The 144,179-nt window shown below is 35.8% G+C and overlaps 2 protein-coding genes across 2 annotated transcripts; both read left to right on the forward strand.

The window, feature by feature from the left end:
• The first annotated feature begins 10,834 nt into the window (after window positions 1–10,834).
• LOC149803332 (uncharacterized) lies at window positions 10,835–70,140 on the forward strand. The gene is made up of 7 exons (XM_089953035.1): window positions 10,835–10,954; window positions 24,928–25,002; window positions 26,281–26,355; window positions 39,279–39,311; window positions 67,202–67,255; window positions 67,858–67,952; window positions 68,972–70,140. The coding sequence occupies exons 1-7, from the start codon at window positions 10,891–10,893 to the stop codon at window positions 69,278–69,280; spliced, it is 705 nt and encodes a 234-aa protein (XP_089809161.1). The 5' UTR covers window positions 10,835–10,890; the 3' UTR covers window positions 69,281–70,140.
• A 48,852-nt stretch (window positions 70,141–118,992) lies between these two features.
• Window positions 118,993–133,767, forward strand: LOC149803333 (uncharacterized). The gene is made up of 7 exons (XM_089953036.1): window positions 118,993–119,064; window positions 121,805–122,016; window positions 126,528–126,593; window positions 127,323–127,370; window positions 128,586–128,628; window positions 129,378–129,514; window positions 130,276–133,767. Exons 2-7 carry the CDS (start codon window positions 121,806–121,808, stop codon window positions 130,422–130,424), a joined length of 654 nt encoding a protein of 217 aa, XP_089809162.1. The 5' UTR covers window positions 118,993–119,064; window position 121,805; the 3' UTR covers window positions 130,425–133,767.
• Window positions 133,768–144,179: the final 10,412 nt, after the last annotated feature.

Genomic DNA, 144,179 nt, shown 5'->3' on the forward strand with positions numbered 1-144,179 from the left:
GTATTGTATTATATTTTGCCAATATTCTTGCTCAGTTTTCTGTTGAAATTATATTGTCCTCTCCCACCGGGCTATAATATCGAGGGAGGTCATCCTCTGGATAACGGCAAAATTATTTCAATTAACCACCCCTCTTACTAAGAGGGCGACGTTACAAAGTGGGGTCTATCGTCCGGGATTATTTTGAACCGTGTGAGTGACAGAGGCTGAGTATGATATTGAATAGAAAGTAAAGTACCATACCAGTGATAAATTTGGTTATTGTTTAAGCAAGGAATTACGAGATTGAATCCCGTCAATATCTATGCATTCTGTAGTTAGTGGATGCCATTGTTTGATATTTCTTTTATGTATGTTATGACATTGTAAGAAATTAAGAATCCGTATCTGAACTGCTTTGAGGGCGTGGTCGTTGTCTGAATTAAAGTAATTCAGAAGGAAATATTTTGCCATTATTTACTCTTGCAAGAAGCGATAATTAAGGTAGTCCCGAGGGAGTAATTGCACATTGATAGTGCGAGCAAGCTGAATTCGGAAAGAAATTGAGAATTTTGTACTGCCAAACTCTGTTAGATTGCTTTAGAGTGATTTAAGTAAGACTGTAGGTTAAGACCTTATTGGAATAGAATATGGGTAAGTATTCTTAAGGAAGCTGTTTCCTGTAAGGCAATAAGAGTTAGTAAATACTTAAGCTAAGTAAATTGGTTGGTGATACAGTCGAGTAGACTAGAATGGCAACTGATAGGGAGTTGGGCAAAGAGTTTAGGTCTATTGTTAATGACGAATTAGGTTATGAAAGGACCCAATTAGGGGAATTTGTAGAGCTGAATACAGAGAACAGCAGGCGGCAAGAAAGAAAGAGTTAGACAAGCCGAGGAAAAAGAAAGAATCATAGAAGCCGAGGAAAAAGAAAGAGTTAGACAGGTCGAGGAAAACGAAAGAAAAATCGAGTTAGCCAGATTGCAGGCCGAAGAAAGAGCCAGGGAGAGAGAACATACGTTAGCCATGGAGAGACTAAGGATCGAAGTGGAATCTATGAGGGGCCAAGAACTGAATGAACGTTCATGACCAACAAGCAAAAGATCAGAGGATAGATGTACGGTCCAGATAACAATGTCGATATTTAACGACAGAAACGATGTCATCGATAACTTTTTAACTCAGTTTGAAACGTTAGTTTTAATCCATCATATACCCAAAGACATGTGGGTCATTAATATCTTTGCATTTTTGCCAAGAGCTGCCAAGGATGTCTATCATAATTTGGCACCGACTGAAGCAGATTATTCCGAAGCTCTCGAGAAAGCGCTGTTAAGGCACTACGAGGTGTCGGCTGAACGTTTTCGCAAACGTTTCAGAGAGTCGTCTAAGTGAACAACGGAGACACACGCTCAATTTCATACTCGCATACGCGTGCTTTTCGATACATGGATTACAATCACAGGCACCGCGCTCAGGTATGAAGGCATACGGGAGAAGATCTTGAACGAACATGTCCTCAGTACGTATCGGAAAGACTGATAGTATTTTTAGCGGATCGTGATTTTGCGACCTTAGAAGATATCAGTGTGATGGCTGAGCGATATGAGGGTGCACACTCTCGTCCAATCACCTGGGGTGGCAGGGATCGACCCAGCGTCATGACTATAGAACTAACGGTTTGGTGGGAAGCTAGGGGCTGATAATTCTAGCCGTGATCAGTTCCGAGACCCAGCAAAGACCCAAGGGGTAGATAAGGGTACCCTTGATAAGAAAGCTGAAGTTGTATGCTACGGCTGCAACAAACCTGGCCCTATTCTCAAGGATTGCATGACATATCCTCCCACAATAAATGCAGTGTCAGGCACTTGTAGTCTGTATAAAACTTTAACATGGTCTAATAGAGCAACAACTACGGTAAATGGAGAGAAGACTACAGTGCTTTATGACACCGGTTGTAGTTATCCAGCCTTGGTCGACGTCGAATTTGTCAAATCTGCTGATTATGCATGCGAGACAGTAGAAGTCCAATTTGCTAATAGGACTAAAGATTCTCTCCCAGTTGTCTACATACATCTTGATTTACCGTATGTAAATTCAAGCAGCGTGCTTGTCAGGACTGTCGCACAACGTAATTTTAGGATGCATGTTACCACAGCCTAATCTTGTGACGGGTATACACGTGAGGTCCATACAGACGAGGTCTATGAAGCGAAGGTCAGGGTCGAAGCCGCTGTACCCCCCGACTTCGCCCTTAGACAACTTGCTACCTGGTGAATTAAGTAAACTTCAAGAGGAAGATTCCACCCGTAACAGAATACGCGGGTATGCAAAGGAGAAGTCCGTGTGGAACTTGCCAGACAGTGAGGTAGAGTTCGTGTTGAAATGGGGTACCTTTTATCGATACGCCCGAAGGATCCGAGAGGTATAAGCAAGTGATTGTACCTCGATCTAAGAGAGAAGAAGTGCTTAGGCTAGCACGCGAGAAAGTAGCTGGTTGTCACATGGGGGTGGCAAAGACGAGAGATAGGTTAGTGAGGGAATTCTACTGGCCAGGTTTGTATGGGGATGTAAGGAGGTTTTGTCTGTCGTGTGACAAGTGCAAGCGGGTGGCACTTAAGACCTCACATCGCTCAGTGCCACTAGGAACCATCTTCCTGATTGATGAACCTTTCTCGTTGGTGGCGATGGACTTGATAGGTCTGATAAAGCCTGCCTCAGAAAGTGGTAATCGTTATGTGTTAACGATTGTTGATGATTCTATCCGATACCAGGAGGCCGTTGCTTTGAAAAACATTGATTCAGTTACGGTGGCTGAGGCTTTTTTAAGAGTTTGGTCCAAAGTTGGTGTTCCTGAAGAGATACTAGATGACTAAGGTTCGCAGTTTGTTCGCCAGGTAAGCGAAGTAAACCGGTTACTTTCCATTAGACACCCGACTACTACCCCGTATCACCCGCAGTACAATGGTCTAATAGAGCTTTCAATGGAACATTGAAGCAAGCTCTGAAGAAGTTGTGCGAACGTCGACCCAAGGACTGGGATCGTATCGCGCGAGTATCCTTCGCGCGATACTTTTCGCATACCGCGAAGTACCCCAAGCTAGTCTCTGATTTTCACTTTTCGAACTAGTTTAGGGAAGGACAGTGAGAGGACAAATGGCGATATTGAAACAGTTATGGACGGATGAAAAGGCATCCGAGGTAGTACGAATAACGTATCAGTATGTTGTTGATATTCGTAATAAGCTGGAGGAAGTTTGCAACTTGGCCCAGACTAATATCAGTGACGAACGGAGATGTCAAGCCAAGTACTACGACAAGAAGGAGAAGGAACGGAAGTTTGAAGTGGGTGCCAAGGTGTTTTTGTTGTTACCGTTGGAGCACAACAAACTCCAAGTATCCTGGAGGCGACCGTTCGTTGTAACGGAAAAGAAGGGTGGACGGATCTACCGTATACAGGTAGGAGATAAAGAAAAGTACAACGTTAACCTTCTTAAACGCTATCGTGAAAGTGAGACACCCACTGAGTTAATGGTTGCTACATTTGTGACTGAAGAACCCGACGACAATGGAGGAGTGGCGGAAGTACTTCCTAGTTGTCCTTTGGCGAGGGACGAAACCTACGTCTACGTTGTCCTTGACGTAACTTTAACGTCAGAACAACGTAAAGAGGTAGAGGAGATACTCCACGATACTCAAGTGTCTTGACAGAAAGAACAGGCATGACGGATTTGGAAGAGTTCAGTTTGAAGTTGCTGGATGAAACGCATGTGAAATGAAACCCTGTCCACTACCTCGTGCGAAGTTAGCATACTGGACGAAAATAGAACTACGCTTGACTTAGGGGTCATTCAACCAGCCGAATCTTCATAATTTTAACCAATTGTTTTGGTCCAGAAGAAGGATGGTGATCACCGCTTTTATGTCGATTATCGGAAATTAAACAGAGTCACAGAATTTCAGGTCGAAATGTTACCGGATCCTGAGTCCATATTTGCCTGAGTAACCAACGTCAAATATTTTTTCTAAAATAGACTTGTCCAAGGGATATTGGCAAATTCCAGTTCGTATGGAAGACCGTCTAAAGCTTGCTCTTGCAACACCAGATGGGACTTACCAATGGGTAGTCATGTCGTTCGGGGTTCATATTGCACCCAGCATTTTCACCCGAATGATGAGGAAACTGTTAGAACGTTTAAGAGGGACCGGAGTTTCAAATTTTATGGACAATTTGTTATTGGCGACTCCAACTTGGGAAGAACACGTGGTCTTATTGAGAAAAGTTCTGGAACGACTTAGACAGACAGGGCTCACTGCCCGACCATTTAAATGTCAAGTAGGATTACGGATGCTGACTTATCTAGGACACACACTCAGTGAAGATACATTAACCCCAGCCAGTGCTAAAGTCGACCAACTTCGGAAAGCCGCACGTCAATCTACGAAGACAGAAGTGCGATCTTTTTTAGGACTTGCAGGTTGTTATCGTATGTATGTCTCAAACTTCAGCGCTATTGCTAGTCCGTTGACTCACTTGACAAGGAAGAAGGCTCCGACGAAGGTTATTTTGACAGACGCTTGTGAGAGCATTTCAGACGTTAAAGGATAGGTTGACGTCAGACGACGTAGTGAGACTACCGAACGTGACAAAGGACTTTGTGTTACGTACCGACTCTTCTGACATGGGTCTTGGTGCAGTTTTACTGCAGGAACATGATGGGAACTTATTCCCAGTTGATTATGGTAGCAGGAAGTTGTCGCCAGCAGAGTGTAATTATTCTGTTACCGAAAGAGAGTAACTAGCGATTATCTTTGGGATTTCTAAATTCCAGCCTTATCTGTATGTGCGAAAGTTTATTCTGGAAACTGATCATCAACCACTTGCTTATTTGGCCCAAGCTAAACTGACAAATGGGCGTTTAATGAGATGGTCATTATTTCTTCAGCAATATCAAATTCAGTTGCGTTACATTAAGGGAAGCGCCAATGTAGGAGCAAACTGAGTAGACTAATTTATTCTGAGGTGAAGGGGTCACTTCTGGACATGTAAACAATAACTTGAACCGCAGCTTCAAAATTCGGAGAGTAAGATCCCAGATTTTACATTTAAAGAGTGGCATATATAATGTGTCGAATTTCGAATTGTATTGAACCTTAAAGTTGAATGTATTGAGCATTAAAATTGTATCACATTTAAGCCAGAAAAGCCTTTGTGAACAGTCACTTCGACCTTTCTTCTTCCCCCCCCCCCCGATGTCAGTGTTAAAACTTGAAAGGTAATAATTTATTACTCAGGGATAATGACATGGACATTGCAACGCTGTCCTGAGAAAGTAAACATTTGAGCTACCAACCATAACAGCTTGATAGAAACGCATGTCATATTATCATTTTTTCTTGTTTAAGAGGCTCGTATTGCATTATTTCTTCCCAGTATTCTTGCTCAGTTCTCTGCTGAAATTCTATCGGTCACTCCAACCGGGCTATAATATCGAGGGAGGTTATCTTCTAGATAACACCAGCCATAATTCAATTAACCACCCCTCTTACTAAGAGGGCGACGTTACAGTGTTAATAGTCCTTTCGAAATGTGAATGCCTCCTTTAAGGATTTGTACCTCAATCTCCACTGTGTTGCTCTAAAATAACCATATATTATTTTCCTATAGTTCGAATGCAACTGCAAACTGCACAGATCAGACCTGCTGGTACAAATAGTGTACAATGACTAGTTGATACAGCAATATTGTTTTTCCTGCCCTTAATTTAAATCAAAATGAAGCAACAAAAAACCTAACCATGTTACTTTCCTTAAATAGATATGTGGATGCGTATTTAATGACATTAAAATTAGTATTACTCGAGTCAAAATGAAAGCATGATCAAGGTCGACAAGAGGAGGAGGGGCCTTAAAGAGGTTGGCCCAGGCCGACCATCACTTTTTAATTTTATAAAAGAAACATTTTGCTTTAACAAGAACTAGGAGAGGCTCGGGTGTTTCTTACTCCATGGCCAGTGATCGCTCTCTACGTCCCTGAACATGACTAGTATTACTCGAGTAAAAATGAAAGAATGATTTTCATTACTAGTGTCAAAATGAAAGCATTCATCATCATCATCATCATCATCATCATCATCATCATCATCAATCCCTTAACCCAAGAGGTCGTTGGAGCACCACAGTTGACTTTACAACCAATTCTCTCCATCTTTCCCTGTTCTTTACTGCCCTTTGCGAATCTCCAAATTCCATGCCTGTTCACTCCTTAATATTGTCTTCCCAACTCTTTTTCTGTCTGCCTCTTCTTCTGCACCCTCGCACCTTCTGCACCCTCGTACCCTCGCACTGAGCCTTGCAAGATTGGTTTTCCAGTCCAGATGATGTTGAGACATGACCGTACCTCTTCAGCTTGTGCGTTTTCACAGTGGTCAAGAGGATCCGATGGCTCGTTGGATCCTGTTGTCAGCTTCTTCGTTGGGTACATGGTCAATGTATGAAATTGCCAAGAGCTTGCGGTATTATCTCATTTCGATGGTTTTTATCTTCTTTGTAGTTCTGATGTGAGCGTCAATGTTTCACAAGCATACATAAAGATGGATATGACGATCGAGCGCATCAGCCTTATTTTGGAACTGAAAGCAATGTTGGTATCTTTGCCTATTTGTCTCAACCTTGTTATTGCCGCTGTTGTCTGGGCAATCCGTGCAAAGTAGTTCTGGTTTGGAGTCCTCATCTGTGATAATTGATCCCAAGTACTTGAAGCTTGTGACTCTTTCCAGCTTCTGTCCACTGACCTTTATTTCTGCACTGATGCCATTGGTATTGTTTGTCATGAGTTTGGGGTTTTTCGTCGCTCATCTCCATATCGTATGCTGTGGAGGATGTGTCGAGGCGCTCAACCAAGTCAGCCAGTTCTTTTTAAAATCCTGCTAAACCATCAATATCATATGCGAAGCGACTGCTGGTGATTGTTCTTCCTCCGATGCTGACAGTGTCATTGTAGCCATGCAAGGCACAATCCATGATCCTTTCCAGGAAAATGTTAAAGAGTGTATGTATACATCCCTGTCTGACTCCAACTGTTGTTTGAAACCAATCTCCTCTGCTGCCATTGATGAAGACATCACTGGTGGGTTTGTCATAGAGATGCTCAATAACCTGCACCTGGTTTGAGCTGATGTTGTACTTCCTCATAGTTGCCCATAAGGCCACATGCGATACCTATCAAAGTCTTTTCGAAATCTATAAAGATGTGGTATAAATTCTGCTGTTGATGATGGTATTTCTCGCAAAGAAGTCTCAGATTGAAGATTTGTTCTATGGTGCTCCTTCTTGCTTGGAAGCCTGCCTGCTCTTCAGCAATAATTTTCTCTGCTTGAGGCTCTAGTCTGTTGAGAATTATCTTCAGCATGACATTGCTCGGGTGACTGATCAGACTGATGGTTCTGTAGTTTTGGCATTGCTGTGGGTTTCATTTATTGTGGAGCACGATGACCAAGGATTGAGTCCATGTGGTGGACCATTCTCCTGTCTGCCATATATTGTTGCAGATTGTTGTTAGGACTGTGACTATCTCTTCTCCTCCCGCTTGAATGAGCTCTGCTGGTATGTTGTCAACGCCGGCTGACTTTCCTTTCTTTAGTAACCTAACTGCAATTTCTACTTCCTCATGAAGAATGGAGTTGTCATCAATTTCTTCTGCTTGAGGGTAATTTAGTACTGCCGGATCTCCCATGAGCTTATGATTGTACAATTATGTGCAGCATTCTATCCATCGCTTGGGGATCTCTTGATCTTCTGTGAGGCGTTTTTCTGATTAGTATTGGATGGTGGTAATTTTCCCTTGTTCATGGGTTGTGAGATCTTTCACCAGTTGATATGCCATTTTGCTGTCATTTCTACTCAGACTGTCTTCGATTTTGCAGCATTGTCTTTCTATCCAGGATTCCTTTTCCTTTTTCAAGCTTTTCCTGATCATGTTGTTTATCTCTCTGTATCTTCTAGCTCCTTTATAATCTCTTTATCTCTTTTTCAGTTAGCTTCTTTTGTCGCATAGTTTAATGACATCTGTTGTGACCCAAGGTTTCTTCGTTTGGCAATATTTGCAAATGATTTCGCTGTCTCTGCAAGTCACAGATGCGTTGAATGTGACTCTAGGTCGGTGTCTTGGCTGTCCATGGCTATCAAAGGTACAAATTTACCACCTATTCATAACTGGAAGGCTTCTGCGAATTTTGGATCTTTTAGTTTTTCAAGGTCAAATCTGATTCTTGCTTGATCAGACTTTGTGCTCATTTTCAGCTGGAGGCGAAACGTTGTCATTAATAAATCATGGTACCTTCTAATATCTGCTCCTGGAAAACTTCGTGTTCAGGCAATATTCAGTCCTGTGTAGAATCTTTTTTCTCTCACCAAGATGTAGTCAGTCTGGTTGTGATGTTGCCAATCTGGACTGTGCCAGGTCCATCTTCTAGACGCTTTGTGAGGACCGAAGGTGTTGGCTAGCACAACATTATTGTGGGCGGCAAACTCCAGGAGCTTGAGTCCTTTCATTTTTTTTACATTGCCAGTTTGTCGGTGAATAAACTCCAACATTTACATTCCAGTCTCCTTGTAAAAACAGACTGTCCTTCTTGGGTGAGTTATCAATGCCATCTTACAGTTGGTTATAAAATTATCCAGTTCGTTATCAGCATAGTTAGATGTGGTTGCACAGGTCTGTATGATTGTGATGTTGAAGGGAGTCGCCCTCAGACGGATGGCAATGAGCCTGCTTGAGACTGGGCAGCAACCCATAATACTGTTCACAATACCCTTGTGAACAAGAAATCCAACGTCATGATTCTGTTTGTCCCCATTTCCGCTGAAGAAGAGAATATGTCCTTCGTATGTTGTTATTTCGACAATGTTTTTTCCGGTACTGTGTCCAATCGGGTATGGAAGAATTGTTAATTGTCTTCATATGGTGCGTCAAGGACAAGATACAGCCTGGTGGAGCCCATCCCTCTCCAGGCTGGATGCCCAGAGCCGGAATCCACTGATATTATGTGCACGATCTGGCCCTGAGCACATGGTCATTGAGCTCATCTAGGAGCCATTCCACATTCGCCGTTGACTGCATCGACAAAGACTTCCGCCTAGTGGTGATGTGCTATCATCACACTATTTTATCCAAAGTTGGGAGACTCGTGGGGGCAGAGAAGTCTTATTCCATCCCGTACGAATGCAATGGACCTGCTCCACTACCCACAATATCATTACTCGACTCACAATAAAAGCACGATTAGTTTTACTTTGAGTCAAAGTAAAAGCATGATTAGTATTACTCGAGTGAAAATGAAAGCATAATTAGTATAATTCGAGTAAAAATGAAAGTATGAATAGCAGTACTCGAGGCAAAATTAAAGCATAATTAGTATCAATCAGGCCAAAATGAAGCATGATTAGTATTACTCGAATCAAAATGAAAACATGATCAGTATTACTCGAGTCAAAATGAAAGCATGATTAGTATAACTCGAGTCAAAATGAAAGCATGATTAGTATTACTTGAATCAAAATGAAAGCGTGATTAGTAATACTCGAGTCAAAATGAAAGCATGATTTGTAGTACTCAAGTCAGAATAAAAGCACGATTAGTATTATTACTAAAGTCAAAAAGAAAGCATGATTAGTATTATTCGAGTCAAAGTGAAAGTATGTCGTTTAAAAGAAGCTCACTGATACAAGATACATTTTTTACGTAACAACACCCCCATTTCTCAGCTTTTGAACACTATTGTGTAACAACACATATTGATGTGATTAGTATAATAAAATAAGCACAAATCAATCGAAACATAAATATACAGTGAAAAATGTACTATTCTAACCAAAGTACAGACTGAATGTACAAAGACGTTTTTTTGAGGAAAAAACAAGCCACATTATAAAGGCGGAGAAAAAACAAAACAACGAAGACACATAACAAAGAGCAAATAAACCTGTTTCCTAAATAGCTTTCATCTGGTTTATAATAATAATAATAATAATAATAATACCGCAGTAGTTCCGTACCTCTGAGGCCAGGGTAGGTCGGCTGTGCGTGTGCTCCCTTAGGAATGGCGTGTATCTCCCTCATTCATTGCATGATAAACGGGTTTAAAAGTGAAAACGAATAAACTAATCATCACCAATATGATACAGAAAAATTCTAGCTTTGCGTAATTTTATCAATAATATCTGCTGAATTCGACGAATGTATCGATCTTATTCAGATCTTTTTTCTTTCTTTCGTCTCTGTTTTATTGTCTAATTCAAAAAGTGCATTTCAGAAGCATCATCTAGGTGTGTCTTGAGGCTTACATCAACACACACGTTCTGTCTTTTTGAAGTGATTAGGCTAATTATAGCCAAGTTTGGTTGATGCTTACGGTAAACATTCCTCTCTCGATTATCTTTTATTTCTCATGTGCACTTTATTTAATCCAAGCCAGACTGAGTAAAGTATATCATTTCCACAACGCACACATTTTGATTCACTATCATTATCGATGTTAATTATCGTGACTTACATCGCCTCGAGAGAGGTCTTCAAAACAATACGGGCGATCAGTTAGATGACAATTTTATAATACCTTGAAGACAATATAAAAGATCGGTAACAACAGGTATGTGTACTGGTTTGAATTACGACAACAAACAAGCCCTTTGTTTGTCACCTGTGCAAAAAATCACCCCCAACCCCCCCCCAAAAAGAAACAGAAACCAAACGAAAAGCGAGTAATTAATTACAAATAGATCTATCGAGATGATGAATCACCTACTTTTATCTACGTAAACAAGGAGCCAGTCCCTAAGCACTTAAAACACGCCGCCCAAACTGGTGGCGATTCAGTAACGTTCAGACAGAAACCTAAATGATTCTAAGTCATGGTCAGTCTAGGAGCAATAGCTGGTCTGGTCTTACTACTGCGTGGGACGTTTGCATTTAACTGTAAGTATATGTAAAGATTCCTTCATGACCTCGATATGGAGTTGAATTGCAGCCTGTAGAGTAGCAAATAGAATCGTTCTGTTACCTTTTTTTCTCGCCCTTGAAGAACGGCGTAAATTAGGCTCATAATTCTGTCAGTTCGTCAATCCGTTAATTTCGGCTTTTTATTGTATACATTTGAAGCAGTGCCATATTTTCGGTCTCTGTTTTAAGATTGATATTAGGTTTTGAACGGGAAATGTAAACATTTTCACGTGGATTATCCGTCAAGAATTGTTGACAAATTTCAGAACCAAAAACGGCCATAAGATAAAAGTCAATATCACGAGAAATTTTTTTTCTATCCCCGTTTTCGATGATATTATAGGTTTTGCCATGTCGGTTCGCCCGTGTGTCTGCTTACCGCACGTCTCATCTTGTGTCTGTTTATTTGTCAGTTTGTCTTTGTAGCAAGAATACAATCAACTCCGATTGGGGAAAAGGTAACCATGTTTGGTTTTATGTTCCACACAATGCTGAAGAGATAACAATACATTTGATGTGAGTGAAAAAAACAGTGGATAGACAAGGAGGTTAAAGTCAAAAGTCGCGCATTGAAACGTGTAGACATTTGCAGTAGTTGTGATATCTATTAGAGGTGCGCGGTATTACCGGTGTATCGGTTTACCCGGTTTTTCCTGTGTTACGTATCACGGTACTCTTTTACTGTACCGGTGTTTCGGTAGTTTCTGCCAATAAGGAATGTACTAAAATTCTAGAGTAATCTTGTTACGACTATCCCAAAATTAATGGTGAATGCTACAACTATAACAATATTAATGATCTTTTAATCACGTTTTTACACGTGTCACGTATGCCAATGCGGTGGCCAAATGGAATGTTGTTATATTCGGATAAAAGAAAGAAACAAACAAAAATACCCACCACCACCACCACATGTCATCATACATATTTTAACTCGTCTTAATCCCCAGCCCAAAGCAAGCATGTCAGTTTTGTTATTCAGATGTTAGTGTTTCTGAAAGTGGGATGTTTTTTCAATGTCATTAGGAGGAGAGATAAACGAATCAGACCCACACATTATATTAATTCGAGTTTCACGTCTAGTCCAGTGTGCTTGACTGGCGTAGAAATATGCCTCACCATATATGTCTGGAAGAGATTCCAACGAGACGATTCTCGTTAGATGAGACAGAGTTTAGCACAACCTAATTAGATAACGTCTTATCTTTATTCGAGAAAACCAGGAGAAAAACATGATTTAGTACATTATTAGAGCCATTATGAAACATAACAGTTTTTGAAAACAAAGATAAGATGTTATGTTCTGGATGTTTTTAGGGAAAAGTGCTATTTGTTGGAAAACAGGTGTGGTCGGGGATGCGTTAGCAGACATTGCACACCACTTATGTTCATTCTAATGATACTTTAAAAAACAAAATCTCTCTCTCTCTCTCTCTCTCTTACACACACACAAACACACACAAACATTTGTATACACACGCTCACATACACCCCAACGCACACACACGCACAAACATATTTTTGTGAATTGAATCCAAAATGGTCCAAAAAGTTCTATCATAGGTCCAAATGTATAGAGTTCCTATTGAATTCCAATGGTTTTCCACATAAATTCCAATACTGAGTGTGCTAATATGCCGTAGTACAGAATGTGATAATTTGTCAATGGCCTGGTATGTGGCGATGTGTTAACAGTCTTTGGATGTATCAAAACAATTTAATCCAAAATATACTTTACTGAATTCACCATTATTCCATTTTAGTCCATCAAGCGTTAATGATCACTTTGTAATTCCAGTGAATAATTATAAAACAAATCAACCCAAACTGAAATCAAAACACAACAATAAAATTGATTCCACTTATAATGTCAAGGAAGGAAGAAAACTATTAATAAATAAATAACTTAAAGAGGCAATATCTAAAAATTTATAAATAACATAACGTAGGAAGCACACACTAACACCTCGATTCTGTAGTCATTGAAGGGGTTAGCACAGGCATCCAGGATGTTGATTTTGAGAACTCAACATTGCCACTAACACTACCTGTACGCCAACTCGCATCGTTGGAGTTGTTTTTACGAAATTAGGTGATTGCCTATTCAAAACATCGATCATCAACATTATTTTATATTTGCCACTGACCATAGAACATACATCTGTCAAAAGTCCACTCTGAACCTAACTTGGTGTAATTTTCCAACATGTCTAGAATGTTTTCAATTTCTTTGTCGATTTCATCTTTAATAGCTTTGTACTAGTACCCACCGTGAATCCGCCGTGTTGTAATTATAAACCCACCCTTGTCTGATAACTTTAAATTAATTTAGTAGTAATAGAAGTAACCCTAGCGACAATGGAAAACCCCGTCAAAAAGGTCGTGGGCCAATCTGGCGACAAGGGGAATTAAACATGAGGAATTTAATGGACCACTCGAGCGACAATGAAAATTCCTTGTCAAAAAGATCATGAGCCACCATGGCGACAAGGGGCATTTTACATGGGAAATGTAAAATGGCGTGAATGGGGAACTGAGCATAGCGACAAGGGATTGGGCCACTTTAGCGTCAATGGCAATCCCAGTCAAAAAGGTCGCGGGCCACTTTGGCATCTAGGGGAATTTTACATCTGGAAATGTAACATGGAGTGAATTGGGAATTGAATATAGCGACAAGGGATTGGGCCACTTTAGCGTCAATGGGACCTTAACGTTAAAAATAGGTATATCAGAATTGGTTTCAATGAGAATTTAACATGGGAAAGGCACCTAGAGGTCAGTGGAAATTGAACATTGGTGACATCATGGGTTAATAGGGTCAACACTATTTATAGGGTGAAATGTGCTTGTAGGGGCAAATGGTTGATAGGGTCAAACATAGACATACAGAAACAAACAAATACACATCCAGACACACATAAAAGAGGACAGAGATCTTTCAAAGAAAGACTCATAGACAGAATAGATATGCCAATAAGAAAAGTCTATTTTATGAGTACAAAACATTTATTCAATTATATACATGGGCTTTCTGACCTGTGCTTTGGTCTAAGAACTGTCCATTTAATACATACGTGTATACATGTGGACATGGAACAAACATTTTCACATGTTATTTATTTCTTGGTTCTAGTAAACTACTTTTAAAAATTAAAGTTCATGCCTTCAAAAAAAAAAACTCACTTTATATACAACGTATAAGCATTTCATAAAAGAATGACACTGTTCATATTACAATTAAAATCCATTTTAAAAGAAAAAAAGCTAAAACAAAACAAGTAAGAAACAATAAAATAGGACAAGGTTAACGTTCTCTCTATATCAGTCACACACGTTGTTTAAAATCTGGTCAGCTACCACTTGTGTTCCAGCGTAGAGTTTTCCCTTCACGTACTCCCTTTCATTCGTAGAGATATCCCTTCACGTACTCCCTTTCATTCGTAGAGATTTCCCTTCACGTACTCCCTTTCATTCGTAGAGATTTCCCTTCACGTACTCCCTTTCATTCGTAGAGATTTCCCTTCACGTACTCCTTTTCATCTGTAGAACTGCTTTTATGTCCGTTGTGCTAGGTAAACTTATCGATAAGCAGATCAAGTGCAGTCATCATCTTCTTCCCATGGAGGTACAACGTATGCCATATGAATGGTCACTTTTCCATCGGTGATGTCAAATTTTTCTTTCAGCGCTTGCACGTCTTCAATAGCCCTCAATAGTTTGGAAGAAGTTAATTCTGCATGTGTACTAAACCCGAGACATGCAGAAGAGTTCAAACTGTCGTGATACATAGATAGGCTCAAACAACCTCGATCTTTGACTTGACACTGGCGTTTGAGTTCCTCTAACACTGAGTCAGGTAGGTCCGTAATGAAACTGGCTGCTTCCTTGGCTGGAAGGTCAAACGCGAAGTCTTTAAATTTTACCGTGTATGTGAATTGTCGTCCTAAATTTTCTCGAAGTCGCTGTCTGAGTCATTTGGATGCTAAAATACTCCTTTATGTTTACTGAATCCTTTCCCTTCTTGGACGCACATTGCTGTGACGGTGTGATGGTGGTGAACGAGGTCAATGATGTTTGTTCCTTTTCTTTTTTCATCTGCCTAGAGTGATTCATCTTTCTCGTCGCTTGTCCTCGCAATGAAGTGTCGTTCTTGATAGTCGTGGCCTTTTTATGCTGGGTGTACTTGATAACAGTTGCCGAGCGTTTTTACATGTTTGTGTGAAGGATAATTGCTACACGCTTTTCTCATTTACCATTGCGCTTTTGAAAATTTACGTTCAGGTATTTGTAATCGCTGTGCTATTTCACGAAGTAGTAACAGTAGCAGATGGAATAGCACGGTTTTGTTTATCCTCAGACATCTCTAATAATGCAAGAATATCAGCTTTTCTTGCACTTCGTGGTATTTGCACCCTACTCTCAGGTGCAGTTTGTTTCAGTTGTTGTACGGTTGTTGTAATCGCCACCACTGTTTTATAATCATTCGATGATTGATTTTCTTGGACAGGAAGCGGATCCAGTGCATCTTTGAGTCTCAATTATTCAAGTATATCAGCTTATTTGTTTTCATTTTCATTTAAAAAGAGCAGAAACTGTAATCGCTTCAGTCTTATCTATTATTTAATTTATTTCTGTTTCAACAGTGTCAGGTGTTTTGCAATCACATGTGTTTGTGCAGTCACATGTATTGATTCAATTATTGATGAATGTTCCAATATTTGCCTACGCTGGATAATATTCATGAACAGATCCACATGGCCGGCGAATTTGATAACGTGATTTGACTCCGATGTCACATTGAAGATATGGTCGAGCACCTAGATATGCGAGGAAATACGATTTATATTAATCATCACGGCATGTTACGCCACCTAAGTCATATTTTCAAAGGCAAGTGGGGCCCCGAGTGGCCGAGTGGTCTAAAGCGCTCTTCGTTACGGATCACTGCCATCTCACCTCTGTCTGCGGCGGTTCGAGTCTAAGATTCAGCCAATGTGGGTATGTGAGAAAGCTTGCCAGTAGCTTCTCGTGGGTCGGTGGTTCTTTCCGGGGTTTGCCCGGGTTCTTCCTCCACCATTAATACTGGCCGCCATGTATAGCCTATGGTGTGCTGAAAAATGGCGTTAAACCCCACAACAACAACAAAAAAAAATCAAAGGCACGTACCTTTGCTGTTATTACAGTCTACTGCAATCGAACTTTCTATATATATGTAAAGGTTTATCTAAATGGGCGTAAACACAAAAGAGACATATTCATTTGTCTTGATCTGAAATATTACACGAGGGTCTTGTAAAGAAGGCGGGATATCTGAATAATCAAGAACAAATAAATAAAAATTCCATTGGATGATGTGCCTTAAGGCGATGTCTACTGACGTCATGAGCCATCAAGCGCTTATCATAGCTCCAACCCGGACACTGCCGTTTGGAAACAGTAAATATATCATTTTTCAAAAATTTGGCATAGTTTGTGAATCTCATGTATTATTTTTGTATCATTAGACTCAAAGAGTGAATCTCGTTATAATCCTCCAGTGGTATTGTTTTCTTTACAAAAACATCGAGACCGCCTATAGTAAAAATTATAAATCATCCCTTTTCAACTAATTAATTGTGCCTATTTCAGGGTAATCATCGTGAAATTCCCTTACTGCATTAGGACGAAACATCTTTCATAGAGGCGAAACATCTTTCATAGCGGCGATGGGTGCCATTTACCCGCGGAATTCAGTTCCAATCTTCGTAGAGTACGAATAAAAAATTATCTAACCTGTATGATAATATTATATATATATATATATATATATATATATATATATATATATATATATATATATATATATATATATATAAAAGATTGAATGAAGAATGCAGGAAAAAGATGAAAAATAACATCATTATTGTGTTAACCACGGATTCATACTGTCTTATTCTTCAAAGGTTCAAAACCGTTAAACTAAACATGTCTTAACTGTAATTGTCGTCCCTGCTGTTGCATAACCTTTGTTGATCACTTTTTGCGGGTGAATAAGAACGTGTTTTAGCATACAGTATCGTCTAATTTAGCTTTCTAAGGATTCTGATTGTCGTCGTTACTGCTGATGTTGAAAAGGGTTGTGGAACGTTGAATAATAATAATAATAATAATAATAATAACAATAATAATAATAATGATAATGATAATAGGAATATTAATAATAATGATAATATTAATTATTATTACTACTAGTACTACTACTACTATTATTATTCTGGGCATGGCAAATTGTAATGTTTTGCAATGTTAATAAAATATTGAAGTAAATCTCCTCAAAAAGCCGATTTCCCAGTTGGTAGGTAGTACGTCGCTTGTTCGAAACCATTCTTAGTCAGTCAGTGTTGGCTGCCCAATGTGTCCCTAGGAAAGGAAGACAGTTACCTCTCATTCCTTTGTGAGGATATAGTCATCAATGTGCTAACAGTGCTGTCAAAAGCAACCACTCAGTCAATTGTCATTCTGAGTCAGAAAACCCCAACTTCGTGTAATTTCATCAAAATGGTGAAACTGAGCACCTAAGCCAGATGAAGTAGAGCGCCACGTCCATGAAGGTCAGGTCTGTATAGGCGTAGACTGCTATCCAAAAGATCGTAGAAAATTGTAGACTGGTGCCCCGGCCAACCTCAGCGCTCAGCAGCTAAGGCGTTATTAATGCCGGTGCACTGGCTCTAGAGCTAGAAATTATAGCCATGCTGGCAGCGGCCAGATGACCAGCTGAGTCCACATCATTGATTCAACCGATGGAACAAATCATCATTGCTAACTTCAAGAAGCAAGACCGATCACTAGTGTTGCATCAAGTTGTTAACATCAATGACAATGGAAGTGAAGGGCGTGCTGCAGAATTGATGAGAGAAAAAATAATGAGTTTACTGGATGTCTTGCATCTACAGCGAGAGAGGCGTGGAATCGAATTCTGTCGTTATTTTGTATGTCCCTATTTTGGGGGATATTTTAAACCTGACCATTTCCGTTCGTCCACGTGTCCGTCCCTTTTTTCCGTGGGAATGCTCATTTTGTTCATTTGTCAGTTGTTTGCATATCGTGAGCACCATCAAGACATACTGAGAGAAGGGGTCATGTTTGGCTTTCTTTATTAAAATGATGAGCAGGTGACGACAAAGTTCTCGCTGAAACTGGGTACACAGGAAATGTGACCCAAAATGCGGATATTTGCGATGTCGCCGTCTATACCGTCTTTCTAGTTTGCTCGGGAAGGACGATGTTCTTTTAAAATTAAATAAAAGTAGCCGTTTCGATATTGAACACTAGATTCGTTGCGGACCCTTTAAATTTTATTTCACATCTGTTATTCAGAATTGTATCCGGATGGTAAATCTGTGGTTTATGTTAACTCAGTTTTATTCCTATAGATCACATGCGAGATTAATTTACTGTCGATCACTTTTTCAAATTTACCAAATACCAACAGTTCATTGTTTTATTATTGAAATTTTGGTGTTTATGAAAGATGGTGTTTTTAAAGGCATTAAAATGATTACCAAGCAAAAGAAACATAAAGGAACGATATACATGCTTTGTTCAGATCGTATGTGCTTGACTGGTGCAGAAATATTTCACATCGTCATCTCTCTAGAAGATATTCTACGTGACGAAGGTCTCGTTATATAAGTCAGATGTTAACACAACATCAGTAAACTATATTTCATGTCTGTATTTGACATAATTAACCCCATACATTCTAAATAATGTAGTAAGGCCGATCAAAAAGTGGATTTTGCGCATGAATATAAAAATATATAATATGCATACATTAAACTACAGCATATTACTATCTTACCAGTTCTAAGTAAATGTGTGAAACTGGTTTGCAAATTATTTCACTGATTTTAAGAACAGAACACTTCATTTGTTAGATTATAAACAATAAACGGATGCAGCTAAAAACTAAATTTCCATATTTTATACTGGTTTTTGTTGTAGATATGATTTAGATATAGCTATATAAAAGTGAAAGCCATTGACCGAAACAACTTCCTTAGAAACAAAGTTGTGACTGTATCCCTCGCACAGCAACATACCACCCACATGCTAAACATAGAACAAAATGTTCAGAGAGGCTAGCACATTATTGAAACGCCTCCATGCCTGAGGGAGTTTAAAAAAAAAAAAAAAAAAAAAAAAAAAAACCAAATGCCACCCCCCACCTAAGGTCGTTTATCAATGACCAAAAATTTCCAAAACCACCTTGTGGGGGCCTAGTTGAACTGAAATTTATGTTTTTGTATGTGTGTGTTTCGAATTTTTAACGAAGCTTTAACAATGTCCAGTCATATGGCTACGATGTCTGCAGTGTGGCAGTTTATAGCGATTTAAAGCACTGGTGCATCATGCTGCAGACACGTAGCATCATGTCCCACCTTATCACATTATCCTGACAAAAATCACACCATCCCTCCTAATGCTGAGCGCCAAACGAGGCAGCTGCAAGTGTCATTTTTATAAATCTTTGTTATGACTCGGCTGGGGTTCGAACCAAGGCGTAATCTCTAATCACTTAGGCCACCGGAGCGGTCTTAAACTGAAGAGTACGATTGTAGGAACATACCGAAGTAAAGATCGACGTTGTCGAATTTGAAGACAAATGACCACTATTTTAAGAGTTCAGCAACAGGAGTTGCTTACAATTTCAGTCAAAAGTTAGGATTTGTCAATACAAACGTCGTTTACATCCTGACGTGCAATATTTTTTCATCCAATTTGTTGGTAAAACAGTGATTTTCTGAAAAGAATGAACAATTAGTAAAGACGTATCAGAAACAAGGTCAACAGAAAACTCAACAACCGCTTCGATTCATCCGGACATATTGTACCATCTTGCCAAATGCTGACAATTGAGTGAAATCGCAGATCGACTGACGATGGGCTTAAACTAAAACTTCAAATTCAAAAGTGTTTTGTTTAACCGAACTTATTCAGTAGTAGTAGTAGTAGTAGTAATAGTATATTTACTTCACTCTACCACCTTCCTTGTAATGTAAATACACTCAATTCTTTGTTTATTGCAGCAAGAATTATATAGCCAAAATGTAAAACTAAAAGCGAAATATAAGCACCGCAACAGATGCATCGTAGGAAATCCAGTCTTCTTAGACTGACTTCGCCAACCAGATCGAGTGATGCAGTATAATGTTATTTTGCCCATAAATTAAATCAAAAAGTCGATTGCCTTATTCACAGATAACAGATAAATCTCTAGACATCTTGCTATTTCTTGATATTTTTGTTCATTTTATTTAGTTTAGGCCTATGAATTATTCTGGATAGTTTTTCTTTGTTGGATCAAAATGTAACGATGTTAACTGTTACTATTAGCAAGAAGTAGAAATATCGACATCCGTTGTGTTTTAGTCGCGTTCGCAAAACTAAACTAGTATTCATTGAGCAAATATATAAATTACGAATAGATTAAAATAATGATTTGAAAACGCATCCTCCAAATCATACTACTTTAAGGTCAGCAACTACAAATTTAATTTAAACCTTGAAATGAAAGACCCGAAAAACAATAAGTTGGTATTGAAAAGTTTTCATCGATTTACCAAAATCGTAAATTTTGACAACTGAGTTGCTAATCTAACTAGAACAGCGTTTAGGAAGACAATGATAAATAAACCAAAATGCATTAGAGAGAATTCGCATAATCATGGCCGTTCAAAGTAGTGCCTTGTAATCGTTAGACGATGTTTAGAAAACTATTGTTACTGTTGGAGACAACACATGACTTAGACATCATAAAACGTTTAAGAAGTGGCCTTACACGTTCACTTATGATAATAAAACGCAAGAACTGTCAAAATTTCTTTTTTATCGTTTGTTTTCTTATTTAAATTAATTTTTGTTGTTGTTGTGTGTGTGTGAAAGAGAGAGAGAGAGAGAGAGAGAGAGAGAGATATCCGTCTTGGATATCGTTTTAATACTATTATTATTGAGATATTGCAGTATGTTTCAGACAAAGAGTAGTGCACATAAATCATAAACTCAGGAAAAGAAATGTGCCAACATTTGTATTAATGGCACTTAACTTATTAGTTTGAATTATAATGGAAATACACATTTTTGCACTAGTTACTACAATACAAGAATATGGTTGGTACTTTAGAAAAGTAGCAAGAGAAGACGCATGAATAATGGCATGTAATAAAGAGTAAAGGCACGTAACAACGAGTATTTGCATGTAACAAAGAGTAAAGGCACGTAACAACGAGTACTTGCATGTAACAAAGAGTAAAGGCACGTAACAACGAGTACTTGCATGTAACAAAGAGTAATGACATGTAGCAAAGAGCAATGGCATGTAACAACGAGTATTGGCATGCAACAACGAGTCATGGCGTGTAACAAAGAAAAATGTCATGTAACAAAGAGTAACGGCAAGAAACAAAGAGTAAGGCCATGTAACAAAGAGTAAGGCCATGTAACAAAGAGTAAGGGCATGTAGGAAAGAATAATGTTCAATTTCAAACTGTACCATCATCTCTATGGTGTCTCTTTTGAACTATGTATTTGTCAAAATAATGAAAGATTAATCTAAAGATTCTTAATTAAAAAATCTGATGGTATAACATTTTTGCTAAAACTAGCAGCTTAGTGGATTTTGTATGTCTTGTAATCTTCTGAATATATCTTGGAATTCAAGGAGAAAAGCATAAAGACCTAACAAGGCATTTCAATAGTAATTTACTTTTTGATTATTTTGAAACTTTTTTTAAACTAGTAAGATACATCCAGGGGATATGAAACATGTATTTTGCTTTGTCCTAGCGACATCTATTGGATTTCACGTTACCTCCTTTAGTATGTTTAGCCAACTAACCAATAGCGTAGTGCATTGTACATCGGCCGAAAACGGTGGTGACAATTGATCTAAATAGGATACTTTGTAAGTTTAATATCGAAAGTTTGACTATATATCAGAGTGAAGCCATTACAGTCTATTTGAGTGAAAGGTGTTTGTGCAAACACGGACCGGCACTGGTAAATTGCTTATTTATTAGTCCATTCAAGTTGTGTTCTCCCATTGTATCAATCAAGTTGGAACAGTGCTTAAATTTGAACAAATTAATTTTGATTGGATGCGGTTACGTGCTGTCGCAGCCAATGAAATTCACAGACCCGAGCACAGAAGTATCTGCTCGATATGCCAAGGTGTGGATAGGGTTATCGGAACCTTGGCTAGTGACGATGAAGTTTCTTATGGCAAGATCTTAAGGGACCACGAAGAGGATTAGTTGAATGAGACTATGCTGACAAATGAAACGTTCATAACGAGGCTTACAAAATATAAGTTATTGATTTTTAAATGGTTTATCCAGCGTTCTTATTTAATATGATCACATCAATACATAAATTGCCATTTACTGATTCACGATTCGAAACTGCCACATACAAAATGTAATGATAATACAAGTGTTTGCTTTTGCATGAAAAATATCGACACAGATATTTTGGTGTACGGCTTATATTAAGATATTCGATTACTAAAATGCTTACCAGTCGAAACAAAAGCTATCCCCAAAAAAAAAGAAAAAAAAAAAGAATCCTTCCGCTTTTCCATCTAGGGTTTTGGACAAATGAAATAAATTTTAGACAAATAAATATTTGACAAGTACAATAAATGAATGAATGAATAAATAAATAAATAAAAAAGAAAAGTTAATACAAATTAATTAGATGTAGACACCACAATAGAAGTTACATTAAAAGTCTGAGTAATAGAGCTTTTCTCAAATATAAAACAGTGATGGGGCAAGTTTTCAGTTTGCATCATTATTTAAACATAATATTTGTATTTAGATTTGTCCTAATATCATAATATGTTTTTGGGACAATATTTGTTATGTTTAACTTCAGTAACTTATTGAGCTTCAATGTTACTAAATCGTGTTGTCTCGTTTACATGACGATGTGATTCAAACAACTTTTCTAAATGGCGCTCTCCAGCTTTGACTACGTGCAGTCGAGGATTAAAAAAAGCAAGCTGGAGCTTTAAAAAGCGAAATATGTGCACTTTTTTTGGCCCTGATGGCTGGCCACATATATTACGCAAAGTGAAGGTTTCTATTTCTCGTGATGGAAAAGTCGATTGCACGCTTACAGAGATCATGGGATTGAAAGACATTCTGATTGGCGCTCACGATTTCTTATGATGGAGCCTCGAGTTCGTCAAGCTTCCACATCATGACCTTGATGGCATGTATTGGAAAGAAATATCTCGAGCTACTGACCTACAACAATATATTATACACTTTTAAAGGTTTAAGGATCTTCAGAAAATGCATATTTTTTATTGATAACTACACAATTTCATCATTGTTTTAATTCAAATTATAATCGATATTGTGTTTGGTGTCTGTAATATCGCAGCGAGATTCAAGCGTTAACCAAGCTTTTGTTTTCACTGGCTATTCGGTTAGTTAGGTGCAGAGCACCCCACATGTGACAAGGTGTCCATATGACTAGATCCGAGAGATTAGAGATGGATCAGAAACAAATATAAGAACCACACATTAATTACTTACTTTTTATAACACAAATTGACCTATAAAGCACGCATATCTACTTTTTCCATGCTGATCTGTGCTAATCGACCTCTCCTCAATGACCACCAAGAGTATCAATCCGCTCGTCCCCATCCGAAATATCAGCAGAAACAACTAACAAAACCAATCCTTCATTTTTATTCCATGATTAGAGTTCTAATCATTACACGAAACGTTTACGAAATTCACCACCGACTCAACTGACTAACGTTCATGGCGGTAGACACTTATACAAGGTGTTGCTAGAAACTATAATCATTTATTTCAACACATTGACACCACTGGCCGCTTTAAGTTTTGAAAATAAGAGTATATATTAAATAGATCAGGTGCACCGATTGACTATATTACACATTCTAAACCACATTTCGATGCATTGAACATCACACCTTTACGTTAGAAGACGTTATATCATAATGTATGACGTTATAGTGTCATATTTAACATGACTGATATCAAAAATATGTGGCTAATGAATACAACGTCACTGCTATATGGTAAAAGTATATATATATATAAACTTGAAGCAATTTGAGAAAAAGTCGCTTGCTTAAATCGACTGTATTCTCTCGCAGTTTAAAATTTTGTTATTATTCATCGAATGAGTACTTTTGTTTTTACAATATTCAAATTAATCACTTGTTTCTTGTATATAAAAAAACGTTTAAACCATGCCAAACGCATCACTCAAACCAATCGTGTAGATACAACTCAGGCATGCACATTTTTGGGGCACCTCGTTTTCGTTTCACTTCGATTTTTTTCGTCGATGGTTATGTCTTTCCACTGCATACCAATGAAAGCCGAAATGAGCCGCGTGATGCGGATTACACGAAAGGTAGTCTCGGTCTTCCTAGATTTTAACTGTATAAAGAATTTGTTTTTATAAGTCTTAGGAAAAACTCACCTTCCCCGCCGTTTCCACCCACCTTCATTTGTTTATATCAAGCATATACTTTTTGATGTCATCTCTTAAGAAAGTGTTGATATCTTTATGATTATGATATCATAATACAATTCAATTGATCTCACAATATTTGTTCTGCATGATATATATTTTACTTTGATCATCTTTGAATTGTAAAATGACATGCTTTGTTAAGCTTTTAATTTAATTTATCTTTAATCGATGCAAAAAGCGCCGTCTAATGCTACGTTTCAATTCGCGCCTCGTCCGCCCTGTTCTTCATCCACCCTCAACCCACTACCCTAGACTCATTCAATAAAAGCAATGAAAAATATAAACACAGATTTCAGAATGTACCATCATCACACAATTTGAATTTCTGTTGAATCAGTTTTACAAATGTCGCAATAGATTTGTAATTTTCTATTTTCTATTTTCAGCATTTTGGGCTTTCGGGGCACCGTGGGATCAATCTTACAGACAAATCTACACCAATGTACATAATACTTACCCAAGTAAGCTGTGTTAAAGATATTACATAAACTAATTATCAAAGAAATTGTGGATATAAACGTCACAAACAGTTAAAGAGTGAGAGTTTATAACTATTATTCCTTTTTCAGTATGAACTGACAAGGTAACTGCTGTATGATCCGCTTGCACAGCATTTTCAGTTTAAAGTATAACTGGTCAATAATTATATTTAAATTTTACATTTTTAATAATTACTATACTGAGCAGAACAGAACAGATTTGTATGGATTTGACGTGTGCAAAAAATGTAGATGGTCAAAATAACACATTCTTTATATACAATGCTCTTTTCTATAAATGATTGAATAAATGAATGAATAATGGCGATAAAAACCTGTGTGCTCATAAGTCCTCGGAGAGAGAGAGAGAGAGAGAGAGGATATTCTAAGTTGTCATTTACGTGGGTACTGTAGGGCTGTAAAATCTTTATTTTCTAAGAATATAAGTAGTTTGTAGGTGCTTAGTTTCTGGCAATAATAAGGTTTAATAAAAGATTTTTCAAAGTGACATGTACAGATAATAAGTTAAGTCAGGTTAAGTCAAAATTATATTGATCATCATCTTCTTTATCACACGAAGTTCACATATCCATTCATATCATTCTTTAAATATACATCTACTATTGTCGACATTTAAAGGGTGTGATGAAACCCTTGATTTACTTTCAGCCTTTATGTGGCTGGCATAAACAATTTTTCTAAGATAAGACATGGTTCCAACATATCTTTTATATCTTTATTCATGTAAGACATTTTCGAAGCAACTGCTGAACACCAGACCGAATGAATTGTCTTTTAGTCTTTCGTTAAAAATCTATATAAAGGTAGATATATGGAATGAATTAGGATAGTACCAGACTGAATTAGGGCAATACCAGACTAAATTAGAGTAATACCAGACTGAATTATGGTAATATCAGTCTGAAATGGGGTAATATCAGACTGAATTATGGTAATACCTGACTGAATTATAGTAATATCAGTCTGAAATAGGGTAATATCAGTCGTCTGAATTAGGGTAATATCAGACTGAATCAGGGTAATACCAGACCAAATTAGGGTAATACCAGACTGAATTAGAGTAATACGTTCCTAGTCCCACCTGTTCTCCCCGACCCTACAACCCTACATGCGTTTAGCCAGAGCAATGAAGGATATAAACATAGATTTCAAAATGTACCATAGCACAATTTGAATTTGTCTTGACTCAGTTTTACAAATGTAGCTATAAATTTGTAATGTTCGACTTTCTATTTTCAGCATTTGGGGCTTTCGGGACACCATGGGATGAATTTAACCGAAGAATCTACAACAATGTACCATCTATTTACCCAAGTAAGCTGTGATTAAGATATTATCTATTACTTATTATCAAAGAAATCCCAGATACACGCGTAAACGTCACCAACACTTAAAGAGTGAGAGTTCTATACTATTATCATTTTTGAAGTATTACGAACTGACAAAATAAATATTGTTTGATCCGCTTGCACCGTGTTTTTCGGTTAAAAAATTGAACTGATCAATAATTATAATAACCTTTTATATCTAATAATGACAAAATAAGTGAATTCTGTCAAAATATTAGTATTATCTATATTCACTGTAACCTTGTTTTACAGTGAAGGAATACACGCAGAATAGCCTAAGTATCCGTAATTTACGTACAGCCAATCAGGAAACGGATACCAGTTGCTTGGCAACATGACTCCGACTAATCCTTGATCATTACAACATAATATGATAAGCGTCTGTTTGACTGAATGGTGGAGAAATACTTTTATAATTAAACTGAAACATTTTTTTTCAGTTCGAAAATTTGTTATGCCAATATGTCTCGAAATCAAGGTTTGGGTGCTGCGCCATCTTGTTCTAGCCAGTACACTATACTCGGCACTCAAGAAAACAATAATTTTTCTTGTGTTTTCTTAAAATAAATATATTCTTTAGTTTACTGAAAATGACAAATGTGTCCCCCAAACAGGAACATATATGGATCTTAATCAATGGACGAAGTGGTAAGCATATTGAAAATGAAATCAATTTGGGTTGATAAAAGATGATGACAAGCTCTTTAAGCAAAATGGGGAGGGGGCTGAATGTGATTAGTGTCCGATCTGCTATGACCAAAGAATCTTAAAGAAGCACTGAAGCAGTTGTTGTTTTTGTTTACCCCGTTTCTGTTTAAAATTTAGACCGATGTATTTTTGATCAATATCACTTATCAAAAGGTGCGATTGTACGTATGTATTTATATGAGAGAGATTTAAAGACTGCAAAATTGATAGACTAAATTAGATATGGCTGGTCTTGCACCTTGAACCACTGTGTCTAAAATACCACACTTTGATTTAACCAGTTTATGTTTTGCATATTTTATCGTTATTTGATTTCTCCGAAAAATATACATATCGTCTCAATAAAACCGACTTTTGACTATATTAAACACAAGATTTATAGGTTACTGGATTTGTATGGGAAAATATGAAGGAGTTTTGTTCGGAATAATACTGGACGACCATTGGGAGTAGATTATTATTTTGAGAAAACGATTTCATATTTTCCATTAAAAATTCAGCAGCCTTTTTATTATATACCCATTTTGCTATTCTAGCTACGGATTAATTATACAAAAATACACTAGAAGAAACATAGTAATTAAATTTATGATGTATTCTTATGTACGTGTTTAGGTTCGAATAAACAGTAACACAAGAAAGAGTGAAAAACAAAAAGCTTTGAAAAAATAGAATAATTTATTTCCCTGGAAAAAGTCTGTAAAAAAGGAAACAATATGAACTTACGATCTTATATAATCAATTACAAAAATAATCCAAGAATAATCCAAGAATACAATTTTAGTAGTCCTTATAACAAAAATGTTCTAATGATTTCAAGTTCGAGTCCCGACGAAGAATCCAAGATGGAATACGATGACTTATGCTGTAGTCTGTAGTGTTGAAGTCTACAGTTCCTTGTAAAAACAAGACTTACCACTCCGGTTTTGGAAATTTGAATAATCTTTTATAAAAACTGTCCTAGTTCAACAATTTCACATGAGCACACGTATTTTCCAGAAAAATAACAAAAATAATCCTTTTGAATACAAAAAATTTGAAATAACTCCAATGCAAGTAATTTGAAATAACTCCAAATAGTACAAATACAACTTCCAGTGTAACAGCCCAAATTCTAGTGAGAAATAACTCTCCAAAACAAAGATTATATCGTCTTCTAAAACGTAAAAAGAGGGTCACGTGACCATATTCTAGAACCTGGTAGAAATTAGGTACTTGTTAAAGATCACGTACACCATGTGTGACCCTGACGAAAACCAACAATTTTACTCTAAGAAATAAAAAATTGTTTGCATCTTTAACACGTAATCCCATCATGACATTAACAACAACCAATCATTTTGTTTAAAAAAAAGAACTTGTTTAAATGGTTGCTACTGATTTTGATACAAGGTCAGGATCTAGATCAACACCTGGTGTTTATAAAACGATCAGTCAAGGTCAAATTATTTTCTGGAAAAGGTGTCATCCCCAGTAAATAAATTTACATTACAATAGCATGTAATGAAAAATAAAAAATATTTTTTTTTTTAAAACTGACAAACAATTAAATTGAAATGAATATATATTAAATCAGATATAATTAAATCAAACAGACATAACAGTATTCAAAACTAAATATACAACCGCAGGTTCACCAAAACACAATAACAGTATTAATGCGCTTAAAGCACCACTCAGCGATTTTTGAAGTTCGTCGAGCGCTCGGCAGTAGTTTCAACAAGAACTGTCATTTTGGTCTGCTTGAAATTGAAATTTAGAGTCCTAATGCGAATGAATGCGCATTGCAATAACTTTTCCATTTGTTCTGGAATGGATGGATTGTTTTCGCTTATGTTGATAAAACTCAATCCTACTTTTCTGATTATGATAGACTGGGTTATTGGGTCATATCAGTGCACTAAGGAGAATGAAATTTCACTGGGAAATATACTAGAAATTCCAGTAAAGTTTTGGTGTGTATCAGGTTTTGCAGGACATACCATTCGGATTTGCAGAACTAACTAATGCATAAATGTAAATATATGTGTTACCATTTTGTTTACCAGTTAAGGAAGATATATGGTTATGCCCTGACACTTGCATCTCGCTGCTGGAGGGATCCCAGCTAGAACCTGTATCACGCAGCGTGTGTCATCTATCGTTAATTTATCGGAATAGTTACACGGGGACAATCACAAAGCAGCTGTTGTGTAACAGTCCATTTAGTCAGTGGAAATAATAGTTTTTCGTCGTCTTGGCTTATTGGCTATGAGACTTTTAGTTTCCTACCAAAACCTTCAATTACATTTTTTCTCGAGTCTAGTATTTTGATAGACTTGTCAAATGGTACGTCTCGGAAAGATATGCGATTACCCTTGACCTTAATATGCTTTTCTATGCTATATTTTTACCGAAGTAACTGCTTCACTGATCAAAACGGTATCTTCAATTACTGCATCTCTCATGTTTGTTGTTGACATTGCAAATATCACGTTCGTTTGTGCACTTGTTTGATAGTTTCGTTAGTGAACTCGTCCACATCGTTAACTTTATCATCTATACTTTCAAATGCACAAAACAGGTTGTTTAGTTCATTTACTAACGAATTCATCAATCAAAAACTAAAGTCTCTGCTCCAAGTGTGTACATGGTTTGTTTACAAAGTAGTTTCTAATACGCTGCACAAGTTTTAGGTAACCCGTGAGTGAAATATCGAGGTGTTCAGTATAGTAAAATACTGCACGATTCTGCCAATGTAAATTTAACAGAGACAAAAACGACCATATAATGAGAACTTATACCGGTGTTTCTGTCTTTTTGTAAAAGAAGTCATAATTGCAGTTTGGAAACAAGTTGTACCAACCTAAAATCTGAGCATTTTCCAATACACTCACCGCTTCAAGACAGCGTATCCATAATTATATTAAGTCTGTTTGTCAAAATGATTGAAGTGTACGAAGACTTCCTATCGGATCGGGTACAAAAATGGTGACCATATGACAGAGAACTATCACAACTGCAGGGACTGTTTGATACGTGGCCAGACCAAGCACACATCATCTTGCAGTCAAGCATAAAAATGCAATCCATCATCATTGTTTGTCTTGCAGACGGCAACGGACATATAGTCATACCAAGATTAGCATTTCCAATTAATTACCCGTGTATGACATCTTGATATTGCTGGAAATCATAATAAAAAAATAAAAATGTAAAGTTTATGCAAATAAAGTAGTTACAAAAAAATAAAAATGATGAAAATACTATGTACATGTATTATTTGGGTAATTCAGATAGTGATAAACGGTTACCATCCTTTTGTTAATGAGCCTGAACAATAAATAACTCCTAGGAGTTTAAAAACCTTTCTCCGGTTTGATTACTTAACGTAATAAAGGCTATTAACATATCTCATGTCTAGATGAATCTGACCATTGCAGCTTTTGAAATCTAACTTACATTGTACAGCGTATATCTTCTTTAAAGTGATGAATAACAAAATTGACAGGAAAGATAGGCTTTGGTCTGATATAAGTAGACAGGTCACCTACCAAAAAATGAAAGAGCCGGGTTTTCTTTTATCTTCGGAAACTCAAAGAACTTTGCTAAAACACATACTTTAATTACTAATAATTTGTCTTTAATCACATCACAATAATTTCCGTGCCGCTCTAAGCAAAACCCTTTCTTTATATCGATCCCACCAAACACGGTACGATTGGAGAGGATTACCCGAATTTCTTAAACAGAAGGAGCGCAGAGCGCTCATGTAGTTATGTATAGACACTTAGAAAACCGATATTTATTATTATATCCCGCCGTCAAAGAGCTTAAACATAATGTAAGATTATTATTATTATTATTATTATAAATTGTATTTTCGTTCCACGATGTCAAGACATTGGTCACACACACACTGTGCAAAATATTTTTCTACACACACACACACACACACACACTGTGCAAAATATTTTTCAAGACGATTTTACATACTTTGTCGTTGTCTGAATGGTAGGTCATGATAAATGGTACCATTGCCAAAGCTAGTGGATTGGTGCAACGAGAGAATTTCATGATGTCCGAGAAAACACCAGCCATTGTGCCATCTCAAACATATCAACCGATGAGTCGTGGGTATTCGGCATGGGTTTTGCGTCAGTAATATTACTTGTGGAATAGATACAACATGCCAGAAACGGTGGGAAAAAGGAAAGGTTCTTAATATGTTAATATATGAAGTTTTGAAAAAACGCACATATAGTGTAAGATTATGGTGAATATTTGTGATTCTAATAAAGCAAGTGTTGTACTGACCGAGAACTGAAAAATCTCTATGCTGTACGAAATAATTTACCAGCCACACGGACTTTCGAAGTTCGAGGAATTTAGCAGCCACACGGAATTTGGAAGTTGGAGGAGTTCCCCAACCATGCGGACTTTGGAAGTTCAAGGATTATGCGTTGTCAACATTGGGAACTAGACTTCGATCTGATTCCGAAAACATACCCAGAATTTCGACGCATACTCGAAAACTACAATGTGGTGGACATTGAACCTGTAGATTCTCGAGACAATTTGTTTGGAAGACGGATTGAGGCCAAACGCCTTTTTGTTCGATGTTGCCCAATCTCAACGAAAACAGATCAAATATACCGATATGTTTTGTTTGTACCCTTCGGTCTGTAAATATGCTCAATTTCCGGTCACCAACATTTTGACAGGCACATCGTCTGACGACGGACTGGTAAAATGCAAAGTTCTTCTAGCACAAACTCGTGACCTCATCGTATTAAAAGAATACCGATAATTCAGTTGTGTCGTACTTGTGCTGAAACGTGTAATCAGCACTGAACGTAATTCAGTCACTGTGCCAAACCCTGGAGGTCATCGTCATTTTATAACACATCCTTTACATCAGAAGTTCAAGTGAAACGGATCCTTCCAGAATTACACCCGTCCTTTTACGGAGAGACAAGAATTAAGGAGAATATATATGTTCCATGCCTTTGCCTGGCCATTGTGATTTAAACACGCTCAAAGGAGAATGGCCAAAATATATGGATGAACCCACGCCTCAAATAGTAGCCAGATCATGTTTTGTATAAGTTGGGAAAGGTGACAAAGGACAATTTTTCAGTTGTGGCGCCAAACTTCATTGAACGGGAGAATACAGATACAGCTTACTTTGAACATTCCAGATGGTGTCCAGTCTGTAATTACACTACATTAGTGGGAATCAGTTATATCAGTCGATACATTAGAAAAGGAGTGGAGTCGATCTTAACCTTTTGAACTGAGAGAACGCATTTACCATAATTTTATACAGATTCAATTCAAACTTGAACTAAAAATACGTTCTAGAGTTTTAGCTGTTCCGATCTCAAGATTATAAGAAGGTTGATTCTGTCTAAGATCTATGACAGATACAAAACTCAACGTGGGTATAAGGATCTAGATGACATGAATCCTGGGTCCAGTGTGTACCAAAATCTTACGGAAAAGGATCTAGATGACATGAATCCTGGGCCCATTGTGTATCAAAATCTTACGGAAAAGGATCTAGATGACATGAATCCTGGGCCCAGTGTGTACCAAAATCTTACGGAAAAGGATCTAGATGACATGAATCCTGGGCCCAGTGTGTACCAAAATCCTACGGAAAAGGATCTAGATGACATGAATCCTGGGCCCAGTGTGTACCAAAATCTTACGGAAAAGGATCTAGATGACATGAATCCTGGGCCCAGTGTGTACCAAAATCTTACGGAAAAGGATCTAGATGACATGAATCCTGGGCCCAGTGTGTACCAAAATCTTACGGAAAAGGATCTAGATGACATGAATCCTGGGCCCAGTGTGTACCAAAATCTTCCGGAAAAGGATCTAGATGACATGAATCCTGGGCCCAGTGTGTACCAAAATCTTACGGAAAAGGATCTAGATGACATGAATCCTGGGCCCAGTGTGTACCAAAATCTTACGGAAAAGGATCTAGATGACATGAATCCTGGGCCCAGTGTGTACCAAAATCTTACGGAAAAGGATCTAGATGACATGAACCCTGGGCCCAACGTGTACCAAAATCTTACGGAAAAGGATCTAGATGACATGAATCCTGGGCCCAGCGTGTACCAAAATCTTACGGAAAAGGATCTAGATGACATGAATCTTGGGCCCAGTGTGTACCAAAATCTTACGGAAAAGGATCTAGATGACATGAATCCTGGGCCCAGTGTGTACCAAAATCTTACGGAAAAGGTCAATAATAAGGCTAAAGACTTAGAGGATTATTAAATAACTCTAGAAGAACTCATTTCAAAAGACGACACTACACCTTTAACAATGGAACAATAATTTGTATGTGTGTTAGTGGCTGTTTTTTCAGATTTCTTTTACCATGCAGACTTGGGCTCTGGGTGGCTGAGTGGTCTAAAACGCTCACCTTTACCGATCACTGCCATCTCACCTCTCTCCGCATGGGTTCGAGTCTCGGGTCCATGTCGGTATGTTAGAAAACTTGCCAGTAGCTTTCCGTGGGTCGGTGGTTCTTCCCGTGGTTATCCCTGATTCCTCATCCACCTTTTATACTGGCCGCTATGTACAGGCTCTTAGTTACTGAAAATTGTCATAATACCCACAACAACCACCTCGTAGATTCTTCTGTTATGTCTCACAATTTCATGAAAGGGCACCATTGCAGATACGACAAAACCTTTCTTTTCACGAGAAATTTGTTCTATTGAAACTCGTGTGATTAGTGTTGAATAATTCTCTACTCCAGCGTAAAGAAGTGATTGGTCGCACTTGTCTACAGCTAATCCTTACTAAGGATTGTGTTTCACTAGTGATGTACACAAATACTGCATGGAAAAGTATTGTATTCGAAGCACGGAGATAAGACGTAGCTAACTATGTTGTGTGTGAATGTTTACAGGAATACCCACCACCACTCCCACTGCAACAGCAGCAAAAACCCAGGTGGATAGTGCTGTAACTCAAAAATGAAGAAGAAAAAGAACAGCATGAAACAATAAGAAAGCCAAAACAACAAACAGTAACGAACTTTTAAAAACCTGTCCCACTTTGTTTTTTTTCTGTATTGTTTCTTTTGTTTCCGACAAAATGTCTTGTGTCATATGATTTATTCTCAAAATATTAAACAACTCTATAGTCATGGCTGCATCATCTGTTCTCATTGCGGTTGACAAAATATAGATCTTCAAACCTGGGAAGTACTTATCTTTACATTCCCTTTACCATGCTGATTGCTGAACTCAAAATCGAATTTCTCAATACATGATCGATGCTTAATAACGTATGTTTGATCTTCCACTACATCGCATTGTGTGGTGTAACAATACGTACAACTGGTAGAAAGATAAGGAGAATCCATTTAACAGGTATTTCTCGCTATTTTCAGTCAAACGTATATCATCATCTTCGATGGCGTGGTAGGGCAATATGGCGAATAGATTATACCTTTGTTTACATAAAATGGACTCCATCGAAATGCTAGTTATTATTTATATTACCCATTGCTTATTTTGTCAAAGCAAATCATATAGCATGACCTGTCTCAGTGCCCATTATGTGGTGTTCAAAAGTCTTAGAGATAAATCAGAAGTCCATGGATTGGTTAAGTAATTCGGAACGCCATGGCTGAATCATGCTTACGACTACGCAAATTTGCAAGCTGTGCGTATTTACAGACCGATATAAAACCTGTTTACCCTGATTTAGTTCAACATTTTGTACTAATTTATTTCTCTATTGGCGTCACGAGTGCGGTTCATTGATTGAAACGTCCTATTCCTCGCTTGTTTGTCTCTCTGAGAAAGAAAACATAAAAGCCACATTCATTCCTGTCAACATCACATTATTAAGCATGACGTTCTTCCAAACACATCATCTTGCTATACTAATTTATGCACTGTATGCCGTTAGTCGCTAAAAGGTGCACAAGTACGTTAGCATCGGTTGGTTGCAAGTCTTCAAGAACAATTGATATGGCTTTCTTTGAAAGCACGTTGAGTACTTCTAAACATCATTCACATTCCTCAACGAAGTTTGAACAGCAGAAAGAAACCATAACATAGTTTAGCCAATCCAAGAATCGATACCTAAGCCAATGAAAAATCCAATCCATATTGAAATCTTGTGGAAATGGGATTTCTAGAAGGAGTGCTTATTCGTTGGCTTCAATGATGTTATCCAAATACAGCAGCCAGGTAAATCATAATTACGAAGAAGAGAAGAGAAGTGTGGCTTGACCACACCCAAAATTCTATCTCAAGAAGAAAACCAAGAAGCAGATTGCAAATACTAAGACTTGCCCCCAGTGAACGGAACTGCCTCTCTGACATTCATGTACTCACCGAACCAACGACCTGTAGTCACACCAGCATATGTTGCAGTGTTCTTGTCTCCGCCATTATTGATGATGCCAGCAAAATCTGATTGAAGACAAGTGTTTCCCAATATGCTAAAGACACCTTGTTCATGAATACACGTTTCTAAAGTGACTCCTCTTCCTCCTTGGTCTTTCTGTTTTTGCTGCTAAGACTCTTGCTTCTGCAGAAAGTTGCACAGCATAATAAACAAGCTCAAGACAGAACAGGGCTGTTACAAAGTTTACTGGATTTGTCCAAAAAAGATCTTGCACGATTTAATCCATTGCCCACTCGTTGTCTCGTTGTCCAGTGTCCAGAGTCAAACTGTTACTACGTCCCGACAACAAAATGAACACGATTCCCAGTATAAAAGATGTTTAGACTTGCGGTACCTCAGTTCTCTAAACAAGATGTCCTCCACCAAGGGATCACACAAACACCGTCGTCGTCCAAATATTCTTAAGAACAAGTACCAAATGCTATTCTTTCTTGTGTACACAAGCAATGGGATATATTGTCGGTGCTTACCAAAAAGCGAATACACCGATGTGAAAACAAATACTTATGAGAATGTTGCTTGAACTTATTGAAAATAATCATTCCCTGAAAGAAGATACAGAAAGAGTGAAAAAAAAATAGCCAGACAAATATAGTGCTCGTTCAAGGAGGTGGATTTTCCCCCCGATTCTGACAGCTCCGTTGTTAGTCACAGTGGCTGATCCAGTGTTAGGAGCAACAGTTTGTCCCCTTTGAGGACGAGTCTCGAGGTGAAAGTAAAGAGGACAGTACCTTCTGCGAGGACATCAATATGTATGGCTTCACTTTATAAACACATTACTTACTATCAAAAGCCTCTTTTCACGGAGACGATACACTTACAGCAAGAGTTAGAATCGTTGATAGATCGATCAGACTTGTCCGAAACGGAAAAAATCGCAACGGCACGGTCATCAATTAGGCACGGGCATTTATTGCAACAGCTTTGACTGTTTCTCCAGAACGATTTAGGCATATCAGCTAAACCTAATCTCAATCTTGCACATACTGCTGACAATGGAGGAATTTAAAATTGTATCTGTCTTGTAGACAAAGCCAAGCTCGAAAATTATACGTCTCCACATTGTACGATAGTGGTTGCCAGAACATTGACGTACATGTTACATAAATCCACATGACTTATATTTCCAAGAAGTCAGACCAGCGTACCAGGAAACGAACATCAGTGGCATTTGGCTTGTGTTTCCAACATGGCTTCGTACAATCTAGGGAAAAAATATTTGTTTCGTGTGATAAACTTCCTTCCATAATTGACTGAGGCAGTCCTTGTTACTTTCAAAACAGGCTTAGAGCTTTGCAAATTATCTTGAAACAAAATGGGTGGCACTGAACTTAATAATTTTAGAACGAATCGAGAAAAAAATGACATTCATTTATCACAGCATAAAATTATTACTCCACAGCGAATTTTCTGTGGAACTTTTTAAAGAACCTTGAATGAATATACGTGGAATTGTTTTCCATACCATCATACTCTCAGTACCACGTCTTGTGAAAATTTTAAAATCAGTCATATCTGCCCGGTATTGGATGTGCATTAGAACAAGTGACTCATCGAAACGAAGACACAAAAGAAAGTGATCATAGCGATTATTCTCCTCTAAATTTGGTGTTAAAGACAGAGTAATGGGTTCACAATGGAAAAATAAAACTCACTTTTGACAAAGGATATTTATCCATCTGGTCCACATAAGTGTTTCGCATGACAGGAAATATTAGGGGACGTCACCTGGTGTAAATTAAATTTATTATAAATAGTTTCTTGCTCAAGAGGATGATCTTATTTATTTGTATGTAGAGGCTTTAAGCAGGGACGTCATTTAAATTTTTTCGGGGGATGGGGAAATTTGATTGGGGAGGGGGCAAAACTTGACGGGCTTGTTAATTTTCCTATATAGGCTACAGCAATTTTACAGCACATGCAAATTCGGGTGGGGGGAATGTCCCCTGCCCCCCACCCCAAAATGACGTTCCTGGCTTTACGGTTACATAATAACTTCCACGCGTGTCACAGGGTATGTCTCATATCGTCAGACAAAACTACTAATGAAGGTAACACTTATTTCAACATAAGGGAACTATTGTACAGAGTTGGATCCATGTAAATTGCATAGATTTACATTCACTTTCTAACGGTGCAATATAAATAACTGAATTTCTGATTCACTGACAAACAATACAATGCTGTTGGACATTTCTGCGCACCTAAGGTTTCCGTCACTAATATTGAAACAAAACGCATACCGAATTCGACCGATTGACGAAAATAAAATACTGCAATGCTTACCATTTGAAAAGAGCCAATTGTCATCAGAATATTCTGTTAAAAATATTATTAATTTTGGACACACCGGATACCACCTCTGTTATTTTGTGACTCGCGATATCGGCCTTGTTTGTTTGTTTATTAATCGGGCTACGGAAATGAAATAAATTACTTAGGGCTGTTTCTGTCAGCATTTCGGTCTAGTAATTAGGTCAGGTTTATAGTTGGTTTTACAAAATTCAGCGTAACAATGGCAATAAATGGTAAGAGATATTACGCAAACTAAACTGATCGTGTAAATTTTTTTTAGTAAAGTTCAGCATTTTATAAAAAAAAATAAGCTTAAGAGAACCGGCAAAGAATAGGATGTAATGTGTTTACAACTTTTCGTTTATGGGGAAAAAATTACTAAATAATTTAGAAACAGAATATACGCCGATGAATTTCTTGAGAATCCCTTTCTAGCGGCAAGTTGACATGTTGTACAGTAGACGATAAAACTACGTGTGGGACAAGTCTTGCAAAATTGGAAACTCGGATTAAAATGCAGTACTTTTTAAGGTATATACTTCCATCTTTAATGTAATGTATTTATTTTATGATTCTAAAAATACATAGTAAATATGATTTTCTTGGTTACAAGTTCTAGAAGGTCATGGAGTGGGTCCTCATGTTGACATTTAGAAACCACATTTCATATATAATTAGGGTAAAAATTGGGATAGTTTTTGTACAGTTTATGAATATCACTTCCTTAATATAAGGACGATCGTTCTTTCTTGATGCAAATTGGATATTCGACTAAAAACAAAACGTGAATCAATGTTTACAGGCATGTCGTAATGTTGCGCAGAATTACTCGGCTCTCACAACTGGCCGACATGGTTTTATATTAAAACAGTTTCAGTAACAGATCGACGATATGTAATTAAGTTGCATGTTAAAGATCGACGATATGTAATTGAGTTGCATGTTACAGATCGACGATATGTAATTAAGTTGCATGTTAAAGATCGACAATATGTAATTAAGTTGCAAGTTAATAAACATGTAATCCTTACGGTACTATACACTATGGCAATGCAACCTATATACACCGCAAATAAAATACTGTAATGACATTCGTATTTAAGAAAGTTTTCCTAGAGAACTTAAGTAATGAACACATTGGGCTAAATACTTTTTATCATAAAATGATAGTGATACAAAATTAAGAAGATTAACCGAGAGAAAATGTAAATATATTGACTATTAGAATGTTTATTATTATTATTATTATTATTATTATTATTATTATTATTATTCAAATACAACTCCATGAAAGTCTTATTACAAACAGAATACAAAAACGAACGTTTAGAAGGACAGGAGCAACATGCAGAACTTTATCACTAACAAAGTATTAATACGATATCTAAATCTATTCTGCCTTACATTTTTGTTAGTTCTGTCTTTGCTTTTTTAATTTATTATATATCATTTCAGGTTTTCCTGCATTCCAGCTGACTAACTTAAACGGTAATATAAATTTCATTTAGTTATTTTTAATACAGAAAATAAAGCCGAACAAGTTCGTAGTTCGTACAACGATGACAAAGATAGCGATAAGATGGTTAGGTTGAAAGGTACATGTTGTGCCTGCTATTATTGTAATAAAGTTCAATTAAATTTAATCAAGTTCAATTAAAATGTATACATATGAATCTATTTGCTTTTTTTTTGGGGGGGGGATAAAATAATCCTAACTGGATGCTAACCAACTGATTTTAATTTGATAAATGTTTACACCGAATTTACAGTCCTGAAATAATGTAAAGATAACGATTGCCCCCAAAAATCTATATTATAAAGAAATATCCCTTCACACTTTTCTCTTGGGTCATTTGTTCTGGATAGTCTGGATAAGAACAACTGAAACAGCACACAAAAAAAATTGGCAAAAGTTCGGCTTTGAAACTTTAAGAGTTTAATCTGATATTGCGATATTCCCCACCAAAAAAAACTTGCTGTTCAAGTATACAAAAATACAGATGAAATTGGTGTACATTTTCCAGGTTTGAGATATTCGGAATTCATAAAATGGTAAAATACCAGTGTTTTCAAAACCTTCCAGCTACTAAAATTTACTCGCCAGTTCTTTAATCACTAATGTATATCTTTCATGCATCCACGCCTTATATATTTCACTATTTGTCTATTTTTAAAAATATTTTTTTAATTTTAATTTTATAGGCCAATGTAAAAAACAACTAGTTTTATATTAGCCCCAGCATTATCTCACCTGATGGAATATATAAACCCTCCTTCATATGCTTTAATTCTGATACATCCTTATTAATAGGATCACGTGTTTTCGTGCTTTAATTTTTAGGCAAATTTTATGTACACCTGTGTCCGAAGTAAAAAATTTAAAATGACGCAAACGCAATTCAGACTCAAATTTAAAACTTTGTTGTAAATAGGTACGCAATACTTTGTAGGATTTCCTAAATCTTAGAAGTCCAATAGTCTATGCTGTTCCAATTTGGAAAATACTAATGACGTTAAATAATATCGAAAGACTGACTGTCATTGAGGTCTTGAGTAGGAGTTGAATTTATATGTTCAAATGGTTACGTGGCTCTGTAGCATTGTCTTACCTGGTTGAAACGTCTTCGATCAAAATAAGTACTTTACACAATGCACCCCACTTTATGTCATGAAAATAATACTTTCTTTGCTATTTAATTTTATAAACGTGTTTTGTAGGAACTTCAGCATTTAATTTGAGTACGCATTTGAATTAAGAACTTTATATATATGTCCAAACAATGTTTACTTTTTCGAATTAACTTTTAGCTTCGTCATTCATTTTGATAGCAGATAGTATGATACAATGATGCTTAGGAAGAAAGCAACATTTATGAATATTTATTTTTAAAGGAAACAAGAATGGAGCTGCGGTACCTCGGTTGGTATTGCGTGATGCTCATAAGCTAAGGCTTGCATGTTGGATCCATGCCCCCTCCCCCTGCCACATCCCACTACCGATCCAGTCCGGTCGGCTTCTTCCTTGCATCCTTGGGAAAGGCACGTTGCTCACATTTTCTCAGCATAATATAATCAGTAATACTTTAAAAGTGTTGATAAAAACACCAAACCAACAGAACAATGGGAAACAGGGGATGGGATTATATACGATGATGGGGTGTATGTGGTGAGGACGTTCGTGCGTTCCTTTATTATGGCTTGAAAGGCATATTTAATACATTATTGCTATATCATGAGGAATGAAAGCAAGCTAAGTGCCTTTCTCAAGGACACGTCGTGGCAGCCGACCAGGGTAGGTTTGGTCGGGGTATTGAACCCACGACCTTTGGAACAAGAGTTCAACACTCTACCACCTAAGCTAGCTTGGCTCTTTACGTTGATGGATAAACGCGATACGTGCCTTATGGACGTAAAATGTGAAATTATTATATGAAAATGAATAAACGCGACACATGCCTCATGGATAGTAATTGTTGAATTATCATATGAAATGAATGAATGCGATACGTACCTTATGGACGATAAATGTTGAATTATCATAATAAATGAAGAAATACAATAAGTGTCTATTGGACGGTAAATGTTGAATTCTTATGTGAAATGAATAAATGTGATACGGGCCTTATGAACTGTAAATGTTGAATTATCACGTGAAATGAATAAATTCGATAATTTCCTTTTGGACCGTAAATGTTGCATGATTAGCAGCAGGGACGGTGAACCCTACAACTTTTGGAGCAAGTCTTCTTTGAAAATAAAGCTTCCTACGAAAAAATATAAATACAAGGTCAATAACGCAAAAACCGAAGCCTCTAACTAACCGAGATTTTCTCCAATTGTGTTAGCTCATTTTGTTACTTTATTTTGACGTTGTTGTTTTAAATGTTTTATGTGTGTTCGTTTACCAACTCGGACACTCAATTTTTGTCGTCACTCTCCCTGTTGCTGTCTCTTAACCGAAAATTTCATCAAGACCTACATGATATCGCGACCGAGGATCACGTAAATTTATCGTGATAAATCCCTGTGGGGTAGCTTGCGCACGTGAAAAGAAGTTGGTGGACTTAATCATATCCATATCCCATGATCACCAAGTCTGATGAACGTTTCGCAGAGCATGTGTATCGATTCCATTAAACACAACTAAAATATTGCAGTTATCTCTGACCATTTTATGTATTTGTGTATATCGCTGAGTGGCATAAATCACGTCTGTGTTTTTGTACCTGCCTCGAGAAAGTATCCGAGCTGGATTTGATTGTTTGTCCAGCAGCACCTCATCATATACTACGAGATTATTAATAAATCCATCGAGGTTATCTACAAATGGGGTTTCATCAATATCGGTTATAAAATCAATAATATTATTACCATCCTCGTCCAAAAAGTTTGCATATTCATTAAAATCCTTAAGCATATCGTAACATCGCTGATCATCTACAAATGATGCAACTAAATATAACTTATCCCACTTGAGACATCGCATTATCAGATTAACAAACAATTGCGTCTTACCAGACCCAGATGGACCTATGATAATTGCTCTGATAGAATTTGGTATCGCTGGATGATGCTTGACTGGCTCTTGCTTTCGTGTATTTGAGAAATCAGTTATATCCATGTTGTACAAATATAACAAATAATATGGATTTATATTGTGTTCGATGCAGATCACCCACCCCAACACGTGGATTAGCAACAATAAAAACACAAAATAAAAAACGTGCGCTTAGAGGCAAGTTTGTAAAATGTGGTACAAAAAATACAAATTTATCCCCGGACACAAAGTGTCTGGCGGTGATATTGCTGCTTTACTGGGAAAATTACCAGAAGCTCCATGGGATAAGTAGCCAGGAGAAAAACATCATCCTGGATATAATTATTGTGGTCCTGGAACCAGACTTGATATCCGACTTGAGGAACAAGACCAAACAAGACCCCGAGAGTATCCAGTATCCAATAAATGCGATTGATCAAAAAGCATGTCATGTTCATGATGTCGCGTATAAAAATAAGGATTTACAACAACGACATATTGCAGATGTGAAGCTGATTCACTCGTTTAATTCCATAAAAAAAAAAAATCTCTCAGAGAAAAACTTGCTAGCTTCCTAGTAAAATCCGCGATGAAAGGTAAACAAGTATTAGGGGCCGATAATTAATGACACGATTATTATTATTATGGAATCGATTTATTATAACCCAAAAGGATATCATAGGGGTAGATAAGCGATTAGTAAACTTACTGATGCAGAAAATGTCACACTTTCTGTTGCTGCAACTTGGTTAGCACGACAGGCAATATGCCAAATTTTATCTACCAGCACCAAAAAAATTTCAGTACGCACATTTTGATGTCAGCACTTCCAACGAAGTTCATCAGGCACATATTTTGTTTTTCCGCATGATACCATTAAAATTCCGAGACATCAATCGCGCACATACAAGTACGCGTTGACTGTAGTCGACGTTGCAAGTAGATATAAAGAAGCAGAACCACTATCAACTAAAACAGCAACTGAAGTTGTATCTGCGTTTGAACGATTTTATCAACGTGGTGGAATACGATGGACACGGTTGCTACATATTGATCCTGGTAAGGAATTTCTTGGCGTAGTATCATCTCTGATGAAAAAAAACAACGTCAAAATCAGACGAGGACATACCGTAATTCATCGCGATCAGGCAAGTGTTGAACGCTTTAAATGAACACTTGCTGGGCGGTTATTTAGATATCAGTATGCGAAAGAAATAATTCAAAACTACATGAAATATTTTTATGAACATGGTGAACTTGAAGGGGGTAAAAAAGAGCAACTGATCCTATTTGCAGTGTGACGACACATGAAACAGCCGGTGTGGTAAGATCCACGGGTAGACCTGCAATCTACAGACTAGATTCAACGGCGCATCAGCGTGGATTTGAACGCGACCATTGTACGCGACCAATTCAAGTAATGCCTGAAGACACAATTAGCACCGCATTCACTTTTTTGAACTGGCTCCTTGACGTCGATTACATTCAAGACAAGTCAGCATCCCATTTTTACGTGTGTGACAAAGACTACTGTTAATTCTATCTATGGTAAACTGTCTTGGATTAATATTTGAATATTGCCACAACATTACTGTGTTACAGCACGCACAATGATTATTATGTCGTTGTTTCAGTGTCATGATATATTCAGCACCGAGATCAAAGTCGCGCTTTTTTTGTCACTGCTTATAACTAGCCAATTTTTTTCTTATTACATCGCCACCATTGTTAGCAGTTTGATTATTATTTTCTGTGAAGTCTATCATAATCCTCCACAGCTGAATCATTCTTCTGACCCGAGACACTGCGAGATAAACTAAATGTGACCATTCAATACGATCATCAACAATCCAAACATTAGTATCCGAGATAGTTAATCGTTGTGACGATTGAATCTTTATAGCATATCCTAGAGTCCACTGAGCTTTGTCCATAGTTAACGCGCTCTCAACAACACTCACAGGAGCTTTTTTTTTTTGTTGTTGTTGTAGGGTTTAACGCCATTTTTCAGCACACGATAGGCTATACATGGCGGCCAGTATTAATGGTGGAGGAAGAACCCTGGAAAAGCCCGGAAAGAACCACCGACCCACGAGAAGCTACTGGCAAGCTTTCTCACATACCCACATTGCTCACAGGAGCTAAAACAATATCATTTAACACAATATTTTGTTAATACATCAACCTGGAATTTTAACGTCGATATTTTGCCGTCAAGTATCTGCTGGGCGATACCGCAATGGTACAGGAAGATTTTAAAACTTTACTGTATATAACATAAATAATTGTTGTTGAAGTGTATCACGAACTATCATTCTACTTGCAACTATCAAATTAGCAGGACACCACATATTCCAAAAATCATTCATAGGAGTTTCTGGAATTACTTCATTCATTATTTCACACTGTATTTTATCTGGCTGGCTGCAGTCTGATTAACTTTTTAAACTATTTCAGTGTCTCATCAATAGCTCTATGATCATCAGTTATCTCCTCATAATAATCGACGTACCTTTTCAGCCATTCATGTGGGGTTGATCCAACAAAATGCGGTGGTTGACCATGATCACAGCACATGATAATAGCTGTATTTTTGTAAATAGCCAGTTTTAAAATATTTTTAATGTTTTCAGCGGCACTGTGCATATTTTCGTCCCAGATACTAATCTTTGGAATATATTTCTCACCCATTCGTTCAGGAGTCCATGTATATCCCTTCCATTGGAAGAAGCTGTGATAAGTATGAGATTAAACTCCTCATTCCTTCATTTCTCGGGCGAGTCTATATGTGGGTGTCAAAAGAACCATATCGAAATTTCGAAATAATTCAATCACACGTGTTGTTTTACCAGAACTTCCAGACCCATTGAGATAAAAGTCTTATGTCTGGTCACACGATCATATACAGATAGTTCTGATGACAATCCTGATATTTGATTAATTTTATAATAAATAGCCTTGATTTCAAGTCGGCAGATTTAAAATAACTAAGTATCTTTACTCGTTTTATTCTCCATTTGCCCCATGATGCATCAGCGCCAATAGGTAGTTGTTCTAGCAATCCTGTATTTTTTATTTTGATATAAAATGAATATGTGGCTACTCTAACAGCGGTATCAGGAAATCTGTTTATTATCGATAATAAGTTTGTGGAAACCAACGCAAGCATCGAAAATCTTAAATGAGTAAACTGCGGTGACTCACCATCATTGTAACTTACAATTGTACATATTTTAGTTCCATCCGATAAGTTAACATTACTTTGATTTATAAATGTGTTTCTCTCCGTTGTATCAGCAATTATAAAATCGAGTTCAGCATCGTCTATAATTAATCTTGTACAATGTCGTTTATGATCATATGATCCTCCTTGCGTAAATTTACCAATTATTTTTCTGCCAACATCTTTCGCGAGTTTATTCTCAAAATCAGTTATATCAGGATTTTCATTATCAGAATATTTCTTTTGTTGTGGTAACTAAACTTGTTTCTGCGGATGATATGATATAATTGCTTCACCTACAACCAACGATGTTAATATCTTTACATCAAGCATATATCATAATAAAATATTGGAACCCAATGTTTTTCTGAAAAATGTTTTCCAAACCAAACAGCAACAATCATATGAAGGTTTTACGGTGCAAATTCGAATGAATCAATGCATGCAAATCCAGTTAAGTCAGAATCTGGTAAGTGTCCGTGTATTGCAACTCTGGTCATCTCGTGTGTTGGATGTCCAAATCTATTAAAGTATTTAGAACATTCTCCCATTCCAAGTAAACTTCCAAGATAACATGCAAACATATCAGTTGACATAATATCCCTATAATCGTATTTAGTATTTCATGATCCGCCGTGCCCGTATTTGATACAACTGCGTTGGACGTCTTCAAGAAATTCCAACCGTGTTTGTTTCCGTGAATTTTTCTTCTGAGCAAAATGAGCAGCAAGAGACGGAACGGTAAAACAATTATTCAGTAATTGTTCAGCATCATTGGTATATTTCGATGCAAGATTATTCATTTGTTCATGAAGAGATTCTGTACGATAAATATCTCCATTAGGTCATACATATTGATCATAGTTTCCATCATCGGAACTTTGAAACAGCCACACGGATACAGGATCACTTTTGCTGATATTTCTGATAAAATTAAACATACCACCGTCATAAAATTTAACAGTTCTATTTTGTGGAAATATTGTTATTACCGAAGTCTCCGCGTGAGCGTTGTGATCAATGATCTCTATCGAAGCTCCATGTTTTATATTTCGATTCGTACAAAATCTCTTCGGTTAATGTCTTCAACATTATTGGAAATCTACTTTTTTTTTTCACTTCACCAACATCGTTCATAGACGCTCCGGTATCTTTAACTGTTTCTGCCCACTCATTTTGTTTACACCGTAAATCCGTATCTACGTGTTGCGTTTGTGAAATGTTCTGTAACTCGTTCAGCAACACATTTTAGCCTTGACAGTTTCATCGTTTTGAGATCATCAACGCTAGATTTATCATTTAGCGATATATCGCATAAACAACTGCAGTCACGGGATACGCTCATAATATGGTTTGTCAATACCAGCCAACATTCCTGGTTTGGAATTTTTTTTTAATGGAACAATATTTCCAGTGTGATGTAATCGAACAGGGTCACGTTTGTCACGGATAATCGAAGTATCGTCTTCATCCGCAATAAACTTTATTATAAAATCTATATTTGATTGTCGTGATAATTAATAATCGTCGCTGCTCGTTGGTCACTCATTGTAGCATTGACGCGACGTTTATCAACGTTGTGGATAATTCTAAATATTGACCACAAACGATCCGCGCCAGCGTCGCCTAATTCTTTTCAGGCGCCACGGATACTTTCAATCTTAGTTTTATTCATCGGATCAACCAGAGCTCGCCTCGGCAAGTCAGGGGATATTCTGTCAAGATCAAATCTGGCTTTAGAGGGGTTAATCGAAGATAGTTATTCAAACTTCTCCATATTATAATTAAAGCAAATATATATATATATATATATATATATATATATATATATATATATATATATATATATATATATATATATATATATATATATATATATATATATATATATATATATATATATATATATATATATATATATATATATATATATTAAAGCAAAGAACAAATGTACATGGCTAATGGTTGGCTTTACAACTCCTTTTAATCGGTCTTGTATAAACGAATTATGTGGATATGACACACAAAGCGTACAAAGAGGGAGTCCTAAACCGAAACCGTGTTTAAAATGTAGCAAAGGAGTTAGAGGAGAAACGCAGTTGTGTGGGCAATGTGGTGGTAAAAATACAGTCAGCTGAAACGATATTATGATAACAAAATAACTCCGACAAAGACAACATCACTGACATAATCAGGAGAATAAGAAACGTCGAAAACTGCCTCGCCAGATTTTCAAAAAGTTCTTTAGACAAATAACATTTTTTATATAAATGGAGCAAGATAAATTTGTGAAACATCCCATCATCAATAAGTATGATCCATCTCGAGATGATGTAATCAGGAACTGTTGATTAAAAAAAAAAACGAGTCGGTTCTGTCATTAATACTGGTTATCTTAGATTTACTGTTTGAAAAAATATCTGTCACAGATTTGTCTACGAGTCTTTCCATGGACTAATAAAAAAAGTCTTGTGCTTGATCATATTAATTCAGATCCAAAGGATAATTCTTTGTCAAATTTACGAGCTGTTAGACAAAGTCAAAATTGTAAATTTGAAAATACCGGCGGTAGTAATAATCACGGAAAATCTGTTATATCTATGAACGTGGAGACTGGTGAAGAAATAATTTTTCAATCAATGAATGCAGCTGGAAAATATTTTATATTTGCATGCCTTCAATACAAAGCATCGCGGATACAATATACAAATCAACTTTTCGAAGAAATACAAAGAAAAATAACATTTTAGTTTTACACGCAAGAATTGTAAAGGAAGATAACTCTGTCAAACAAAGCTCTCTCTGGTGGAGTAGTTAAGCAGTTGCTCCTCTTGAATGACTGCCGCGATAATTATTTCTTGTCTTCGTAACTGTTATATTCAGTAACTTAACTGTCTGTGTGGCAATTATCTGTCAGTGGAGCAGCGTAATTTGTAACGGTGTAAATTAGTAGAAGGATATTTACACCTTTTAACTTTGTCCCAGATAAATCAGAAAAACAAGAATCATATCGGTATTGTGCTGATCCAAGTAAGAATTACACAGACCATTTTGTTGTAGTTGTCTGGAAAGACTAAGGGATATAACTCAGACCAGGCTGTATCAAGGATGAGTAGAAAGATTAAATAATTATCTTACTTGTATTGTATCACTACTTTCACTGTAAACAACAGCTAAACAAAGTGAAAGTAGTAGCGGATTGTGAAAATGAAAGTAACTGTAACAGATAAACGAAAGTGAAAATCCTTGACAGAATCGATGACGAAGTCCTTGACGAAGTCAGTGAGGGAATAATTCATTTCTGACTATAGTAAAAAGAAAGAAATATTTTTATTCTGATAATAATATTTATTCAGAATCAGATTATAATATTTTAAGCTGACCAAATTCAGTGCCAGAATGTGCATGATTCAGAATTTCATCTCTATCACACACAATCGTAATCATATGTTGTCGCTGCAGCTCATTTAACTGTCCATGCGTCAACAAAAATTCTTCATCGCTGTATTAATCAATAATTACATTAACACTAAATTTGTCCGTGTGTGGAAGTGTCAATATTGTTCTGACGGCACTTTCGAGTATCTCTTTGTTGTATAAAAAACCTCTCGCGTTTTGGTGCATATATAATACTCCTTGATTAAATCAAGAAACAATTGTTTGTAGCGTTTTTAAAACCCCAACTTCGACTCCGAAACAGATTTGATAAAATCCTCTACGATCTCACATACAGATTTATATTCAGAATGTTATTTCCCAAATTAAGCAAGTGTCCGGACTGGTCAGTAAGCTTAAAATGTATCCGTGACAATAGCGGATTATGACATCGCACATAAACTGCATTAACGGGTTCTAACACAATAGAAAATCCAGGGAGTGTTTGAGGTGTAAATGTATATAAAATGTATCCTTGCTGTGCCTGACTGGATTTTTCAAGATCTACTTGATACCTGCCATCAGTTGCATCACATACAAGATTGACTGCGATTGTAGATGTTATGCTAACAACACCTGGTAAGATATGGCGACCTCCACATTATTGATATTTATTCAAGACACCTGTAGTACAACACGGGGTGCCTTTTTCTTCCGGTTCCACCAAAAATGTTACCTCATTGTTTTGATCTATTGCTGCCAACAAGCCCTGGAAAACCACTGTGGGACAGTCAGCATTGGGGGGCGTAACATCACCAACCTCCGCTTTGCAGACGACATTGATGGTCTGGCAGGCAGTGAAGACGAGCTAGCCACCTTAGTGAAGAACCTGGATGAAACATCTACCAGATCTGACATGGAGGTAAGCGCTGAGAAGACAAAACTGATGACAAATAGTGGCAAACAAATCTCAGCCAAGATTAAAGTCAGAGGACATGAACTGGAAACAGTGAGCCAGTTCAAATATCTTGGTTCCATAATCACTGAAGAGGGATCAAGAGCAGCACAAACAATGTCAGCTATGTCAAAGATAAGACCCATGTGGAGAGACAAGAATATCTGTCTGAAAACTAAAATCAGACTATTGCGAGCTCTAGTCATCTCAGTCTTTTTGTACTCATGTGAGGCATGGACCCTGACAGCAGAATTACAACGAAGAATCCAGTCACTTGAAATGAGATGCTACAGAACCATCCTTGGCATCTCTTACATGGACCACATCACAAATGAAGAAGTGCGTAACACTATCAGGCGCGAAGTAGGCCAATACGAGGACCTCCTCACTACCGTCAAAAAGAGAAAGCTGAAATGGTATGGCCATGTCACTAGAGCCAACAGTCTATCCACAACAGTCCTGCAGGGCAGCGTCCAGAGTGGCAGAAGGAGAGGTAGACAGAGAAAAAATTGGACTGACAACATCACAGAATGGCCAGGAAAAGTTTTGCGGAGACACAGGCATTGGCACATGATCGAGACAAGTGGAGGGAACTGGTCAGATGTTCTGCAGCACAGTGCCTCAACGACCACACTAGGTCATGAGACTGATGATGATGATCAATACACAAGAATTATATATATATATATATATATATATATATATATATATATATATATATATATATATATATATATATATATATATATATATATATATATATATATATATATATTCTTCTTAAACTTTGGCATATCTTCCATGTTGCCGCTCCAATATATGGTTGCGTGACTACCAAAATTTGTGGGCAGGACACACCCATCTATATGTTCCAAAAATAATGAAATGACGCCGCAACCATAAATCTTTGTTCAGATCCACCCATATACATATACACACACACATATATTTTTATTATTGTTATTATTATTATTTCTACTTCACTATTATTACTCCTACCACCAAAACGACTACCAACGACAATGATTACTTAAAACAAGAAAGGGTCTCTTAGAGTGTTTTCTTATTTACAATAAATAAATGCAAACGCTAATTCATTTCAGCAATTGTATTGCCTTAGTTTCCTTAGAAAAGGAAGTGAGGTATGACTAAAGGTCATCCAGACTTATAGAGGTTTTTGTGTCTCTTGCAATCATTAATTAAGACATAAAGCAGCACAAATCATTCGTTTCACAGATTAATTATAACGATTAATGCATAAGGATGGTAATATATTAAAAACAGATACAAGAGAGAGAGAGAGAGAGAGATGACATTATTGTCAGAAACGCTCTGCTTTATCGTTGTAACAAACCCCAATTTCTTTTTGTACGATATTCTGTGAGAAAAAGGGAAGAAGAATCATTCCTATAGAAACTTGACGCTATTAGCGATCGGAGAATAAGACGACTATTCAACAGTTAAGTCGCTATGAATCGTACACCGTATCTCGCTAGAAAGTTTGTGACAGTTACATCTACTACGCGTTGTGTCCTCAACTCGTACACCGTATATCGGTAGAAAGTGTGTGACAGCTGTTACACTGGTCAACAGTGAAATCATTACTGACTTGAAAAGGCCCTAATCTGTAGTATTTTGGTGTGCCGAACACGAATATAACCGTGAAAAATTTGTATTGGCTCTCGTTTTGAAGATATTCATATACCTCATTTTCTATGTTTCACTGTGTAAATTTCTCCAGTAGGACTGCAGCAACATCCGGAATAATGATGTAACATTGCATAATACCATCATGCTCACATCATCCACAGTTGATTGCATCATTTTCTGATGCAATGCAATACTAATGCCATGCGGCTGCTGAAGTAAGTTGACGTCAGCAGTGTACTATACATGTGTAGGCCTATTATACTAATGCCAGGCGGCTGCTGAAGCTGACGTAAGCAGTGTACTATATAAAGCCCAATCAGATAGGTTCAGCATTTAAAATATTTTAGACGTTGTGCGAGACAGTTCAAGCTACTGTTACATAAAACTTACTATTTTATCCATTTACGTACAATAAAGAACAGTAATGCCTCGAAAGTGTGTTAATACCGCGGACAATTTTTGCTATATTTGTGGGGAAGTGACATTTGCCAACCAGAAGAAAAGTATCAATTCTCAAGTGAAGAAGGCATATCATCTTTACTTCGGATGCAAGGTTGGTGACCAAGACAAGCCTTGGGCTCCGCATATATGCTGTGCTACATGTACAACACAGCTTTCACAGTGGTTGAATTGCAAAAGGTCATCAATGCCGTTTGCAGTCCCAATGGTGTGTAGAGAGCCAAGCAACCACCTAAATGACTGTTACTTCTGCTTGGTTCCTCCTCTTTCCAGCGGAATAACGAAGCGAAAGAAGTCGAGAATAGTCTACCCAAACATTCCGTCTGCATTGAGACCAGTTCCACATGGTGAGGGACTTCCTATTCCAGAACCTCCAGCAGAATATTCTCTTGATTCATCTGACGAAGACAAAGGTGAGTCGACCTGTTCTTCTCCTGGTCCATCAGCATGCAGTGATCCAGATTTTCACTGTGGTGCATCATCAACCCCACACAGAATAACACAGGAAGAACTAAATGACCTGATTCGTGATTTGGACTTATCAAAGAACAAGGCAGAATTGCTAGGATCAAGACTCCAACAATGGAATCTTCTAGAAGTAGATGTCACAATTACTGCATATCGAAAGCGCCACCAGCAATTGGAGCCTTTCTTCAGAAAGGAAAGTAATCTGATATTCTGTTCCGATATTGAGGGCCTCATGAATGCTTTAAAAATCACTCATGACCCACAAGAATGGAGACTATTTGTGGACTCTTCGAAACTGAGTCTCAAGGCTGTGCTTTTGCACAATGGAAACATTCTTCCATCTATTCCAGTAGCGTATGCTGTCCACATGAAAGAGACATACGATAACATAAGGCAGCTACTGAATTCCATTGAGTATAACAAGTACAGCTGGCACCTCTGTGGTGATTTGAAGGTAGTTGCCCTTTTAATGGGACTGCAGCAAGGATATACAAAATACATGTGTTTCTTATGCGAGTGGGATAGCCGAGCAAGGGAAATGCACTACATGAGGAAGGAATGGACTCACAGGCAGAATGTAGCCATTGGAGAGAAGAATATCCAACACCCAGCTCTGGTTGAGGCTCAGAAAATCTTGCTACCACCCCTTCACATCAAACTAGGTTTGATGAAGAACTTCGTGAAAGCCATTGACCGGACTTTGCCAGCATTCCGATACCTGCATGAAAAATTCCCTCGACTCAGCGAAGCAAAGATTAAAGAGGGAGTTTTTGTGGGTCCTCAGATTCGAGAGCTTTTCAAAGATGACCGGTTCAACAACTTGCTGGAAGGTGACGCGAAACAAGCATGGAATGCTTTTCGCCTAGTTTCTACAAACTTCCTCGGAAATGTTAGGGCAGAAAACTATAAGGAACTAGTAGAAGACATGTTGATGAAGTATAAGAAACTTGGCTGCAATATGTCTCTAAAGATTCACTTCCTTCATTCCCATTTGGATTTCTTTCCTAGCAACTGTGGTATTGTTAGTGATGAACACGGCGAACGTTTTCATCAAGATATCGCAACAATGGAACAAAGATACCAGGGAAAATGGTCCACTACAATGCTGGCTGACTACTGCTGGACACTCCTCAGAGATGCTCCCGAACAGCTGTACAAGAGACAGGCGAAGAAATCTAAGATGTAGTCAATGACTTGATTTTTTTATAGGTAGGCTATTACAGTTGACCTTTTACTATTGGAATGCATTTCGTTATGTAAACATTAATTTCTTGCAGATTACAAAAAAACTAGAGCCAATTTTGCAATTTGACTGTCATATTCGTGTTCAGCACATAAAAATTGATAAGAATTGACTAATTTTATTTCAGTAACATGACTTTTGTAAAAATTTGTTGTCCAGTGTTTTTAGCTGTCGTAGAGTAATACGACAGTACAACGGGTAAAATCGCTATGAATCGTACACCGTATCTCGCTAAAAAAAGTGTGCGACAGTTAGTTATGACATCTACTACAGGCCCGGTGTCTTCAACTCGTATACCGTAGATCGCTAGAAAGTGCGCGAAAGTTGCAAAATTGGTTACGACATCTTCGCGTCAAGTGTCTTCCACTCGTACACCGTATATCGCTAGAACGTGTGCGGCAGATGCGAAAAGGGTCACGACATCTACTACGCGTCAAGTGTCTTCACTCGTACACCGTATATCGGTAGAAATTGTGCGGCAGTTGCAAAAAGGGTTACGACATCTACGCGTCAAATGTTTCACTCGTACACTGTATATCGGTAGAAATTGTGCGGCAGTTGCAAAACGGGTTAGGACATCTACTACGCGTCAAGTGTCTTTCTCTTGATACATACCTTCGCAATTTCTACAGAAGAGAATTAAGGTGTATCCAAACATCAGATCAAAAAAGTCGTATTCGCCTATTAATTTGATTCTTGTAAAGAAAGATTGCTATTGCCTAAAAAATGTATGGAAAGTGTCTAAAAGATGTGATTGGATCAGTTTGTCAAAAATATGCTAAACAATATTGAATAAGTGAAATCTCAGCATATTCTTTTTCAGATATAGTAAATACAGAGACCCTTGTTTCTACAAATTTTTGTTATGTATAAATACGAATGCTGAGTACGAGTGGTATTTAAGAAATTCTGAATAATAATGCGCTGTACGATAAATTTCTAGTATCAATATAGATTACAAGACTCAAACAGTATGTCGGTAAGCAATGACAAGTGGTAACTAAAAATGTTGTCGTTTACTATGTCTGACGGTATATTAGATTTAAAATTTCAAGATCGTAATTTGGTAACTTCAGGTGACAAAACATCTAGACCTTCACACAGTGGTTGGTATTTGTTGTTTCTGTGCATTTTATGAGCTAGTTGTTCTATACGCCAAGTATAGTAATCTAGCCTAAGACGAGAAAAACGTACCATACACCGTCCAACGAAGCTGGAAGTAGACATAGAAATTTGTCCATCCACCCGTCCACTCTTCCATATAGTTAGTACCGTGAGTCATTTAGACCACCTCTAAACCTCAGACCCAACTAATACACAAGATTCCACTATAGGGAAAATTAAATGGAGGAATCGCAGGTCTGACGTCTCTGGTAGCTACCTCAGAGAGCACCTGTTTGTAGCAAGATTTAAGTTTTACTACTGCTAAATCTAATTATTTAGACCTGCTATTAACATTCTGAATAAGAGAATAAAATGCTGAAGTTCATCCTTGATCGACATTAATTGGAATGAGCACTTTAGTAGACTGATACACTGATACAAAATTAATTAGTTCGATCATTTTGCGTTGGCTTTGCAAATGGTCAATAAATTAAAAATGTTCAGTTTGAGTCACTGATAATATGCATACAACTTGCTGTACCGACTATGTATATGAGAACCATAGACTACATTAACTGTTTTGTCAAAATTCCTTAAAATCTCGTATTCCAACACTAGAACACATTTAGACCTATAATATATAAAAACATAAATTACCCTCAGGTCCCTGGAACACTTATATTTTGGAGCTAGACCAATCACATCTTTTTTAAAACAAATAAACAAATATACGACAAGAAGCGAAAATATATGACGAATGTTTGATAGGATTCAATGCAAACAGATTTAACTGAATGGGCCAAGAACAGAAAAGTGTGTATCAATGTAGAAAATAAGGACAACGTTTTGTTCCTAGCCGTAGAATCTGTGCTAAATATATGAAGTGATCAAATAGACAGACCATGAAAATACAATTGAGAAACATACTGTTATGGGTTTAGCATACGTCGAGTGATTAAAGAGACTATTGTAAAGCTACAACTGAAATTGATCTAGAGTAACCGAGACAAATAATGTCAAACACGTTGACATATTAATCATGTTCGCTTCAAGCGATCCTAATAACTTGAAAGATGATATGCGCCATCGCGTTGGGATGAAACACTTATTAAAATTAGTGGCATCACAAATAAGCAATCATGACTGGCAGAAACATGTGTGCAAATGCCTGAATTTATTTATTGCACTACATAAATTATCCGAAGACAAAATACAATGTTACAGTGTTGACAATGTGATAGACATGATGCTTGAAAATTGTTAAATTTTGAAACTGTCAAAATCAGTTTCAAGTTCCGTATGTTGTTCGTTATAGTTTTAAAGCAACATCGTGCCATTCACGAAACATTCGTGCTGCGCACCACGAAATTGTAACGGTGTGTGTGTCTGTGTGTGTGCAGACAACTAAATACATTCCATTAGATTATTGTTTTAAGTTAATTTATAAATAATAGGGACCAATCACTTACTGAGGTACTGATTGCATTTAGTTATTTAACAGCTGGTTCGGTAGGTTCTTAAAACTATACTATGAAAGTAGTACAAAAATGCAAAACGTGTAGTATTCATAGATGAAGGTGACAAATGCTTGACTCAAGAAACACATGCCATATAGGTGAGATATTAATATTTAAAGACAAAATTAGAGATCAGAATCACTTAACAGATAAATACAGAGAACCAGGTGAACACGACTGTAATTTAAATTTTAGGTGTGCAAATTCTTTTCGCGCTTCATTCAGGTTATGACAGCAACGTATTCTTGGTTAAAGTTAATCCAGATGAATAAATACAAAATCATACCAAAGAAAGACTAGAAATATATTTTATTCAGCAAGGACTTCTTGCTTGTTAGATTAATGAAGGATTGTAAGTAGCTAACTGTGAAGAAAACTAGTAGACTTCTAGATAGTTATCGGTTCAATGAACTAACTATAGAGGAGCTAACATTAACTTAGCTGATGACAAGTTCACCAAGCAATAGAATATTTCCGCAAGGATTGCATCATACAAACGTTTGGGAAAGACACTTACCTATATAAAAGTATTGGCAGCTTTAAACGATTTAAGAGGACAGATATACCATGAAAATAAAAATTATATTCAAGTCTAAGTGGTTCAAACGTAACGAACGACGACTATTAGTATACACATGACCTTACTGCTCATTCTAGCCTGAACACATTTGGCGACCTTGATGACTAGTGCGTAGAAAGGACACTTTCAGGGTATGTGACATTTTCTAGGAGTTTGTATTGTTTGCCTGAAACACAAGAAAGTAGACCCTGCACATTATTATAAAATAATTGACAACTTTATGATACAGTTTTAAAGAAATAAGGTATATAGCATGAACGTTCTGTAGACTATGTCGTATTTCTAATGAGTGAAAATAGAATTTGAGGTGGAATAAGTATACGATACGATAATTGTTGCTGTTGAAATTTCCTCCTTGACTGCTAGGAAACTTAAGACTGGAAAAAATAACTAATTGTAAAAAGATAAAATAACATTATATCAGACTCTAAAACATTTCCTGAGAAAATAATACTTTATTCTGGTATCTAATATTACTTTTATTCAGTTAATTTATGCTGGTCGATTGACGACTCATTATCTATTGAGGATAGTTCACACAATACCTTTGGACACTGTTTGCTAGGTTTATTTTCGTAACCTAGATGATATTGTATTTTATTTTTAGAGCTTCATGAGAGTGACAACGTTATATTCTTAATAAAAATATAAAAATTTTACGCATTTACTTAATACACAATTATGTTTAAATAAACAAACAAATAAATAAATAAATAAATGAATAAGCCCAGCTGCTGTGAATAAATTGAGACAGCATGACCATCCTTTTTAAATGCCATATGGTGAAATAAGAAGTTTTAGAAAAGTATGTATTGTATTTGACTAAGAAATCTTCCTGTAAAAAGAAATATATCTTTAAGGCAACAGTAAAGAGAAATTAACTCTTAAGGCACCAGTAAAGAGAAGTACTCTCTTGAGGCACCAGTAAAGAGAAATATATCCTTAAGACAACAATAAGGAAAAGCACTCCTTAAGACAACAATAAAGAACAGTAAAGAAAAATGCATACTTAAGACAACAATAACGATAAATACATACTTAAAAGAACAGTCAAGATAAATACATCCTTAAGACAACAGTCAAGAGAAATACATCCTTAAGACAACAGTAAAGAGGAATACACCCTTAATACAACACTAGTACACCCTTAGGAATACACCCTTAATACAACACTAGTACACCCTTAAGACAACAGTAAAGAGGAATACACCCTTAAGACAACATTAGTACACCCTTAAGACAACAGTAAAGAGGAATACACCCTTAAGACAACACTAGTATACCCTTAAGACAACAGTAAAGAGGAATACACCCTTAAGACAATACTAGTACACCCTTAAGACAACAGTAAAGAGGAATACCCTTAATACAACACTAGTACACCCTTAAGACAACAGTAAAGAGGAATACACCCTTAATACAACACTAGTACACCCTTAAGACAACAGTAAAGAGGAATACACCCTTAATACAACACTAGTACACCCTTAAGACAACAGTAAAGAGGAATACACCCTTAATACAACACTAGTACACCCTTAAGACAACAGTAAAGAGGAATACACCCTTAAGACAACACTAGTACACCCTTAAGACAACAGTAAAGAGGAATACACCCTTAAGACAACACTAGTACATCCTTAAGATCATATTAAAGAGAAATACACCTTTAAGACATCAGTATAGCGAAATACACCTTAAAGCAACATTAATGAAAAAATGCACATGTAAAGCACACTTGATACACCCTTAAGACACCAGTAAAGAGAAATACACCTTTAAGGCAACAGTAAAGAGGAATAAAACTTTAGGGCAGCAATAAAGAGGAACAAAACTTTAGGGCAACAGTAAAGACGAATAGAGCTTTAAGGCAACAGTAAAGAGAAATTAAACTTTAGGGCAATAGTAAAGAGGAATAAAACTTTAGGGTAACAGGAAAGAGAAATTCGCCAACCTTGCAGGCCTATTAATATCTATTTGTGTACTTCTGCTCTCACATTCGTAGACTTTGCAATAAATAGCGTTGACATTACTTTAAATGTTCTACAAGTACTTTAAATAACTTTAAATAAATAATAAACTGGGACAACTGTATCATTTCTCTCCTTCTAATAGTGTTTTCATTACACCAATATTATTTTACTTCCGTTCGGACAGCATATACTTAAACCTAACTAATACAGATTCATCACATATCTTCCACTGTAACACCCGAGGTGTTCTTCCTTGCATCAATGGTTTTCGATCCGATACCCTACTGATTCAACTATATGGCGAAACAGAATAGTACATTCGGGTCATTAAAAACATTCATATGAACGGGGACGTGGGGCGGACGGGGCAGTTTGGCCTTCATCGTCGCCCCGGGCACCATTTACCCTTAGTACGCTACTGTTGACTGTTCAAGATCACAAGGCCACCGGTACCCTGTTGAGCTGATTTATATCATCGAACGTCCTCATGCAGTATTCGATTATTTGGGGGAGCTAATGCGGTGGTGTTTGAGTCCTCGGTAAAATCTAAAATTAATTTTGTTTTGTCGAAGACATGTAGTACCTGATCAGAGGATGATCACATGAAATAATATATTCTAAGCCATTTCAAATATCGGATAGTGTGATTAACAACTCCAAAGCCAAATCTGTGCATATTTCATTGAGTTCGATTGGAAAAATTAATGTCCTATTGTCATTATATTTTATTAAAGAGACATAAATGTCATCTATATCACAGTTCTAACACTAGCTTTGTACTGCATTAATCTGAGAAATTATTCTCAGCCCTAAGGTATAAGTGTGTAAGTGATGTTATGTATATTTAATGTGTATTATTTGTTGGCTTTTCTAAATGATTAGATGTTATGTACATCTGTATTTTGTACTTAATCTTGCCCAAATTCAATCTAATTTTGTACTTGACCAGTGACATTTATTTTGTAAACAACATGATGCATGGCATAATATTTCTCTTAGAACATTGATTACATATTCAGATCATTGTTAGTGGTAAACATGTTTATTTCAATTTGAGTTAAAGGTACAGTCTTGATTCTGACCTTAGTAACCTCCAGAATGGAGTGCTTCCCTTTAGGTGACAAAACAATTGCATAGGTAAAGTGACGGGTATATAATCTTGTTTACATTGGGATTATTCATTCTTTCCTTTAACATCTGAGACAAAATTAGTCTTATTGATGCAATTCGGGTTTTAATCTGGATGGATTTATTAATTCTAATAAGTATTCACTGGAATTAAAAAGTGCTCCTTAATATTCTTGGACAGAAGCATGGTGAATTGAGATAAGAACATTTTGGATTATATTATTGTGATACACCAACAGACTGTCAGCACATAGCCATGCTCCACGCCATTGGTACATTAGTATCTTCGAGACTACAGGCACTTTAACACATTCAACATCGGAATTTGTTTGCAATACCACCGGAATTCAATCAGAATTTCATATGTTTGGACTTGTAATGGATCTTTTAGGACGTTTTAGGACTTAATTCACAATACTGTAAATTCTTTTTAAATTTTTACTTTATGTTCTTGGAAAATAAATTATTTGTTGAATTTTACCAAACTTGTTGGTTTTCGCTTTTTTCTGTTACTTAATTTAAGACCTTTTATTCGTAACAAATGAAGTTCCAGAAGTTGCTAGAAATTCGGAGGCTGACACTTTATCTTATTCTGCGCGTATTAAAGAAACAATAAATACAATTCTAAGCTACGTTTCATGTGCTTTAAACAGGATGTGAGATTTCGAATTTGCTAAGTCTGGAATAAAAGTTACAAATTAACAGTTTGTACTACATTTAAAAACCTAAATTTATTCAATTTATATTAATTGAAGACGCATATCTTTTTAAAAATACGTAAGGCCATGAAGAATACGCCCTTCACAACAAGACATACATTCGATTCCGGGGCCCCGAGTGGCCGAGTGGTCTAAAGCGTTCTCCGTTACGGATCATTGCCATCTCACCTCTGCGTGGGTTCAAGTCTCGGTTTCGGCTAATGTGGGTATGTGAGAAAGCTTGCCAGTAGCTTATAGTCGGTCGGTGGTTCTTTCCGGGGTTTTCCCGGGTTCTTCTTCCACCATTAATACTGGCCACCATGTATAGCCTATCGTGTGCTGAAAAATGGCGTTAAACCCTACAACAACAACATTCGATCCCTACGTTTACCTTTTCTTTATACACGACAGCTGAACAAGCTCACTTTTTTAAAATGGTAAATAAGCACGAATCCCTCGATATATTGCTGATTTTGAACTGTTGTGTTTATTTTCTCCAAAACTGCGCCTGTTCAAGAGTGAAGGCATAGAAGAACAGCGATGTGTAAAAAAACACAACTATAACAACAACAACAACAACAATCATAATCATAATATATTTTGACACGGTGGTGGGGGAGAGGGTGCTCATCTATCAATCACAACTCTATATTCGTCTTGCAGGCACGTCATGTAACTATTTTGTTGATAAAATAAATGTTTATTTGGTTTTTTTTTATTTGTCTACGTTGTGCCGTTGAGCGATACATTCTCCTCGAAAGGCAACAGCTACCGATAGTTTCCGGAGTGTGTTTCTCAACTTGCTCTCTCTAGACACGTATGGGCATCTAGGTGGAAATGTCAGACTGGCTTTTTGGCCTGTGTTATTATACGGACGTCTTCGAAGGGTCAGAGATTGGTGATTAAATATGATAAATTGATTTATCATCCAGTATATGCTTTATAATGCCTTCCATTCATGCACAGAAAAGGCAGAGCGATAAGGGGAAATAAATCCTACTGGTCAATTCAATATAATAGACGATCCCCCTCACCAATTACCTATGTAAACCTTACACCAAAAGTGTGTGTGTGTTTGTGTGTGTGAGTGTACTTGTGTGTGTGTGTATGTGTGTGTAATTTGAATTTTAACGTAGCTTTAACAATTTTTCAATCATATCGCTACGATGTATGCAGTGTGGCAGTTTATAATGATGTCTAGCACTGGGGCATCATGCCACATACATGTAGCTTTAGGTCCCACCCAGTCACATTATCCTGACATCAGGCTGAGCGTCTGGCGAGGGACCTGTTAGTATCATTTGTATGTCTTTGGTACGACTCGGCCGGGTTTCGAACCCACGATCTCCCGCATCCCAGGCGGACTATCTAACCAATATAAACCAATGTCCATCCACTTGAACACCATTGTTGGTCATGTTCTTCCAAAAAGAAACTAAGATGGCCAAATAATCAATCAATCTGTACCTTAATCTTTTGACAGATCACATTTCTATCAGGTTTCAAAGTTGATTTGTGGATGACGTTCAAATAAAATTATGACATTTTTTATATGTACGTGACTAATATATTTTCTAGTAAAATGACGATTCGATTGCCTGTTGAACTTTTTCTGTCACTCAAGAAAATTGTCTCACCTTAGAAAGGTTAAAACGTGTTAATATGTTGAACTATCAAGTTGGAACTTTTAAGTTGATGGATGGTGGCTGATTAATTTGTACTTTTGTGGGTTGGTTTCAGAACCATTGTTCTTTTTATGTAACCTTTGACTATTTAATACACTCCTTACCAAATATTAGGATATAGTTTTTGCCCTTTATTGTGTATAAATGATCCATTCGTAAAGAAACTGTCTTTAGATATTCTAGAATCTGATAGTTATATATGCGATTAAAGCCATCCAATGTTTGCTGAAAGAGATTGCAGCTCATGTCTTCGTGACTTATTTTCAGACACAAACAACTCATAAAATATCCCTATATAATTAGATAGTTGTTTAGTTTTGTTCAAGTATGGATTGGTATAAATTCAACTATATTTCTAAACTTCCTTATACATTGCTTGTTAATGGTGTATTCACTTGCAATGAACTGCCAGCTTGACGCTGTACTGTGCAATGAACTGCCAGCTTGATGCTGTACTGTGCAATGAACTGCCAGCTTGATGCTGTACTGTGCAATGAACTGCCAGCTTGACGCTGTACTGTGCAATGAACTGCCAGCTTGATGCTGTACTGTGCAAGGAACTGCCAGCTTGACGCTGTACTGTGCAAGGAACTGCCAGCTTGATGCTGTACTGTGCAATGAACTGCCAGCTTGATGCTGTACTGTGCAATGAACTGCCAGCTTGATGCTGTACTGTGCAATGAACTGCCAGCTTGATGCTGTACTGTGCAATGAACTGCCAGCTTGACGCTGTACTGTGCAAGGAACGCCAGCGAGATGATTAGACGCTTAGCTGAAGTTACTCGTTCAACGAAACAGACGGGATACATGATTTGTGTAATTTAGAGTATCAATGGCTAGTTTATAGCAGCGGATATGATATATAAATGCCCATATATATGTAAAAGAGTTTTGCAATTTTTTATAGAAAGATAAACAATTGACTTTGGTGAAACTATATAAACAGATCTTTACTTACAAAGAAATGTATATACTGTATCGACCCCTTAGCAAGAATGACTACTTATGTCTCCATTAAACATTTCTGACAACATAACGTAACAGTTCTATCCACATCACCGCTACCGTGACGGATTTAAGCTATGCATGAAAAACTCGTGATTTTTTATTTCCGTTTTTCAAAGTTGGATTGTTAATTGTAGCGCGTGCACGTGCTAATTTCTCTTATGTTCCAAAACTAGAGGCGCTATGGGGGAGGGGTTAGAGTTAGGAGAAGGTAAGTACCCCCTGACGTCAAGAGCAGGGTTCGCTGACGGAGCTTTTCCTTATTTTTTGCAGCTGATATTGTCATCGTCACGTTAATAAAACGGGAGCAGTTGTTCAAAAAATGTTATGTTTAAGAGGGTGGAGGGTTGGCAGCTAACATTCAAGCCATTCTTTATATCAAAGTAGGAGTGCCACTAAAGGAACTGTGCCCAGGAGCCTCAAACCCTCGCGCTGCCACTGTCCAGCACGCACACATGTTACTTGTTTAAGTACTCCAAAACTTGGAGGACACCACTATCAGTTAAGAAAATAAACTGTCACATTAAAAATCAGTCTGAAAAATGAAAAATAATAAATTTCTGTGACTTCAGTTGCGATTCAACATCTGTAAATTTCTAGAAAATAATGATTCGCAAAGTTTAGTTTACAAAGGTTACATCCCTGCTTTAATCATCAAATATCCATCTGAAGAAAGGTCATACAAACATAAGTGAAAACAGGAGACAGGTCCCATATAGCCTACAGATTCGTTGTCTGTCATCGTGCAGGGAAACTCTGTCATAACTTCTTTCCTTTGAAAAGTACAGTTAAAGTAGAACCTGTTTCCTTTTTAGAACTTAGTATACTCTCGGGCATAGCAACGGTGGATATGCATTTTTGCAGATTGTTTGCTTGAGTTTGGATACAGAGAAAGCGACCAAAATCCAGTCTTATCTAACATCTTAATTTTCACTCCTCTCCATATAGCAACAATATTTACTGGATTATATCCTATATCCTCCTACAGTTTCAACTGAATGTAACGTAAGAGTTTTGTCTGTCACTTTTTATGGCATACCGTTGGTCTTGGTACGAGTCAGAATGATTGTATTTTTATAATTTTCAACAATTCTTTGCCGTTCATAACTTCTATTGTCTTTCTTAACATTTTCACCGCGAAACGTTGATTTTCTGACAGGATCCGTACATGTATCACTAGGAAAGAACATTTTCACCGCGAAACGTTGATTTTCTGACAGGATCCGCGAAATGTTGATTTTCTGACAGGATCCGTACATGTATCACTAGGAAAGAACATTTTCACCGCGAAATGTTGATTTTCTGACAGGATCCGTACATGTATCACTAGGAAAGAACATTTTCACCGCGAAATGTTGATTTTCTGACAGGATCCGTACATGTATCACTAGGAAAGAACATTTTCACCGCGAAACGTTGATTTTCTGACAGGATCCGTACATGTATCACTAGGAAAGAACATTTTCACCGCGAAACGTTGATTTTCTGACAGGATCCGTACATGTATCATTAGGAAAGAACATTTTCACCGCGAAACGTTGATTTTCTGACAGGATCCGTACATGTATCACTAGGAAAGGACATTTTCACCGCGAAATGTTGATTTTCTGACAGGATCCGTACATGTATCACTAGGAAAGAACATTTTCACCGCGAAACGTTGATTTTCTGACAGGATCCGTACATGTATCATTAGGAAAGAACATGTATCACTAGGAAAGAACATTTTCACCGCGAAACGTTGATTTTCTGACAGGATCCGTACATGAATAACTAGGAAAGGACATTTTCTTCTTGTAAACATTCACTAGAGAAAGTCAGACATTTTTATTTTCAGCACTACTTTATCGATTCAAATAAATTAGATCATGTTGATATACGATCATTTTACAACTTTTACTTTAAGGTTGGGAATAATCTCTCAGATAAATGCAGGAACAATAAATATCTCAAACTGAGTATGTTAGAGGTCATCAGGGTTTGAGACATTATCTCAGTCAACTCAAATCAATATATAATGCTAACTGTAAAATAAAATTCTCATTTGTTTGACATTTAATTTTTTTACGTTTGGGAACGGAGAAAAGAATGGAGTCATGTTTGTCTTTTGAACATATTCGAAGCAGAAGTGTATTGCTAAAGACATGCATATGACTGCAACATACAAACACGAGTGCATTCCGCACTTACACAGGTGTATGACCGTAGCATCAGGCTCCTGAGTGGCCGAGTGGTCTAAAGCGCTCATCGTTACGAATCATATACATCTCACCTCTATCTGTGTGGGTTCGGGTCTTGGGTTCGGCCAATGTGGGTATGTGAGAAAGATTGCCAGTAGCTTCTTGTGGGTCAGTGGTTCTATCCGTGGTTTTCTCTGGTTCTTCCACCACCATTTATACTGGCCGCCATGTATAGCTTATTGTGTGCTGAAAAATGGCGTTAAAACGTACAACAACAAAACAACAACAACATGGTTGTAGCAAGTTTGCTGTCGGATTACTTGAAAAACCAAGTCAGTTTTACAAGCAGAGGAAGTCCTTACTTTTGACTATATCTGTAGCGAACGCGTTTTAGATACACGTGTTTCATAATCACTCTACCATGCCTAGTGTCTTACCAGTGACATACATTAGACAGTGCATGGACTAGGCAGCGGATATTAACATCCAACCATGAGGAATATAACAGCTTTCTTATTCCTTGCATGTGTGGTCACTTATGTTAGAGGTAGGTAGGATAATAATAATAATAATAATAACAATTGGATTTACATACAATTGCATTTTAATAAGTTTATCAGACATGTTATATACCAAAATTGCCACAGCTGTTATTCGAGATATCAGTTTGTTGAAAGTATTATGGTCATTATTATTATTATTATTATAAAATATTACACATCGACGTGCCTACCAAGACTTTCTTCCACTGTATCAAATTTTAAAAGCTAATGAAACAGAAACCATTCAAAAATAATTGTGCAATGTGTTCTCTGCAATGAGAAGGATAACATTAAATGTAGTAGGTTACAAACATAACCCTAAGGCTATGTAATTTAATAATCATTTCTATTTATGTGCATTCATTGCTGTACATGTGTCTATATAAACTTCATGGAGAGTAGTGATGTTTTCGAGATGGAGAATGCCGTCGTAGTTTTTCTGCATCTTTCAAGCACAATAACTTTGTGTGTTCGAGCACATAATTTATGTTAAAAAACATTTCAATGAACTTAGCCTACTAGCTTTGAATCTGAATTTGAAGTGAGACCGAAGTTTTCTAAGTTGGTCGCCGTGGTAATTATATTTGATATCTATAAAACCTGTCAGAATGTACGAATTGTTTCGGAAACTGTTACGGTTTCGACTACATAAATACAGTTAAAAATTAGGATATTTAGAAACACATACAAATCTCAGATACAGTACGCAAGCTATTTACAAATAATAAATTCACAATTCGTAGCGGAAAGGAATTACAATTGAAACTTTATGCAACATGATTACTTACAAATCCATTATGAACCTTAGCAAAATAATCTTTGTTTTAAAGAAGAAATCAATAATCATTGGATGTTCCGGAACATAAATACGCTTAACATAACAGTGGGTGATTGAAATAATTGTTTACTTGTATGTCTGTTTGTCGATTGACGGATGGTATTCGTCCTGAGGAAGGATGTCATTGATAAATCTGCGCCTTTTTTCTTATTTCTTCATTTAATACATTTACATTATCTGGAAGGTATCCATAATTAAAATACGATTTGTTTTCCTAGGATTACTCGGTTCCGATTTCCAGAATAACGGCAGAAACCCTCAAGCGAATAATGGTAAGTATCCTAAAAATAATTAATGTGATTGTCCTCTTTTGGGGTAGAAAACAACATATTAAATTGGAACTGTCTGTCCTTCTTTTCTTTCCCCACAATAATTTCTTTAGTTATTACTAGATGAAGTCGCTGCTAACTCAATATTTCCCTCAATTATGTTTAACACTATTGTCCATAAGTCTTATACAGCTCGCCATTAGAATTTACAACGTAAAAATAACAGCTCTTCGCATCAAACATTGTATTGCATAAAAGGGCTCGGAGCCAGGTTTTATATATGAAAATGTTCGGTCTTCTCGGGTACTACCGTTTATCCTACTTTCAAATGCAGACGTGCTGTATGTTATAAATTTGTTCAATTGAATTTGAAAAAACGGAAATAAATACTAGAATTATATTTGCGATACGTTTTTATCCTAAAACAATGACATTGTAAAAGGATTTTATACATCCTGGCCAAATAGATAAACCCCGAGTACTTATTCAAATGAGTACTCCATTTGAAACAGTGACTTCAGACTGGTCGAATTCCTGTTATGACGAAACGGTCCGATTATAATTAGCAGAGAATATCGTTTTCAGTCTGTCTCTCTATTTTGCAGCTGGGTACTGCTATGACTCGAGAAATCAGCCTGTGAGTGTCGGACAGCAATATCGTCTTGTCTGTCACATTTGCATCTGCGGACGTTATGGTCGGGTTAGTACTTTTTATGCACTATTATTTAAAAAAGGAAAACGTGAACAAATAGTTGTGTATATCGCAGTTTTGAAACCACTGCCTTTTGATCTTGTTGATACGATCTCGATCTAGAATCCCATTATGTCCTATATAAAGCCAAATGCTCGGACACCCGTGGCCGACGGTTTTCTTCAGAATATATTGTCCTCCCATCGCTCGTCCCCCCTTTTTTATTTGATTACTCTAGGTGGACATTCAATGTTTCGAAAAATAACTCTGCTAAGTGTATTCACCACTTTATATGTGCAAAGTTAAATGGATGGATTTGTAATAAAAGATGACGCAAATATTCAGTAGCATCGTGTCTTGAAGCTAAACGTTTTTTGGTTCTTTAATAAAGACAAATGCGACGAGTTAATGATGACTGATTTATAACATGTTCAGAGACTATATCATCAGGAAAGAATATTTCCCTATCGATGCAAACCTGTCGGCCCATCTACATAAATCCTACACCGTTTAAAGACAATGACATTAAACAATGAGAGAAATTTGGGGGATATTTGTAGATGTGAACAACTGTTTTACAAGTCTGATCCATGTTCTTTAGTTAGGAGCAATGGGATAGGGCATTTAATTGGATAGTTGTCGATATTTCTATAGATGTGGCAATCTTTTAATTGCCGACCTACTTACTTACGTCATCAACTAAATTCCTTTGTTCTGATTGTACCGATTCTATACATATCTACAGCTTAAAATTAAAAATATTATGCAAATTATTCACGTGTTATGCTCCTTTTTTGCGTAATCAGACTTTGTAGCTATGACAACGACATTTGCTCATTTATATATATATATATATATATATATATATATATATATATATATATATATATATATATATATATATATATATATATATATATATATATATATGACTGGAGACAAAACCAGTGGGTGCGGAAATATGTCTTTAACCAACGCATTCTAGTTACAAATACACTAACACAAGATGCTTATTTCTTTTCCTGCAGCCAATGTCTTGCTCTGAAAACCTTTGTAATCAACCACGTCCCAGACCCGTTTCCGGTGCCAGTGTCAACCAGCCAGCGAATCTGCATGTGCCGGTTAAGATACCAAACAAAGCATCAGTACCATTCAATATACCATTTAACTCTCATGTGGCGCTGAAGACATCACATCAAGCCCCAATCCTGCCTAAACCTCCTCATGAAAGATTGGCAGCGAAGCCTCTGACAAAACTGTTCAAACACGTGGAACCCTCCATTACTGCTGTTGCTGCTGCAAAGGGTAAACCACCCAAGAGGAGTAAATACGCGTAAATGATGAATCCGACACTGGGGGAGTACGGTGGAAAGGGGTGGATATTTGTTTCAAAGAAACAGTCAAACGACAAAACAAAAAGAGAAAAACAAACTGTAACGATATCAAATGTGAATGCTAATACTTTGCGGCAATACCTTCTGGAAAGTTGCAATAACACTAAAACATTGTACTAATTTTTATTATTATATAATACTGTATGTTATTGTGTAGATAGAACCACGTTAATTTATTGATATATGCTTTGTAATAAAAATATACAAAGTAGAAACGTTATAATACAGCACAGGTAAATTGGGATTTGGAAAAATCTATCTGCAGAATAAAAAGGTCATTAAAAGCTGATCATAAGATTCTGGACACGATCTGCAAAACCGGGTAAGGAAGATGTAACGATGGAAATACAATATTTACTGCAGAAGTTGTATGCTGTTTCCTTCTGGGTAACTGTTTCATTAGATTATACACGAAGTTAGAAATCATAAAATAATAAAACACTTGTCTATTTAGTTCTCGTGATAGTTTTCTTCCAATCCCGAAACAGAATGTCTGCCGTACAAATTTTTATTAGTTTTGTAAATTCCAGCGAAAGCAAATGCAATATGCCCGTCATGCAACAGTTAGCGTTGTAGTCCCCGTGGCTCAGTGTTAAAGATTCCTTATTCGCATGGCACTTGTCGCTTGTTTCAATCTGGGCCAGAAAAGCCTGGATGGGCTGCCGTGGTGTGTGATTGGGCAAGGTATTTTATTTGTATTGTTTCAGTTCTACATGTGTTGTTAAAAACACCTCTTCCCCCTTCCAAGCTAATAAAAACAATAGTAGTAACTGCATGCTTAGAGAAACATGCATGACAAGAGAGCTGGTTTTTTATTTTTGTTTGTTGTTGTAACCAATATAAACTATTTTGCGATACGAAGTACAGCTTAAGTCAAAAGTTTCATAAGCTTGTCTCACTGAAACCTTTTCATACAGCGAAAACGGCTCATATAAAAGACAGCCAGTTCAAATGTTGGAAAGAAGAAGTAAACAATATAACAATCGAATTGTTATCAAAACTGATTAGCTAGGAAGAAAAAAATTGCGTTATCATTAACTCCACGGGACGCGTGTTTGAGACCTCTGACTTAAACATATGTATACGTTTACCCGTGCTTTTTGACGCAACACACGTTTTGTGTCTGTTAATTGGTTAACAAAATCTGTAGAACTTTGACTTAAAGATCAATACAGACAAGCTTTCGTGGCTAATATCAGCACGTCATCAAAAGGTCTTAATTACAGGTCATTTAAATCTTGTTAGGATTTAGAAAAAAATCCATCGCATATTACCAAAATATATTTAAAAGTTTAATTAAGTTAAGAACAGCAAATCATAGGATTGTTGTTGAAGATTGGACTAATTTTTCCTATAACGAAATCTATTGTACACTCTGTCAGTCGAAATCTATTGTACACTATGTCAGTCGAAATCTATTGTACACTCTGTCAGTCGAAATCTGTTATACACTCTGTCAATCGCAAGAAATAAATGATGAATATCACACATTCCTGTGTGTTCTTATTTTCATGATGACAGACGAAACGTGATAACTCATTTTTACATTCCAATTACTAACGTTTATAAATATAATCAATTAATGAATACAGGTGACATACAACTCTTGAAGAATATTTGCTATTTCTTATATTGTGTTTTCCAAATTTTCTAATCCCTCTTGAGCATTATGTAATGATGTTACAGTCTATTATTCATCTTTGTTTTCTCCTATACCTCATTTGTGGTAAACCTTGCTACCTAAGTGTAATAAAGCATTGTCTTGTCTTGCCTTGTCACGATCAGTAAAGCTAATTATTTATAGGGGAATGACTGTCAGAAGCAACTATTTAATTGGTTTACACCTACCTCGTCAATCCTTGATGCAGACTACTGTGCTTTAAAACAGATGGCATATTATATATATATATATATATATATATATATATATATATATATATATATATATATATATATATATATATATATATATATATATACAGAAACAGAACAACAATTACCTTTATCCATGTTTCTTTTCGATTGCAAAGCTGACCTTTATGATCTTTGCAGCATACTTGAAGTTATTTCCGTATCTGAAAACGAATGGCTGTCATTTGATGACACTAATGTTTTCCTGACTTATAATGTACACAAATAACTGTCATTATACAGCATAATATGTGAACCTGATTTGTTTTTTTTAAACACAATATCGCCAAATTAAATGTACTGCTGTGATGATATAACATCTTTATAGTCGAGTTATTCAATCCAACACTTGTTCTGATTGTACAGTTCCGTTTCTAGATCATGGAACGAGACAAACGTTGGCTGTTCTTTTCCAATGATGTACGTATTTAATACTTTCTGGAAAAGATTTCCTGCTTTAAAAGGCAAGTTATATGTGTCCGCCTGCCCTCCTGTATGTCTGTCAGTCTATTAGTATTTATAAACAAATGCAGTTTTTTAGCAATAAAAAGAACTGACATCGAAAATAGTTTGTAATTTAAATATAGCCAAAACGGCAAAAACCAAGAAGCAAAGAAACAATTATAGATTTTATAGTCATGTATTTCTCGACGGAGTTTTTTTAAACGGTAAATAGTTTAAACGGCTGATTTATAACACTCTGAGTACTTTATAATCATGCGACAGACTGTAGTCAGTGAATATCTATTGTGACTATGCAAAGTTTGTAACATCAGTAAGATTCAGTTATGGACTTGCGACCAAGAATATGTCGCAAGGTCAATTTTATCACGGAGGAGCATGATGTGGTTTTAAACATTTTATTTGGCTTTGTATTTTGTATTCATATTTATATAATTGCTAGTACAGCTTTGTTCTATTACCATTAACACTAATGAACCAACCCTGTCACTAGTTTGCTAATTGATTATACATTTCATACGTCAACTTAAAATGTAAAGACCTATAAGCTCACGGTAGACACATAAATCAACGTGCACATAAAGGTTAAGCTCGCCATCGTCTGCGGGACAATGTATACGAAAAGCCTGAAGTATACTTCAACCAAATAAATTTCACCTCTCGAAACACAATGTAATCCCAAGCATCAATGCTGGCACAGTACCAGACACAGTGAAGTCAAAGCCGTACACTGACACCATGCAACAAGCTCTTCGCTTCAACGGCCCTGGTAAGAGTGCCCAGAAAGAAATGTGAACTACAAAAGAATGTGATATACAGCGCATCCCTGTCATTATTTAGCAAACAGCATAACAAATCCAATAATTGATTCAAAGCAAATTTTAGTTATATAATCCAATTTACTGAGGCCAGATGCATCTCCCTTGCCAACTATAAGAGTGTCCCAAACCAGAAAATTTTAAGTAATGAGAACTGCCAGAAGCAACGCCCAAAAGACTACAAGACGTCATGTCAATGACTTTGATTGCAGCTATGCAAGAAACATCCAGAAATCAGCAGGTACAGGCAACATCAGAACCATGTACGAAGTGATCAACAAATCAATATGTCTGATTTCAAAACGACAACCCCTCCAAAATGAATAATAAGGGTGACCATATATGATCACGACCAGAAAATGAAGCGGTGGGTAGAAAACTACTCGGGTCTGTACACGTAGGAAGACATTGTCAATGATACAGCTTTCAACGCCATCGATAACTAGCCGGTCTTGAACTATCTCAACGATGAACCAGTTGATGATGAACTTAGCGAGGCCATATATAGCCAACGCAAACAGAAAGTCTCCCGGTAAAGATGGCATGCCACTGGAAGTCGTCAAATGTGGAAAACCCATCACACTCAAACACCTCCACGAGATATTTTTATATGCTTGACAGAGGGTGAAGAATGCACTAATGTCCAGTACCGTGACGTCAGCATTCCTATTGTCCCTATACAAACCCAACCTATGTTAAATTCCCATTGTCTCCTGTGTGAATATAAAATTCCCCATGTTAAATTCCCCTTTCTAACATTAAGGTCACATTGAGGCTAGTGTGACCCAATCCCTTGTCGCTATGTTAAATTCCCCTTGTCGCTATACAGTCCAAATCCCTTGTCGCTAAGTTCCATTTTCCCTTGTCGCTATACAGTCACAATCCTTTGTCGCTATGTTCCGTTTTCCCTTGTCGCTATACACTCCCAATCCATTAACGCAAAACAGGCCCACCCATGTTAAAATTTCCCATGTTAAATTCCCCTTGACGAAAATGTGCTGGGACCCTATTTAAACATATAAGTTCCCTTGACGCTAAAGTGTCCCAATCCCTTGTCGCTATGTTCCATTCCCTATGTCTCTATACAGTCCCAATCCCTTGTCGATATGTTCAATTTTCCTATGTCGCTATACAGTCCCAAACCCTTGACGCTAAACAGGCCCACCCATGTTAAAATTCCCCATGTTAAATTCCCCTTGTCGCCAGGTTACAACCCTCCTATTCTAACAGAGAAGTCCCATTGTCCGTATAGTGGCAAAAACCCTTGTCACTATGTTCAATTCCGCATTCACTCCATGTTAAATCTCCACATGTTAAATTCCCCATGACGCCAATGTTGCCTCACGACCTTTTTGATTGGGATTTTCATTGAGGCTAAAGTGTCCTAACCCCTTGTCGCTATGTTCAATTCCCCATTCACTGCATGTTAAATTTCCCCACGTTAAATACTCCTTGCTGCCAGGTTACAACCCTCCTATTTTAACATAAAAGTCCCATTGTCCATAAAGTGCCCTCATCATTCCTATTGTCCGTATACAGGCCAAACTTTCCCTTGTCCGTATGAAGGCCCGATATTCCTAGTGTTAAATACCCATTGTCTGTAAACGTGCCTATGAGGTCTTGTCCATGTAATTCCCATTGTCCCTAAAGTGCCCTCATCATTCCTATTGTCCCTATTCATACCCAACTTTCCTTTGTCCGTATACAGGCCCAATATTCGCCATGTTAAATTCCCATTGTCCGTAAACGTGCCCAAGGGGTCTTGTAATGGTAATTCCATTCCCATTGTCCGTAAAGTATCCCACTCCTGTTCAGTTTCCCCTTGTCCGTAGACAGTCCCAATCCAGTGTCGCTATGCATTCCGTATGTTCAATTTCCATTGTCCGTAAAGTATCCCACCCATGTTAAATTTCCCATTGTCCGTATAGTGTCCCAGGGGCTTTTGGAATGGTAATTCCCTTTATCCGTATAAGTCTTCTCAGTATAGTGGCCCGGGACTTTTTTGACTGAGATATCCATTGTCCGTATAATGGCCCACTATACTACTGGTCTTTCCCTATACAAAATTTGAAGAAAATGTGAGCTGCTAAGTTTTGTAAAAGTTCATCTCAAACATTTTGGTATACATTGATGCTTTCTTCAACACAACGCTTCACATTCGAAACCTGGTACATGTTGAACACTTAAAAGACACTGTTTTACGCCGATAAAAGCATTACAGGACATTCAGTAAAGGAACAAATGATCCCATAGGCCACGACTAACTTTTTCAATAATTTTACTAATCTACGGTCTTAAAACAAGTAAAAAAAATGAGCTTGAGCAACAAGCTTTGTTAAATTCAGCAAATAGTTTTTTCCACAACTTGAGAGTGAAAATATCAAAATAGAAACTAACAGTAGTTCGAATTAAATCCCAAATATTCATAGAACTATATAAACACAAGTCCTACTGATAAAAGTTCTGAATAAACGTTAGTGGAAATCCAAAATTAAGTTCAATGCTGAAAGTATTTATTGAATGTGATGAGCCTATGTCGTGGTGATGTACCAATAGTCTTTTGTTGGATCACAATAATACAGTCCCAGAATTAAACTTATTTTAAATTTCGGGACAAATTTCATTCTTATTTCTAAGAATATTATGTTTGAAAAGCACTTTATATTTTCATAGAAGAATCACTTAAATTAAATAATTTGAATAAATAAAATACCACCCCAAATGAACTACTGAACGTAACAATAATATAACTGATTCTGCCGCAAGGTCTTATAGCACGAATCATACATTTATAGAAAATGAAGAATATATAGTCCGCCACCTGACTTCAAGTCACAATTTGCATTTTCTATAAAATAAACACTATTACCTAATGGAAAGTTTCTTTCTTGAATGGTAAAATGTTTAGAAAATAAAATCTTAATTATAATTAATAATTATAAGTCTCTTACGAAAATTCTAATATAAAATATATAATAAACAACATGTAGACCCAAAAATTCATGGGGAATTTTGAATGTTCTAGACTCGAATAGAGATAAACATGTTTACTATATATATATATATATATATATATATATATATATATATATATATATATATATATATATATATATATATATATATATATATATATATATATATATATATATATATATATATATATATATATATATATAATCAATGATTCAGGTAAACATGATTTTGGACAAGGTCATTTCCAAAATGCTATTATCCATATCATATTATGAAAATAAAATGGCCAGAAATGACAAACAAAAAAATGCAAATTAAATATACATAAAAATAAAAATGTATCGTAGTGCAAAACTTGAAATTCAGGGGTGGAACCATTGCTTAATGAAACCACTATTCAAACTCGAGTCACAAGAAAAATAAGAAAATCAATGGAACATCGGACCGTAGGTACAATTTCAAACCAAGTAGATGACAAGTTACAAGTTGACAACAGAATATAAGCTCCTAGACCGTTCATAAATTATTCATGCCTTGAATGTGGACGCCAAAGAAAGGTTCAGTAGCCATTCAAATTAGCTAATCGACAGTTAACTGACTTCAGATTCAAATTAGCTAATCGACAGTTAACTGACTTCAGATTCAAATTAGCTAATCGACAGTTAACTGACTTCAGATTCAAATTAGCTAATCGACAGTTAACTGACTTCAGATTCAAATTAGCTAATCGACAGTTAACTGACTTCAGAGCTCGTGTGTTAATTGAGAGGAATTGTATAACGCTTTCACAATGCAACATCAGGATGTTAAGACACCTTTGCACAAACTGTAACATAATAGTTAAATTGGTTCATAAATATAGCCATCTGCAATTTCTCATTAAAACGTATATCGTGGCGTGAAATGTTGTTTAGTTATTGAATACAAAACTTTTAGTTAAATGGTTTTAATATTTATAATGCAGGTCTCATTACCGACACGTACATCTTTTATCTGTGTTATGGATGGAATATTCGAGTTGTGACATTTTTCTGTTAAGCTATTTTGTTCTCAACTCAACGGAATCAAATGACGACAATAAAAATTGTCTACTCAGCCCTGCACTCCTCATCAGGTCTGGACCCTTGTCGATCGCGATGGTCTATCACGGGACCTTCACAATATTAATTTGGATCCCACCCACCCCGATCTGAGGCTTTTGTTCCCAAAACACTACGTCCGATGCATTAGAAACTACTCGGAAACATTGGTGCAGTCTGCACACACACACACACACACACACACACACAGAGTCAATGATAATGTACTAGTGTCACATTTTATGCACTTATTTTCTTCAATCGTTGACGAAAATGAAAGCAAAAGCTTAACAAACTTTTCGAGGCCGGATCAGGTTAAATTTGTATACGTGTGTGTGTGTGTGTGTGTGTTTGTTTGTGTTGGTTTCCCAAATTTCAAAAGGGTCCTCTGACATTCACGAAAGGGCACCAATTTAAAAGTCTATGTGTCTATTTACTCAATGTGTACATAATACCCAACAAACGATGGTCAAATTACAAGTTAAAAGTGACTACGCGCGTGCGCACGTGCGTGAGTGAGTGTGTGTGTGTGTGTGTGTACAATTGTTTATCCTGGGGTGTTTCCGGAAACCATGGAAACCCTCCTCTGAATGAACCATGCTTTTGCATGCAACGTAAATATTTATTCTGTCCTATAATATTCGCTTGAGAATATTTAAATGGCGGTATGAACCTCCATTGTGAATAATATCAACATCCTTATATTGGATGTAAGGAATTATGCTACATTGTGTTAATAATATTCAAAGATGACAAAATAAATATCGTACAGTATGCATCGCAGAGATGGAAGAACTAGGCGAGATATCTCTTCCAGTCTCTCCAATGAGAGATAGCATATACATCATCTTGTCGATAGAAAACCGCCTTTCTCATCCTTTAGCATCTCTCACATTTTCAAGATGTGGTTGTATTGGTTTGGACTGACAACGCAGTTTTCTTCGCAAATGCTACTCTTTCTGAAAAAGTTACCTACTCTCCTTTAACTGGTCTCTGTTCTTTAATGTCAGTGATTATGTCGTCAGTTTCATTATTAATGACTTTCTATTAATGAGACGAGGCTTAAAGAATCCTAAAAAACCTACCAAAGTGTTCCTCAAATATATCTTCTGATACGTATTAAAATAATAAACAAAATTTACATTTAGCACACAAAAGTTTTCAATAGATAATTATTTTAAATTTAAAATTAAAACTTAACTATGAAGTTTTTGATTCCTTCATTTTATATGATTAGGTAGTGTATATTTTCCCAGAAGTCTAGAACAAAATTGTTAATGTAACAAAATAATATTTTGGACTACTACTTATTAGCTAGAAAAGATAATACCGACTGACGTGCGATAATTCCTATCAAATAGCAATAATCAATTCCTATAAAATAGCAATAATTAATTCCTATCAAATAGCAATAGTTAATTCCTATCGAAATAGCAATAGTTAATTCCTATCGAAATAGCAATAGTTATTTCCTATCGAAATAGCAATAGTTATTCCTATCGAAATAACAATAATTAATTCCTATCAAATAGCAATAGTTAATTCCTATCAAATAGCAATAGTTAATTCCTATCGAAATAGCAATAATTAATTCGTATCAAATAGCAATAGTTAATTCCTATCGAAACAGCATGTTAATTCCAATAACAAACACTTTAGGTCAATATTACATATTTATTATTAAAATGAAGTTCTTTTTCATTTTCACAAAAAAGGAACATCAGATATTAAAACGTTCAAAAAAGTTTCAGATTCATTTACTGATAAACAGTCATTTATTTAGTAGCACATCACCTTAAAAACTGCCAAGACTCCCTAACATTATAATTACAAGCTCCCAGTAGTTTGAAACTTCGTCGATTCATCAATTTTCTCAAACATTTTTTAAAATATGTGCCTTATGGTGAGCGCTTCCCAAACAAACGTTTCTATTTTCTTTTGATTCATTTCGTCATTGATAATTGGAGATTAATAAAAATTGTCTCCTTTGCTTTTACACTCAACAGCAAACCAAGAGGGTTTTCAGCTCTGATATCTATTCTTATACACGTGTTTAGACATTTAGTGTTTTGGAAATAAACTACCTGCTGCCGAAAACAATTACCACTGAAAAATCCTAAATTCAGTCATTAATAGTTTCGAGAATTATATTACAATCAAAGATTTATTTTGGTATTTCATCGAACTTGATTGTCACTGAGACGGAGCTTGTGTTATCAATAACTTCATCAGAAAAGTTAAAAGGTTTAACAAATTTATTTTTATTAGAAGCAGATTCTACTTTTGATTTTGATCATTTTATCTCATCTTAGTGGCACAACCAGCAGGAGGCGACGTACGTACCAAAGTCCTGTAGTATATGTTGACAGCACACTGAACATCAGCAAAACTTAAGGAATGTTGATTGTTGCAAAATAATTTCATTGGTAACACAAATGTGACCTCACGGGAATGATTGATACTGTCATAATCTAACCTTTCTCAGTCTCATCCAGAGTTTAATTACGAGTAAAAGTCTAAGATTCACCTTAAATGGGGTTGTTTTGTGATGATAATTTTACATCTGCTTACCGCTCGAGCTAAATCTTGATTGGGTCGATAGGTAAATGCCTGGGCAATTCCCAGCACAGAACCACCTCGTTCTCTGTGAATAATTAAAAATGAATAACCTTGCGTGTAATGGTGTTCTACCCGCTATAGGCACAGCGGTTGCTTGTCCTACAGACTTCGGAAACTGCAAAATGGATAAATTACCTAATGACTAAAACAATTACTCGTGCAACCATGAATTTAGCGGAGAATTCCAAGGAAAGGGATGTCTGAAAAACGTTTTTACATTTTTAAAAGAAATATAGCTTTAAGATTAATTTCTACAAGATAAACATTTTCCTAAACAGAAAAATATTAAGGAGACATCAAGTTTCTTTTAGTAGTTTTTCAACTCAGTCTGGCGGAGTAGCAATCCTTCTTAACAACTGTTTGGAATTTAAATCAAGTAAATGAAGAGGAGATATAGAGGAAAATACAATTATTTTATGTAAGCAAATTTGAAATAAAAATATAACATTGTTTAATATTTTTATGGTCCAAACAAAGACGTACTAATTTTGTGAACAATTAAAAACAGATTGAAATGAATACCTTAATATTTATGTAATTACTGTGGAAGATTTTATTTTAGTTACATATAATTATGTCAGATTGAACAAACAGAGATTAGGAAATAACCGTATATATATATATATATATATATATATATATATATATATATATATATATATATATATATATATATATATCACTATTGTACTTCTACTTATTGATGTTTGGAGTGGGATTCATGCACAAATTAAATTATACACTTCGAGAGTTTTGCTTTATCTGATATTTGACCATCTACTTACAAATTGCAGATATAAAACCAGCGAGTATAATTAATTAGTATCTTTCATCTTTAGTGCATGAAATTGGACAATCCAAGAAATATAGAATCTATGTTGGGGTTTGGACCGACACAAGGAAATCCCAGTCAAGGGGTTACGTTATCTGTCTCCCCACGAGACTTTCATAATAGAATTGTGTCTGCATATACTTTTATAAGAGGATTATGTCTACATACACTTTCATAATAAAATTATGTCTACATAGACTTTCATGATATAATTGTGTCTACATAGTCTTTCATGATAGGATTGTCTTCACAGACTTTCATGATATAATTGTGTTATATAATTTCATTATGTAATTGTGTCTACATAGACTTTCATGATATAATTGTGTATACATGGACTTTCATGATATAATTGTGTATACATAAACTTTCATGATTGGAGTATGTCTTCACAGACTTTCATGATATAATTGTGTATACATATAATTTCATAATAGAATTGTGTCTACATAGACTTCATAATAGGATTATGTCTTCACAGACTTTCATGATAGAATTGTGTCTACATAGACTTTCATGATAGAATTGTGTCTACATAGACTTTCATGATAGAATTGCGTATACATGGACTTTCATAATAGGATTATGTCTTCACAGACTTTCATAATAGAATTGTGTCTACATAGACTTTCATGATAGAATTGTGTCTACATAGACTATCATGATAGAATTGTGTATACATGGATTTTCATGATATAATTGTGTTTACATAAACTTTCATGATAGGAGTATGTCTTCAGAGACTTTCATGATATAATTGTGTATACATATAATTTCATAATAGAATTGTGTCTACATAGACTTCATAATAGGATTATGTCTTCACAGACTTTCATGATAGAATTGTGTCTAAATAGACTTTCATGATAGAATTGTGTCTACATAGACTATCATGATAGAATTGTGTATACATGGACTTTCATAATAGGATTATGTCTTCACAGACTTTCATAATAGAATTGTGTCTACATAGACTTTCATAATATAATTGTTTCTACATAAACGTTCGTGATAGGATAACTATAATTTTCTTCAGATCAGTTGGATTTCAAAAGGATTAATTCTTTTTTCTCTGGAAATATTTTGAGGAGTGCTCACACATAGATTTTGGAAAGACATTGCTTACAAATTTAATTTGGATTTCCAACACCGGAGTGCCATTATTTGTATTTCTACAATGAACTGTAGATAAGCACAGTACTGACTACAGTATACGTCATCGTCATCCATCTTGGATTTTCCATCAGGATTCGAAATTGAATTATTAGAACATTTATTACTAGGACTTTTGCGATTTAATTTGTAGATTATTCTTAGATTATTTTTGGATTTGATTTTTGAAACCGTGTAGTTCTCCTTTTCTTTCTTCATTTTTACAGAATTTTTCCAGGAAAATAAAATATCTAATAAATTTTAAAACGCTTGATGTTTTAACTCGTTCTGTGTTACTGTTTATTCGAGCCTAAACACGTAACACTATCATCAAAGTCGATGTAGAAACAATTCTATCATGAAAGTCTATGAAGACATAATCGTATCATGAAAGTCTATGCAGACATAATCCTATTATGAAAGTCTATGTAGACATAATCAAGTCAAGAAAGTCTATGAAGACACAATCCTATCATAAAGTCTATGTGGTCATATTTCTATTATAAAGTCTACAGAGACACAATCCTATCATGAACGTATATGAAGACATCATCCTATTATGAAATTCTATGCAGACACAATTTTATTATGAAAGTGTATGTAGACATAATCATATTATAAAGTCTATGTAGACATAATCATATTATAAAGTCTATGTAGACACAATTATATCATGAAGGTCTATGAAGAAATAATCCTGTCACGAAAGTCTAAGTAGACATAATCCTGTCACGAAAGTCCATGAAGACACATTTTTATTATGCAAGTCTATGTAGACATAATCATATTATAAAGTCTATGTAGACATAATTATATTATGAAAGTCTATGTAGATATAATCATATCATGAAAGTCTATGTAGACATAATCCTGTCACGAAAGTCTAAGTAGACATAATCCTGTCATGAAAGTCAATGAAAACACCTTTTTATTATGAAAGTCTATGAAGATATAATCCTAATAGGAAAGTCTATGTAGACATAATCCTATCATGCAAGTCCATGAAGACAATACTATTATGAAAGTCTATATAGACACAGTCCTATTATGAAAGTCTAAGTAGACATAATCCCATTATGAAAGTCTATGTAGAAATAATCCTATTATAAAGTCTATATGGACATAATTTTATTAAGAAACTCTATTTAGACAAAATTATATTATAAAGTCTAAGTAGACATAATCCTGTCATGAAAGCCTATGTAGATATAATCCTGTTATTAAAGTATATATAGACACAATTATATCATGAAAGTCTATGTAGACCCAATTCTCTCATGAAATTCCATGAAGACATCATCATATTATGAAAGTCAATGTAGACACAAATTTATTATGAAAGTGTATGTAGACATAATCTTATTATAAGTCTATATAGACACAATCCAATTATGAAAGTCTATGTAGACACACTTTTATTACGAAAGTCTATGTAAACATAATCCTATTATAAAATCTATGTAGACACAATTATATTATGAAAGTCTATGCAGACATACTCCTATTATGAAAGTCTATTTAGACATATTACTGTCACGAAAATATATGTAGACACAATTATATCATAAAATTCCATGAAAACACAATTCTATTATGAAAGTATATTCAGAAACAATTGTATTATGAAAGTCTATATAGACACACTTCTATCATGAAAGTCTATGCGGACATAATCCTATTATGAAAGTCTATGTAGACATACTCCTATTATAATGTCTATGTAGACATAATTGTATTGTGAAAGTGTATGTAGACATAATCCTATTATAAAGTCTACTGAGACATAATCATATTATGAAAGTCTATGTAGACACAATGCTATCATGAAAGTCTATGTAGACATAATCCTATCATGGAAGTATATCTAGACAGAATTCTATTATGCAAGTCTATTCAGACACAATCGTGTTATGAAAGCCTATATATTGCATAGACGTCAAAAATACACTTCTTAACTTACTATTTGATGACTATGAACTTCTAAGAGTAAAGTCCAAACTTAGGAGGCAACATATTCTAAGCTATAGCTGCCCTAAAAATGATGAAAATTTATACTAGTCCAGGTTCAAACGATTTACCACCGATTTTTCTACAAATATGTTTATAAGTGTTTATGCTATTTTTCAAGTTAGGTAAATGAATGATGTTTAGGAAAGAAACAGTAATTCATCAACTCAGAAGGAAGGATTTATTACTTATATTCTTAAATGTGACAATAATAAAAATTATTTAAAGAAATGGAGTCTAAAATCTCCACTATATACTACATGTAAAGTGGCCTTAACATATATAGCTAATATGATTTTTTTAAATAGAAGACAATACACTTTGCCGTTTTTAATTAATGAATATCAAATTGATTATATTGCTGGTAGATAAATTTGTGTAAACGAATGCTTTTAGGTCTTATACTGAAAAATATAACACGCCAGCAACAGTAAAAGTTATGAAGAAGGAGACGATGCTATGATGGTCCTTAACCAGTCAATATTTTCCCCTAAAATGTTATGGTTCAAAAGAATACTTAACAAAACCCTATAAAAATGTGTAACCTAATGTTCCATTGTCTTCATATTTCAAGAAATTTAAACTTTTAGATATAATTAATTTAGAAACTGAATAGGAAATGTTGATACAAAAACTGGGAACAAAGGATAATCTTTTCATAGCAGAAAGTACAAGTAATGTTGGGGCCTACTATTTGCAATAAGATGGGGTCATTCATTGTGTGAAATTACATATGAACAGATTAAATATCGAATTCCCACAGAAAATGTAAGTAAAATCTTGGATTACAAACAAGATGTTACTTCTCTTAAAACACCAGGAGGGGTTGCATACATATTTCTGGTATGTATGGGAAACATTCAGAAATATTAGAAATTTCAACAATAAACAAATGGAAAATGGAACTAAATCTACCGAGTCAATTTAATTGGACGAAACATGTTGAATTAACATATGACATTAACAAAGATTCAACTTTAACGTAGTTTCAGTATAAATCAATGTATAAAATTCTAGGAATGATTACTTTATATAAATAAAATAAAAAACAGGAATATCAAAAGATAATATATTTTCTATTTGCACATGTTCACCTGAAACATGACACCATTTCTTTTGGGACCGTAGTACAGTGAAATTGTTTGGAGTTTGTAAAACAGAGGAGTAAAACTAACACTTCCTTTTCAACTTAGATGAAAAATTGTCGGTATGTTAGAAGCTGACAATGTCGTTGTTGTAGGGTTTAACGCCATTTTTTAGCACACGATAAGCTACATATGGCGGCCAGTATTAATGGTGGAGGAAGAACCCGGAAAACCCCCGGAAAGAACCACCGACCCACGAGAAGCTACTACAGAGGTGAGATGACAGTGATCCGTAACAGAGAGCGCTTTAGACCACTCGGTCACTCGGGGCCCCCAGAAGCTGACAGTGTGATCCATTATATAATATTGATGACTAAAAGATCAATATTCATCATCCACCATGAAAGATAGTTTGCATCTTTACTATAAATAGATACTTCATTTGGGACAAAGGCCAAAAGAAGCAATGAATTGGTATGTTTCAAAACTGAATGGCGCCCATATATTAATATAGTACTATAGCACATTTACATTTCTACCTATTGTATAACTAACTTGCGTCAGCAGTTTTCAAACTAGTTATTATTTAATTTATCTTTGCATTATAGGTTTTAGATTCACAATCAAAGTGCACGTGGAAACAAAGTAATGGACAGATAAACAATCATAATATGACGTCACTTCACAGGATGGTGTGTATCTACTATCGACCTTTTATTGCACTGTTTAAAAATTATGCCAGCACGCAAAACATTCTGACAAGAAAATATTTTCAAATGAAAGTGAAATGGTTCTATTTGAAATTGGATGCAGACCAAATTTGATTATAACATGCGGAAATCCAGCAACGAAAGTTTAAGCAACCAGGAAAAGCAGACAAATTAAGAATGAACAAATGACAAGTAACTGATTAAAAATACGATAAGAAATGCGACAAGGTCACGCTATTTGCAAAATATGAGAGAACTCTATTCACTATATAGAAATAAGTACATCAACAGGACATAATAATAAATAAAAACAGTCAGATGATGACGTCAGTCGGACTCGGGAAGGGACACCAATCATAATCTTGCGATTCGTCAAAAATGGTGTAGCTTCCTTTCTCAGTTTGCTTTATAGCTATTTCCTTTCCTTGGCAACGGAGAAATACACGCTGATAAATCCACCCTATTTTCTTCTTGTAATCCCGTGTCCCCCCCCCCCCCAAGTAAACAAATGCGTCAAACTAGAGCTCATTTAAGTATGCTCTTAGATTTTATAACAATGACAATTGAAACGTAGAGCAGACATACTTACATATAAATCTTAAAATTTAGATAATTTTGAAATATGGAAGCAAGTTAAACGAAATACTACGATAACTTTCAAATGGCAACCGATTTCTATTTATATGTACCATGGTCAAAATAACATGTGGGAAAATCATCTTGAAGCATTACTCAATAGTGTTAATACGATTCCAGTAAAGAATATGTTTCTTTCAGCATATAGACCCATTTTAGTCTTATTGGACTAATCTTTTCATCTGAGATCTAAAATGCCAGAGCTAAACTTAATGAGTGTAAATGTCAGGATCACTCTTTTTCATATGTAGAACATTTAAATAATTTTCAGTATGTAGACTTCATGTCTATTTGATGATTTTATTTAATTTTATGTTTTAACATAACTTTATTGTAGGTTTTGTCACAAACGTTACAATTATCCCGCTACTGACAAGTAACATTGATAACCTGCAGGACAAAAAGATTATAGACATATACGTTTTAAGACATTTATTTTGAAACCATTTGAATGTATTGTACTACAATCATGTGAAGCCATATTCTCTGATAATCAGTTTGGCTTTTTTTTTTTAAAAAAAAAACTTCAACTGATTTATATCTCTCTGCATTTATGGAAATTGTCAACTATTATTTACGACTTGGTAACATTGTGTTTGCATTATTTTTATACGCTAACCAGGCATTTGATAGGGTTGTTGTTGTTGCTTTTGTAGGCTTTAACGCCATTTTTCAGCACAATATAGGCTGCATATAGCTGCCAGTATAAATGGTGGAGGAAGAACCCGGAAAAAACCCGGAAAGAACCACCGACCCACAAGAAGCTACTGGCAAGTTTATTTCACATACCCACATATAGGGTTGTGATAGTGTGGATTTTGTAGATGTAAATGTAACACATATATGAGCGAATCTTGCAGAAGTCATTGTAACACATAGCCACTTGAATTCGATGTATGTGATTTGTCAGTGAATTAAACCCACGACCTGTGAAAGATACACACAGCATTAAAGAATCCACGCCTGAACGAAGAGCGAATACGAGATGGGACAGAATGTAGCTGTACAAGTCGAATCCAACAGACAAACTACGTGATTCTAAGGGGTGGCAAGCAAGCAGATCATTTTATATAGTCATGGTGGACAGTTGCGTTCGAAGCGCTCACTCGATTTTATGATGAAATTTGTCATATCTTTGTGAACTTAACTAATTGCATTTTAAGCAACTTTTGTTAATTAATTTCAAGTGGAAGTGTATCCTTCAAATGTCTTGTAGAATCAGTTTAATTTTGCTGATCTAATTAATTAAATTGTTATATTCGGCATACGGGAATTGGTCTTGTTCTATTATATATCCCTGCTCAGATTTTAATTTATTCATTCCATTAATTTCATTTTTGTTCACTCGATAACAAATAGGTCTATTATCTTTTATTCGTCTATACCAATACAAACACATCATACAAGTGTTAATCAGTAGGGTACTGTTTAAAATTTTGCTTGATATTCAAATACGCAGTTCACACGCCAGTTAAATTGTTGACAATCCGTTCTATCATGTGCGTTGTAAAATTGAAGTATCCAGCTCCTCTCATGTAACCAGTGGGATGAGGCAGGAAGGTGCTCTTTCGCCTTTGTTATTAAATATGTACAGTGACGATGAGTTAATCTTAAGCTAGGTTAGTGTCACTTGGGAATACATTTGACACCAAATGTGTTGTTTCTAACAATTCTGGTTTTGCTGTTGAAATGTCATTGATAGCTTATCTCGCAGGTTTAAGGAAATTATTAAAGATATGTAAACGATACGCATTTGAGAATGATCTAATGTATAATACACAAAAATATGTATACTTGGTCTTTCAGTGAACTTCTTTCAAATTACCCATCTGCTTCATCTGTTTATCTTAATGGACATGTTTTTACATATGTCAGCAGTAATACGTATTTGGGTCATATTTAAAAATCCGATATGTCAGATGATGAAGATATGATGAGACATTACAGATTTGTGTGTACTCTTTATGTTAAGCGTACCGAGATGGACAAGTGTCTTTACAATGTTTGTAAAGTACAATGAATTCAGTTTTGAAGAAGTAGTGGGATTTTATTTTTTTTATGGTGACGAGTATCTCTTACAGCAATAATTGTATCTTGAAATCTCTGAGGAACTATAACATTCCTTTAAATTCTCTGATTATAGGTAGATGGAACAAACTGCTCTTTAAATGTCTTACATAAGTTCATTCTCAACAATGTCAGACACATTCTGTAGTTGACGTGTCTGTTTATTTATACATATGATACCTATGATCTTTTATGTTTAAATTACTTTTATATTTTATAGTGTAATTTAGATGTATTAGCTATGCTGTCTGAAATAAAAATATAAAAAATATCTTTTATTTAAATATCTTTTATTTAAAAAATCTACGCTCCTGAAATGGGGCATGTAAGATTTGTAGATATTGACCTTTCAGTCTAACGCGGTGACCATTGATCAACTATCGTATCAAAGGAATTTAAATGGCCAGCGGACACATTTTATGACACCACACACATTTTATGACACCACACACATTTTATGACACCACACACATTTTATGACACCACTGTGTACTTACACACATTTTATGACACCACTGTGTACTTACACACATTTTATGACACCACTCTGTACTTACACACATTTTATGACACCACTCTGTACTTACACACATTTTATGACACCACTCTGTACTTACACACATTTTATGACACCACTCTGTACTTACACACATTTTATGACACCACTCTGTACTTACACACATTTTATGACACCACTCTGTACTTACACACATATTTTGTCTTGGCATCTTGTCGTTCAAATACAGATGCCCAGCTTTTCACCTATGCATCGTATACCATGTAACATATACAGTTCCAAATCAATATGTCTTCCATATATTGCGGAGTTTTCATAAATAATTTCACAGCATGCCTAAAATTAATCTCTGTGATTTCTTATAGTGATCAAAACACCGAGTTAAAGAAATAGAGATATTAATTATTAAGTGGTTTATTCTCAATTTTTCAGACAGGTCAGTTACTATATCTCTGACAATACCATTACGAGCTCGTTATTATTATCATGCACCGGCTGTACAAGAGTTTCAAATTCAACACAAAAATTTAATATATTATCTGACACAAAATATGCAGAAAGAAAACATACATTTTTTCAAACATATATTTACAAGTTATAGTTGACATTTCCAATCATCCCCGTCTGTTAAAATATTTGTACAGAGATGGTCTCCATATGTCGAATTTATCTTGACTCAAGCAGAACGATCAGACATCAAAAGAAACTACTTTTTGAAGTTAAAAAATAAATAAATTCACTTCCAAGTTAGAAAATTTTTTATTTAAAAGAAATTTGATGTTGGAGTTTTAAACTGACAGCTAGGATTTGAAAGGCTACCTATTTTATCATTAACTGAGATTGTTCAATCAAGTGAAATTTGGCTACCCTTCTGTGCTATATATTGTATTAAAAAACAACACCTATTTGATTTCTCTGTCTATGAAGTTGTAGACTAAAAAAGCCACTCTCTGTAACCAATTAATATGGATTGGTGATCAATCAGGTCTAAAGCTTTGCCTATTAATCACAACGTCAGGTAGTGATCTAGCTGATCGACAAACCAGGTCCTGATAAAGAGCAGCTTTCCACGACGGTAGCTAACTTTAAGCTAAGCTCTGCATATGTCAATCAACTGTCTCATGACAAATATCCCAATAACCCCTATCCATCTAATTATCGAGGTAATTGTGAACATAAGTGCGTTCTTTCAGGTTTAAGTTTGGTAGTTGGACAACGATTTATCCAAGCAAGCGGTTCACGTGGATACTTTTTGCTTTATAACACTTACAATTTCAAATGTTAATAACTCGGGAATTTTCTTGACCAGTGTTCATTAACTTTTACAATGTAATTCAATGAATTCTGTAAATTACTAAATCCCCACCCCCACCTTTATACAATGCAATTATAAGAGTTAAGCGTCTTTATTATGATAATTTTAAAAGCTTTTTCCCATATTTGGCTGAATCCAGTCAGGAACAAACGTTCAACACTGTTTACCTTGAAAACAATCTAGAAGTTCTCTTCAAAATGATACCAAAAAGCTACTGATTTGTTCATCTTAAATACTTCACTTTTTTGCTTAGTTATTTGTCCATGAATTTTTGTTAGCCGTTCTGAAGTTTCTTTTTTCATATATTTATGTTAGATCAATTATATGAGCGAATAACTTTTAATTTGGTCCAATCAAATTTTAACAATATTATCTGACTTTCCAAGCACACCAAACCGTTGCAGGTATAACTGTTTCTATACATCTGTTGTTTGTCCATGCGTTCTTCCTAATAGTTCCTGGCGACCTGAGTACATTTCTTAGATTCATTTTCAGGAGTCTGTTTCCGAACCGGCTAAAACGGGTTATACGATACAATGTATAATCATCATAAATTGTTTCTTTTATAATCAATATTTGAATTGAAAAATAATCAAAATTATATGTCTGAATGGATCGGTGATGGGGCTTTCCTTAAAATCTGGATAATTTTGGTAATCCCATACATACAGATACCACGTTTTATTCGTGAAAGAAATATCGGATGTAATTCGCCACCATTAAGAACTATATTTTGAACCACTTTTGTTTACATGCACAAGGTGGGCGCGGAAGGAGGCATGTTACAGTCGGGATATCTTTGTTTTCTAAAGTTTTGTACTCTGCCATGGGTTTAATTTGTAAAGAAAGGTAATTTCTCAGATTTTCATCACTGTTTATCCTGATTATGATGACCTTGTATATATCTTAGGCATTTAAAAAAAACACCTTTATTGCGGTGTATGATTGATGGGTGTAATTTTGGGTTTTAGAATATACAATATGGCTTTACTTCAGATGTGCATTGCTACTTATATCTGATTTAATTCATATTTATTTTAATTTTATTGTTTGTTTGTCAGCTTTAATTTTTTTATTTTATTAAATGCTATTATAATATAATCTTGTTTACGTGATTTGGACATTTTTAAAGAAAATAGTTTGACCGTGACAGTTTATTTGGTAAACGCTTAATACTGACTAGTTCCCGAACTTAATTCAAAATTAGTAACAGTTACGTGAACAAGTTCTCTTTCTAGTTATTTTTATTGTGGGAATAATAAGCGTGAAATCGAGACTGTATTGAATACGTGATCCTAGGCTTGTAAATAGTTTTAGTGAAGTAAACAACACTTTTTCTCGGAGTAAAATGATTGGTTTTTATCAAAGTCATAGAGGGGCTACGTAATTTTTTATATGTAAACATGATCACGTGATCCTCTATTTCGCAATTCAGGCATTTCCAAAATTGCGCATTAGTTAGCTATAATAAGTGATGCTTACTGAGAATGTGGACAGTCTGGGCTTAAAAACGCTTGATGTCAAGTAGTTTCATTCTGTTGTTGCTAGTTTTCGAGTTACATGTTCTTCAGATTATTTGGATTCAAAAAAATAATTCGTTTCTCTGGAAATATTTTTGTGCCCATACAGAATTCTTGAGCAAAGACATATCTTGAAAACTTTATTTGGATGTCCCAAACTGGAGGATTATTTATTGTGTTTCTACAAGGAACTGTAGACAACAACATTGAACAGGATACAACATACGTCATCGCCTTCCATCTTGGATTCTTCGTCGGTACTCGAACTTGAAATGCTTTGAACATTTTATTATTAGGACTTTTTAAATTATATTCGTTGATTATCATTGTTTTGTTTGTTTGGATTGGATTCTTAAAACCGTAAGTTCTATTTTGGTTTATTTTTACAGTAATTTTTCAGGGAAATAAACTATTTATTACATTTTTCAAAGCTTGTTGTTTTCACTCTTTCTTGTGTTACTGTTTATTCGCGCCTAAATACATAACATAAGATTACGGGCTTGTCCTGGATTTTGAAGTTTCTCTAGAATACTGCAGAAAACTGTTGGTTTTTTTACATTTGAATTCCCCATCTTTTTGACATCTTTAGTGAAATTGGCAAGCTTTTTTTAAAATGTCATCAAAAGTGGACATATTTCTTTCAAATTCTACCCAGGAACAATTAGATGTTTTCATAAAAGATGAATTGATTCGACTTGCCAGAAACTACGATCTTTCTGCGGTAAAGGCTTCCTTAACGAAACAAGAAATAAGCAATATATTGGTTCAGTATTTGGTACAAAAGAATGTTTTAGATAAAAGTACTTTGGATCCAATCTGTAGGTCTGTATCAGACTGACACAAAAATGAAGTAATTAGAATTAAAATACAAGATGGAATTGGAGTTGAGGAAGCTGGAGCTCCACAAAGAGTAAAATAAATGCATTTACAAGCAGAAGAAAAAGAGAAAGAAAAACAAATGCAGTTACAATATGAAAATGAGGAGAGAAAGAGACAGGAAAGAGAGAAAGAAAAACAGATGCAAATGCAGTTAGATAAGGACGAAAGAGGGAAAGAAAGGCACATGGAATTACAATAAAAACAAATGCAGTTAGATAAGGAAGAAAGAGCGAAAGAGTTAATATCATTTAGAATAAAAGAAATGGAGCTGGCAAGTGAAAAGGATATTCACTCTTCAAATCCAAATTTAAGTTTTGATCTGGCAAAGAATATTAGGTCAGTGTCCCCTTTCAGAGAAAAATGAGTAGACAAATATTTTACTAGTTTTGAAAAAGTTGCTGAAAATTTGAAATGGCCAAGTGAGCATTGGACTCAATTATTACAATGTGTACTCACTGTTATGGCTAGTGATATTTACGCTTCACTGTCAGTTCAACAAAGTGGTAACTATGATGGGGTTAAAGAATGCATCTTAAGGGTTTATGAGTTAGTCCCTGAAGCTTATCGGCAAAAATTCAGAAACTATATAAAAGAAGCTCGACAAACTCATGTCGAATTTGCTAGAGAAAAGAGCATTTATTTCATAGATGGTGCTCAGCGAAGAAAGCTGAACGTGATTATGAAAGTCTCAGACAACTTGTATTACTTGAAGAGTTCAAAAACTGTGTCCATAGTGACATTAAGTCTTATCTTGACGAGCGTCAAATTGAAACCTTGGAAAATGCTGCTCGAGCTGCTGATGAGTATTCTTTAACTCATAAAGTTCCTTTTGTAAATAAGACTTCTACTCAACAGTCTTCTGGCAGAAAAGTATTTCAGCCTAATACAAGCCCTTCTAAAACTCAAACTGGCACGACTTCTAAAACTCAAGCTTCTGATAAACTTCATTCAAGACCCTTGTCTCTTCCTACGTGTACCTATTGCAAGAAAAAAGACGTTATTTCTTAAAGTTCAAGGCCACGGTCATGTGTTGAAAGCAATACATTTGTTGGGTTTAATAAACCCCAGTCTGATTTTATTATGTAGACTTATGAACCACTCACATCGAAAGGTTCTATATCACTCTTGGGTGATTCGGCCAATCCTATCCCTATTAAAATTTTAGGGGACACAGAAGTTTTTTTATTGTCAGGTAGTTTGTTTTTTTCTGAAAAGTCTTCTTCTAACGAGAGTATTCGTATTCATGGAGTAGAGTCCGGCTTTGTTAATGTTCCTCTCCATTGTATAAATTTGTGATCAGACTTAGTCTCAGTACTGTACCTGTTTTACCCGTTGAGGACATTCATTTATTACTAGGCAACGACATAGCTGGAGACAAGGTTGTGGTTAATCCACTTGTAACTGACAAGCCTTGCTTGGATCATAAAGCCAATCCAATTGAAAAAGAATTCCCTTATTTATTCACAGCTTGTGTAGTTACCAGAGCTGTGGCAAAGAAAGCTCTTGAGAATGATGTTGATAAGGAAAGTATTCCTTTAGCTGACACATGTATTGTCAGGCTTTTGATGAGGTCGCTTTCACCCCTTGTTTGGATCAATCAGAAGGTATTGATCACAGTGATCCTCTTTTAACTACACATTCTCTTTATTCTAATCATTGTCTGGTCATTTATGGATTAATAAAACTTATCACAAGATCATGACTCACGTCTATTGTCCAAAACTCAAATGTGATGTTGGTAAATACTGTAGATTTTGTCATACCTGTCAAGTGGTAGGAAAACCCAATCAGAAGATACCTAAGGCTAATTCTACAACCTATTTCTGCCTTTGACGAACCATTTAGTAGCATTATGGTAGACTGTGTTGGTCCCTTATCTAGGACCAGTCAGGTAACCAATACCTGTTGACCATTATGTGCACGTCAACAAGGGTTCCAAAGGCAATTCTTTTTTGAGGAATATCAAAATTTTGATTAATTGTTTTGCTCAATTTGGCCTTCCCAAATCTATCCAATCGGGTCAATGGTCAAATTTACGTCTGGAACTTTCCAGCCTATCATGCTTGAATTTGGCATTCAGCAATTGAAGCCAAAATTGAAATTATGGCTTGACAGAACTTCAAGGAAGAGAACGTTTGAGTTTGGTAATAATGGAGTTCTGTCTCTCTTGCTCATTCTTGAAATTTTTCTTCAGCTTAGATAGTATGGCCCTTACAAAGTTAATAAGAAAATGAATAAGGTAAATTATGACATTAGTGCTCCTGGGATCTAAAATCTATAGGAGTACCAATATATTGAAAGAGATAGCCAAGCTAACCATGCCATGCAATTAATTTAGTTGTACCTGTCGCACTCAGTGAAATTTTAAGTGAAGGAATATCATCGGATTTTATTGATATTGGAGTGACAAATCAACGGAATTCAGAGATTATGAAAGATCTGGACCAGAAACTTTCACGTTTGAAAGAGCAATAAAGAAATGAACTTAAACAGTTATTATTTTGAATATAAGTACTTGTTTCAAAATGTTTCTACAAGGACAAACAAAATTTTTCATGACGTTGAAACTGTAAATTCTAAGCCTGTCAAACAACACCCATACCGGATGAAACCACTCAAACAGGAATACTTTGAAAAGGAAATTCAATATTTCCTGGAGAATGATTGTATAGACCCCAATAAAAACTACTGGCGTTCACCATGCATACTTGTTTCAAAACCAGAGAAAACTTTTCTATATGTATTGATTATAGGAAAGTGAATAGTATGACAAAAACAGATTCATTCCCATTACATAAAAATCGATGACTGTATTGCTAAGATCAGGAATACCAAGTATGTCACCAAATTTGACCTTCTGAACGGATTTTGGCGAATCCCAATAACGGAAAGAGTAAAGGAAATTTCGGCATTTGTGACTCCAGATGGACTTTACTACTATAAAGTAATGCCGTTTGGGATGAAAGGGGCGCCTATTACATTTCAACGCCTCATGAATATGATTACCTCTGGTTTAGACAATTGTAATGCTTACATCGATGATGTTATCATCTACAACGACACCTGGAAGGAACATTTAGAAACAATTCTAAATTCTTTGATAGACTTATAGATGTATGTTTGACAATTAATTTATCTAAAAGTGAGTCCTGTTGTGCTGGTGTAGCTTTTCTAGGACATATCATAGGACATGGACAAGTTAAACCTATAGATGCTAAGGTCAAGGCTATATCTGAATTTCGAATATACTGTGTATAATTCATAAGACTGTTTTAAATATTTATTTTAATCCTAATGTATAATTAATATATGGTGAAAAGAAAGCTTTATCATATAAATCTGTCTTTTTCTTTATGGTGGGAAATGTTACGTATATCAGAATTAATTCATATTTATTTTAATTTTATTTTTGTTTGTTAGCTTTAAAAAATATATTCTATTACATGCTACCCTAATATAATTTTGTTTACGTGAGTTGGTAATTTATTTCAGAAAATTGTTTGACCATGACAGTTTATTTGGTAAACGCTTAATGCTGACCTAGTTCCCGACCTTAATTCAAAATTAGTAACAGCCACGTGAACAAGTTTTTTTTATATTTATTTTTATTGTGGGAATAATAAGCGTGAGATCGAGGCTGTATTGAATACGTGAGCTTAGGCTTGTAAATAGGTTTAGTGAAGCAAATAACTTTTTTTTCTCAGAATAAAATTGATCGGTTTTTATCAAGGTAAACATGATCACGTGATCCTCTATTTCGAAAGTCAGGTATTTCCAAAATTGCGCATTAGTTAGTTACAATAAGTGATGCTTAGAAAGAATTTAGACAGTCTGGGCTTACAAACGCTTTTTGTTATGTCATTTCCTTTTGTTGTTGCCAGTTTTCGAGTTATACGTTAATGTTTCTTCAAAAGATTAATTCTTTTCTCTGGAAAAATTTTTGTTCTCATACAGAATTCTTGAGCAAAGACATTTCTTAAAACAAATTTGGATTTCCAAAACCGGAGGATTATTTATTGTGTTTCTTTAAGGAACTGTGGACAACAACATTGAACAGGATACAGCATACGTCATAGCCTTCCATCTTGGATTCTTCGTCGGGACTAGAACTTGAAATCATTAGAACATTTTATTATTATTAGGAATTCAGCAATTTTGGATTGAGAAGATAAATAGTAAAAAATGAGCCTATAACCTGTTGTGTACGTTTTATATATTTGAAATTCATTCATTGTAATATCAGGAGCTGGTATTGGCTCTGGAAAAATTTGTTTTCCAGATTTTAATAAATTATGAAGTGAGTGTACATTAGACTAGTTCATGGTAGTTCAGGCTGATTTTTTTCATGCATATGAGAGCAGTTATAACAAATCATCTGCGTGCTTAGATCATACAAGATCTCCATAACTACAACATATGAAGACATTTTTACCACAGCACATTTAAAATTCAAAGTATACCTAAATGAAACGACAATCTTATCAGATTTATAGCACACGCATATTATTAAAGTTACAACTTTTAATTTCCTAGACCTATTTGTTTTTGGCTAATCGTGTTAAAATGGCTTTAGAAAAACAAGCCTAAGGACAAGAAAAGCAAAACTATTGCTTAAATGGCCTGAAAACTAGCTACGTCATCTATATGGCCTGAAAACTAGCTACGTCATCTATATGGCCTGAAAACTAGCTACGTCATCTATATGGCCTGAAAGCTAGCTACGTCATCTATATGGCCTGAAAGCTAGCTACATCATCTATATGGCCTGAAAACTAGCTACCTCATCTATATGGCCTGAAAACTAGGTACGTCAGTTAATCTATGTTGTGGTGTTCCACAGGGACCTGTTCTCTTCATTCTATACATGTCCCACCAATTATGTGCTGACGACACCAAAATATACAAATCTAGCCATCCAACTGAAGTTGATGCTAATATCCAATGTGTAGAGAGGTGCATTTCTGATGTGAAATCATGGATGACATGTAACAAGCTGCAGATGAATGATGCTAAAACTGAGGCCATTCTGATCACAACACAAAGACTTTCTCAGTCACATCCTTTACCTCAAACAATAAATATCCGCAACACCAACATTGAATTCACACAGTCAGTACGAAACCTAGGTGTCACTCTGGACAGTAGTCTCACATTGTACCAACATGTCATGAACATATGCAAGGCTGCATATCTTGAGCTGAAACGCATCAGCTCCATTCGCAAATATCGTTCAGTTGATGCCGCTAAAACACTTGTGTGTTCATTAGTACTTTCAAGACTGGACTATTGTAACTCAGTTATGTCTGGTTCATCTCAATACCCACTTCAGAAACTTCAAAAAGTTCGAAACACAACTGTTCGGGTCATCCTTAGAGTACCACGATCAGAGCACACCTCACCGCTGCTCTGTACCCTACCCTGACTATCCATTCGATCCAGAATCAAACACAAAATTTGTTCTCTGTGCTACGTTTCACTGTCGGACTCTAGTCCAACATACCTATCCGACCTCACCCATGTGTACACACCAGCAAGATACTTATGCTTCTCTTTTGACAATCGTATACTCATTATTCCCACTACGAAACGAAGTCATATGGACAACGTTCATTTACATACCAGGGCCCAGCAACGTGGAATGAATTGCCCACTGAACTTATACACAAAGACACAGCAATCCCATTCAAGAGTGCTCTTAAAACTCACTTATTACGACTGCGAGAACAAACGTAAAGACCTAATGTTTCCTACCGTAAATATTTTCAGCATGTTTTTTATGTATTCTATTTTCATGTTTTGTTGTTGTTGTTGCAATAATATCATTAAATATGTTTTTATGTTATAAGTGTTGCCTAATACTGTGAAACGCTTAGAGCTTCTAAAGATTAGGCGCTATACAATGTCCTCATTATTATTATTATTATTATTATTATATGGCCTGAAAACTAGCGACTTCATCTATATGGCCTGAAAACTAGCTACGTCATCTATATGGCCTGAAAACTAGCTACCTCATCTATATGGCCTGAAAACTAGCTATATCATCTATGTAAGCATATTAACATGTGTACCGAATTTATTTCATCCTTCACAAAAGTTTTTTTCGGTACCATATTTGAACAAAATTTAATAGTCAAGATCCGAAACAAGACTGAACAAGCGAAATAAAAAAATATTTAAAACTGTAAAATCCCTTAAATAATACAGAATCTAATGAGGTCATTAAATATAGTAAATTTTGATTAAGAGACTTTAGTGTGCAATTACTCTAAAACGGAAGTGTTATTAACATACTAGATGGACGTACAGGCGGACCATTGAAACAATGTCCACCTTCTGTTACCTACGTGGGGGGGGGATAAGAAAAAGGCCGTAAGATTCACAAATGAATCATAAACGTATGGTTTGGATTAACAAAAGAAAAGTGTGCATATGTTGGGAACAGAATTTTGTTTAAAACAATGCCTGGACAAACCTTACCGGCGTGAAATAATTGTAAGTGTTGACTGTTTACAACAGCCCATTTCATACCGAATTTAACCGAGTTGCTCCGTAATTATCCGAATAACCTCCCGAGTTACTTTATACTCCAGCCAATCAAACGCTGGTGGGCACATGTACATAACAAAAAGGCGTCCATTGTTGTTTAGAAATATTTCAGAAATAAAATTAATTAAATGATTGAAATTTATATGCAAATTATCCACAGACTTTCAAAAACAAATCTGATAAACTCATATGAAAAGCATTTTATTATAGTAACGTTTCGGATGCACAGAAATAGTTTGAACAACTTGCTCTTTGCCTGTCAGGATTAAATTTGTTTACTTCGACACCGTATCCTTACTTACATGTACATGTCCAGATGTAAACTGCTCAAAGCTACTCTCTCGTATGGGTTTGAAATCCGCCCTGGTTTCCAGAAAATAAGACAGGATGGTTCCAATATTAAATTTCGTCAACATCTGCGGCAGCATCGCTGTTGAATATGCATTTTTCAACTCGATAAACGATGTTGAAGTAGTTACAGAAGTTGATGCTGATGCTGAAGCGTCCGCCATATTTTGCCCACCACCTGTCGAATTCCTATTACGGTCAACTGACCACCCGCCACGTGATCAAAATTCCGAGCAAATTACGACGTTCACCGAAGTCTGCATGAAATGGGCTATTTAAGCTGATCTGCATCATGTTGCTGCTTCTTAATAGACATTGAAATAAAATCATTAAATATATTTAAAGCTGTAACAGTATTCGCTTGAAATGTTGTTGTTGTTGGTCTAGGGTTTAACGCCATTTTTCAGCACAAGATAGGCTATACATGGCGGCCAGTATAACTGGTGGAGGAAGAACCCTGGAAAAGGGAAGAACCACCGACCCACGAGAAGCTACTGGCAGGCTTTTCCCACGTACCCACGCAGACAGGTGAGAAGGCAGTGATCCGGAACGGTGAGCGCTTTAGACCACTCGGCCACTCTGGGCCCCCTCGCTTGAAATAATACGATACGTATCAAATGAAACACGAAAAACAACTGTTATGCAACTCTTCATTATCTGGGAATGTAGATAAAACAATGATCGAGTGCACTATACAAGTACATACTCAATCCATGCTCTGCACATCATTATTATCTGGGAGTGTAGATAAAACAATGATCGAGTGCACTATACAAGTATATACTCAATCCATGCTATGCACATCATTATTATCTGGGAGTGTAGATAATGCAAAGACTGCGTGCACTATACAGGTAGATAATCCATTTATTCTTAAGGTTGCATGCACTATCAATCAGGTTCATGTTTTTGTTCCGAATGACCTCGGATCAAATACGCATGCATGAACCATCAAAAGTCGATACAAGTGCAGGTTCCTTTTTTGGTCAGAAAGAGTCAATGATCAAATTTTCTCAATATCAGATCTTTGTTTTTTATACATGCTACAGTTGTATAATTAACAGAAAAATTCCAGAACATTATCAGACTTAGATGCTACTAACGCATTTTTGATCGAACTTTATATATGTTGAAATTTATGAAAAAGACTTTAACAGTTCCTTTAAGCATTTTTTTGTTATTACTTATGCCAGAATATCATATTTTCAACTATATTTTAGATCCAAATCCGCACTGAAGATAACAGAACATTTGGTCTAAAGTCCGAGTTTTAGATTTTGTGCAGAGCGATCACGGAAGAGGTTGGGGTGGACGAGTGTGAAAGTTACTTTTTGATGGCTGGGAATAGAAATTCAACCAGAAATAGTAATTGTGTGACGAGTTATCTTTTAAATCTTTGCTTTCATACACTTGTAAAACGTTCATAGCATTGATAGACTTATGTAAGATGTTAGACCAGCATATTTACGTAAACGATTGTGGTGTTTTTATGAAAATATGTTAAATATACGTAAACAGTTCGATTGGAAAATTTTATATCATTGATGGAACAACGGCATATTTGTTAGATATAAAGTACGCACTGAAGATAATAAGACCTTTGGGTTTGAGACTGTACCGATCAATCACAGAAGAGGTGGTTTATTTTTTGGTAAGGTTACTTTTGATGCTTTATAAAAGAAACTTAATCAGAAAAAATAAGTACTGATGTTCAAGATTCTATTACCTCCACTACTCTTACTAATAATTACTCAGTTTTAAAATTGTGTGGGCTCATCCACTTTTACTAATAATTACTGACGTTTAAAATTGTATTACGTAATCTACTCTTACTCCGATTATGCATAGTAGCTCTGTCCGCAAAGCAGACATTTAGTTCCAAATTTTGGAAAACAATTACAGTATAAAACTTCAAATTATCTAAATTATAAGCCTCTGGAAAGTCAACGTATTTGATTTAAAAAAGTTGAAAGTCATAAGATACATTATTAGCAATTCTCTCTCTCACTACAAATATACAGAAATAAAATATATTGTACACAGTTGGTGATAACTAACGAGTGTTTGAACATAGACCTTAAAGGACAAGTTAGTCAAAGAACTTGAATAGCGTATAATAGGTGGTTTTTTACATTTGTGAATAAGAATATTTTGATGTAAATTTTAGAGAATTACTTCACTATGCTAAAAAAGGAATATCACTGCTTGGCGCTGTATCTTATAATCTTTGTGATCAACATTAAAATAATAAGTCTGAAAAATATGGTAGGTTTCTTTGTGTATCTCGTTCAGCTGCGGAAACGCAACTGCTCTATCGGAGTTACCTTTTGTTTAATGACTGTCACTTGTTTTCTTTGGGGGTTGGGGGGAGATGGTAGTGAGTTTGGGGTGTATGTTCTACATTGGGTTGAGGGCGTTATAAATACAACCAAACATCATTTGTTCTAATTTTGTATTTTGAACCACTATCGGGATGCGAATGCATAAGACAACAAAAATGTAGAAGAAGAAAAACCACATCAATTTAGGTGAATGCACTGTGCACACCTTACAAAAAGTAGTGTCATTATGCGAGTTTTACCTCCTTTATTGCCTTTCTGTGGTTCTGATAATCGCCACAGCCTATATCCCTCTTGACTTGATAAAGAAGATATATACCATGTGCAGTCCGTGGATGATTAGCATTAATAATCCACGAAAGTAAAGATTGTCTTAGTCGACTTTTATTGTCTGTAAATCAGCAGCCGCAGTTGTCCTTATTTGTGTTATTAGTTGTCGGTTATTTTCCAATTCCGCCAGCACAGTCTGAAACTCGGCCGGGCTTATTCTTTTATCATCGATTACCAATGAATACAGTTTACTGATCGTGCTGAGACTGCTTTAAGTCACTGTAAGTAGTTATGAATAAACACGTATTCGTAAAAGCAATCGTATCGAAACGAATTTGCTAGCACCACCAGAGACACCGGTAACTATTTATATAGCACCGATTGGTGCCACTATGTTGGTTGTCGTGGTTGCTATTCCAGTCACAAAAAACCAACAGTTGTTTCCGCAGGAAAGCCACAGAGAGCATCTACGTCCGAACAATCACGTTTGTATTTCAATATCAATGCGGTTCTTTTAGGTGATTTCATCTCCGAGATCTTGCTCTGATTCGATCATTTTTTCACCTCGGTAGGACTGAAGGTCCACCATAATTCTTCTATTACTAAGACGTAGTACAATTGCACGACTGGTAGACCCTGTTCTGGCGCATCTCGTCCAGGTTGAGAGAATTACCCTATTATACTGGTACAACTGTCATACAATTATAGAAAGGCCCTGCCTCAGAAATACTTTAATCTCTGGCGTTTGTGCCATCTAGTGAGCTCTTTAGGAATCTATAGTGCATGAGAAAATTAGATAAAAGTTGACAATATGGCTGAAATATGGCTGAAATGAAAATTAACTACCTACAACAAATAAAAACAAAATAAATAAATAAATACTTGAATGTATTAGGAGATATTCCTTAGAAACAACAAAAATGTTCTCTCAACATGATTTTATAGATGATGTGGACATTGAGAGTCTCAAAATAGTTTTGATGTTGCTCAAGACATGTTAGATAATGAAAATGAGGACAACATCAATTCAAGGCCGGATTTAAATTTATCAGAGATGATGATATGGGGAAACCGAAGGGAAATGTGAGAAAAATTTAAAGTGTCACTGATGCTGATACCATAGATGATACCAATGATGATGCTGTATTTGTTTCACAGATATCGCAAGCATAACAAGATTCAGATGTAGACGAAATTAATGAAGGCATATACATGCAAATCAAAACCAAATTTGGAACTCTTAATAGAAGTGCCTTCAAAGAAATATTGAAATCAACACTTGATGTCAAAGGTCTCAGAGATTCTAGGCAAGCTCTCTTTGATCTAGCAAAAAGGAAGAGATATGATTGTCCTGATGGTCGATTAGTAGAACGTTTACCTCGAACAAATAGTGCTCATGTGGATGATAAGTTATCGGAAGATATTTATATTATATTCCATTTCATTGAAGGAGAGAATAATTACAGTGGCATGAAAACATGCATATCTAAATGGGCATTGAAACAATTATGAAACAAGATCATCCCAGCGTTTAAGCCCCATTCGCAGTAAATAACAAAGTCCGAAAACTCCGGTCAGTGATTACGCCTTACAAAGAACAGATGAAGATGCTGATAGAATGAGCACAATATTTGCGCAGATAGCGATAATGAATGATATGTTTGAAGGAAAATTCTCCAGATGGGAAAACCAGTTAGGTGATATTGTCACACAGAGAGAAAATGAGATCCGAAAATTAAAGTCAGACTTAGTGGAAACTACAAAGAAACTCGACGAGGCGAACTCTCAGATAGAACAACTGAAATAAAAGGAAGAAAAACTAGTCAATGATAATAGAGGAATGTATTTCCAGATGTCAACAATGGCAACCCGGGAAAACGAGATAAAAGAATTCTCTTCTCATGTACATCAGTATCTAGATGTGATCATGAAAAAGATCAGCTGTATTGAGGGAAAGTTAGACACAATTTGTACAAGACACAAACTTTTATACAATCAGTCTAACAAAGGAAGTGGTAGAAACGTAGATTTGCAAATGAGAGAAAATCATGGAAATCATGAACTATCAGCATACAAGGAGAGTAGACATGTTATCTCTCCATGTATTGACCAAGAAAATGTAATACATGGACAAAAAGAAATACATAAAGAGCCTGCTAGAGCTCTTCCAGCAAATTCGCATGGAAATGGTCCCGCTATGTTTACATTGAAAGATTTCCCGTCACTTTCACAGAATGATCGGACTAACATAACGGAAAATGTGATCATAATCAGCGCACAGAAGTAACATCTAACAATGCAAGAGATAGTAAATCAACTCAAAATCAGCAAAAGAAATTAAAATATGAAGAAAGACCTAACATAAATATAAATAAAAACATACTAAATAAAGCTCAAATAGGGCACAACAAATCAGCAAATGATCAAAGAATGCTTCCGAATGACGAGGAGAGAAAAAAAAAAAGAAAGATACATCGTATAGACATATTGAGACTATTATTACCAGACCCAATCAAAGGAATATAGAATCAGGTGTTTGAACCGGTCGTAAGAAACAAAATAAGACGTATTATGCTGTCAAATGTCAAATCGAGAAAAAATATAGATGTAGTAAAGACAGCTATCGCAACTCAGTGCAAGGAGGAAGGTGTGACAGTAAAATTCGTCCGCCTCATAAAGGAACGACCCCATTGGGATGGATCAAATATATATACATTTCGACTAAATGTACTGGATAAAGATTTTGAACTGATGATGAATCAGTTTGGAGTTCTGGAATAAAATGTAGGGAATGGATAACAAACAGAAAATGGAGAGAAGGCTATCCACTTGATGAAACGCGTGAGAAATACAAAATATAGTCCTAATGAACATAGCTATATGACTAGTAATTGCTTCTTAATTATAATTATGCTCATTATTTCAACATGGAATGTACGTGGTATAATGTCTAGTACGCAGAAACTAATTGAATTGTTACTAGACACAGATCTATTTGTTATCACTGAACATTGGCTTTGTACAAAGAATCTAACGTATTTAGATAAATTACAAGATGATTTCAAAGTAGTTGCGCTATCTACTGAAGAGATACAACAGTGATATAGAGGTAATGGCGGGGTTGCTGTATTTTATAGATCATCACTATGAAAAGTAAGCACCTTACAAAATGAGTTCCCAAATATTATGGCGGTGAAAGTCTTAGTGAGAGAGTTGGAACCTATAATTTTGATTGCAACCTACTTTCCTTCGACAACTAGAACTGATGATGCATATGACATATACTTTGTGAAAATGTTTTTGATGTGTATGATCGGTATTCTGCTGAAAATATATGCATAATTATAGGCTACATGAATGCAGATCTTGTGTGTAAAAATCCATCAAGAAGAGATCTTACTCTCCAAAAAAAAAAAAGAATAGAGCAGAGAAACATAGCTGCTACGTTGGTGATAAAACCACATGAACATTATTACATCACGAACATCCACACTTGATTATATATTAATACCTAAAATAATCAAAGGTGCTGTAAAAAGACATAGTAAATTACAAAATTGATTTCTCACTATCGGATCACCTACCTATTACAGCGGCACTTACAAAAGATATATTGAAGGAAAATAAAAAGACATGTGTATCTCCAAGAATGAAATGGAACTTGGCAAATCCATTAGAAATGAGTATGTATAAATCTTATGTTAGTGCATTCTTGAATGTCACCTATGAGTGTAAAATGGTAGAAGATATAGATAAGTATAATGAAGATAAGTATAATGAATTGATAACTAATTGTAATAACTACATCAGACAGATATATTTCAAAGTCCGAATTCAAATCGCACTTGAAACCATATTAGAAGAAAAGTGGGCTTGAAAAAGTACATCAGAATATGAGAAAAGCGCGCGATCAATGGATCAAAGCAGGAACAAAATAGAAGCACAGAGTGTAACATCAAAAGAAAATACAAGGATGGGAAAAGAAAGTTTAGAAAGAAACATAGGCTAGAGAAAAAGGTATATAAAGAGTGCATATTTGAAGAGATAGAAAAGAGTGCAGAAATGGGAAGATACGAATTCTATACAGTCATACGGGAATATAGGAAAGATAAATCGGACATTGGTAATATTGCATTTCGAAGAGTAGAATCTAATAATTTGGATGAATGTGTCAATCTATGGAAACTATATTTTCTGAATTAAGTGGTACAACAGATGAGGAACATAATGATTGTGTCAAAATGAAGAATATGTACGAAGAAAGCAAACTAGAGACTGATAACATAAAATGTAATAATATTACAGAGGAAGAAGTGTTGCAGCATATCAAGTCTAAAAACAAAACAAAATCACCAGGCATTGATTGTTTAGCGAATGAGCACTTAAAGTATGGTGGAAAATATTTAATCAGACATTTAACTGCCCTTTTTAATTACATGATCCAGTATGAGTATTTGCCTAATGTATATAGATGTGGGATGACTATACCGATATACAAACAAAATGGTAAAGATAAAAAGGATCCGGTGAATTATCGTGGTATAACATTGACATCTTGTCTGGGAAAATTGTTTGAAAAAATATCGATGACCAGAATTCAAAAGTATTTAGACAAAATAAGCTTTCCACATCCTTATTAATTTGGATTTCGTAAGGAGGCTTGAGCTAACTCAGCTGCATTTACTCTTCAAGAATGTTTGATGTACTTTAATAATCATAACTCTAATGTATATGCTGTTTTTCTGGATAATGAAAAGGCATTCGATAGACTGACATTGTGGACTACTAAAAAAAACTAAATATATTAGGAATTAATGCAAAAATATGGAGAATAATCGTCCATTCCTACACACAGTCAAGTGCCTCATCAAATGGAATTACTCTGGGATCACAAAATATTCCTAGAGCAAAAAAAGTGAAATATGCAAGAGTTACCTTTTCACAACCAATGACGATCATTAGTTTTCATTGGTTGTGAAAAGGTAACTCCTGCATATTTCACTTTTTTTTGCTCTAGGAATATTTTGTGATCCCAGAGTAATTCCATTACACTTCATCAGCAAACTTAACTGCTAAAAAGGTTTTCCTCTGGGCTGTTGGAAATTTGATTTTTGACCCCCAACATAGCTACAACTCTTTTATATATGATATAAATACTGTACTCAAAAAATATGATTTAGAAGACTATCTCAGCGACTTCATTTTCACTGGAAAATTTCCAGACAAAATAACATGGAAAAACTTAATTGGGACAGGAATACAGATATTTGAGGAGAGAAAACCTGAAATGAGTATCAGAAATCCATCAGAGGGATTCGGTAGATTTTTAACAATTAATCCAGGACTAAAAATGCATCATCTATGGAAAATAGCTTACACTGACTCAAGCAGAAAAATGGAATATGGGACATTAATTCGTATTGGAGGAATGCAAGCAAGACCTGGACTGTGTCCCCTATGTGGCAAAATGAGTCATGACCGTATTTTGCACATTTCGATGAGTTGTGCCTTAACCTTAGACGACAGAAACCACTTGATGGAAAGTCTATTTTCGTATATGCCTCCAGTGATTTACCGTGATTTCTGTGATCAGATCGATGATGTTATACTGATTATACTACTTGGTGGTTTAAATGGTATATCAGAACATTTAGAACTTGAGGCATGGATAAATATGATCAGACGATCTACCAAGTATTTCATTAAGATAAAGGATATTATATATTCGATTCAATAGAGAACTCGCACAGAATATAAGGAAAGAAATAATTGTACTGGATTGCAAAGCGATTAGGAAACTATTTTTGTTGCGAGGATACATATCTCTATCTAGTTTAGTAATGATTTTAATTTAATTATTCGTTTGCAAATGGAAATAATTCAATGAGCAACGAATCCACTATTTTTGTGATTCTGTGTATTTAATTGCATTTCTTTTTTGTCTTATAATCTTCGGAAAATGGAGGAATAAAAGAATATCATCATCATCATCATCATCATCATCATCATCATCATCATCTCTCGCACTACAAATATAAAGAAAAAAATATATTGTACACAGTTGGTGAACATAGACCTTACAGGACAAGTTAGTCAAGGAACTTGAATAGCGTATAATAGGTGTTTTTTAAATTTGTGAATAAGAATATTTTTATGTAAATTGTAGAGAATTACTTCACTATGCTAAAAAATGAATATCACTGTTTAGCACTGTTTCTAATAATCTTTCTGATCAACATTAAAAGAATAAGTCTGAAAAATACGGTAGGTTTCTTTTGTGTATCTCGTTCAGCTGTAGAAACAACTGCTCTATCGGAATTACCTCTTGTTTAATCACTTGTTTTCTTTGAGGGTTTCTTATCGGGGTGGGGGGGGGGCATGTTAGTGAGTTTCGGGTGTATGTTCTACATTGGGTTGAGGGCGTTCTAAATACAAACCAAACAGCATTTGTTCTAAAATTGGGATGCGAATGCATAAGATAACAAAAATGTAGAAGAAAAAAAAACATCGAAGACTAAGAAGGTGGTTCAATTTAGGTGAATGCACTGTGAACACTTTACACAAAGTAGTGTCATTATGCGAGTTTTACCTCCTTTATTGCCTTTCTGTGGTTCTGATAATCGCCACGGCATATATCCCTCTTGACTTGATAAAAAAGATATATACCATGTACAGTCCGTGGATGATTAGCATTAATAATCCACGAAAGTAAAGATTGTCTTAGTCGACTTTTATTGTCTGTAAATCAGCAACCGCAGTTGTCCTTATTTGTGTTATTAGTTGTCGGTTATTTTCCATTTCCGCCAGCACAGTCTAAAACTCGGCCGGGCTTATTCTTTTATCATCGATTACCAGCGAATACAGTTTATTGATCGTGCTGAGACTGCTTTAAGTCACTGTAAATAGTTCTGAATAAACACGTATTCGTAAATGCAATCTTATCGAAACTAATTTGCTAGCACCACCAGAGACACCGGTAACTATTGATATAGCACAGATTGGTGCCACTATGTTGGTTGTTGTGGTTGCTATTCCAGTCACAAAAGACCAACAGTTGTTTCCGCAGGAAAGCCACAGACAGCATCTACATCTGAACAATCACGTTTGTATTCACTATCAATGTGGTTCTTTTAGGTGATTTCATCTCCCAGATCTTGCTCTGCTTCGTCATTTTTCCACCTCGGTAGGACTGAAGGTCCACCATAATTCTTCTATTACTAAGACGTAGACCCTGTTCTGGCGCATCTCGTACAGGTCGAGAGAATTACCCTATTTTACTGGTACAACTGTCATACAATTATAGAAAGGCCCTGCCTCAGAAATACTTTAATCTCGCGTTTGTGCCATCTGGTGGGCTATCGCCCTTTTCATTTAAAAACACACTGAATACGCCGTTATCTGATGATCGTCTATGCCCAGTAACAGTTACACTGACATATGTGTCCTTATTGAATAACAACCATCATTCCTTCCTCAACTGACTCATTGTAGGTGTAAGATATTCGTTGGTGAACGTAACCGGAGTGGACACAGCGGTGAATATCATTTCACCATTTTAAAAAAATCTTGGATTGTTTTCGCACATGGTTGTGCTGTCAACGCTTGGGTGTTTTCACGTGTTCTTGCGATGATTCCAAGCTTGCCTAGAGCTGGCATTGGTGCATCAGGGTGATTCCAACAACCAATTTCTACGTGACATTTAACAAAATTATGTGACAGTTGTATGTTCATTAGTACTTTCAAGACTATTGTAACTCAATTCTGTCTGGTTCATCTCAATATCTACTCCAGAAACTTCAAAAAGTTCAAAATACAGCTGCTCGGATCATATTTAGAGTACCACGATCAGAGCACACCTCCCCGCTGCTCTGTACCCTACACTGGCTATCCATTCGATCCAGAATCAAACACAAAATTTGTTCTTTGTGCTACGTTTCACTGTCGGACTCTAGTCCAACATACCTATCCGACCTCACCGATGTGTACACACCAGCAAGATACTTATGCTCCTCTTCTAACAATCGTATACTCATTATTCCCACTATGAAAACAGTCATATGGACAACGTTCGTTTGCATACCAGGTCCCAGCAACGTGGAATGAATTCTCAGTATAGCTACGAAGAAGCATTTAATGAAATAGAAAATGAGATGTTACATGTTTCTAATAGCTTTAGTTATATTTTTATCGTTGGTGACTTTAACGCCGGAACTGCCAACTAATCAGAATGAATTGCCCACTGAACTCAGACACAAAGACAGTGATCACATTCAAGAGGGCTCTCAAAACTCACTTATTTCGACTGCAAGAACAAATTTAAAGACCTAATAATGTTTCCTACCTGAAATATTCTCAGCATATTTTTTTATTTTTTAATGTTTTTCTAATTTCGTGGTGTTTGTTTTCGTAATATTATTATTATGTTTTTTTTATCTTATAGGTGTTGTCTAATGTTGTAAAGCGCTGAGAGCTTCAAAGATTAGGCGCTATACAAAGTCATTATTATTATTATTATTATATGATGAATTGATAACGCCACTTTGAAGGAGACATTGATCGTGAAGTGGGGCAAAATTGTTATCGATGTTAGCAACCGCTGACAGCTGATCCATCGCCTAGTTGGTAAATTCTGCAACCTCGTCACCGCGGTCAGACTCCATTACTTTTATGATATTGATAAAACTAATCTTAAACACCAAATATGGTAGGTAGTCGTCTGGAAAAAATCGTTGATGAACTGTGCTGCTCAGTCTGTTAATTTGTGATATTACTGGTGCGAAATCAAAACCAGTATATCGTTTTATCATTTGTTAACGTTAACATTCTACTCCACGTACCTTGTGTTCCAGTAATTATCGACAATTATGACCTTGACTCGCGCACCTTTAAGATATGACTTTTAGGTCTATTAAAATTATTTTCATCAGAATTGAGAACAAGGCGACCATTTTGCTAAGGTTGTGTTAGTTTTTTTTTCCTCTCCATCTTTGATTAATATTCCTTGAATTTGATACCATAAAAGTTACTATACGTGGTGGTACGAGCACATTAGCAATTGTTCATCCACATATTGTTTAATACTACTACTACTGGTTGTAGGAACGTACTCTTTGATAATAGCAATCGACACACCAGCGTCTCTGATTCAACCGTTTTCAGTTATTCCAGGCAGGTTCTATGCGACAGCATCTTTCAACTGGACAGTAATATCTTCAATGTCTACATTAGACCTTTTAAGTTTACTAGTTTGATCTAAAAAAAATCAAAAGTTCACCTAGATCAACACCAACTACAACACGACTAGTAAACTCACACAAATCCCCTTTGGTGGCAAACCTGCCCAGATTCAAAACAGCACCGTGTCGTAGGGCAGAGTACATTACGTAAATGTTAATAAACATTTTGTATAATATTGAGTGTACTTCGATGTGAAATCAATGTGTTTGCGGGCGGCACGCGGATGCATGCAACGTTTCATCAACAAGTCGACCGCATATGGAATCATCCAACCGAGTTTGTACTGGTATAGTCGAGTAAACAGCTGTTGTTTACCTTTTGTCGTTAAATAATTAACAAATTCAACTAGTTCCTGGTAATCAAAGGCCTTTTCCTTTTCTATAGACCTACCATGTTTCCGACTGCCAACCGCCTTTTCAGCGCCATCCCGAATGCAGTTCCAACAGCCCCTAACACAGCATCTTTTGCAACCACTATGTTGCTAAACACGTTCGATTCGCTGTGAGAAATGGAATTATTCCACGGGTCTACCTCTGACCCAGACAATGTCACCGAAATGTTATTGTATTTGCTACATTAAGTAGAACGAGTTGTGTCTGGGTCAACCACAAGTGAAAATTGACTCTAAATTGTCCCGGAGAAAGTTTCAGCGTGACACGACAACTGTATCTTTATTGCATTTTTTTTTTTTTTTTTTTTGTTTTTTTGTTTTTTTGCTGTTCCAGCTGATTTTCACTATTGCTGACCTTCACTTCATAATAGGATAGTACTGTCTAACAATGAAACGTTCAATTATGCACTTCAGAAAATTCTATGAATTTCCACAGGTACTTCGAGGACCCTCATTCGACTACCAGCATCTTCCAACAACAGGGTCTTATCAGAAAGTAAGACAGCATAATATCAATAATTTCCGATAGCATCCACAATCTTAAGATTTATAATGCAACTTTACCAGCAGCGCCACCTACATCACGCCATGACTAAAATATATTGGGGAGGTCTAAATCCGAATTAAGAAAGGATAAAGGACAGCAGTATTTAATGGTCGTCTAATTAGATGCGGTCCATGATCTGCATGATCAGTACTTCTGATAGAGGTATATGGTGAAGTTGTTTGGATTTGCAGCATGCACACAGGATATGGAACTTGGAGATTGTACATAATCTCAACACACAGCTAACTAAAATGGCTGCTCCCGTGTGCTCGAAAACATAGTGCAGTTTAGACTAATTCAGGCTATCTTAAGTAATTAAAATAGGGAAAACGAAGTTTGACAGACTAGGCAATACCAGCTTCGGAACGGGCAATGAATGAATTGCAAAATATTTAAAAATTAGAAAAAGGTATCGATTATATTTTTTTTACAATTCATCCCTGAAGGCCAAGAAGTGAAAATTACCAAACAGAGCTAGCAGTTTTGTTTTATATAGATGTAAGACAAAGAGGTATAATACATAACACAAATGACGCACATCAATCTTACACAAAAATATAGGGAATTAAAGGTTATTTGAACTATTCCTAAGATATACAAGGTTATTTTTAAGTAGCCAGTTAGGAAAAATTGGGACTTTTCTATAAAATCTAGCACGTTTCAAAATACGAAACTGTAGAGTAACACCATAATTATCCACGAGTTTTGAAACACGCGCGGGGATATTATGAAACAATCAATCCGTGCATACGTACGTGTGCAATGTTCTTGAACTCCTCCTACATCATTAGCGATAGACAGATGAAACTAGGGTCCATGATGACCGTATTGATGTATATTACTCGAATACTTTTGAATTTTGATTGAGCCAATGAGGATGGGGCTATGTGGAATGGGTGATTGCTTAGATTCCAAATTAACTCTTGAACTGTATGTCTTTGACGTCACAGAACTGACAAGAGTCAACCATGTCTGACGGGGTCCCTTAAGCAATGCTTCAAGGTTATTCCTGCACACAGAAATACAGTCCGTGGACCAGAACATAGATATATGACCTATACCCAAATAGCACTTTAGGGCATGAAAAGATACATGTATACATGAAACTGGCATTGACCCCTGGGCCAATCTCTACCCTCAGACGCTTAGCCCATCGGTCATAACTTGAAAGCTACTGAGATTCCCAACCTGTACCATGCAGCTACTTACTGCACACGAAAAGAAAAGATGTATATCCCCAACTGACAGTTGCTCCTGTGACAGTCCTTATCTTTAGAGAAGTAATCAAAATCTCGAACTTCCATGTGGAGTTCAAAACAGTAAAGCGCTGAGATATGTTTTGCAAACATTGTAGTTACAACTGAGACAGGAGCAAGATACCATTTTGGCATATTACTGCATCTGCTCTTTTAGAACCAAAAACTTGATTCAGTATGTTGCGAGACAGTTCTTGCTCCAAGACAGAATATTTTAATTGTAAAATATTCTACCTTCACATCGTTTATTTACAATTGACCAATCTTTTCTAACTTACCAGATGAGTGAACAACGGTTGTTTTTTAAACCTCGATCGGAATATTCTGGCATTGGTCTGCGACCTCGTCTTCACCTGGATATCAGCAGAAACGCTAGTGTCGTGTTTGCACTTTATTTTCAAAGAAAATCGCAAATAGTAAGGAAAAATATAAACATTTTTAGGCTTGAACCAGCAGTTCTAGCACTGAGGTTGTTCACATCATTTTTGGATGGAGGGGAAATAATTCCAGAAATTACCTTAATAACATTCAAAACAAGGCAAGGCAGTGGCATTATTTACCAGTTTCATCTGTGCAGAACGTAGCTCTTTCCGAATTACAGACGAATATATTCAGACATCTGACGAAAATGCCCGAGAGGTTCCGATACATACGAATTCAGTAAATGTCGATAGTGGTAACATATATGATCGAATCGAACAAATAGGTGGCTTTCCCTCCATTTTTCAGTCACTGACTCTTTCTCATTCAGCTTCCATCTAAGCGGTCATATTAGGGAAGATCTTCTAACTTTTGGACACGATTCATGTAATCGTTGCTATAACTGGACGCATGAGGAACGGTTTTATATTTTTGAAGTCATAATGTTTACCCATACATCATGTATTGAGCTATAAATATAGAAGAAATAGCTTAGCAACAGACAAAAGCATGCCAACAGTGGTCGACGTTAAACTAATTAGAAAGGAAATAAATTAATCACTGTTTTCAAATATTCAATAAAACGAACCAATAATTCTTTCATACAAATACAATAATCTGAAATGGGGATTATATCATCGTATACGAATACATTTATATGGAATCTTTAAAAAAATTATAATTACAAAACATGGTGAAAGAACAGTAATACTCTTCTTCCGTGCCAGAGAAGAAATATGCTAAGTCTATTCCCGGCGAGTACACAGTCTCATTCAACCTGAACTTTTGCATAGCTCATTGAGACCATCGTAATTTGAATGTATAAGAACAACATCGATACTTTAAAACAATACCAAAAGAGGATGCGAGTGAATCTGCATTGAACAGAACTGCTACTGTTTCCCATCCATGAAATCAATTTTCTCTTCCTAATTGCTGATAACTGATGTAAGTTATTATATAATGCTATGTACTTAATCAAAATCCTATCATAGTCACTTTAGCAAGAGATGTATGTCGGTTATTATAGCTGCTAATATCTATATTAAAAAATCTATTAATCAAGTTTCTAATTGGTATCCCTGTCCAGTCAAACCATTAAAGAATCAGAAGTACCTGCGCACGCACTATAAACTCCATGTCTAAAATGAAAAGCATGTGTAAGGAGCAGATTAATTTAAAGCAAATTAGTGGGTTTTTCTTCTTTCTTCATTTTAGACACGTATCTTATTTTGAAACCGCCATTTTGCACGATTCGGTCCATCACTCTCACTCCTTTAATTAAGGTGGCAGGGTCCAGTTTCGTAAATTGGCCCCGGGCAAATTTCTTAATTTAAGGCTATGGTGTGACTGTCGCAGAATAGAAACCGAGTGGGTTTTGGATTAAATGAATAACACTAACACAATGTGTGAAAGATGGAAATGTATTAAATGAATTAGAAAAATGTATGGTGTTTAAATATAATGATTCTCTCACGCTCTCAAAATACGATTGATCCAATCACTCTACACAAATACGATTGATCCAATCACTCTACACAAACATTCACACATTGAAAATAAACCAAAAAATATGAATTCAATATGAAATACAGACTCAAGAAACCTCATGGACTGCAGATACGTTTCAAATAATAATATGCACTGTAAGAGATTCACATAATCTCACGTATGGACTGCGATTAAGATTCAAATAATCTTAAGGTATTCAAATGTGTTTCAAATAATGTTATGCACTGATAGTGAGATTCACATAATCTCCTGGAATACAACTAAGATTCAAAATAATCTCTTGTAAATGAAAATGTACCCAATTGAAACAACAATTGGAACAAACATATGCTTCTTGACCATTGTACAGTCGTACGATTCATAAACTGATGAACCGCACAGTTTCACCGAGTCCTTGGGTTGGCCCACACTTTTATCGGCCGCTCGCATCCTTCACGGATCCAGCACATGTACAGTCATACGTATATACACGTACAGACAGCATACAGCACCATTGAATTAGCTACGTCTACATTCGTGGTTCCACCACATGTACAGAGACATACGTACATACATACGTATAGACAGCACGCAGCCCTAAATACTCTGGAAACTCCAGATAGCTCTAGTCAGTTCTAGTCAGCCCTAGTCAGCTCTAGTCAGCTACAATAAAACCAAACTGGGTTCTGAAAAATCTCTAGATATATGCTGCTACATTAAACTCTAATAGCAACTAGTAATTCAAAGTTCACAACGTTTCAAAATCTGCGTTGTAATAAATGCATCATTACACGATATGACATTACAAACTGAATAAGCTTCGCAGATCAAATGAAACATAAATTTAACACTTACCCCTATGGCTGGAGAACACAATGGAGAGCGTACACTACTTGACGAGATCCAAAACGACCAGTGTGTCGATTAGAACTTGATTTTCCTTAAATCCAGTGGGGAGTGAGCAATAGTCAGGGTAAAATACCCGTGCATATCATGCTTTTAATGTCCCTTGTCGCACATAATTTCCGGCGATGTACATGTTAGTACAATCGCTTGCCTGGAAAAACACTTATTCACCCTAGATAACGTTGTACACATGTACAACGAAAAATAGTCAAATAGTTCTAAGGCAAAACCAAGGTTGTTTTTTTTTTTGTTGCCTAATTCTGTGATAGTGACTTTTTCAGGTATTATTGTTTACTAATTAAAGATATGGATATATTTGTGAACTAGATATTTCGGGCTTGTGTTGTTCTTGAAATTGATGTCAGGCATGTACACCTTCCGTAGTTACTCTGCAATATGTTGATAGTGAAATACCAATAGTCGGCTAGGAAGAAGAGCTAGCATCCCATAACAGTAAACACAGGTGTTTGTGGCAAGTAGAATATCTTAAAAATGGCTTGGATGACACCATTTTCAATTACATCAGCCTGTTAAGTACACGCTGTTTTGCAGAATTGTCATATAGGAAAAGGCCTTGTATTTGCACTGTGAGCATCACATGGTGTCAAAAATGACCTTCGGACATGAAAATTGCCGGTAGAAATTTGGGGTTGGGGTGCATAAACTTCTTCTGCTATGAACTGCAATTGACTTCTCAGGTCACGTGGATAATATTCTTATGCTTTGTTTTGATATAGGTATCGATAAATATGGACATTTTTTACCTCACTTGTGTATCTGATGTTCTATGATTTTTTATACTAGGTCGCTGATTGCAGCATTAAATTTGTACATAAAGCTGTCCCGGATCCCATAAGCATACTGGGAAAGAAAAAAAGGGAGTTAATATGACCGATAACAATCAATTATTGTCAGGTAAGTCTTTTGTGCGTACCACGAACACTTCCGAACGGTGCCAACCTTTCTCTTGATTTAAGTTCACTCTGCACTATCGTCGCTAAGTGCCTCTACTATCTAGCGATCTACTATCCAAATTTGGATATTATCCCAAAGGAGAAAAAACAATCTGACAATATCGACCCATTATATAGCAAAGATATAATGAATGGTAGCAGACGTGCCACCTATAGATAGGGAGATAAAACCAAAGACAGGAGAAATACATATTACTACAGTAGCATGTGAGATTTCGTTGGAAGCTAAAAACAGATTGATTCAAAGAGAAATTTGGAGTGAGAACATACGGAGTTGGAATGCAAAGACGTCAAGTATACCAACAGGTGTTTACAGGGACAAGAATAAGCGAAATAGGCAAAACCCGTACTAAAGAAATAAACATCTTATTCTATATGTAAGGATTATTAATTAAAACATGGTACAAGGGCTGCATACATCATCGGAAATGTTATAAGTGTAGAAAACAAGACCCGCATCTAGGAAATGCCCCAAACAGGGGTGCCCACAGAGTTATTTGCGGGGGGTGGGGGTGTAAACATGTAGTGGTCAGCTATAAAGTTTTACGGATGTAGGCCAAAACATGCTAAGGGGGGGGGGGGGGGCACTGACCTACAGTACAACAAACAGAAGTAAAGGCAATACAATTGGAGCAGGGAGAAATACAGAGACCATACAAACACATAACTACATAAAACGGAACTAGCAATATTTCCGAAAATGGAAGGAAAAAAGAACTCTGATACAACAATAAAAAGGATACAAAGAAACTCTGAGGAAAATAACAGAACAATGCCGACGCCGCATCCCCGAAGAAAAGAATTACCAAAGCAGGCGGAAAAGAAAAGATAAACAGAATGCAGAAAAAAGACAACGAGACCCAAAGAACCAAAAAGACACCTAGATACCTACAACTGCAACGAGAATCAACAGGAGGATATTTAAGACAAAGAACAAGAATTGAACGACGACCACTACAGATGAAAACATAACACCATCAAAACTAAATGCTAAGAAATGAAAACAGTTGAGCAAAAAAGAGAGAAAGAATGACAAGGAGAATTCTATTAACTGGATTTTAGAATTTCAGAAAGCCCCCGCCACCCCCCACCCCCCACCCAAAAAAAACACCCACAAAATCCCCAAATAAAAAGCAAACAAAACAAAACACAAAACTTACCACATCGGGTTCCGTCGCAGCAACAACAACTCTGCGGTGAAGGGGACTTACAACCCCCACCTCCTGGCCTCTGGAGGAGCTGTAACTCGGTCCGCTAGATGTTTTCGGTAGGGTGGGGACGAAGAGAGACCGGGGTGGGCACTCATACACTCACCCTAAAAAAAAATTAGGTATAATTAAATAAATAACAACTATGGAAATTTTTACACACAAAAGCCTGGAAAAAACAAATAATAAACTACTACAACAATATATAAAACTGAACAAACACGTTTAAAAAATATTGCTTATTGGGAACCCAAAAGACCTTAGGGCATTGTTCACAGCCTTCGAACAACTGGTAAGGAGGAGAAGGCAAAGGAAAGCCGACCTATAGGAAATACCTGCCAGGAGGTGAGTGTAAAATTTGGTAAAGACTCTTTAGGAAAAACAAAATAGAGGAACCGCGACTAAATTTTATTTTTACACAAATTAAAATTTTAAGTCTGCAGGTATTTCGAACGTTACGAGGAGACACCTCTAAACGTCTAACTAGCCATATATGCCGAGAACAACTTCGTTGATGTCCACAATTCAACACTGGATTTACAGAAAAGTACAAGATTATATGCGAGTGGATGTCATATGAATGGTGCAACGTACAAGTATCCCAAACTAAAACAATAATTAAATCACATAAAGAAGATAACAAGTCACCTGCGTTTGGGATGAAATAATTACATGTACACATACACTGTTTGAGGACTACATATATATAATAGGATCACGTCCATTATGTCTCTGCAATTTCGTGTATTGTAGCAGTAACTAGATATGGACCCTTTATAAAATGTTTATCTTTGCTTTTTAGCTTTTGACCTTTATTCCTAAGCCCTTCACTACACTGTGCCATCCCATCCCCCGTTCCAGAGAAATAAACGGGATACGAATCTCTCGTCGTTATTATTATAGTTGTGTAACATCAAGCAAAATATGATAACCTTTTAATTGTTAACACCGTTAATTGCCTTCCTCACTACCCCTGTCATCAATGTATTTTCCCGAATCACAATTATGGTTGTATCACACGCAAATTATTCATTGTATGAAAATAGTCATATGTGTTATTTTTTCACGCCTCTGTCAAAATCTATATTTAACATCGTCCTGGAAATTTAGAGACAATTTTAGAAGTGGGGGGGGGGGAATATATAAGTGGCGCAATCGGTTGTTTCCTATTGATATTTCAAATTGCATTGTAAATCAACACATAAGGTAAGAGTTCCTTATTTTTTATTATGCTGAAAACTTAAGTTTGCTCGTGTGTGTTAAACTAGAAGATTTTATCCTTATGTGAATTAATGAAAATTGCTTCTTATGTTTTTAATTCATAAACGTAGATATTGAATCTTATAACTCAGTGCAAAATTGCATTAACAGAGTTTATGAAAATGGAAGGCTTTTACCACAAATTTCAGATTATGATATAAAACATAAACAGGTACGTTTTTAATCCAGTGTATTTTACTGACACAGGAAGAGGGAGGTATTTATATGAAAATTATATATTTGTTTCAATAAAGGTATGACTTGCTTGATCACACCTGTGCTATATATGGTACGCCCGTCCATCCTTTTCGCATTGTGCATGTTTTCGGGATCTTCAGCTCTTTTCTTTAAATGTTTTATTTTTTATTTTATGGTGCCTGTAAGCTTTTCCGATCTATTATTTCACCTTACGAAATGGACCGCTACTATACGGTAACGAGAGCAAATCTTTAAGAAAAACCTTATCCTCGAGTAAAAGCTGTAGTTTTACACCTGCCCGTGTTGGTTATTAGATATATTTATCCACCAAATACACCCCACCCCTCCAAAGATACACAGTAGATATATACTTCCAATATGTTATGCTTGTAAAGTGCAAGTGTCAGTGATACCATACACGCAGCATCGTTACACACTATTTATAGAATCAGTCAGAAAAATCCCGATTCTATTTTAAGAAATCCAATCCAACTCCGCATTTGTTGTTGTTGAGTTTAATTATAGTAGCGTTCGCACAATTGTGCATGTACCACTTTTTTCTGACTGCACCGCAGCCTGCTAGTTGTTCCTGGGGAAGGGATGGTGCCACCTCCCCCAGGCTTTTATGGATTCAAGGAACCCTGATAGTTTGGCCTCAATCTGTGGGTCCATAAAGGTCCCTACAGTTGAATGGTTGGCTGTCATTAGTGGGAAGGAGAGCTCGGGAACGGTCCTGCTTGCTTTACATCGCTGGTTTCTTGTTGCATTTGCCTGTTTTTTTTTTTTGTTTTTTTTCCGAGATTTTTTTTCCTTTTTTTTCTTCTTCAAAATGTTCTAAAAGGGGGGGGGGGATGTTCTATGCTGTTTATAGAGGTTCTTAGTAGATATCATGTATGAAGAGAGATTTTCAAGGTTATTATGGTATTACTAGTCGAGGTGTTTAGGGTGTGTTTCCTACGTTATGTTATTTATAATTTTTTAGATATTACCTCTTTAAGTTATTTATTAATTGATGTTTTTAGAGATTGAATGTTATTTATACATTATTTAGCAAGAGACCGGAGTCCTAGCCGATTACACGGTTCGTTAAGGACATCTAGGACATCCGATTTTGCGGTTTCCTTAGTTTTTTTTATAGGTGCTTCGTAAGTGAATTATTTATTAATACTTTTATAAAATTGAATGATATGTTATGGTTTTTTATGTGGTGGCTTCTAAATTTATTTAGCTAGTTACTGGGTCGTTTGGTTTTGTGGGGATAGTAATTATATTTTGTTACTAAGTCCTGCTGAGTCTATGAATTGATTTATATTTTTATATGCTGATTGTTTATTTTTATTAGAGTCCATAAGTAACCCTGGGTATGTGTGTGGTGATCCAATCTCTTTTTGGTTTTTGATAAATATTTTCCGAGCGGGTTGATATTTTGGGCATATATTGAATACGTGGTGTAGATCTTCGGTAGTGTGGCAGTTAAAGCAGTTAATGGTTGCTGGTTTGGGTCCTATAAACCTTCCAAAACTGCTTGCTAGTTTAGTTTTTCCAGTTATTATCCTGTTTATGGTTTTCTGTTCTAAATAGGTACCCTTAAGTAGCTGTATGTTCCTATCTACGTTTTTTGGGGGTTTCATGGTGCTTTTTACCTTTTGTGTCCTCCCCTCAGGTCAACAACTCCGCATTACAAACGCTTACTGTATATGTATGCACAGGGCTGAACGGCGCTACCCCACAACAATAATTATGAGGTGTTGATTAAAAGTTAGGTTCTAAAAATGCAAAGATAAATAACTGAAATTATACTTTCTTTATAGATAATCAGGATAAAGTAATGCTGCCTTGCAAATATATGCGAATGTTGTATAGTAACTAATTTGAAAATTTGAAACAATATCAACAACCTGTACATCCCATTGCCCATTCTATTTCACCCTCACTGGACCGTGACTCGATGTATGTCTTAAATCTATTATATTTATCATGTGTCTGAAATCAATGCATGAAGGTTTCATCTTGCAGGCAGTTGAGTACATGCGATCTGTTGACCTGAGGGGAGGACGCCAAGAACTAATGTGCTCCCTCCTATTTAATTTTGTTTATTTTATTTATTTGGGTAGGGGCGCTAAGATGCCATATAGTAAAATATGATTTGATAGTGACACAACCAGAAAGACTGACAAGAATGAAGACAAACACATAAACAGACAGGAGACATATAAGTACAAGAAATACAATGTAGGTAATTTAGGAAGAAGATAACTGATCTGATTGTTTCGATTTCTTAGAACTGGTTTCATCTTATCAACATACGTATCAAAGCCGCACGAGCATACAAGGAAAGTACACAAATAAGAATAACGCAACTTGTCTTTAATCATTTTTAATCCTTAGTACTAAAATACATTTTTAAAGATATCATATCTTAGCTGATATTTATTTGAGAAGTAACGAGTCGAAGTAAAATAGACATAGGTTTTGTATATTTTTTTAGGATGAACAGTATTGAGCAAATCGTGTTGTTCTCTGCAATGACTGCAGCATATGCTTATTTGTGTGGGGAAGGGCCTACAAAAGTGGAGTGTAAGGCAGGGAACGAAACTTGCGCCTTCATACAGATGAAGTGGAAATGCATGTCGTGCCAATACACGCAGACCCATTGTCATACAGAAGCCATGGCTGAGGACTGTAGACCCTACTGTGACAGTGAGTATAAAATGAAAGATTTGCAAAGGGCATAATGATCCTGATGTGTTCCAGTTCTTATTCAGAGGTATGTTTTTTGTTTCATCGTAACAAGATCCTTTACACTGATAGCAATATGGAAACACAATGGTTATACATACTCCATGATTCCGATTGTAATTTTTTATAATATTCGGATCGTGCGGACATTTGAAAAACTGGAGTGAACAAAGGCTATGTTCTTGTCCGAGTGGAAGCATGTACAATATTCGGATCGTGTGGACATTTGAAAAACTTTTGTGAACAAAGACTATTTTTTTATTGTCCGATTGTAATTCTGTACAATATTTGGATCATGTGGACATTTTGATTGGGGGGGGGGGGGAGACAATAACTATCTTCGTATCATGAAGGGTCGGTTTTTAAGAAAATAAAAATAAGTGTCACACCATTTGTTCTTTCCATTCTCTTGGAACGAAACGTTGAGGCTTACTGTAATTCTGTCGGTGTGTATCAGCGTGCATTATGTGGCCGTACTCCTTAGCGTATACAGAGTGTAAAATAGCTGTTAATTGGCTGGTTTTCAACGGAACTTTCAACCCATTATTAACTATATCATGCAGTGGAAATCAGACCAAAAAGACATTCATAAGCACACAGAGGGGACGTCGAAGTGGCTGACCCCGTGGGTATCGAACTAGCCAACTTTGATATACTAGTCCAACGCTTTAGCACGTGAGCTACCCGCTGCTCCTCTATGAAAAAGAACCTAACTCTTAGTGGCATGCATACGGCTGGTAATTAAATATGTACACAGTGGTATGCATACGGCTGGTAATTAAATATGTACACAGTGGTATGCATACGGCTGGTAATTAAATATGTACACAGTGGTATGCATACGGCTGATAATTAAATATGTACACAACTGTTTGATTACACTGGTCAACAGTGAAATCATTACTGACTTGAAAAGGCCCTAATCTGTAGTATTTTGGTGTGCCGAACACGAATATAACCGTGAAAAATTTGTATTGGCTCTCGTTTTGAAGATATTCATATACCTCATTTTCTATGTTTCACTGTGTAAATTTCTCCAGTAGGACTGCAGCAACATCCGGAATAATGATGTAACATTGCATAATACCATCATGCTCACATCATCCACAGTTGATTGCATCATTTTCTGATGCAATGCAATACTAATGCCATGCGGCTGCTGAAGTAAGTTGACGTCAGCAGTGTACTATACATGTGTAGGCCTATTATACTAATGCCAGGCGGCTGCTGAAGCTGACGTAAGCAGTGTACTATATAAAGCCCAATCAGATAGGTTCAGCATTTAAAATATTTTAGACGTTGTGCGAGACAGTTCAAGCTACTGTTACATAAAACTTATTATTTTATCCATTTACGTACAATAAAGAACAGTAATGCCTCGAAAGTGTGTTAATACCGCGAACAATTTTTGCTATATTTGTGGGGAAGTGACATTTGCCAACCAGAAGAAAAGTATCGATTCTCAAGTGAAGAAGGCATATCATCTTTACTTCGGATGCAAGGTTGGTGACCAAGACAAGCCTTGGGCTCCGCATATATGCTGTGCTACATGTACAACACAGCTTTCACAGTGGTTGAATTGCAAAAGGTCATCAATGCCGTTTGCAGTCCCAATGGTGTGGAGAGAGCCAAGCAACCACCTAAATGACTGTTACTTCTGCTTGGTTCCTCCTCTTTCCGGCGGAATAACGAAGCGAAAGAAGTCGAGAATAGTCTACCCAAACATTCCGTCTGCATTGAGACCAGTTCCACATGGTGAGGGACTTCCTATTCCAGAACCTCCAGCAGAATATTCTCTTGATCCATCTGACGAAGACAAAGGTGAGTCGACCTGTTCTTCTCCTGGTCCATCAGCATGCAGTGATCCAGATTTTCACTGTGGTGCATCATCAACCCCACACAGAATAACACAGGAAGAACTAAATGACCTGATTCGTGATTTGGACTTATCAAAGAACAAGGCAGAATTGCTAGGATCAAGACTCCAACAATGGAATCTTCTAGAAGAAGATGTCACAATTACTGCATATCAAAAGCGCCACCAGCAATTGGAGCCTTTCTTCAGAAAGGAAAGTAATCTGATATTCTGTTCCGATATTGAGGGCCTGATGAATGCTTTAAAAATCACTCATGACCCACAAGAATGGAGACTATTTGTGGACTCTTCGAAACTGAGTCTCAAGGCTGTGCTTTTGCACAATGGAAACATTCTTCCATCTATTCCAGTAGCGTATGCTGTCCACATGAAAGAGACATACGATAACTTAAGGCAGCTACTGAATTCCATTGAGTATAACAAGTACAGCTGGCACCTCTGTGGTGATTTGAAGGTAGTTGCCCTTTTAATGGGACTGCAGCAAGGATATACAAAATACATGTGTTTCTTATGCGAGTGGGATAGCCGAGCAAGGGAAATGCACTACATGAGGAAGGAATGGACTCACAGGCAGAATGTAGCCATTGGAGAGAAGAATATCCAACACCCAACTCTGGTTGAGGCTCAGAAAATCTTGCTACCACCCCTTCACATCAAACTAGGTTTGATGAAGAACTTCGTGAAAGCCATTGACCGGACTTTGCCAGCATTCCGATACCTGCATGAAAAATTCCCTCGACTCAGCGAAGCAAAGATTAAAGAGGGAGTTTTTGTGAGTCCTCAGATTCGAGAGCTTTTCAAAGATGACCGGTTCAACAACTTGCTGGAAGGTGACGCGAAACAAGCATGGAATGCTTTTCGCCTAGTTTCTACAAACTTCCTCGGAAATGTTAGGGCAGAAAACTATAAGGAACTAGTAGAAGACATGCTGATGAAGTATAAGAAACTTGGCTGCAATATGTCTCTAAAGATTCACTTCCTTCATTCCCATTTGGATTTCTTTCCTAGCAACTGTGGTATTGTTAGTGATGAACACGGCGAACGTTTTCATCAAGATATCGCAACAATGGAACAAAGATACCAGGGAAAATGGTCCACTACAATGCTGGCTGACTACTGCTGGACACTCCTCAGAGATGCTCCCGAACAGCTGTACAAGAGACAGGCGAAGAAATCAAAGATGTAGTCAATGACTTGATTTTTTATAGGTAGGCTATTACAGTTGACCTTTTACTATTGGAATGCATTTCGTTATGTAAACATTAATTTCTTGCAGATTACAAAAAAACTAGAGCCAATTTTGCAATTTGACTGTCATATTCGTGTTCAGCACATAAAAATTGATAAGAATTGACTAATTTTATTTCAGTAACATGACTTTTGTAAAAATTTGTTGTCCAGTGTTATTTGCGGTCATCCTCAAGGCGAGCTTTACTGCAATGTGTGTGTGTGTGTGTGTGCGTGCGTGCGCGTGTGTTGAAAAATGTAACTCGATATTTGGACACGACTTTGTGCTATTTACTTCAACAGCAGTTTGTAAATCAGCAAATGACTGAATCTGTTGATTGCAATTAAACAAAAGCATGACAACACACAATGGACTATTTTGTCGTTGGGCGATTGCTGCTTATAGATTAGGGAATTTTAAACTATGGATATAAATAGCGAGACTATTTTAGTTGACTAGTATGATGGCCTCGCAAATTACAACTATGACTTATGACTCATACTAGCCATATCGTGGAAAGAACAATTAGGAGAGAGAGAGAGAGAGAGAGAGAGAGAGAGAATATAGTAAACTAAATAAATTATTATCGTAAAAATAATGTCACAGAGGTGAAATGAGTAATTCATGTTCGGATGAGTTTTCTAGCATAAATTATGGTTACTATTTGACCGTTCAAACCTGAATTATTGTTTCAAATATGGAAGTGTTCAGTGTTGCGAAACATATGATCGCAAGTGAAGGCTGGGTGGGAGTGGGGCCTATTTGATAACGCGTCTCACCATGACAATATGTGTCGCTACAAATGCATAAGTCTTCTGATCACTTGGATAAAGCTCCCTCCCCCTCCAGCGATTGTTTATAGATTAGGGAATTTTACACCATGGCTATAATTAGCTAGACTATTTTAGTTTACTAGCATGTTTGTCTCGCTTACTGCAACAATGACGTATTACTCAGATTGTCCATATCGTGAATAGAAAAAGTTAACATTCAATGGAAGATGCGGTGGGAGAGGAGAAGGATAGAATACAATAAAACACAATGGTAAAAATTATGTCACATAAAGGTGAAATTAGTATTTTAAGTTCGAAAAAGTTTTCCAAAATAAGATTATGTAAAGTCATGATTATTAACACAATACACTAGTCATTATATTTCCTTATTTTAGCATCAATCATGGTAACTATTTAATAATTCCTACCTGGATTATTGTTTCAAACATGGAAGTGTTCAGTGCTGCGAAACCTTACGGCACCACATGTGGAGAAAACAAAAGGCCACGTCTCATCTTGACGATAGGGTGCTATTACAAATATACAAGTTCATTAAATTGACATTTGTTTGAATACCGATGTTTTACCTTTACAGGTTTGATGAAAGATCAATTGATTGAAGGACTTAACAACGCCATTCTTAATTTGACAGGTGCAAGAGGTAAATTGATAACGTGCCGAATATTTCTATGTAGTTCAGCTGACGTGTGTATTTAATTTGTATAATGTAATGATATTATATTATATTAGGCCCTTTACAGAGTTTGGGTTTGGTATTACCCCCATCACTTCAATGTAAGTACTATAAGTAAAATAGCACTTAAATCCGTTTATGTTTCAACCAGAAACCTTATGCAATAAAATTAAATAACATAGTTTATCACACAACACAGCAGAGATTACCATAAACGAGTGACTTAGTAATCGACCTGCATCTGAAAATAAGTTAATATATACCCGTTCCCATTCATCCATTTAAATTGTCATGATGACGGAACCAAAATTGAACCCATGTTCCTTGGGTGGTAAAATCTTCTTTCCACTGAACCTAGAAGAGTCTTATCCAAGACAATTGTGCAGCAGTGTTCAAACAATTTGAGAATTTTTAAAAAATATATTTTGATATTTTTAGTTTTGAATATAAAAAAACAGCAATTTTTTTTATAAAAAAAAAATTAAAAAAAGTATTATAAAGACCAAATGAGTGTGTGGCGCAAAAGAATGCAGCGAGCTGTAAAATTCAGTTGCCATACAACCAGACAAACAGCCCATGACTACCAAACCAGTCTAAAACCAAGAAATATATCGGCTATCATCACATTGTTCAAAATCAGTTGGAGGTAGAGAGAGCTATCAATAATGATTATAAGAGTGTTTTGTTTTCTTTCAGAAAACATAAGAAGAGAGCTTGAAGCACATAAACAGTCAGCACAAAGAGGTAATTTTACAAATTGATGATTTGGGTCCAATATTTATTTAGTAGTAATAGAGATTTGTAAACTATTGCAATATGATACGTACAGTTCAAAACGACCTCTGCCCAGTGTCAATTGCTTACTTTTAGGTTGGTGATATCACAATGAGGGGCAACAATTTATTATTTTTATAATAAGGTACATACAATATATAATTCATAATTGACTTCCGGAAACTGACACTTGTAGAGATCGCAGACTCAGATGGCATGTTTCCAAATGAATCTACAGGCTAATGAAATCCAATAATTTGAAGAAAATAAAATCTCAGCCCAAACTGGCCACAACAGCACAAATTAACGTGTCAAAAGTTTCAAACCCACTGACTACTTCTATACAAAACATTAGGTATAAGGCTAACTTAGGACGCAAAACAGATTCCCGGATGGGGTTCAAGAGTTCAACCTTCCAGAAGAAATCGAAGTTTGTTACATGAAAATTGTCACGTACTCCCAGTATGACCGTAACTGAAATCAATGGTTCTTACACTTGGAAAGAATTAAAATAAAAATTAAAACAAAGTTGTTTACCAGAACCGCCACTGTTTCTGAAGCAAGGTCAGAAACTAGATACAGCCTTTCTATTATCATAACAGTCAGGTCAAACATAACTGAACTGAATATCTGAAAAATGTCAAATCCAGTAACCAAGTTACCTTACAGTAGCATGTAATGGAATAAAAAATAAAAAAATAACAAATAATTAAATAAAATAGACCTAACTGTATGCATGTATGTATGTATGTATGTATGTATGTATGTATGTATGTGTGTGTTTGTGTGTGTGTGTGCGTGCGTGCGTGTGTGTGTGCGTGCGTGAGTTCGTGTGTGTACGTGCGTGCGTGTGCGCGCATATGTATGTATGTATGTATGTATGTAACAGTTAACACCATATCAGCACCATCATGGCGACTTCACTGTTTTAAAAAGTCCACGACCAAATCAGTTTGAACATCATCACAGAACCCATCCCACTTAATAAAGGTTGCCTCCATTGTAGTTCCCTCTTACGATATGCATGTTGGGTCTATTCAACATCCCCGAGCCCTAAGCGGAAATTTAAACATCTGAAAAGTTTATCACTTTGCTCTGTTGCAGATTGTTGTTTCTTCCTATGTCCGTTGCCAATTTTGTTGGGCGTTGTAATAGGGATTGTATCATTTCTCCTCGTATTTGCAGTCATCAAATGCTGCAGGAAGATATGTAAAGGCCGAAGTAAAAGGTAGTATAATACATATATTCTTGATTCTCTACAAAACTACTTTGTTTCTAAATCGTATTGCAAAACAATGGGTTACTCTTCACTTCTTCAAAACCTCCAAAATCTTTCTTGCAAAGTGCATTTGTAATTTGTTCTCGTATAGTTTTATAAAAGTCTGTTTCTGTGTGTATGCGCATTTGATTTTTTTCTGTGAGCCAAGCGTGTCTCCCTTAGTAACGAGTCTATAACCTAAGTAATCTCTCTCTCTCTCTCTCTCTCTCTCTCTCTCTCTCTCTCTCTCTCTCTCTCCGCATTTCATCACCATGGAATATTACCATGGGACTTTTTATTTAATAACTTTTAATCGAATGGTTTGATGGATAACATACACGACACATTGTACGTTTACGTTTATTAAAAGCTAATTTCGTTAGCCGTAATTTGCATGGAATATTAGTTTGCGAAAGACATGCAAATTGGACCCATGGTGATATTTGCTTAATGATATTGAAAATAACTAGTTTATAACACAAACCCTAAGTGTTATCAACACTACAGATGAGGGTATATAGTTGGTAAGGGTACATTATTAACACATAGTGTGTTATGTATTTAACATGACAAAATAAGTTACAATTACTTTTATGTTTGTCTTCTTGGAGGGAACTACGGTTTTCTGAATAAACTATATTGATCCAGCGCAAGTGTTGATGGAAAAAGATGAAAGGAAGAAAGAAGTATAAAAACATGGTACTGATTTGTTATTGCAGGTCGAAAGATGAAGATGAAGATGAAGATGAAGGCTCTTCACAGGAATTAACCAAGGTCACTGTTGGGAAATTGAATAGCACCAATCCAGCTGATCCCCAAATTCCGGGAATGGAGAATAAATCGATGGAAGAGTCGCGTAAGTTTGCGATTTTACAGTCAATGTTTCAAACGGCTGTTAAAACGACATTAATTGGGTGTACATCACAGTGCTAAAGATTAGCTGAGGATTTCACGATAATTTTTGTTCCAGTACCATAGTAGATGAAAAGAATGAGAAATAGTACTCAAATGTCTCCGATGTTTATGTTATTTTTTAACATATGGAACTAAATTCATGTTAATAAAGTGAAAAATACACGGATATCCTGAGATTAATTATTTTTTTTAAAACTACGTCTCATTAACCGTATTGGTAAATTAATATTTCAAATATGCATATCATGTTGGCATGTGTTGTTTTGCCGTCTCGCATCTTATCATGACTTGTCATGGTTTGGTTGTCTTGTTATGTAAGGTCAAGTTACGGTAGGTTAAGTAGGCAGTAAGTATTGTATAGTTTTATGCTTGTGTGTATGAATGTATAGTTCTATGCATGTGTGTATATGTGTATAGTTCTTTGCATGTGTGTATGTATGTATAGTTATATGCATGTGTGTATGTATATTTCTATGCATATGTGTATGTTTGTATAGTTATATGCATGTGTGTATATGTGTATAGTTCTTTGCATGTGTGTATGTATGTATATTTATATGCATGTGTGTGTAGTTCTACGCATATGTGTATGTTTTTATAGTTCTATGCATGTGTGTATGTATGTATCCACCACATGCTTTGATATGAGATATGAAATGCATGTGATTGTGTTGTTAATTATATGTTATTTTTTCCATTTAGAGCCGGATGCACATGGAGGGTTATCGGATTTCAAGGTGGGCCAAAAGGAACCTTTGATGGCAGTAAATCCTGAGAACCAGGATCGCAATAACGAAAGATCTTTATTACTTCCCACGGGAGCAACTGTGAGAGACGATCATAAAGATTAATAAATGTTTCAGTTATGGAAATGAAAATAGGAAAAGAAGTTCAAAACCACCCAACCTAACATAAGGATAAATGAAATTAGAAAGACTGAAGGAACGGACACTTTTACTAGTGACCCACTCTGTCCCCAAAATTACTATACCTGCCACGACCAGGTTCTTTAGATTGAATGTATTTTTTTATAAATAAGAAAAAACTATTGTGCGAATGTTTGTGAAATTTTCTTCTTTTATCTCTCTCTTTCTTTCACTCCGTAAATGCGAGAGGTCGCGGGTTTGAACCCCAGCCGAGTCGTACCAAAGACCTATGAAAATGGTACTAACAGCTGCCTCGTTAGGCGCTCAGCATTAAGAGCTTAGTGTTAGGACTGGTCGGCCTGGTGTCACTGAGTGGGACATCATGCTACGTGTCTGCGGCATGATGCCCCATTGCTAGACATCACTATAAACTGCCACACTGCACAGACATCGTAAAGATATGACTGAACTTTTAAAAGCTACGTTAAAAATCCAAATCACACACACACACACACACACACACACACACACACACACACACACACACTCTCTCTCTCTCTCTCTCGCCGGAACATGATTGGAAACATAAAGAAAAAACTGACACAAAAGGTTATTGTTGCTCAGTGAGAGAGACGATTTTTTATTGTTGTCTTGACATGAAATGTAAATATACAAATATAAAGATATTATTTACTTTGTCTTACAATATTTCAACATGCATTAATCTTGTAATACAGTTATTACCATAGAAGTAGTTATATAAGCTGCTATCAATTCATGTCTTGATAGTAATTTCAGAAAATTATGGAAGGTCAGGGTATGGATACACATTTATGACATTTTATTAAAAAAATAGCATTTCCAAAATGTATTTCTTTACTTTGACATGCAGCTAAATCATGCGTGTTTTAATATACAAGGTTATATGTTAGGTATTCGACGGTATTTCATGATATAAGGCATATGTACATACTGACGGTATTTCATGATATAAGGCATATGTACATACTGACGGTATTTCAAGATATAAGGCATATGTACATACTGACGGTATTTCATGATATAAGGCATATGTACGTACTGTGGGTGTTTTAAGATATAAGTGTCATGTACATATTGGCGGTATTCCATGATATAAGGCATATGTACATACAGACGGTATTTCATGATATAAGGCATATGTACATACAGACGGTATTTCATGATATAAGGCATATGTACATACTGACGGTATTTCAAGATATAAGGCATATGTACATACTGACTGTATTTCATGATATAAGGTACATGTACATACTGACGGTATTTCATGATATAAGGTATATGTACATACTGACTGTATTTCATGATATAAGGTACATGTACATACTGACGGTATTTCATGATATAAGGTATATGTACATACTGACTGTATTTCATGATATAAGGTACATGTACATACTGACGGTATTTCATGATATAAGGTATATGTACATACTGACTGTATTTCATGATATAAGGCATATGTACATACTGACTGTATTTCATGATATAAGGTACATGTACATACTGACGGTATTTCATGATATAAGGTATATGTACATACTGACTGTATTTCATGATATAAGGTACATGTACATACTGACGGTATTTCATGATATAAGGTATATGTACATACTGACTGTATTTCATGATATAAGGCATATGTACATACAGACGGTATTTCATGATAAAAGGCATATTTACATACTGACGGTATTTCATGATATAAGGTATATGTACATACTGACGGTATTTCATGATATAAGGCATATGTACATACTGACGGTATTTCATGATATAAGGCATATGTACATACTGACTGTATTTCATGATATAAGGCATATGTACATACAGACGGTGTTTCATGATATAAGGCATATTTACATACTGACGGTATTTCAAGATATAAGCATTTGTACAATCTGAAGGTATTTCATGATATAAGGCATATGTACATACAGACGGTATTTCATGATATAAGGCATATTTACATACTGACGGTATTTCAAGATATAAGCATTTGTACAATCTGAAGGTATTTCATGATATAAGGCATATGTACATACAGACGGTATTTCAAAATAAAAGACATATGTACATACTGTGGGTGTTTCAAGATATATGTGTTATGTACATATTGGCGGTATTTCAAGATATAAGGCACATGTACATACTGACTGTATTTCATGATATAAGGCATATGTACACACTGACGGTATTTCAAGATATAAGCATTTGTACAATCTGAAGGTAATTCATGATATAAGGCATATGTACATACAGACGGTATTTCAAAATATAAGGCATATGTATTACTGTGGTTGTTTCAAGATATAAGTGTTATGTACATATTGGCGGTATTTCAAGATATAAGGCATATGTACATACAGACGGTATTTCATGATATAAGGCATATGTACATACTGACTGTATTTCATGATATAAGGCATATGTACATACTGACGGTATTTCAAGATATAAGGGTTAGGTACATCCTGAAGGTATTTCATAATATAAGGCATATGTACATACAGACGGTATTTCATGATATAAGGCATATGTACATACAGACGGTATTTCATGATATGGCATATGTACATACTGACGGCATTTCAAGATATAAGGGTTATGTACATACTGAAGGTATTTCATGATATAAGGGTTAGGTACATACTGAAGGTATTTCATGATATAAGGCATATGTACATACAGACGGTATTTCATGATATAAGGCATATGTACATACAGACGGTATTTCATGATATAAGGCATATGTACTTACTGATGGTATTTCAAGATATAAGGGTTATGTACATACTGACGGTATTTCAAGATATAAGGTATATGTACATACTGGCTGTATTTCATGATATAAGGCATATGTACATACTGACGGTATTTCAGGATATAAGGGTTAGGTACATACTGAAGCTATTTCGTGATATAAAGCATACGTAAATACTGACGGTATTTCAAGATATAAGGGTTATGTACATACTGACGGTATTTCAAGATATAAAGTATATGTACATACTGACTGTATTTCATGATATAAGGCATATGTACATACTGACTGTATTTCATGATATAAGGCATATGTACATACTGACGGTATTTCAAGATATAAGGGTTAGGTACATACTGAAGCTATTTCGTGATATAAAGCATATGTACATACTGACGGTATTTCATGATATAAGGTATATGAACATACATGATATATCATACCAAATTCTAATTATATTCCTGTGCATAATATTTACTCCACGTTCTTTACAAAAGATCAAAATATATTATGTTCAAATTATATGAATCTCACATTTTTTTGTACGTCCGGTTAAGTGTTTAATTTAGGTCAAGTTTCGGTCATTGCCCCGGGGCATTCGTATTCCATGAACTGGGTCCTGTTTTGACATCTGCTCAATGCTTTTATAAGTTTCATATTTACGCACCTCAAAATTGGCGTGGCTCAGAACAATACAAATGAGATCAGCCTTTGATTTAAATTTAATTTTTTTTTTCAAGTTAGGGTTTAATTTGCAATATATTCTCAAAAATTATGATGTCCGGAGTTTATGACTGCCATTTATTGATTCAGGGTTTTATACATTTTCTACTTTCCATTTTGCGCTAGAAACATGGTTCAAACAATTATCCCTCTTAAAGGATAATTAACTATTATAAAAACAGCATTACTTTCATTTTCATCAAAGATGTTTTATATTAATCTCAGACTAAATTTAACATCAACTAGGATCACATGTCAAAAACCATTGCACGTCACGCATTGAAATATTATCACCTGTGACCCGCACGGTATGTACATGACATTGTAATAAAAATGTATGAATGTAAATATGTTATGTATGCCGGTTTATCTGGATTGGTTTACAACGTCAATTTTAGCATGTTTACAGCAAGGCATTTCTCATTCACTACACCATCGCAACATAAATTTTTTGTCCATAAAGTGTGATGATTCAGCCAATTATATATGACCGCATTTGTTTAACGAAATATTTGTGTTTAAATGTCCCAATGTTCATTGACAAATAAATAGTTTTTTTCTTTTTTTCGGTAGACGTGATCTAAATAATTAAAGTGGCGTCCACGTTTTGTATTCCCGCAACCATGTGTTGTCCAACAGGTGCTGTAAGAGAGTAGTTCTAACTGGTTGCACATTTTTACCGCACGACTTGTCTACTTACATCTTAGCTGTATGGAGTATTGTATAAATGCATTTTATTTGTAATCATTCGAATTGAAATCTTTAGGATCATTTATATAGCTTGTCGTGTTTTGTGTCCTGTGTTTACATGCTGACGTGACTTCCAACTTAGAATGTTTATTATTTGATTATGACTGGTCAATAGTTCTTCGTTGCCCGATGATTGCATGTACCGGTATGAAAGGATGCCAGCGTACATGATCTTGTAATGCTCTAGTCTTTGTCAAAGGCGCGTAGTTGGAATATTTACTCTTTTGTTGATCTGTAATGGCTCTACCATTTTTAGCGCCAGACGTGACCTGTAAAATTGGTAAAATTATCTAATTCATTTCCTTGCACAAAATAACACAATCAGAGTTGTCATTTTGTGAATTTTGTTCAGAAACTTGTTTGGGAATTTCAATAAAATTTGAATAGCCTAAATCTACATTTAACAACTCGATTTATATTCCATACGATATCATTTATCAATCTAAATTCACTGGAATTGTATTGATACTTTAGTATTTTTATAGAATTCACACTTTTTGTGTGAAATTCATAAAAGAGAATGTTGTATTGCACCAAGACAGACAAATCAAAGAAGCACTAAAACATCGGTTGAATACCCATATCATGCATGACTCAATACTAAATGTATTAACCCTGCTCATGACAAATAATAAGATACCGATAAGTAGCTGTTTGACACACACGGCCTTCTAATGTACTCACATGCAACATCTGTAGTAAATAGTTTGAAGTATTTTTAAATTAGAAGAAACATACATAATTCTTTCCTGTTTGCTTTAGTCACATCCTTGTGTTACCAACCTTTATTACCGCATCCTTGTGTTAACAACCTTTATTACCGCATCCTTGTGTTAACAACCTTTATTACCGCATCCTTGTGTTACCAACCTTTATTACCGCATCCTTGTGTTACCAACCTTTATTACCGCATCCTTGTGTTACCAACCTTTATTACCGCATCCTTGTGTTACCAACCTTTATTACCGCATCCTTGTGTTAACAACCTTTATTACCGCATCCTTGTGTTACCAACCTTTATTACCGCATCCTTGTGTTACCAACCTTTATTACCGCATCCTTGTGCTACAAACTGATGCAGCTTACGCTAACATTGCTTATGCTCATGCTATATCTCATGTTATACTGTATTTCATATCATATTGCATTTCATATCATACTATGCTTCGTATTAAACCGTATTTCATATCATAATCTTGTTCATACATTAGTATCCTACAATTTCACACGTTTCACTGTATGCATAACTAATCCTTTTTTCACAAAAATAAATCAGACAGACAGATAGTAATGTCTTTTTACTTAACCATTTTTTTATTTATAAAATGCTAATTGTAACATGAGGTCAAGTAGACGACTATATAATCTAGGCACTGGAAAAATTATTCATTCGAACTTTAAGGTCTTTCAGAATCAGTTTGTATTATTGTTGTGTCCAGAAGTTAATTTGGGCTGGAATTTGTTTCTTCAAATTATTTAGTTCAGTTAATTTTTTTCTTCTCTCTCTCCCTCTCTCTCTCTCTCTCTCTCTCTCTCTCTCTCTCTCTCTCTCTCTCTCTGGAAGTACAGAGTGTTCATAAAAATAGTATTCCTGAACGGAGAGATTCACTGGGATTTATAGTGAAATCAAACCGGGAATTATATTACTGTGTTTCATCACAAGACTGTTGGTTTAACACCGCGATACAGGGAACCTAAGACACATTAACACTTTCATCCTCTCACCCCACAACAGCCATATTCAAAGAAATTTTCAAATTATATTTCAAATATTGTTTTTTTAAAACAATTGTTTTTTCTTTTCTTTTTTTTGTGTCTGAAAGAAAATTTTAAAGGCATATAGTAAGGGATACAGGGAAACTATATGGGGGAAGTAAAAGGCGATGACAACATGGGGGTAAGTCACATGGCGCTACGCGAAGTGGACAGGCCCATGAAAGAGTCTTTGAAAACACCCCATGTAGAAGATAAACAGACAAAACAGACACAAATACATACTGTATAACTCTTAGTTTAAAACCCTACTAGCTTCTTCTATATCTTAAAAGCCATACAGCTCCCGCACTGTATGGTTGACCACTATACAAAAATGTGATCTCATTAAACAATTTTGGATCTTTCAATAAAGAATAATCAGATAAACTAAATAAAGGAGGATGAACTCAACCCAGGAGAAACACATAGAGACTAAAAGAAGTGTGGACCATGGATCGAGCGTAACCTACCTATCAACATCTTTAAAAACTATTACGAGGAACGACAAATATTATCACTTGAATAATACAATAGGAATTTTTTTTTATAACAAAATCTAAATAGCAGACCGTTCCATCGCCAAAATTCGAAAACCATAAAACAAATTAAAAGATAAAATATAATATATCATAACGGATCTTAAATCCAAATTAGGAAGAAATACAGCTGGGAAAGATATTTGATTTATACTTGCTGTCTCAAACATACAGAAAATATAGCATACACACAATATAGCACCACTACATATAGCAAACACTGAGACCTATGCGAACTATAGCAAAGGTCACAAAATTTCCAGGGAAGGAACTTCGAGCAAGGTAAGGGAAACCAGGCTCGGACGAACAACCCTTTAGATAACACTAAAGAAACATAAATACCCCATCAAAAATTCTAAAAACATTTTTTATATAAAATTTTGTTTTAAATAAAACATACAACACATCTGAGGGGGAAACACACAAACATAAAATACTTTTATTTTTTGGAAATGGGGGTGGGGCATCTGTCTGTTGCCCCCCCCCCCCAAAAAAAACCCCCAAAAAACAAACCAAACAAGATTACGATTAATTGTTTATAAGCGCATATGTCTTTCTCCAATCGGATCATGCTCAGGCCTTTCCTCTAATGGTCGAAAAACACTTTGAAAATACTATCGTATGCAACATTACATATACATGTTTATCACATAGTCGATACACTTTGCCTGTTGTGTGTGCAGTTTCGTATTTTTGATATTATAACATATCACTTTATGTGATTCTGATTGGTCTAAATAAGGACATGAAATTATTGTGCAGTATTCTCTTTACTTTTGCTGCGATCGTAGGAAAGCCTTCTTAACACAGCCATCTGGAATGTTTTGTTGACAATGAACATTATGACCGCCATTTTATAATCGATTCACGAAAGGAATTCGGGGGAAAATGGTTTCGTCTGTCTGAATATGGTCAATTTACCACTGCAGGATCTAGTTATATCATGCATAACATATCATAACATGAAAAATGGCTAAAACCCCAAGACAAGAACAACAACAAGAAAGTAAAACTAAGGGTATTGCTCAATTCATAGCGAATGTGTAAGTCAGGATAAGGGGGGGGGGGGTCAACCTGAGGCATGGAATCCATCCTATATACAAGCGTGGTCTAAATTTTACTTTCCAGAAGTTAACAAACTCACCTCTGTTCACAGAAGAACGTGGACATAAACCGGTCTCCAAATTGCAGACGATTATCCAACCATTGTATATTTACGATGTAAATGTGTTGACATATTCTGTAGTCTGCTGTTCCAAGCCAAATGCTTCAAATATCCGGTCACAAATACATTACAGTCGATATGGGAATGTTTGCATCCTGGAAACCTTCTCTCAAATAAATATTGCAACAATGTAATGTTTAGTTGTGAAAGTGACATTGTCACGTTGTGTGAGAAAATGTGTTAAAAATTCCTGCTCATGTTTATAAGAGTCTTCTGATAGAATTCGTAATTCAAGGTAGTTTGGGTAATGTCAATACGTGTTATATAATATTACTACTTTCGACCGATTCTGAAACAAAGCTACTACCTGTCTACGAATTAGCCATTGCGTTGCGGTGAAATTCGCGGATACTGCCTTCGACAAAATTTGCCGCGGGGCGAGAAACTCTGTTTGCAACTAGCAGTAATGTCACCGGTCGGCTTACGCTTGAAGGCCGGAAACCCGACATTGTAACACCTCAGTGATGCTACACCAGACCGTTTTCAAAGTGACCACCGGTATCCAATCAGAACAAAGATAGTCGAATTTCGGTCGTGTTTCTCACGCAGTCAGACATTATTCTGTTATTTTCATTGTGAAAGAATCAGTACATTGTCTGGACTTGGCGAGAGGAGGTCGTAGAACTTGGAGTCACTAGACTGCGCTCCGAGTGCCGAAGATGCGCGCTCGTTAAAAGGGCGGGAAAGGGAGTTCGAGGAACTTCAGACGAGATTGAAACAGAGGCTGCTGAGGAAGCTTTCTGGGTGGAATCAGACGCCACCCGACGTTTATAGAGGAGAAGACGTGGAGATCGCTTAGAGATAGGCAGTTGTGCGAGGAAGGGGGCCGAGATCACGAAAACTAGGGTACCAGAAGTACCGACAAACAGAACTGTGAAACGGAAACAATGGTACCGGAAGTACCGAAAGGAATACAAGGCGGAAGTTACAAATGAGTAACATAGAAGGGACACGCGAAGGAAACCCTCTCACCTTTAATTTCGCGGGATGCAAAACTTGGCAATTTGGACAGGTCGCGTATTAATTGGAAGCGATTACATTTGAAAAATTGTCCTGTAATTGTGGAATACTGTGGTATAGTTTATTCAACTGTTATACCTTTCACCTTATTAATTTTATATTTTAAATTCTAGACCGTCTGCTTTGCTGACTGGGGACTCGGAGCTATTTAACCTTTACATTGTACGTCCATCTCCGGGGTTAGTAACAATTCCGTAGGGGCACGTGACATACATGTTAGATAACGTAAACGTGGGCCGTCTACTGCATTCTAACCGCCACTGCATCAAACAATGTGACATCTCAAGCATTGGATATTTTGTTGAAAAATGATTTTGTCTGTGTAAAATGTTTTGATTTTTCGGAAGGACGCTTGTTCTTTGACTTACAGGTTTTAAGAAAAGTATAATCTACTTTTAAACGTTAATACTAGTTAAACTTTGTCTGGGACTGTTTCTGACGCACAACCATTGAAAGGTGCAACGTCTGTTAGGATGAACAAAATCATTTGTTCTTGTTTCTATCTAAATAATGTCGACTGAATAAAAACTATGTGATAAAAGGAATCTCAAATGGGTAAAGATTTAATATATTCTTCAACTTGTTTAATAAATTCAGTGTTAAATCATTACAATTTAAGATCCTCTATATGATTTATAGTTTGGAACGCATAGATCGGTTACACCGGATGTGCACACACACACACAGACAGAAACACACACCGACACATATATATATTAAAATTAACGACACCAACACGTAGAATGTGTGACCGGTTTCTCTTTATTGCTTCATCAGACTAAATTCAAACTGAATTCAATATCATTGATTACGTAATTAAATATATTCTGTTGTCATATGCTCATTTGTTTCTCCGTTAACTTCACATTGTCAAAATTATTCACTATTTAACGACACTGAACTGCGCGCACTTCATATTGCACTCAAAAAGGAACTACTTTCTATTGTAAACAAACAATATACGCAGACGCTAGCACTTTTGATTTGTAAACCACTCATGTACACTCAATTTTACATCCTGAATTCCTCAAAATGTACTTTCTTAGTTCTGCAAATCTGAGTTACATGAGCCATGTCATGGGTTCTCAAGCTTGATTACACATTTCGAAAGTGTACTGTAATTTCGACTATATGCCAAGTGCAATTACATCCTCCTTACTGTACTCAAAATGAAATAAACATTATATTCCATAGCGTCTTTTTGATAATTACAATTGAAAGACTTGATATTTTTCCCACATTATGATTTCAAACATTCAATGACAGAACAGAAAAACACTTGCAGATGTCAACGGGCTGCTCCGTCGCCGCTGAAATTAGATGTACTTCATGTAGAATTGGCACAGATAAATCCAGTCCATAATCACGAAATTTCGTAGAAACGACAAAAATATAAAAATCTATTCATTCTATATCAAATGGAAAATTTGTTGCATTGCGCATTTATTCACAATGTGACTCCAAATGTCAATTTTAAGTAGACCAAAACGCCATTTTCTCCGAAAGTTATGTCTAGCTCGCGACAAATTTCGGATTTATCTGGGCGGAGTTATGTGCCCATTAATAATGTTGTTGTGTAATGATGAAATTGCGTTTATTTATTTAGTTTGGAATACGGCATACATTCAGTTACTTTGTTTCGTGTAGTGTATTTTTGTTTACATAATTAAGACTTAGGTAGAAAAAGAAAATGAGCATATAATAAAGAGGTTACTGCATTTGTATGGGAAAATATAAACTCGTTTTGCCTGATGGATACACTGCACTCCCAAGGTCGTGATGTATTTCCATCCGAAAAACTGGTTCATAGTTTCCTACATACATGTAGTAACCTACAATTTATATGTGATCAATGATATAAACAGTATGACATAAACAAGATGATGTCATAGCTTAAGTTTTTAACCTAATTGTCTTATTCTTTAATGAATAATTGACATGTTATATATGAATATATAACACTGATTAATGATATTTTTAGACATAAAAATACATAAAACTGGATCTTAAAGATCTCTATTGATAGCTGTCTCAAAATATATTTATGAATAAATAGAGGTAAACAGTTTTATTATTATTTTTATTATGGATAATGCACATTTAAAAAATAAGAAAAATGTATAACTCAGTTTATATAACAAAAGAGTATGGTGTGCATAATACTTATAATTGAGTAATTTATACATAATTAATCATAATATATTTAGAATTAATTTTAAAATGCCCATTGTTGTTAAAGAATAAGTAAACATATTTTTATGATATTAGTTTACCCTTTCACTAGTTGAGTGATTATGTAAATTAGAATAATGTAAAAATATTCTTAACTAATTGTAAACAGGGGACATAATTTACAAAAAAAACAACAACAAAAAAAAAGATTAATGAATGTCATACAGTGTTTTGGAATTTATTCTTTTGGATATACCGTATTAAGACGGTGAATCCCGTACGTTTCCTTTAGAGGACGTTCCATCTCAGAATCAGCTACAAGAATAGGTTGAAAGGAGAAATGTTAAAAATTATGGGAATTCTTGTTAAAATGTACGGCAACATGAGATGAAAATGATTGATCGATATACTTTGTTATGGCTGATCGATGTCGGTTCATACGTTTAGATATTTTAGACTGCTTTGTCCAATATATATTTGATGCCACATATTTTTGCATGTGATGAAATAAATAACATCTGGTTTTGCAAATTAGTATCACAACGTATATTAAAAGTTTCTTTCGTATTATTAATATTAAAAGAAATGTTTTCATTAATACAAGAACAGTGCGAACATCTAGGTATATTATATTTAGTCGATGATCCTTTTTATATGATGTTTTTTCTACTTTAGAATTAATTTGGAAAACTTAAAAATTTTTAGTCCTTTTGCATATAAGCAAGTGTGGGTTTGCTTTTGTTTAGCTATTTAACACTTTCTTTACATGATAATTTTAATAAAACACAATATTTATTGATAATCTTACAAATATTAGGCAAACTTGAATTATATTCAATAACAAAAGAAATGATATCTTCATTTCTATTTTTGATGTTACATTGTAATGATTCAAGTTGTGTAAGTGAAGATACTTTTTGGAAAGCAGTATTAATGATGTCAATAGTGTAATTTCTATTTGAAAAATGTTGACCTAACTCTGTCAAAGATGATTTTAAATCAGTGTCATCCGAAATACTTCTTGTATATCTTTTTAGCTTGACTATATGATATCTCGTTTTACACCATTTAGAATGACATGAAGATTATTCCACATATTGATGAATATTCGTGTTTTTAAAATGACCCTTGGTAGTAATGTCATTATTTTCATTTTTCACGACCTCTACGTCCAAAAATGACACTTTAGATTTAGACACATTGAATGTAAATTTTATTGTTGGATGTAATTTGTTTAAACAGTCTATAAAATAATAATAGTATTTTAATGAATAACTCCAAATCATAAAGATATCGTCTAAAATATTAACCAAACATCTAGTTTTAAGAGGCATTTATTTAGAAAGCCATTTTCTCTCTCTCTCTCTGTGTGTGTGTGTGTGTGTGTGATTTGGATTTGTAACGTAGTTTAACAATTTTCCAGCCAAATCGCTACGATGTCTGCAGTGCGACAGTTTATAGTGATGTCTAGCACCGGGGCATCATGCCGCAGACATGTAGCATGATGTCCCACCCAGTCACATTATCCTGACACCAGGCCGACCAGTCCTAACACTAACCTCTTAATGCTGAGCGCCTAGCGAGGCAGCTGTTAGTACCATTTTTGTAAGTCTTTGGTATGACTCGGCCGGGGATCGAACCCACGACCTCCCTTATCCGAGAAAATCATTTTCTAATTCTCCTATAAATAAAGATGCATAAGAAGGTGCCTTATAATTACCCATTGCTGTTCCCGACTTTTGGAGATAGTTTGTATTACCAACCTGAAAAAAAGTTATTTTGTAGCACAAGTTTTATCAAATCACAAATATGTCCTTTTGATAGTTTTACATGTCTATTCGTTTTCTTCAAGATAGTATTTACACACTTCGATACCACCATTGCGTGGCATATATATATATATATATATATATATATATATATATATATATATATATATATATATATATATATATATATATATATATATATATATATATATATATATATATATATATATACATATATGTATGTATGTATGTATAACCTTTATTGAAGAGATATATTTTAAAAACACAAAGGATTTTATTTTAAAATCCAGAATAATATATATTCTTTTTTATTTGTCAGATATGTGTAGTAGTAACGATAGTTTCGGCTCGTGTTATGCTTATGTGACTCTAGTTAAAGGTATATTAGAGAAGTTGCTAAAAGCTCTTAGTACGTCTTTTCCCATTCGAAAACCACTGGTTCTCGATCCATTCATTTAAGAACCACACAACTGAACATTTTTTTTTAAAGTTGGAGTAGTTCAGAAAAAATATTTTCCCGTCTTTTATGAAAAAAGAGAAACTAGACTAGTCGGATTATTCGTCTTATTGAAAAGAGGTTTGTTTTTGACAGTAATTTTATATTCTTTAAACGTTAAGAACTGTTGTCCTTTTTAGAGTCATTACAAATGACCGGCTAAGATGTTGTCCATAATACCTGAGTTCCCGCTCAGCTATCTCGATTACTTATAATATTAAGCAATGAAAGCTCTCGCTTTGCACTTTTATGAATATATGGTCTTAAACGAAGTACCTGGGGAGAAAAAAGCAAAAACCAGCACGTTTACTTCAATTCAACACATACTTTATTTCTGAAGACAAAGTGAAATTTTATTGATGAAAATCACGTGGACCAGCACGTAGACTTTCAACATTGATTGATATGGATTACCTTTAAGTTGTTGAAAATCACGTGGACCAGCACGTAGACTTTCAACATTGATT

The sequence above is a fragment of the Sinohyriopsis cumingii genome, chromosome 3 (assembly GCF_028554795.1).
Source record: "Sinohyriopsis cumingii isolate HCF-2022 chromosome 3, ASM2855479v2, whole genome shotgun sequence".
Lineage (NCBI taxonomy): Eukaryota > Metazoa > Mollusca > Bivalvia > Unionida > Unionidae > Sinohyriopsis > Sinohyriopsis cumingii.

What these genes read in the sequence shown, in the direction of transcription:
- LOC149803332 (XM_089953035.1), top strand. Translation starts at nt 10,891, where the DNA reads ATGGTCAGTCTAGGAGCAATAGCTGGTCTGGTCTTACTACTGCGTGGG. An exon ending in TGTACATAATACTTACCCAA is followed by an intron (nt 25,003 to 26,280) that starts GTAAGCTGTGTT and finishes TTCTATTTTCAG; the next exon opens with CATTTGGGGCTTTCGGGACA. An exon ending in TGTACCATCTATTTACCCAA is followed by an intron (nt 26,356 to 39,278) that starts GTAAGCTGTGAT and finishes ATATCATTTCAG; the next exon opens with GTTTTCCTGCATTCCAGCTG.
- LOC149803333 (XM_089953036.1), top strand. Translation starts at nt 121,806, where the DNA reads ATGAACAGTATTGAGCAAATCGTGTTGTTCTCTGCAATGACTGCAGCA. An exon ending in CTGTAGACCCTACTGTGACA is followed by an intron (nt 122,017 to 126,527) that starts GTGAGTATAAAA and finishes TTACCTTTACAG; the next exon opens with GTTTGATGAAAGATCAATTG. An exon ending in TGTAAAGGCCGAAGTAAAAG is followed by an intron (nt 128,629 to 129,377) that starts GTAGTATAATAC and finishes TTGTTATTGCAG; the next exon opens with GTCGAAAGATGAAGATGAAG.